We start from the raw sequence: 110,098 nt of genomic DNA on the forward strand, positions 1-110,098 counted from the left end.
GCTAAGCCCTGTTTTATACGTCGCACAAAAACAGCTACAAGCTCACAACGCGTTGCATCGCGATGCATTGTGAGCTTGTAGATCGGCTATTTTTGCATTTTTTTCAAAATCAACCATTTTATTGATTATCGATACAAAATAATATATGTAATCGATGAAGTGGATTACTTCCATTAACTGTGAACTGTTAACCCCTATATGTCCCAGCCACCCAGCGAGGGCCGTGCACCTGTACATGTCCCAGACATCCATAGAGATTGACAGTTCAGACGGCATGATTTCGGACCCCAGCACCGGAGACCCCAGCTCCTCTGAGGAGGAGGGGCCCAGCTCCGACGACGAGGCAGGCGGAGACTCGGACTGAAGACGATGCGGGAGGTTGGAGTCATAGTCTGAGGACGAGGCGGGTGGAGTCGTAGTCTGAGGACGAGACGGAAGGTGTCATAGTCTGAGGACGAGACGGGCGGAGTCGTAGTCTGAGGACGAGGCGGGCGGAGTCGTAGTCTGAGGACGAGACGGGGTGGAGTCATAGTCTGAGGACAAGACGGGGTGGAGTCGTAGTCTGAGGACGAGACGGAAGGTGTCATAGTCTGAGGACGAGACGGGCGGAGTCGTAGTCTGAGGACGAGGCGGAAGGTGTCATAGTCTGAGGACGAGACGGGGTGGAGTCATAGTCTGAGGACAAGACGGGGTGGAGTCATAGTCTGAGGACGAGATTGACAGTCGGAGTCTCAGGCCACGTTTACACGGTATCAGAACAGAAAACGACAAAGTGCCCGTTGCGTTCTCACTTTTTAATTCTGCGTTTACACGGAGACGCAATCAACAGCGATTGAAAACGCTGTAGTGTGCATGCCAGGTGGCTATGTGGCGTCGTGACATGCTGTCAGATAGACCACTTCCGTTCTACTTCCTGTCACAGCTGTTTGTTTACAGCACACTCGCGGCGTGAGCCGACGTGAGCCATGATGACGTCACACATTTTGCTGTTTACCCCCCCCGTATTGCCCTTTTACATGGAGAACGCGAGGCGGAGTGTTTTCAAAGATTTCCACTCTGGAAGGGGGGTTTCCCTTTTTTTTTTGCGTTTTCAACCACCGAAAATGCTGTTTCTGCTGCAGTGGCAGAACAAGTAGGAAGAAGAGAATGACGTCAACAGTGTTAAATAGCAGGCGTGTTGTAGTGGCGAGGACATGAAGTTGAACCGCACCGTGCCGTCCGAACGTATTTCAAGGCGTTCTGGGTTCGTTTCCATTACGCTATACGACTCTGTTTCAGATATAACGTTCTTCTCAGAACCTAATTCGGACCCTTTTTGCTCAGGAGGTTGGTACCAGCCCTGAGACTGAGAACTTATACTTAATAAGAAAATAATAAATATATATTATTTTATAATAATTTCTAAAATAGCCGATCTGCCAGCTCACACTGAGCTTGTATCTTTTAACCCATTACATTCCGGGGACGCATCTGTTTCATTTTAGATTTCATTGGCTATTCAAAAATAGCAGATCTACAAGCTGCCGCGCTATGAGCTTGTAGATCTGCTATTTTTGAAAAATCGTGAAAATGTGTGCAAAACTTTGAGTATATATATTTTTTACAGTGAACATTTGTAACTCAACTCAACTGTAACTTCTGGGTGGTCCCTGGAACTAAAATATCTTTCAAATGTTCTCTTTGAAAAATATATTTAAAGATTTGCACAAATTGTCACGATTTAAAAAAAAATAGCTGATCCACAAGCTCATAGTGCAACACTCGGTGCTGCGCTATGAGCTTGTAGATCTGCTATTTTTGAATAGCCAAACAAATCAAAAAATGACACCGATTCTTTCCCGGTCTAAATGTAAAAAACGTATTATTCTTTTTCTTTTTTTTTACGAGGTACCTCCCCCTTCAGGGGTGGTTCTTTTGGAAAAGTACAAAATAATAATAATAATAAACATCAAAAGATGTAAGTGTGCGTTTGAGTGGAAGGAGAGAATCCCCCTTGTTGAAGAACAAAGCCCTCAGAGACGATGCTTTTGATGCTCCTCACCCACGGCTCCAAGCAGAATAACATGAGATGTGATGAATGATGATGCAAAGCAGACTAGAGACTAGACTAGGACTCTCCCGCTCCAACGCAGAGTCATAGAAACACTCTTCGACACCTCCTGATTGAAGTTGAAAGGCCGTGTGAAGCGAGAGGCCTCGATTGTTGTCACGGCCAACGCTCATGAATCCATTATAAGACCCGGGAACGCATCTGTGTGTGATTTTTAAGATTTCTTTGGGCTATTCAAAAATAGCAGATATAATAAGCTTACGAGCTTGTAGATCTGCAAAATAGCCGATCTACGTGAGCAAATCTTTGAATATATATTTTTAATAAAGCCAACATTTGTAACTCAAATTTTTGCTTCAAAGAAACTTCAAGATGACACAGATGCGTTCCCGGGGAAACCGCAGCGTCAGTTCCTGCTCCATGACTGTCTGCTGCCTCGGCTGTGGATCTTAACCCAATCCATCCAGGAACACATCTGTTATTTTATAGATTTCTTTGGGCTATTCAAAGTCTTTGAATTTATATATTTTTAAAGCAAACATTTTTAACTCAAATCTTTGCTTCTTGGGGGTCCCTGGAACAACACATTTTGAGATGGGGGTCGGTGGCCAAATACATATAATTTTGGGGGTCCTTGACATGAAAAAGTTTGAGAACCATTGATATAGAAACATACGGTTTTCAGAAAACTGTTGGGATTTAGGAGACATTTGTAGAATCGGCTTCAGGCCTTAATGGGTCTGTTTATTAATCCATTCACCCTTCATTTTAAGATTTATTTGGCTATTAAAAAATAGCAGATCTACAAGCTCATAGTGCCGCCCTAAGAGCTTGTAGATCTGCTATTATTGAAAAATCTTGAAAATTAGTGCAAATCTTTGATTATGTATTATTTTTTTTGAAAGCGAACATTTGTAAAATATGTTGTTCCAGGGACCCCCCCCCCCCCCCCAAAGAAGCAAAGATTTGAGGTACAAATGTTCGCTTTAAAAAATATATATTCAATGATTTGCCAAAAAAAAAAAAATGCAGATCTACAAGCTTGTAGATTTGCTATTTTTGAATAGCCAAAAGTGTAAGATAATGGTTATAGTTCAAATCTAAAATGACACAGATGTGTACCCGGTTTGAATGGGTTTAACAGAGTTATAAACCTGGTGGTATCCAGGCCTCGTATTGCGCAAGACCTCCAACGTGCGCTATGTGTCAAGTCTGCGAGATCATATGGTCACGTATTTCAGCGGGTCACCAATTTCACCGTAACACCGCCATGCAGGAGGCCCAGAGAAGGAGGAGGAGGCAGAGATGTGAGTGTTGGAGTTCGTCAAGGGCAACGCTCCAAAAAAACACAAAAAGGAGGAAAAAAAGGGTGACTTTATCAGTCATACAGACTGTCACAATGCAACTATTCTGAAGATAACGTGTCCTTCCAAGGACAGCTTGGCCTCGTGCAGCAATCGTGTGTGTTTGTCCCTGACCAGAACCGGCACAATAAAATCCTCTGTTTTCATTTATAAAAAAATGTAACTCTTGAGAGCGCACAACAACTCCTCTCAGAGGTAAGTTAAAGGGATAGTTCACCCCCAAAATGACTTTTTTCCCCCTATCGATTAGTCACCCCATGGAGACGTTGAATTCATGGATATTTCTTTCGTTTTTGTCTCATTCCTAAGCCAATAATTTGATGACCGGCAGCGGTTTCCGGTAGGAGACACAAAGAGTCTCCTTTGTGTCTCCTACCGGAACTGCAGCCTATACCGGTCCGCTGGTCATCAAATTATTGGCTTAGGAATGAGACAAAAACTACAAAATATCCATGAGTTCAAGTGACTAATCCATAGATTTAAAAAAATAAAAATTGTGAACTATCCCTTTAACTGGATTTGACTGTGTGTGTGTGTGTGTGTGTGCCCGGGATAAAGAGGCACCACATCTTGACACTTCTAAACGTTATCTTTAGCTTCAGTACGAAGGACAAACAAAAAAACGTGGATTAGAGCGAGAAAACAACAAGCCCCAGAAGCACGCAGCTGTGTGTGGGAGAAACAATACGTTTACAGTCAGATCTGAAAAACCTGTTCATTGCTACAAACGTCCCTGAGACTCAAACAAACATCCCAAAACTACGTCACTCACACACACACACACACACACACACACACACACACACACACACACACACACACACACACACACACACACACACACACACACACACACACACACACACACACACACACACACACACACACACACACACACACACCTACTAACACATACATTTCCTTGTTGTTGTTCCCATGTTTCTGTTTCTTTGTTGTTGTAAAACTGAGCGATAATATTTTTCTATGATTTTTGTTGCCGTTTTTTTTGTTTTTTTGTTTTTGTTTTTGTTTATATTATGCGAGAAGTATTTTATCTTGTCCTTTATCAAAGGACAAAGTGTTGCGATTGTTGTTTGTTATAGAAGTTTTATAAGAAGATTTTATAATAAAATCACTTTTAAATGAGAGCCGTCGTTCCTTCTCCTGTCTTTGCCTCTGTGTCACACATCTGCAGACATCTGTATTAAAGGGATAGTTCACCCCCAAAATGACTTTTTTTTCTCCTATGGATTAGTCACCCCATGGAGACTTGAATTCATGGATACTTGTTTAGTTTTTGTCTCATTCCTAAGGCAATCATTTGATGACCAGCAGCGGTTCCGGTAGGAGACACAAAGGAGTCTCCTTTGTGTCAAAAAATGCAGTTCGCTGGGCTCATTTAAAAGAGCCTTAAAAAAAATCACCTTTCAGGAGGCCAAAAGAGCAGGTAGTACCATTTTCCCGTTAGACAGCAGACCCCCCCCCCCCCCTGTTCTTGTACATATCCCCCCCCCCCCCTTTTTTTTATGGCTGTTTTTTTTTGTATTGATATTTGAACTGTGGTGCCACTATATATGTCTATGAATTGAATACCAAGGCCCTCATTGGAAACAAGTCCGCGAGGACTTCATGAACGGACCTGTTAGACAAAGTGTTTTAAATGTAACTGTGCTGTTTTTTTTGCCTAATAAAATATTCAATCAATCAATCAATCAATCTCCTACCGGTCCACTGGTCATCAGATTATTGTCTTAGGAATGAGACAAAAACTAAAACATATACATGAATTCAAGTCTCCATGAGGTGACTAATCCATTTCTTTTGGGTGAACTATCCCTTTAAGGCACAAACACTGGTTAATACAGTAACCTTATGGTCCATATGTCTCTCTCTGTTTACATGACGTACATGTGTGAGATCAGAATAAACCCTAGTCAATAAACAACAAGGTTAAATAATCACCTAGATAGAGAGCAGAGAGAACAGTGTAGTGTCTCTTATTTTTTGTATTCATTCATGATTATTTTGTTTTTTTTTAAAGTTTGTTTTACATTACATTCATGAGAAATAGTGATTTTTTTTTGGGGCGATTTTTTTTTCTTTTTTAATCTTCTGAAGTTATAATTGAAAGCAAAATGTTGGAACGAAAAATAAGGGGATATTTACTCGTCGTGACCCATATAAATTGGCCCAAACTTGGGAAAACGTGGTCTAGTCTAAACAACATGCTAAAAAATAAAATAAAAAGTCTTTGCTATGACTGGGCTGGGATTTGAACCCCCAACCTCCCAGTCTCAAACAAATAATCTCACACAGCTGACTGACACGATTCAATTAAACTCATGCGTTATGTCAGAGCATATTAATGTCATTGTCCTGCATTTATCATCCTCTCCAATGTACTGCCTCCAGATGATGATATTTCATCTTTTTCATTACTATTAAAGCCCTAGAGAGAGAGAGCGTGTCACGCAAAAGTAGCATAAATAGCAGATCCGCAAGCTCACAACGTGTCGTGACACAATGCATTGTGAGCTTGTAGATCTGGTCTTTTCACTTTTAACCCATTAAGACCTGGAACGCATCTGTGTCACTTTAGATTTCTTTGGCTATTTTTGAAAGAAAAAAAAAAAACTGCTAGGATTTTGAAAACATTTTTAATCACCTCAGGTCTTAAAGGGTTAAAGAAAATGTGAAATTGAGAGAGTATGTGTGGGTTTTTATAAATAGTGAACCAATGAAAAGTATTGACCTGTACTTATACCTTTAAAACCAAGTCCTTTTAGAGCATACATGGACAACAGGTGGCCCGGGGGCCACATGCGGCCCCCACCCTCACTTAAATGTGGCCCGCAGGTTAATATCAGAATAGTGATATATTATTCATTTCAGCTGTTATGATTCCAAACATGTAAACATGACCCGCTTTAATTACTTCAGTCTATATTAGTAGCTTAATGACTAGTTTTACAATTATATAGTCTTTTTTATGTCCAATGTATTTGTATTTAAGTTCATAAAGTTAACATAAGTATAAATACATGCATTTGAAATTAAATAAAATGTTTAATTTTCAGGATAAAAAAAATAAGAAAAAAATAGCAGATCTACAAGCTCAAAACGCATCGCACTGCAACGTAGAGCTTGTAGATCAGATTCTTTTTGCTAATTTTGGGGGTCCTTAGATGAAGAAGTAGGGCATTAATTACGAAAAAAGTAAAAATACAGAGATAAGGGGTTTCTTTACAGTAGTATATGCAATGTGGCCCTCTGGAGTGAGTGTGGAAATATAGTGGCCCTCTACATCATCAACGTTTGCCCCCCTTGTTTTAGATGTAGCAACAGAATAAAAAAAAATGAATACAAATTTAAAGTTTTTCCTGAAAACTTAGGTTAGGATTTAGAAGGTGTTTTTTAAATGGGCCTCATGTCTAAATGTGTTAATAAGAGCTGGTGACTAAATAATATCCACATCCATTGGATCCATTGGAACATGTAGCTTATTTTTTCTTCTCCACATTTCCTGAACAATAACAGTTTTTAACATACAAGGTTTCTACCTGATAGAGACAATGTAACGCATAAAAGCTCTAAATGCAGCTCATCAGCTGTTTACCTGAAAGGTTTAAGGCCTGTTAGATATGCTGAACACGCGCACACACACACACACGCACGCACGCACGCACGCGCACACACACACACACACACACGCACGCACGCACGCACGCACGCACGCACGCACGCACGCACGCGCACACACACACACACACACACACACACACACACACACACACACACACACACACACACACACACACACACACACACACACACACACACACACACACACACACTCTCTCTGCCTCTGTCAGTCAGTAACTAGCGTAGTGCCCAGAGGAATAGACTTTGATCAAGACACACACACACACACACACACACACACACACACACACACACACACACACACACACACACACTCTAACGGGTGCTAACATATTCATGGCCATGCACACAGTGATTGAACACACAGGAGGCGTTCAGAGCAGGCATGCATAAGCATTATTTAACCCGTGTGTGTGTGTGTGTGTGTGTGTGTGTGTGTGTGTGTGTGTGTGTGTGTGTGTGTGTGTGTGTGTGTGTGTGTGTGTGTGTGTGTGTGTGTGTGTGTGTGTGTGTGTGTGTGTGTGTGTGTGTGTGTGTGTGTGGAGGTCATGGTGGGTCTCAGAAGGTCTGATGCTCTGAATGCTGCGTTTGAGCCTGTGTGTGAGGGGGGGGGGGCAGACTCGTATCATCTCGTGGTTGTTTCAGGCAGAAACCTTGTATCTCATTTTTTCAACGTTTTTATGTTTTCTTGTCACTTCGCGCTCACAATATAGCGATTGTGAGCTTGTATCGGCTATTTTCACTTATTTCTCAACAATTTCTTTTGGACATACAAGGTTTCCACCCGACGGCAACAATGTCGTATCCTTGGATAAATATGTTTTTTTGTTCTGTAGAAAGACGACCAATAATGTTGAAGGCGAGACACCATGCAGAATAGGGATGGGACGATAATCGTTGTTAGCGTTTATCGTGATAAAAAAAACAGATTTAAAGTTATTGTGAATTTGTCCTTCGTCATTCACCAGGATGAATTAGCTTGTGTTGAGCTGCAAATTCAGCTCCACTTAAGTGGGTTCACCCCAAAAAAAATATTTTCCCCTATGGATTAGTCACCCCATGGAGACTTGAATTCATGGATAAGAGTCTCCTTTGTGTCTCCTACCAGAACCGCTGCCTACCGGTCCACTCGTCATCAAATTATTGTCTTAGAAATGAGACAAAAAACTAAAAAATATCCATGAATTCAAGTCTCCATGGGGTGACTAAGCACTAAGGGACAAAGACATGTTTTGGGGTGAACTATCTCTTTAAACCCTCTATACTTGATCAAACGGACCCGTAAAGAATGCATTTGGTACGCTCCTATTTCACTCTACACTAATCAATTTACTGTACCAAAATAGCAGATCTACAAGCTCACAACGCGTTGTGAGCTTGTAGATCTGGGGGTTCAAGTGGTTTAACAAATGTGCCATTTTAAGTTTTAACGGATATTTTCAATATCGCGATAATATCGTTACTCGCGCAATTATTTTCGCCACAATAATGTAATTTTCATATGGTCCCTAGTGATGGAACGACCTAATGCTCATTCTGAGGATAATCTCATGTTCCCTCATTGAAGCCTCCTAATGAGCCTGGATGAGCTTTAGACTCATTTATTCATTAACCCTTTAAGACCGGGAACGCATCTGTGTCATTTTTACATTATTCAAAAATAGCAGATCTACAAGCTCATAGCGCGGCACAGAGTGCCGCGCTACGAGCTTGCAGATCTGCTATTTTTGAAAAATCGTGACAATTTGTGCAATTCATTGAATAATATATGTTTTTTTTTAAAGAGAACATGGATAACTCTGTTACAACTTCTGGGGGTCCCTGGAACAACATATTTTGAGATGGGGGTCCACGGCCAAATACATATCATTTGGGGTTTTAGAACCACTGATATTATTATAGCAACACACGTTTTTTTCAAAAAAACTGTCAGGATTTAGAAGACATTTGTAGAATCCCCCCAGAAGCAAAGATATGAGTTAAAAATGTTCCCTTTAAAAGATATATATAAATATTCAAAGATTTGCACACATTTCCACGATTTAAAAAAAAATTGCCAAAGAAATCATAAAATGACACAGATGCTTTCCCGGTCTTCATGGATTAATTAATGCATAATATGTATTAATTAATATCATTATAATAAGAGCCCAGCCCTCTAAATGGTTTTTACATCACAGCGGGGGGTGCACTTATTATTAACATGATTAAAGGGATATTTCACTTAATTAGCGCAGCTTATTACATGGCCAAATACACTAATTACCAGATGTTCTAATTACATGTATTAGACTATAATAGATCTATCAAAGCCTGCTTACCAGCTTAAAGCTTCAATCCGTAATCTTTATGTCCTCCCCCGATGGAGAGAGGTATAATTGCAACAGTAACGCCTGGGATTCGAACCCAGGTCTCCCCGCCCCCCCACGTGGGAGACCAAAATATCTGCCGCTCATTCAAGAGGGAATCCCCACTTGACCAGGGGAGTATATAGGGCTTCAGGCAGGGCTGCTTGTCTGCCAGTAGAGAGACCATGTGTTGTTATTGTGTTACCGTGCAGATTGGTTCAAATAATGTGACCTGGAACGCAACTGTGTCATTTTAAGATTCTTTTGGAATATTAGAAAATAGCAGATCTACAAGCACATAGCGCGGCACCGAGTGCTGCGCTACGAGCTTGTAGATCTGCATTTTTTTTTGTTATCGTGAAAATTTGTGCAAATCTTTTATATAATTTTTTTACTCAAATCTTTGCTTCTGGGGGTCCCTGGAACAAAATATTTTTAGATAGAAAATACATATTATTTTGGGGGTCCTCGGACAGTGGGGTCCTCGGACCCCACTTTGAGAACCACTACTGTCCATATAGACCACTCAATAGTCACAAGCTATAGTCGATGGTGAGTCAAAGCAGGGTCTTCTGAAGGCTGGTGTGTTTAACATGTTGTTGTGTTGGTTCCTGCTCTACAGGACTCTACAGAAAGGTATATATGATCCTGTAGCCTTCATGTTCCTATTGGTCATAACTCTTCCTTCTTTACCAGGAAACATCTGAGACGCAGGCAGGTGAGACATTTCACTAAACAATATGTGGTACATCTCACCTTGGCAACGGAATGCAAAGAATGTTGGCATGGTACGAAGGAGTCTCTCTCTCTCTCTCTCTCTCTCTCTCTCTCTCTCTCTCTCTCTCGCTCTCTTTTGCCCTCTTTCTCTCTCTCTCTCTCTCTCTCTCTCTCTCTCTCTCTCTCTCTCTCTCTCTCTCTCTCTCTCGGCTGCATTCCACACCTCTGCACCATGGGTCTGTACCTGGCACGGTCGTGTGGTAAAGTTAATATTTCACCACACCCTCCCTCCCTCTCACACACACACACACACACACACACACACACACACACACACACACACACACACACACACACACACACACACACACACACACACACACACACACACACACACACACACGTACACACACGTACACACACACACATGGGGGTTGGGCTTGGCTCAACAGGTACTATAAAAGCAGCAGTCACCCATGGCTTTGGAATGCCACTAAACACCTGAATGTCAGACAGAGTTAAAACTCAAAGGCCTCTCCCAATACGCACACAACACACACATGCACACATGCATTTACATGGGAACGTACTGTTTATGTATTTCCAGAGTTTCCTATGTGAACTAGGCAGATGCCAGTTGGTAAAGATGCCCCTCTGGTTATGCGATATCTGTAACAGAGATTTTTTTTTTTTTTGGGGGGTTCTGGGTAGCTGCTGGTCTGGATAGACTTCTCTTTCTTCACAAGTTGGTTTGATTTGATTCATTTAGTACATTGTGTTACATGTGTCAGTGGTGTCTGTTAAGCCATTAAGACCTAGAACGCATCTGTGTCATTTTTTTATTTGAGCTAAAAAGCATTATTTTACACTTTGGCTATTCAAAAATAGCAGATATACAAGCTCAAAGCGCAGCACCGAGTGCCGCGCTTTGAGCTTGTAGATCTGCTATTTTTGAAAAATCGAGAAAATGTGTGCACATGTCCCTAGCTGCCTGCTTACCATGCTATTGTTGTGTTATCATGTGTTAACCCGGCTTATGTTCAGTCAGACCTTCCTTAGGCTTGCTGGTGCAAGTATTTCTGAAGGCACATAGTTAATGGTTGATAAGATCCTCACCAGTTTTTGATGAGGTTGATTCTTTTGTTATATCTCTGCTGTTCGGCCGGAACCAGCTAAATCCAAAATGGTAATTGTTCAGGAAATGAAAAACAAAATATCAATTTTTCAGAAAATGAAGAAAACCTTATATTTTTAAAACAAAGCAATACTGCCTCATCAAACTTGGTATTGTGACTTTATATATTATCAGATACTTGCATGTGTCATTATATTATCACCACTTTACCCAAATCCAGTGCAAGTGGAGTTAGGAGGTTTTGTCCATCATTGATAAGAACAGCTGGTAATGGATCTCAAAGCTCACAACACATCACAACGCATTGTGAGCTTGGAGATCAGCTATTTATGGTGAGCGCCATCCTCATATACTATAGATCAAGCTGAATTCTGTACTTAAACAACTTTTATTTTAACATGCATTGTAAACAACCATGGATCTAACTGTTACCACTGTTGTTCTTCTACAGTTGAGTGCAACAAACAATTCTGCCTCAATACTCAATCATGTATTTAACAAAAGCGATCATGGCACACCAACAATAAATAAATGGCATATAAATCCAAAATACATTCATGAAAAATAGAATCTGTCAAATCTGTAGCCTACTGCACTAACAATAACAACCACAGTTGAATTTACCTATCATATACCTATCAACATTTTATTATCACACTGTTGTGTGTTGTGTGTTGCGTGTGTGTGGTGGGTGTTTCTTAGTGCTTTAGATTGTCATAAAAGCTGTGAAAGTCTTTTGGCATGATCTCCTTGAGCTCTTGGAGATGTTTGAAACAAACTCCTGCACACACTCATTCTCTGTCCATTAACATTTAAAAAGAAAACACGAGCAGATGACCTTTGTGAAGACACCCTTCTCCTCTTTACTGGGGTGACATCTATCAAACCTTGCACATACATTCTCTTCTCTTCCTAGTTTATGTTCTCCCAAAAGCATTGAAAAATCTTCTCCTGTCTGCCTCATACAGAGCAGAGCTTCTCGAGAGCCTGAGAGGAGGGGGGAGTTGTTTGTTTTTGACGGACAGTTTGAGGGTCCAATGGAGTTAGGAGTTTTCGTCAGAGGCGCTTTTTAATACTTTTCATATGTTATTATTTAAAAAAATTACACAGATGTAGAGGGGGTTCAATAGTGTTGATTTATGAAAAAAAAAAAAAAAATGAAAATGGAGTTAGCTGGTCCCGGCTGGACACTGACGATATGCTGTATGGGCGCCAGCTTAGACCATTGGTTCTCAAAGTGGGGCCCGGGGACCCCCAGGGGTCCTTGAGGGAGTTCCAGGTGGTCCCCAGCTAAATGATGGATAGTTAGGAACCAAATGGACCCTTAGGATAAGGATAAAAGGATAATTCCTTTTAACAGGTCGTTCATGAAAGTCCTTGCGGTCTTGTTTCCAATGAGAACCTGTGAGCAATTGGGGTTAAGAGTCTTGCTCAGGGACAAATTTCATATCATCGGCACATATGCTGGGATAGCCTGGAATCGAACCTGGGACAACCAGGGCCAGCTCTGGTTCCCTAGGCGGGCTCACTAACCACTCAGCTATGGCCGCCCCTCTACAGGTCTGTAACTCTGAGAGGGTACAAATGGAACCAAATGGACCCTTACAGGTCTGTAACTCTGAGAGGGTATAAATGGAACCAAATGGACCCTTACAGGTCTGTAACTCTGAGAGGGTACAAATGGAACCAAATGGACCCTTACAGGTCTGTAACTCTGAGAGGGTATAAATGGAACCAAATGGACCCTTACAGGTCTGTAACTCTGAGAGGGTACAAATGGAACCAAATGGACCCTTACAGGTCTGTAACTCTGAGAGGGTATAAATGGAACCAAATGGACCCTTACAGGTCTGTAACTCTGAGAGTGTACAAATGGAACCAAATGGACCCTTACAGGTCTGTAACTCTGAGAGTGTACACATGGAACCAAATGAACCCTTACAGGTCTGTAACTCTGAGAGTGTACAAATGGAACCTAATGGACCCTAACGGGTCCATTAGGTTCCATTTGTACACTCTCAGAGTTAAATTAACATAGATTTTACAATATAAATGGGGGTCCCAGAGATAGAAATGCCATTAAATGGGGGTCCGTAGCCTCTAATGCATGTCAAACTGGGGGTCCTTGAAATTACAATGTTTGAGAATCACTGCTAGAGACGTAAAAGTCTTCTCTTATTGGGGGTCCCTGGCATGTCTTTTCAAATGGGGGTCCGCGAGCTCATAAGTGTAAATTTGGGGGTGCTTGACATGAAAAGGTTTGAGAACCACTGTGGTGTAGATAGATTGTCGTCTAGAGTGTAGGTGGTGATGTTCACATCAACTTCTCACACAACTGTGAAAGAATAAAGAATATACATTCTGGTTTCCTCTAAAACATGTCTCTTCAACAGGGGGTCCAGGACCCCTAGGGGGTCCTCACAGTTACTGCAGGGAGGGCCGCCAAATCTTCTTTCTTTTTTTTAAACATTAAAGGTAGGGTAAGTGATATTTTTTGGTTAAAACAAAAAGTGTTTTGTTAAAAGGTTAAAGCACTATATTCTGATAGTAATCATTGCTATAGAGTGTTTGTTCAGTAACAGGAGTCTCCCCGTCTCTCCAGCTCTTTAATAAACAGAAAATACATTTTCCGGTAGGTGTCAAAATCTCAGCCAAACCCATTTTTAAGCTTCATTTTTATAGTGTTCCAGTTCCAATTTTGCCTGCTCATTTCTTAGTGTCATCACTTCCAATTTCACTTGTTTAATCCTGATTGAGTTCTCTATCCTGATGGGATAAAATTGGAAATGAAACTGAAACTGAAACGAAAATGCATTTTCTGTTTTATAAAGAGCTGGAGAGACGAGGAGACTCCTTTTACTGAACACACACTCTATAGCAATGAGTACTATCAGAATATAGAGCTATTTAACACTTATTTTAACCAAAGAAATTCACTTACTCTACCTTTAACCACTTGAACCTCAGTATCCCTATATATTCTGGAAGAAACATTTGCCGGAAATAGCAGAAATAGCAGCACGTCGCTTTGCAGACCAAGTAAAGAGCCAAAGGTAAATTTTAGTACTAAGTATTGAGGATTTAAGACTTAAATCCTCTTAACCACTTACATTTTAAGTGGTTAAATGACCACGATAATAATTTACACAACACTGATTGTGCTGTGACTGTCAAACAAGTATATGAATTTATCTATGAAATCTATGAAAAACCTACGACACAATGTCCTACAATATGTAAGGGGGGGTCTCTGCTTCATATCTCTTCATATCTCTTCTCTATCTCAGCTAAAAGGGGTCCCGGGGCTTGAACAAACATTGAAGACCCCCGCTCTAAACCCGTGAGTGAGCCCAGGACATAGAAATGGTTCCTCTCTGTCATCAGTGGTGGATTTAACACATTTGGGGGGCTCCAAGCAAAGCTCAAGTTTGCCCCCCCCCCCCCCTCCCCCACACCCCATTAATCAATACTATTGGATATTGTAATGTTCTCATTCAACACATGTTTTATTTTGAAATGGTAGTACTGGAAATAGAAGTTGCCAGGTATAGCCTATAGTTGAAACTATATACTTCACGCTATTGGGATAAAGATCAACTGCTAGGGAACAGGCACTGAATCGTTGATTTTTAGGAGACAGCCCATGCAGGGGGGCCCCTGGAGGCTCCAAGCAATTGCTTGGTTTTGCCAAGTGCATAAAACCGCCCCTGTCTGTCATCAACTGTTTGTGTGTGTGTGGGGGGGGGGGGTACACAAAAAAACACAGAGACAAACGAAACGTCCAGAAAAAGGACCTTTATCCTATGCTCTCACGTTTTTTTTTCCCTCTTTTTTTCCCCGGGCTGCAGGATAATAGCTGTGAGCTCCATCTGGGTCCAAACCACTTCAATCACCTTTTCCTCATCCGTCCCCCCGTCCCCCCCGTCCCCCCCACCCGGTGGGTGCTGACAACAGAAGAACAGGGGTGTTGTTGAGCCCCCATTCACCGAGACTTGGGAAGATTCTGAGCTGAAACTCACACTACTGTATATACGCACACAGAGAAGCTCTGTATTCACTCACACACAATATGCAACACAATGCTAACTCTGTATGAGCCGTTCTGAGCCCGGACCCCCAGGTATTGTTGTTGTTGGAGGAGGGGAGGGGAGGGGGGGACGGATGCCCATATGAAAACCTGCATCCTTACAATGCAGCAGGGGGGGGGGGGGTTAATCTGATTATGTAATATAATTCATGTGATATAGACACACTTTGTGGCGCTGGGATTGTGTGAACGATCCCGAGTAATAGGAAGGACATAAGCCCCCCTTCAGTGGTGTAAAAAGTAACTAAGTACATTTACTCAGTACTGTACTTAAGTACACGTTTGAGGTATTTGTACTTTACTGGAGTATTTCCAATTTCCAATACTTTTACTTCTACTCCACTACATCTCAGAGGCAAATATTGTACTTTTTACTCCACTACAATTATTTGAAAACTTTAGCTACTAGTTACTTTGTAGATTTTCATTATTATTACAAAACATACATTAACCACTTCAGCGCTAAATATATTATTATTATATTTGAAAATAGCCGATCTACAAGCTCACAATGTGTCGCATTGCGACGCATTGTGAGCTTGTAGATCTGCTATTTTCAAAGGATATTTATACATTTGAAAACTTGAAATGGGACATCCTGGGTATTTTTACTTTTGGTACTTTAAGTGCATTTTTATACCAATACTTTTGTACTTTTACTCAAGTAATTTTTTAATTCCGGACTTTTTACTTGTAACTACATTTTTTTTTATTCCTACATTGCGGTATCGATACTTTTACCGTGAGAGCCCGAACCTCTATAATATAAACACAATGCATGCGATGGAGAAGGACGCCAAAGCTTAAAGGAGAAATCCGCAAACATGCACTGAAAGTCCCTGAGAAGCTATCGCTAATGCCGAACGAGCTAACGTTGTTTGCTTATTTCTCTGCCTGGCAACACCGAGTTGCCAGGTTCTGGGAGAGAAACAAGCAACCAGCGTTAGCTCGTTCGGCATTAGCCTTAGCCTCTCATGAACTTTCAGTGCATGTTTGAGTATCATGAGACTCTACAATGAGTAGTAGTAGAGAAAAAAATAACTTTGCATCGGTTATAATAGACGAATTTCCCTTAGCCACGCGCTCCCATTATGCCAACGGAGGGGGTCGAAAAAATGACGACAGGGGAATCGCTGGAAAAAATCAACGCCACTTTCTACGTCAGTAGGTGAGTAACGACACATCAAAGATAACACTTAAAATGTCCGGATTTCTCCTTTAAAGAGTGTGTTCCATCATCAAATTAAACATCCTCTGATCCACTGGTTCTCAACCTGTGGGTCGGGACCCTCAGGGTGGGTCCCCACAGGATTTTGAAATTAAATGGAAAAAAGTAATCAACACTCACTTTGCTAAACTAATGGCCTAAGTCATTTTTTGAGGAAAATTATATTTTTGCCTAAGTCAGCTCCTCATGACACTGGCCACCTCAGGTAAAATCACCTCATCATCTCCTAATTGAAAAGGATCATGCTGTTCACTCCCCTTTTAGTATAATGACCTAACTCCTAGTGTGACCAAAATAGGATTTTTTTGGGGCCTAAGTCATGTGGTTTTGTGACTTAGGCCAAATTATTTACTGATTTAAGTCAGATTTAATCCTATTTAAACCTATTTAAATCTCTTATGTTACATAACTGACAGACAGTGTTATTTCTATTTAAATAGTCATAACTTTTTATAAACATTTTGGGTGAAATAATTAAGAAATATCATATAGTTAAAATAATTATGATCATTTTGGGGGGTCCTCAGAATGAAAAAGGTTGAGAACCACTTCTCTGATCCAGCCTATAAAACCAGCTTACATAAGAGAACCCCTCCTCCTTCAGAAGACACCAGATCACCACTCTGGATGCCATATTGAATCAAGACCAAATGAAGGCATAAAAAAAACACACAAAAAAAACCTAAAAAGCAGACATCAAAGGCTCTGTACAGAGACAGGAGAGGGAGCTGAGATAAACGCGGTACATGGCGGTTAAGCAGTGATGCCTAGAAAAACAAATATCTTGTCCCATTAGAGGTAATTACCAAGCTAAACACAGGGGGCTCAGGGAGATGGGATGTGGGCTAATATGTCCAGAAATAAAAGGCTGGTCCCCTCAGAGGAGCTGCATGTGGTCTGATGCACAGATAATGTGCTCTGGTGGAAGTATACGCTACTTTTACTCAGTGGCGTAAAGTAACTAAGTACATTGACTCCAGTACTGTACTGTACTTAAGTACACTTTTGAGGAATATTTACTTTACTGGAGTAATCTCCCATTTTCAATACTTTTTACTTCTACTCCACTACATCTCAGAGGCAAATATTATACTTTTACTCCATTCAATTTTTTGAGGACTTTAGTTACTAGTTACTTTGCAGATATAAATTATTACATTATAAAACATACATTAACCACTTTAGCCCTATTTTATACCCAGGCTATTTGAAAATAGCAGATCTGCAAGCTCACAACGAGTCGCATCGTGATACGTTGTGAGCTTGTAGATCTGCTATTTTCAAACATTTTTGTACTTTTGTTCATTTTAGTAACATTTTGAACACAGGCCTTTTACTTGTAACAGAGTTCTACATTGTGGTATTGATACTTTTACTTAAGTAAAAGTATACCTTGATGCAGAAATACTGCTAAAAGGCCTACAGTATATTCAACATTTTTATTTGAGTAAAAGTGCAAGTATTGCCATCAAAAAATACATATCAATATGTCAAAAGTACACATTATACAGAATAGCCCTTTTTTTGGCAGAAGTTTCCAAATGTGTCAAAAATCTTTCTAAAATAGCAGATCTACAAGCTACAAGCAAAGTGTCGCATCGCGACACTTTGTGAGCTTGTAGATCTGCTATTTTCGGATACCCCAAATTATAAAATAGGGAGTAATTGGTTAATGTAATGTTGTGTAATCATAATCAAAATGTACAAAGTAACTTGCAACTAAAAGTTTTCAAATAATTGTATTGTAGTGGAGTAAAAAAAAAAAAATCTTATTTTGCTCTATGGTGTAGTGGCGTGTATGGAAGTATTAAAATATTGAAAAATGGAAATACTCAAGTAGATAAAAAAGGTACCTCAAAATGGTGCTTAGTAGTTGAGTAAATGTACTTAAGTTACTTTGTACCACTGATAGCCAGCCGCTCCCCTCGGAGCAGAGCAACAGATGATGGTTTACACAGATAGTGTGGCGAGGCTCCAGGCCATCTGTCTGTCAAACAGGCACTCAGAGAGGTCATCTGAGGGGATGATGGATGGTCATGAAATAACCCTTTGAGACCTGTAACTTATCTGTGTCACTTTTTCATTCGAGCTAAAAAGCATTATTTTACACTTTGGCAATTCAAAAATAGCAGATCTACAAGCTCGTAGAGTGCCGCGCTACGAGCTTGTAGATCTGCTATTTTTTGAAAAGTCTTGAAAATATGTGCAAATCTTTGAATATATATTGTTTTAAAGCACATTTTAACTCAAATCTTTACTTCTGGGGGGTCCCTGGAACAACATATTTTGAGATGGGGGGTCGGCGGCCAAATACATATACATTTGGGGGTCCTTGACATGAAAAAGTTTGAGCACCACTGATATAGAAACATAAACGTTGTTTCAGAAAACTGTTAGGATTTAGAAGACATTTTGTAGAATCGGCTTCAGGTCTCAAAACTCTTTATTTCGAACATGTTAAAGTTAGACGACAAAGTAAAGTAAATGCAATATAATAAAAATACAAAACAAATAAATAACAAGCCTCACTGGCAACAACAAAATACTATAATTTAAATTCTACATGTTCAAAAAGGACTATGAAGTATAAATGTATTTAATCCTACCCCTTCGTTCCTCTTACCTCAGCGTCATCGCTTGACGTCTATATTTTTACATACACCATCATGGTATAAATTTAACCTATTAAGGCCTGAGGCTGCCATTCTACAAAATGTCTTCTAAATCCTAACAGTTTTTTGGAAAGAAACGTATGTTGCTATGTCAGTGGTTCTCAAACTTTTTCATGTCAAGGACCCCCCAAAATGTATATGTATTTGGCCACGGACCCCCATCTCAAAATATGTTGTTCCAGGAACCCCCCAGAAGCAAAGATTTGAGTTACAAATGTTCCTTTAAAAAATATATATATTCAAAGATTTGCACTTTCTTTTTTACACAAGATTTGAAATGTTCTTGATTTTTTTAAAATAGCACATCTACAAGTTCATAGCACGGCACTCAATGAGCTTGTATATATGCTAATGAATATATATATCTGCTAATTTTCTTTGGGCGGTCCCCAGATGATTAGCTTAATGTGAAACATTGTTTTCTCACTCAACGATAAACACAGGGTATCTGCAAAGTTTTTTTAAATGACAATTCAATGACTTTTAATACCAAATTGGCCAAATTGTCAAATATTACGTAAGAAAAAGGCAAACATTTTGAAAATAGCCGATCTGCAATCAATCAGGCCTTGCATTGTATTCATTAAAACAAGTTACATACAGTAGGTGCCGCTTTAATGCCCTAATTTGTCATACTACAGTGACCCACAAAAGTAGCAAAAACAGCAGATCTACAACCTCAGCCACAATGAGATTGTAGATCTGCTATTTTAAAAAAAAAACAACATAAAATGTGACGCACGCACGCACGCACGCACGCACGCACGCACGCACGCACGCACGCACGCACGCACGCACGCACGCACGCACGCACGCACGCACGCACGCACGCACACACACACACACACACACACACACACACACACACACACACACACACACACACACACACATACACACACAGTTTGCTGCCTTGTGCAAACACAGCAGCAAGATGGGTGAGCTGTTATGACAGCAGAACGATGTCCAACTGAATACTCCCACTTTAAAGATACTAGAAGAAGATACTAATCATTATGTTTATACCTGAACTATGGAATACAGCCACCTTAAAGACTACCAATCATCAGTGTATCTGCACCGAGTTGACCTCACACATAGAAGTAGTACAACTAAAATGTGTGTACTATTTTAAAGGGATAGTTCACCCCCAAAAAAGCATTTTTTTTCCTATGGATTAGTCACCCCATGGAGACATGAAATCATGAATATTTTTTAGTTTTTGTCTCATTCCTAAGACAATAATTTGATGACCGGCAGCGGTTCCGGTAGGAGACACAAAGAGTCTCCTTTGTGTCTCCTACCGGAACCGCTGCCTATACTGGTCCGCTGGTCATCAAATGATTGGCTTAGGAATGAGACAAAAACTAAACAATATCCATGGGGTCACTAATCGATATTTTTTTGGGGTGAACTATCCCTTTAAAATTGCTATTTGTCCCAAAATGTTTTGACTGCAACATTCTGAAAAATGTCTGCTATTAGTTTCAAATGTTTTTTACCAAGTTACCTACCATGGCCTAAATGTGTGAAACTATATTTATAACTGCAAATGTAAAAATGTTGGTGGTTTTGTAAGGTAGTTTTTCTAAAGGTGCAAAGTGACACTGTTTACAATTGATTCCCTTTTAATTGTACAATTGACTGTTTTTATTTGACACTTGCTTTGGCAATGCAAACGTATGTTTTCTTATGCCTATAAAGTTATTTTGAATAGAGCACCGAAGTCCTGACGTGACTCGTTCATCCCCAGGTTTGCGGAAGTAATTTCTCTATTGAGAATAACATTGGGTCATCTTAGAATCGTCTCATATAAGAATTGTGGTCCAAAAATAAACACCGCGTGTCGGCGTTATTGTCAGGGAGGAGGTTCTGTATCGTTTATGTTAGTCAGTCACTTATATTTGATACAGTCTGTTTCTGGTGAAAATGTAACTAATTCGGCGGAAGTAACATTAGCGTTTTCTCACCGTCAGTTGATGATTCATATCCATAAGAGTAAACACGCCGGGGTCATTTGTTTATTTTTGGAACACAGTTCTTATTTGACGCGATATTAAATACGTCTATGGGATTCAGAACGGGGGTGGAAAACTGCGAACCAGGTAGACAAACAAAGGATGTGTAAATGACGTCAGACTTCGGCGGTCTATTGAACACACACACGCACGCATGCACGCACGCACGCACGCGCACACACACACACACACACACACACACACACACACACACACACACACACACACACACACACGCATGTGTAGTTTTTTTTATACCAACATGTCAGATAGAATCTTGTAACTCCAGGGTTGTGTCAGACATGATACCTGCATTGTGGAAATAAGCCAGTTGGCATCTCTCCATCTTTCTGCAGTTCTCTCTCTGACAGACATGAATGGTGGAAATAAGCCAGCATAGTAAAGTTGTACTGTACTGTACTGTAAAACACAAGCACTGTACGGCGCCACCTCCAAAGTACTCAAGAAACTACAGTACGTGCAAAACTCACCAGAACCTGATCCAGGGACCAAATCAGTCCAGTCGTCCATGACTGTATTCAGTCAAACACTGAATACATTTCAAGATACTGATCTCCACCAGTGGTGTAAAGTAACTACTGTAAGTACCTTTACTCAAGTACTGTAGCCTACACTTTTGAGTTATTGTTTACTTTTCTGGCATATTTTCAATTTTCAGTACTTTTACTTCTACTCCACTACATCTCAGAGGCAAATATTGTACTTTTACTCCACTACAATTATTTGAAAACTTTAGTTACTGGTTACTTTGCAGATTTAAATTAACATATTTTCACAACGCGTCGCATCGCGACGCGTTGTGAAAATAAATTTTAGTGCTTTTACTTTTGATACTTTAAGTATTATGTTGATGCCAATACTTTTGAACTTTTACTCAAGTAACATTTTGACTACTTGTTGTAACAGGGTATTTTTATATTGTGGTATTGCTACTTTTACTTAAAATATTTGAGTACTTCTTCCAACACTGATCACTACCTACAAGGCCCTCAGCAACCAGGCTCCCCGCTACCCTCTCTGACCCCTTCCAACACCAACCTCCTGTTCTACCTCTCTGACCCCTTCCAACACCAACCTCCTGGACGACATCCCCCAAAACAAAGGAACAGACCTGGGGTGACAGGGCTGTCACATGATTAACCCATTCAATCCGGGAACGCATCTGTGTCACTTTAGATCTCTTTGGGCTATTCAAAAATAGCAGATCTACAAGCTCATAGCGCGGCACCGAGTGCCGCGCTATGAGCTTGTAGATCTGCTATTTTTTTTAAAACCGTGAATATATATTCTACAAATGTCTTCTAAATCAGTGGCGCTCCAACTTTTACATGTGTCAAGGACCACCCAAAATTATATGTATTTGGCTGCGGACCCCCAGCTCAAAACATGTTGTTCCAGGGACCCCCCAGAAGCACAGATCAGAGTTAAAATGTTTCGCTTTAAAACATAAATATAGATTTAAAGATTTGCACACATTTCAAGATTTAAAAAAAAAGCAGATCTACAAGCTTGCTAATTTGTGTCTCCTACCGGAGCCGCCGTCGGTCATCAAATTATTGGCTTATAGGAATGCGACAAATTGTAAATTGTACAGTCAATTTGTACAGTCAATTGTAAACAGAGCTGTGTCAACTTAGATAAAGCTACCTCAGAAAACAGCAACAAAAAAATGGGGTGACTAATCGATAGAAAAAAAGTCATTTTGGGGGTGAACTATCCCTTTAAGTCTATTGAGATAAACCAAACCATAACCTGGACATGATGATTACTCATGTACAGTATTAATACTCCTGAAGAGACATTAAATGTACTGTAGCCTATAGTGTTTTATTGGCGTGTGAACATCTATCCATCTATCCATCTATCTATCTATAATAGCCTCTGTGGATAGCTTTAAAGCACAGCTCAAGACCTACTTCTTCACTCTTGCTTTTAGTACATTTTTTTGGTTGATTTTTAAATCTCTGTGTTGTTATCCATGTCCTCACTGTTTTGCCTGATTCACTGCATTTAGCTATTATTTTAATGTTGTTTCATGCTTTTGCTGTTCTTCTTTGCTTTATTGTTAAATTAGTTGTAATTGTAATTGTATTCTTGCTCTGTAAAGCACTTTGAGCTGCATTTCATGTCATGAAAGTGATATACAAATAAAGTTTAGTTATTATTATTATTAATAATAATTTGTATCTGTCTATATATGACCTGGTAGCATGATACTTTTAATGTATTCCAAATATGGCCATAATGGTACTTTTTACTTTACTTGAGTATTTCCATTTTTCAGTACTTTTACTTCTACTCCACTACATCTCAGTGGCAAATATTGTACTTTTCCTCCACTACAATAATTTGAAAACTTTAATAAACTAGTTACTTTGTAGATCCAAAACATACATTAGTCACTTCAGCCCTATTTAAACTTTGGCTATCTAAAAATAGCTGATCTACAAGCTCACAACACATCGCGATGCAACGAATTGTGAGCTTGTAGATCTGCTATTTTGCATATTTTTTTACTATTTTTTTTTGCTATTTTCAAAAGATTTTTATACATGTTATGCATTTGAAAACTTGTGAAATGGTACATTCTGCCTAATGAGTACTTTCTGCTTTTGATAAAAAATACTTTTGTACTTTTGTACTCCGTCTTTTCCTTGACAGAGTATATTGATACTTTTACTCAAGTAAAAAAAAAGCGAGTACTTTTTTTCCACCACTGGCTCCACTCTACTTCCTGATCCACCTGTTTGTCAGGTAATCCTTCCCACACACACACACACACACACACACACACAGTCATGACAGCAGAACAACATGGACGGGTCATTACTACACACAGTCTAACTCAACCACAGGATCTTATTCTCATTAATAGGAAGCATTCTTCAGTCACAATGTACCGACGACAGAGGAGTGGAACAGTGAACACACTGCTGCTCTATGTGACGCTGCTGGGTGAGTAGAGAGTCCTGTTATAACCGATACTATGTAACCTACATACATACATACTGCTGCTGCATGTGACGCTGTGTTTGGGTGAGTATCTGTTTAACACAATGCTGGACCTCCCCTCCAACTCTACATACTTTACACATGTTTTTAAAGTGTTTTTTATTATAGTTTGAGCCTGGCTTTGACAATGCCAATAATAAGCTCCTTGAGTGTTGAGTCCCTTGAATTGAGTAGCTCAGACAGACAGTAGCCAAACCGATACAATGTATGTAGCCACCTGACGATAATGGGTGATCACCTACCCTAACCGATACAATATGGAACCTCCACACACACACACACACACACACACACACACACACACACACACACACACACACGCACGCACGCACGCACGCACACACGCATGCATGCTGCTGTATGTGACGCTGTGTTTGGGTCAGTAACGTTCGTATTCCTAACCGATCCAATCCACTTTATTCATAGAGCACATTTAAACCAAAGTGCTGTACTACTACACTCAGTAACACATCATATATTATACTAACATACTAAGAGTGAACACAGTCCTACACTACACAGTAAACACAGAGGGATTCAGCACACAGACACATTGCTTCATCAGCAACAGGCCGATACAATGTATCCTACAGGAGCATATCTCACACAGTTTCATGTCAAGGACCTCGCCTGAAATGAAGGTGTATTGGGGCCGCGGACCCCCCCGTTTGAAAACTATTTCGTGCCAGGGACCCCCTCCTCACCCCTCCCTCCCCATAAGAGAGGATTTGTTGTTGACATATTTTCGAAAAATAGCTAATCTACAAGCTGACAGCGACGCGTTGTCAGCTTGTAGATCCCCCTGGACCCCGCCCCCCTTGAGGACCCCTAGGGGTCCCTGGACCTCACCTCGATGACCCCAGCTGGGGTCCCCACTTTGTTCTGATGAAATGTGACTCCTTTCTGTGTTATTATTATAGAGATAATAATGAGCGTCATTATATTTAAACATGGTTGTTATGGTTGTTATAGGTCTGTGGAAATAACTGTAAAACATTATCGGCTACAACCCCACAAGGACATATTATTATTATTATTATTATTACAGACTATAATATAAGCTACATATAGTTTAATCTTCACCTGGTAGCCTATATATATATATATATATATATATATATATATATATATATATATATATATATATATATATATATATATATATATATATATATATAGCCTACCTGTTGGACCCTGTTTACCTTTTTTATATTTGGGAAGGCGGTATCCAGGGTCCCTTGTCGCTCAAAACACTCTCTCTCGTACCGGCGGCTACCACTGTCTGGTCTCGGGCTTATAGCTCGTCGCTTAGAAGTTGCAGAGATTTCTCAAAGGTACCAACATGAGCAATACTAACGCGCGAGAAAGCGGCATTAAAGCGCGCGGATCGGCGATGCCGTTTAACATTTTTAATAATTTAGTAAAATTTAAGCTCCTCTCTCACACTCTGCTCCACTGCCCATGTCCCGCCTCCCCGCGGTGACTGACAAGCTGCACGTCCTACCATAACTCTATGGTCCTACGTTACTGCCTCTGATTGGCGAGCTCCTACATGCTTGCATGACAATCACAACGCGGGGAGGCGGGACATGGGAAGTGGAGCTGCAGGAGCAGAGTGTGAGAGAGGAGCTTAAGGTTTACTAAATTATTAAAAATGTTAAACGGCATCGCCGATCCGCGCGCTTTCTCGCGCGTTAGTATTGCTCATGTTGGTACCTTTGAGAAATCTCTGCAACTTCTAAGCGACGAGCTATGAGCCCGAGACCAGACAGTGGTAGCCGCCAGTACGAGAGAGTGTGTTTTGAGCTACAAGGGACCCTGGATACCGCCTTCCCAAATATAAAAAAGGTAAACAGGGTCCCGAAAGGGGCTACCTACCTGTCATTGTAGGTGAAAGTTTTCAAAAACAGTGAAAGTAGCCTACCACATAGTTGGCCTATAGACGCCCATCTATAAGATACAGGCTATTTTTCCCATTCATTTGTATTACTAAGGATATTCTAGCCTAGGCCAGGGTTTAAGTGGTTAATAGTTGTGTTGCAACGGGGTTAGACGAACATAAAGTAAATACATACAGGTCATAACAGGCTGTCTGGAGGCCAGAGGCCTGCAGGCTGGCACTGGTCTGACTACAGGAATGTACTCTCACTGACCTGCTGCCAAGAAGACTGTCTGTCTGTCTGTCTGTCTGTCTGTCTGTCTGTCTGTCTGTCTAAAATACATGACTTTTTTTATTTAGATCAGTGATTCTCAACCCTTTTATTTTCAAGGGAACCACTGGCCTAGAAGAGGCCCATGATGTCTTAAAGGGATAGTTCACCCCCAAAATGACTTTTTTTTCCTATGGATTAGTCACCCCATGAAGACTTGAATTCATGGATATTTTTTTTGTTTTTGTCTCATTCCTAAGACAATAATTTAACCGGCAGTGGTTCCGGTAAGAGACACAAAGAGTCTCCTTTGCGTCTCCTACCGGAACCGCTGCCTACCGGTCCACTGGTCATCAAATCATTGTCTTAGGAATGAGACAAAAACTAAAAAATATCCATGAATTCAAGTCTTCATGGGGTGACTAATCAGATAGAAAAAAATAATTATTTTGGGTGAACTATCACTTTAATTTATTTGTTATAAACATTCTGCTGCGACATTTGTGTGTCAGTCTGGTCCTGGTGAGCCTGCAGGCTGGTGTTTTTTATCATGTACTACATCATGTATTCCATCTGTACCGTCCTGGTCAACACATGCTGAAATAGAACTCAAAAGTGGGGTCTGGGGACCACCCCAGGGGTCCTTGTCCTTGAGGGGGTTCCAGGGGGTCCCCAGCAAAACTAATTAGTTTTGTAAAAATGTTGAATATTTCAAAAACATTTTAACCCATTAAGACCTGAAGCCGATTCTACATCAGACAGTTTTGAAAATGTTGCTATAATATCAGTGGTTCTCACACTTTTACATAATTGTCAAGGACCCCCGAAATCATAGGTATTTGGCCACGGACCCCCATCTCAAAATATGTTGTTCCAGGGACTCCCAAGAAGCAAAGATTGGAGTTAGAAATGTTCGCTTTAAAACATATATATATATATATATATATATATATATATATATATATATATATATATATATTCAAAGATTTGCTCAGATTGTCAAGATTTTTCAAAAATAGCAGATCTACAAGCTTGTAGGCATTTGGTGCCGTGCTACGAGCTTGTCTGCTATTTTTGAATAGCCAAAGAGTAAAATAATACTTTTTAGCAAAAAAAAAATGACACCGATAAATGGTGCATTTATATAGCGCTTATATCCAAAGTGTTTTACATAGATTGTGCATTACATTCACTCATTCATACACACATTAATACACATTCACACACCGATGGAGGAGGAAACCATGCAAGGCACCAACCTGCTCATCGGGAGCAATTAGGGGTTCAGCGTCTTGCTCAAGGACACTTCCACACTAACTCTGGGAGATCCCGGGATCGAACATCCGGACCACCATGCAGACTTATCCCGTTCACTCCGGGAACGCATCTGTGTCATTTTAGATTTCTTTGGCTATTGAAAAATAGCAGATCTATAAGCTCATAGCACGGCACACTGAAAAATCTTGAAAAAATACATAGGCCTACCTAAAAAAATTCTGAATCCTATAACAGCATGTTGCTATATCAGTGGTGCTCCAACTTTTCCATGTCAAGGACCCCCAAAATGATATGCATTTGGCCCCATCTCAAAATATGTTGTTCCAGGGACCCCCAGAAGCACAGATCGAAGTAAAAAATGTTCGCTTTAAAACATAGCCTGTATATATGTTCGAGTGCCGCGCTATGAGCTTGTAGATCTGCTATTTTTTGAATAGCCAAAGAAATCTTAAAATGACACGGATGCGTTCCTGGTCTTAATGGGTTATGCAAAGGTTAAAATGTTTGACTGATGCCAGGTTCATTTGTATATCTGTGATCCTATAGTTTACTGAGACACTGCAATACTTTTACTTCTACTCCACTACATCTCTGAGGAAAATATTGTACTTTTACTCCACTACAATTATTTGAAAACTTTAGTTACTAGTTACTTTGCAGATATACATTATACATTAACCACTTCAGCCCTATTTTATACCTAGGCTATTTGAAAATAGCCGATCTACAAGCTCACAACGTGTCGCATCGTGGCACGATGTGAGCTTGTAGATCTGCTATTTTCAAATATTTGAGTACTTTTACTTTTGGTACTTTAAGTACATTATGATTCCAACACTTTTGTACTTTTACTCAAGTAAATGTTTTATTCTGGACTTTCACTTGTAACAGAGTATTTCTATATTACAGTATTGATACTTTTACTTAAGTAAAGCATTTTAGTACTTTTTCCACCACTGAAGCAGCCCCACATCAGTAACATGTTCATGTCAAGGTCAGGACCTCCTCATTGATACAGTATGTCATGTATTTCATAAGGGGTGGCAGTGGCTCCTGTGGTAGCGCGGCTTCTTGGGAATTCCCGGTTCAATTCCCTGCTCCCCCTGGACTAGTGTCCTTGAGCAAGACACTGAACCCTGGTGAGCAGCTTGGTGCCTTGCACCTGCGATTGTGTAGTTGTGAGATTGTAGATCTGCGATTTTCTATAGTCCCCTGGACTAGTGTCTTTAGTGTCCTTGAGCAAGACACTGTCCACGGACCTCCATCTGAAAATATTTTGTGCCAGGTACCCCCATAAAAGATTTGTGTTAAATTGTTTCAATCAAAAATGTTAAATTATTTTCTAAATATGTTGTGCGATGCGACACGTTGTGAGCTTGTAGCTCTGCGATTTTCTATAGTCCCCTGGACTAGTGTCTTTACTGTCCTTGAGCAAGACACTGAACCCCTAGTCTGGGAGGCTTCGGCTCAAAGCCTGAACAACAGGGGCGCGGCCACTGAGTTCTGATTCAAATCAACAGCCAATGAAGAAAAGGGGGCGGGATCCACATGCATTGGGTGTTACATGTAAATAGGAGCGACGGGAAGCAATTTCCCCTTGAGAAATTGCGGCCGCCATTGTTGTGTACTGCTGTTTGCCTCTCGTCTGACTTTTTAGACGAGTTGCACAGCTCTCAGACCGGTAAGAGGCGTGTCCGCTCAGATTCTGAGCGTAAGTTACATCCCGTGCACAAATACCAGGGCTCTGGCCCAGAAGTTCCTCGCCGCTCCCGTTAGTATGCGAGGCGAAAAACTTCTGGGAACTCAGATTACTGAACCCCTAACTGCTGCTGGAGAGCAGCTTGGTGCCTTGCATGGTTTCCTCTGCTGTCTGGGTGTGAATGTGTGAATGTAATGCATATTGTAAAGTGCTTTGGACAAAGGCTATTATGTGTCATTTATTTTGCCGTGGCGTGGACCCCCCATTTGAAAAGATTTTGTGACCCCCATAACAGTAGATTTTTTTTGGAAAATAGCCCTCAAAATGTTGCAATGTGACACCTTGTAACCTTGTAGACTGGCTATTTTCGAATAGCTGAAAAATAAAATAGGGCTTAAGTTTTCAAACCGTTCCTCATTTTGCTGGGGACCCCCTGGAACCCCCTCAACAGTGTTGCCATGTCTGCTTATTATAAGCGTCATTGGGCTTGTTTTTCTTCTTAAGTCGCTTGTAAATATTGGTAGTTGAGGGTTGCTTTTTTTTGGTCTTGTTTCTTAATGTTGATTGATTCCCAATCGTTTTTCATGTCAAGGACCCTTAGATTAATATGTAATTGTCCATGGACCTCCATCTGAAAATATTATGTGGCAGGTACCCCCATACAAGATTTGTGTTAAAATGTTTCAATCAAAAACTTTTTTTTTTCTCTAAATATGTTGTGCAACACGTTGTGAGCTTGTAGATCTGCGATTTTCTATTAGCTGATAAAATGGTAAAACTTAGCCTAGTCGCTTGAACTCGCATCTTTTGGGCTTGTTTTCATAGACCTGGCTGCTTGTTTCTCTGTCAACACTGCCCCTCAAGCCCTGGACCCCCACTTTTAGAACCAGTGGCCTTCAGTATACTACAGTATCTCATGGAGGAACCAACATGTTGGTTCTCATGGCCAGGCAGGTGTTTGATGGAAGCCATGGTGTCAGACAGTGTTGACATCAGAAACACTGCTGGAGGTGACAGTGGCTCAGGAAGTCGTGCGGTCGCTTGGGAATCGGAAAGGTTCTCGGTTTCAATCCCCTGGGTTAGTGTGTGTGTGTGTGTGTGTGTGTGTGTGTGTGTGTGTGTGTGTGTGTGTGTGTGTGTGTGTGTGTGTGTGTGTGTGTGTGTGTGTGTGTGTGTGTGTGTGTGTGTGTGTGTGTGTGTGTGTGTGTGTGTGTGTGTGTGTGTGTGTGTGTGTGTGTGTGTGTGTGTGTGTGTCACACATTGTAAAGCACTTTGGATAAATACAGACGCAATATAGATGCAACATTCCCTGCTATCACCTCATCCTTGGAGAGAAGGCAGCTTGAATTGAACATTGAATGAGGTTTTGTGTTTGTGTCTGACCTATTAGATCCGGGAACGCATCTGTGTTATTTTAAGATTTCTTTGGCTATAAAAAAATAGCAGATCTACAAGCTCATAGCGCGGCACCGAGTGCCACGCTATGAGCTTGTAGATCTGCTATTTTTGAAAAATCTTGAAAATGTGTGCCCATTTTTGTATATTCTTTTTTTAAAGTGAATTTTTTAACTGAAATCTTCTGGGGGTTCCCTGGAACACAATATTTTGAAAAATACATATCATTTTGGGGGTCCTTGACTTGAGAAAAAAGAAAAGTTAGGAGAAAAGTTTAGAATACATTTGTAGAATACCCAGAAGAAAAAAAATATTTGATTTAAAAATGTTCGCTTAAAAAAAAATATATATATTCAAAGTTTTGCACACATTTTCAAATACATTCCCCCGCCCCCCCCCCCAAAATACCAGCTCATTTATGAGTATAAACTAATGGTTATAGCTAAAAACAAATCTAAAATGACACGGTATATGCGTTCCTGAATTGAATGTGATAAACTAAAGCAACACAGACACAGTGAAGCTTCTCTCTGCCTGGCTGTTCGTGCCAAACCCCAAGGTGCACGTTTCATTTCACAGGAGGGGTCTACCCGGGGTCATGAGAAAGAGTCAGACAAACACGTCTGCTAACAGGACACGGTGCCACGTGTTCAGCTGAAACATTCTGCCGTGTGGGTGTGAAACAGGGCCATCTGTACCATGTAGTGATGGGTCGTTCACCATCGATTCGTTCAAAAGAGCTAGTTCATTGCCGTGAATGAGCTCGTTCACTTCCTGAAACTGTTTACGTTCACGCTATCGCGCATGCCCCCCCCCCCTCCCCTCCCCCCCCCGTACACAGGAACGGGAGGGTGGGGCTGTACGCACAACGTAATAAAAACGCTCCCGCGATGGTGTTTTTCACTAAAAAATAGCGCTACTGAACGAGAGCGTGAACGAATCATTCATTCATTGCCTTGGAACGTGAATGAAATCGTTCGTCCACTGAAATGAAGTTTTTTTTTTCCCACCTCTAGTACCATGGTGACACCTAGGAGGGAAATGCCTTCCTGGGCTTTACCTCGGCTTTACAGACAACACTGAGGACGGTGACCTCTGTGAAGTCCTCAAAACATCAACAACATCCATCCGGTGGTTCAGACTGGGAACTCATCTGTGTCATTTTAAGATTTCTTTGGGTTATTCTAAAATAGCAGATCTACAAGCTCATCGCGTGGCACAGAGTGCCGCTCGATGAGCTTGTAGATCTGCTATTTAAAAAAAAAAAAAATTGTGAAAATGTGTGCAAGCAATATATTTTTAAAGCAAACATTTGTAACTCCAATCTGTGCTTCTGGTGGGGGGGGATCCCTGGAACAACATATTTTGAGATAGGTGGCCAAATCCTAACAGTATGTTGCTATATCAGTGGTGCTCCAACTTTGCCATGTCAAGGACCCCCAAAATTATATGTATTTGGCCGCGGACCCCCATCTCAAAATATTTTGTTCAATGGACCCCCAGAAGCAAAGATTGGAGTTAAACATTTTCGCTTTAAAAAATATATATATATTCAAAGATTTGCACATATTTTCCACGTTTTTTTTAAATGAATAGCAGATCTACAAGCTCATGCGCCGTGTTATGAGCTTGTAGATCTGCTATTTTTGAAGAGCCAAATAAAATAACACAGATGCGTTCCTGGTTTGAATGGGTTAATAACCACAGTTGGATGTTGTGAGATTTGCATCTCTCTCTCTCTCTCTCTCTTTTTCTTTCACTTCGGGGTGTGCCGATATATCGTCCCGCGATATATCGCGATACGTTTTCGTGACGATATGTATCTTTTTTTTTTTGTTGTTACAATAATAATAATCAGGCATGCAAACAGCCCCGAGGTGAAAAGGGTGACAACATGTTTTCGGGTCAGGTGTCACACTATTGCCCTATTTGGATTCAGAACGGCTATTGTAGCTGAAAAGCTACAAGTTTGCGTCTGAATAATGCAAAAACAGAATTATTTGTTTGCATTTTTTCTCCCCCATATATTTTCATAATAAAAAAGTGCGTATCGTATCGTATCGTATCGAAATCGTATCGAAGTTGTGAGCCAAATATCGCATCGTATCGTTTGGTGAAATTAGTGTATCGGCACACCCCTACGTTGCCTGGTGTTGTAGAGGGTTGTAGATAACATGCCTGTGGCTGAGCAGAGAACACTAGGTGGTATTGAGTAATTCAACCATCCATGCTTATTCATTTCATCTCTGTGAATCATGTTTCCTGTGAACCTGCAGTGGTGGAAAGTAACTAAGTACATTTACATAAGTACTGTACTTAAGTACAATTTGGAGGTGTTTTTTACTTTACTGGAGTATTTCCAATTTCCAGTACTTTTACTTCTACTCCACTACATCTCAGAGGCAAATATTGTTTATTATTTATTTATTATTACTTTTACTCCAATACAATTATTTGAAAACTTTAGTTACTTTGTATGCATTTTGGCCATTTGAAAAGAGCAGATCTACACTCTCACAATGCATGTAGATCTGCTATTTTCAGATGATTGTTATACATTTTGAACTTGTGAAATGGGACATTATGCATAATGAGTACTTTTACTTTTGTAAAACGGTTGTTATTTAGCCAAGTACCCTGTACAAACTCCTTGTTTACGGTTCCTTTTCTGCTTTGGATGCTGCCTGGGGCTGTCAAGATCATCATGACATTTTAGTTGACAATTTATTGTCATACAAGTCATTTCGATTAACAATGTTTTTGGCTAGGGGTGCTCCCATCAGGTTTTTGGGGACAGATCACCGATTTTCTTTCTCTCACAATCGGCAAATATCGATCTTGTGCGGGGGAAATTCTAATATTTCCAAAAGTATTTTATGTCAAAACTGTGTGGGTGTGTGTGTGTGTGGGGGGGGGGGCTCTCACAAAGATGCAAAGCGATATTATGCTATATATCTCTGATTGACTTTTATACCACAGCAGCTCGTCATAGAACATTGTTTCCTCTGAATCGGGTAAATTGCCGATCAGCTATTTCTGCTATTTTTCAACACGTCAATTCACACAGATGAATGGAAACAATTATGACAATTATTTAAGAAAATATCTGAGTGATTATCTCAAATAAATGCTATCATACGATTATGTAATAATTAGTGACTTCACCTCGTATCACTTGACCTAGTTATGACCACCATGCTGACTTACTCTGGGCATTAAATAGTTCTCATTATAAAGAAAAGAAAACATCACATGGATGCACCTGGGACGTATCATCAGTGTTATAGCCTGGGGTCATAGGGTGTTTCGGGTGTTTTCGGGCCCCGACTTACGTCCCAGTAGCTACTGTACCCACGGTCAGTCCTATTAGGGAAAGACAGGGCCACTCAGTCCGCTTCTCCGGAACTACTCTTATCTGCCGGGACTCAGGGGGGCTCTGGCACGTGGAGGGACTAGGCTCTGTGGGTGGCCTCCTGGCCGGGCTCCTCTTCGTCTCACCAGGTCCAGGACCTGAACACTGCACCAGACTCCCCTCCAGATCCAAACATTTCCTTCTGGCGTGATGGTTTCTTGGGCCGTGGTGGTACTGCAGGCTCCACTTGCGGCTTGCTTGAATGGCCCTCCTAAAGGCCTCACCGTGGGTATGTTGGGCTTCTTCCTTATGGAAGACACAGGCTGGGACGCCAACCCATACTGTTCCCGGGATGCCGTCCACATTCCGGCTGTCACTTTTGTTACTGTAAAACAATATATGACAGTATATCGTTTAGAGCAGGGGTGATGCAACTTTGATGACGGAGAGGGCCACTATATTTCCACACTCACTCCAGAGGGACACATTGCATACTGTCTCTCTGTATTTTAACTTTTTTCGCCATTCTATGTCACACCAAAGTAGCAAAAATAGCCGATCTACAAGCTCATAACGCGTCGCAGTGTGAAGCGTTATGAGCTTGTAGATCTGCTATTTTTGCTATTTTTGAATTGGAATCCAGATAATTTTTTTTGTCTATTTTTGATTAAAAAAAATAATAATAAATTTCAAATGCATTAGTTATACTTATGTTAACTTTATGAACTTAAATACAAATACATTGGACATAAAAAAGACTAGAATTGTAATACTAGTCATTAAGCTACTAATATAGACTGAAGGAATTAAAGTGGGTCATGTTTGCATGTTTGGAATCATAACAGCTGAAATCAATAATATATCACTATTCTGATATTAACCTGCGGGCCGCATTAAGTGAAGGTGGGGGCCGCATGTGGCCCCCGGGCCGCCAGTTGCCCATGTATGGTTTAGAGGTTAGGTTCTTGGTTTAGCTGGTATCCTACAGTAGATTACTGAGGCACTACACTGTCTCTGTGCATTCTATGTACAGCATAATGTGTTTACTTTGTTTACCGTAATTCACTCTGGATAAAGAGTATAAATGCCTACGTTGTAAATGGCTTGTACGTTCCCGTAGCGTTTCACAGTGAAGCGATTTAACAATGGAAACACATCTAGATAGGACACAACAATGTGTGTGACTGCTGATTTTAACCCATTAAGACCTGAGGCCGATTCTACAAATGTCTTCTAACAGTTTTCCGAAAAACGTATGTTTCTATATCAGTGGTGCTCAAACTTTTTCATGTCAAGGACCCCCAACATTATATGTATTTGGCCATGGACCCCAATCTGATTTTCTTTTGTTCCAGGGACTACCAGAAGCAAAGATTTGAGTTAAAAATGTTTGCTTTAAACATGTTTTAAAAATAAATAAAAAATAACAGATCTACAAGCTCATGGCGCGGCACGAGATCTGCTATTTTTAAGTAGCCAAAGTATAAAATAATGGTTAAAGTGACACAGATGCGGGTTAAATCCAGTCTCAGCAGGCATGTCACCTCGCAGCGGAGACGGTGTTCCTCTGTCAGTTTACAGTCTAACACACACACACACACACACACACACACACACACACACACACACACACACACACACACACACACACACACACACACACACACACACACACACACACACACACACACACACAGCTGCTGAGTGCTGGCCCGCTGCGCTGAAGCATTCACCCTCACTGCTGAGCAGTGGTGGAAAGTAACGAAGTACATTTACTTAAGTACTGTACCTAAGTACACCTTTGAGGTATTTGTGCTTTACTTGAGTATTTCCAATTTTCTATACTTTTACTTCTACTCTACTACATCTCAGAGGCAAATATTATACTTTTACTCCATTACAATTATTTGACAACTTTAGTTACTAGTTACTTTGTAGATTTATATTATTATCACAAAACATACATTAACCACTTCAGCCCTACATGCATTTCGGCCATTTGAAAATAGCAGATCTACAAGCTCACAGTCACAATGCGTCACATTGTGAAGCATTGTGAGCTTGTAGATCTGCTATTTTCAAATAGCTATGGGGCCGTTTGAGAGCAGCTTTATATGGTCTGACAGGATCTAATGAAGCCTTCAAGCCACTGGGTTCTGAACGTTGGGGCTGAGGACCCCTAGGGGGTCCTTGAGGAGTTAACGCACATAATCTGTAACTCTGAGTGTACACATGGAACCAAATGGACCCTTACAGGTCTGTAACTCTAAGAGTGTACACATGGAACCAAATGGACCCTTACAGGTCTGTAACTCTGAGAGTGTACACATGGAACCAAATGGACCCTTACAGGTCTGTAACTCTAAGAGTGTACACATGGAACCAAATGGACCCTTACAGGTCTGTAACTCTGAGAGTGTACACAATGAACCAAATGGACCCTTACAGGTCTGTAACTCTGAGAGTGTACACATGGAACCAAATGGACCCGTTCCATTTATTATCATTTTTATTGTATTTTGCCGTGTTGATTAGGTGGTCTCAGATATAAAAAAAAACCTTATCAAACGCGGGTCAGTGCCATGGCATAATGCTTATCTAACTGGGGGTCTGTGGGCATAATGCTTATCTAACTGGGGGTCCATGCTGTGGGCATAATGCTTATCTAACTGGGGGTCCATGCTGTGGGCATAATGCTTATCTAACTGGGGGTCCATGCTGTGGGCATAATGCTTATCTAACTGGGGGTCTTAGACATGCAGAAGGTTGAGACCCACGGCCCTAAAGCGTACGTTCAACAATGTTTCGCTAACCAAAGATGGCATTGTTTACAACCTGGCCTCCTTTCTCCTTTTGTCTCTCTCTGCCCCTCCCTCCCTCTCTCCCTCCTCAATACTTCTTTTCCCTGCTCCTCCCATCTCTGTGTATTTCATCCCTCCATCTCTCTCTCTCTCTCTCTCTCTCTCTCTCTCTCTCTCTCTCTCTCTCTCTCTCTCTCTCTCACACTTTTATCTAAACTGCCCACAAAAAAGTTCGGAAACTTAACTTTGGTCGATTAATTCTCCCCTTTAATAATACCAATTGGTAATGTGTTTTATATCACTTTTATCGTTGATTAGTCACCTTTACAACGAGTTACAGCTTGTAAGGCTCGGAATGAGCAACACAGCTAAACGTGTGGGTAGCGCCCCCCATTTTTTTTGCAAAATTCCCCAATATGCTTCTGTTGGTAATCACTCTTGTTTTGAGCAACCTGCAAGACTGGCACCTGAGCATGGGTTCTGCAACTTTGTTGAGTTTGTGTATGCTCCAAGCAGCAACACTGCCCCCATGTTGCTTGTTTTAGAAGAGAATGCACTTAATACTTCTGGTGATTATTAGTTTTTTGCCTACCTATGTTGAACTTATTGTAAGTCGCTTTGGATAAAAGCATCTGCTAAATGACTGGAATGGAGTGCGATTGAATGGAATGGAAAGATGCCAGGTTTGTCCCTTCAGGATAAGGCCCGTGGTGCAATAGGGCAAGTGAAGCTGGTGTTCCGTTATGCAGAGTGACAGTATTATTTGACGTCAGCCTTAGTACCATTTACGAACTTAGGACCAAGTTATGTGAGACTGGTGAAGTCAACAGGGAAGACAACAACCTAAGAAGACCGGTTCCTCACCATCGCTTCACTGAGGAACCATAGGTTTTCTTCCTAGAGATTTGCACAACGGTACCAAAGACACATGTCAAAGTTGCAGGACCCACGATCAGGTGCCAGTCACACACCTCTCAGCAGGCAGTGGTGGAAAAAGTACTCAAATGTTTTACTTAAGTAAAAGTATCAATACTGCAATGTAGAAGTACTCGGTTACAAGTATAAGTCCGGAATTACAAATTTACTTGAGTAAAAGTACTAAAATGTCTGAAAATAGCCGATCTACCCGATCACACCGCGTCGCATCGAGCTTGTAGATAGGCTATTTTCAAATAGCCTATGTATAAAATAGGGCTAAAGTGGTTAATGTAAGGTTTATGATGTAATAATTTATATCTGCAAAGTAACTAGTAACTAAAAGTTTTCAAATAAATGTAGTGGAGTAAAAGTATAATATTTGCCTCTGAGATGTAGTGGAGTAGAAGTAAAAGTACAGACAATTGGAAATACTCCAGTAAAGTAAAAAAGTACCTCAAAATTGTACTTAAGTACAGTACTTGAGTAAATGTACTTAGTTACTTTACGCCACTGGTCCCGGCCCTACACCCACCTCCTTCCCCTGTAAACCCTGTGATGTGACAGTGAAGATAACAGTGATCCTCTCTCCTCCTCCTCCTCTGTAAACCCTGTGATGTGACAGTAGAGATAACAGTGATCCTCTGTCTCCTCCTCCTCTGTAAACCCTGTGATGTGACAGTAAAGATAACAGTGATCCTCTGTCTCCTCCTCTTCCTCTGTAAACCCTGTGATGTGACAGTAAAGATAACAGTGATCCTCTGTCTCCTCCTCCTCCTCTGTAAACCCTGTGATGTGACAGTAAAGATAACAGTGATCCTCTGTCTCCTCCTCTTCCTCTGTAAACCCTGTGATGTGACAGTAGAGATAACAGTGATCCTCTGTCTCCTCCTCCTCCTCTGTAAACCCTGTGATGTGACAGTAAAGATAACAGTGATCCTCTGTCTCCTCCTCCTCTGTAAACCCTGTGATGTGACAGTGAAGATAACAGTGATCCTCTGTCTCCTCCTCCTCTGTAAACCCTGTGATGTGACAGTAAAGATAACAGTGATCCTCTGTCTCCTCCTCCTCTGTAAACCCTGTGATGTGACAGTAAAGATAACAGTGATCCTCTGTCTCCTCCTCCTCTGTAAACCCTGTGATGTGACAGTAAAGATAACAGTGATCCTCTGTCTCCTCCTCTTCCTCTGTAAACCCTGTGATGTGACAGTAAAGATGACAGTGATCCTCTGTCTCCTCCTCCTCCTCTGTAAACCCTGTGATGTGACAGTGAAGATAACAGTGATCCTCTGTCTCCTCCTCCTCCTCCTCCAGGCGTCTCCTCGGTGTCCTCCATCATAGTGACGTCTCCTCCAGAGCTCCACGCCTCCATGGGGGACCAGGTCACCCTGTCCTGTACCTTCACCTCCACCAGCAGACCCACCAGTAAGATGTCTGTGGACTGGTCCTACCGGCCGCCCAGCGGAGGGCCTCCTGAGATCGTGAGTATATATATCATATAGACTGTATAAAATGAATGGACAGCGTTACGCCCCTAGACTGTGGGATATCGCGATATATCGCGATACTTATTTTTTTCGTTTGTGATATGTTTGTTTTTCCGACTCTGTATTTGTGTAATGATGATTTTGAACTGTTTGGTGCTATTTTATGTGTTTATGAATTGAATACAAGGAGTTGGTGAAATTTCATGCAATATATCGTGATATCGCAATATATCGAATATCGTGATATTATTGTTATCGAGGGCCTAATATCGCCACAGATATCGTATCGTGAGATACCCATATCGTCCCACCCCTACTACAGAGCGTAAATGAAGCCCATTGGTCAGCTGTGTGTAATCCGCCATCTTTCAATATGGCGTCATATCCTGCAGCATGACACCAGACCATTATTGGTTGGGTAGCTTGTCAATCAAGAGCGGGGGCGGGGAATGAATGCTATTGGTTGTGTACTGTAGCTTGTCAATCAAATCATCCCGGCCCCCCCCCCGCCCCCCCCAGAGCATAACCTACTTTATCGTCAATTTTAAAATAAATGGGACCATAATTTACCAAAACGCATATCATGATGATTGAAAGGAGATTTTAAACTAGTGACTGGAAGCATATAGTATTTATGACAATTTTTATTAAGGTAAGAACATTAAGTCTAAAGTTTGTCAAAAACCCGTTAAAATAAATTCTTTCTGACACCTGCAGGGGAAAAACAGTGAAACTACAGGCCATTCATATGAACTGTCTCTTCCGTATTGGCGTCTGCAATTTTTTGGCAAAGAGGACGTATAGGCGTAGAGGGGAAAAAGAGCAGACCAAGTAAAAAAAAAAAAAGTTAGAGGGGGTCCCTGCTTCATCTCTCTCTCAGCTAGGGGGGGGTCCGTTGAAGACTCCTGCATTAGGCCACAGACCCCCCATTTCCTACAGTTTTTTTTTTTTTGTATCTACAATGTAAAATCATCGGTTCTTATGTAACTCTGATGGTGTACAAAATGCAACCAAATGGACCTATAAAGGTCCACTTGGTTGCATTTGTACACCATCAGAGTTACAGACCCATAAGGGCTCAGCTTACACAGCATGTAATCAAACACCTTGTATTCCACTCCTATTGTAACATTATGGAATGAATGGAACGGCTCACAATGCTGCAGTTTACTTAAAGTCCCCCTCCAGATAAGTTTACTTCCTGTTTGTCCCCGTAATGTTCCCCCCACGCTGCATGTGGTTTAGAATTAGCATCGCTATGGCAACCAGGCGGATTCTCCGCTCTATTCACAGCGGTCGTCTCAACAGGTGTGATGTTTACATTGACTGATTGATTGAATACTTCATTAACAGTTTGCAAAGACAAGCACAGAGAAGTACAGTTCAATACGAGGTCTGTGAAGAGGATTTTAAACCCAAGAAAGCACTACGGCTTGTTTCCATTGTGGTCCTTTGCACTCAATTCATCGAAACATTTATTTTCATCGACAGCATTCCTATGTAGGGTTGGGACTCATTAGGATTTTAACGGTTCCGATTCCTTACCGATTCCCTCGTAGCGATTCCAGTTCCTAACAATTCCGATTCCCGATTCCTATTATTTCTTTTTTTCTTGTTTTTTTTCCTGACATCCATTATACGTAGACTATACAAGTACATAATAAACACAAATTCAATCATACAAATGCAGCGTATCCACCCCACACACACTTGTAGGTGGGGTGATGTCACCACAGTCTCTTGCTTGCACACAGCTGAGCCAAATGAAGACGGATGAGAAATTCCAGGAACCGCTTGTCTGGAACCTTTTTAATGCAAATACCATGGTTCCGGTTCTTAAATCTCTAAATGTACTTCTGTGTCCAATATGGTTTATGGTGCCTCTAGGATCCATGTATACTACAGCAATGCTTCTCAAACCTTTTCATGCCAGGGACCCCCAAATTGATATATATTTGGCCGGGGACCCCCATCTGAAAATGTGTTGTGCCAGGGACCCCCCCAGAAGCAAAGATTTGTGTTAACAATGTTCGCTTTAAAATAAATATATTCAAAGATTTGCACACATTTTCACGATTTTTCAAAAATAGCAGATCTACAAGCTCATAGCGCGGCACTCGGTGCCGCGCTATGAGCTTGTAGATCTGCTATTTTTGAATAGCCAAAGTGTAAAAGGTTAAAACTATTGTGATGCTATTTTCACACATTTTGCCGGGGACCATGAGTAAGCATAATAGAGATTTACTGTATATGACAGAATTTAAAGGGACAGTTCACCCCCAAAATGACATTTTTTCGATCGATTACTCAGATCTTTTTTGTTTTTGTCTCATTCCTAAACCAATAATTTGATGACCGGCAGCGGCTTCGGTAGGAGACTCAAAGTGTCAACTTTGAGTCTCCTACCGGAGACATTAGCATCTTTCCGCCGGTCATCACATTATTGTCTTAGGAATGAGACAAAAACTAAAAAGAATTCATGAATTCAAGCCTTCATGGGGTGTGTTATTGATAGAAAAAAATATTTGTTTTGGGTGAACTATCCCTTTAACCCATTAAGACGGGACGGGAACGCATCTGTGTGTCATTTTAAGATTTCTTTGGCTATTAAAAAATAGCAGATCTACAAGCTCATAAGATCTGCTATTTTTTTGAAAAACCTTGATTTTTTTTGCAAATCTTTGAATATATATCTTTTAAAGCAAACATTTTTAACTCATATCTTTGCCTCTGGGGGATTCTACAAATGTCTTCTAAATCCTTTTAGTTTTGAAAAAACTTATGTTGCTATAATATCAAAGATTTGAGTAAAAAAAAATTCACTCTAAAAATATACATATATTCAAAGATTTGCACACATTTTCAAGATATTTCAAAAATAGCAGATCTACAAGCTCATAGCGCGGCACTCGATGCCGCGCTATGAGCTTGTAGATCTGCTATTTTTGAATAGCCAATGTATAAAACAATGGTTTAAGTGGTTACACAGATGCGTTCCTGGTCTTTATGGGTTAATAGCAGTATTCATATAGTGTAAGATTATGAATAATATGTAGAAAGTCCAGCTCTAAATGATTGTGTGAAACATTGATAAAGCAGAACGCTTTTCTTTTGTCCTGCTGTACAAACACACACACACACACACACACACACACACACACACACACACACACACACACACACACACACACACACACACACACACACACACACACACACACAGTGTGTATAGGTGAGTAACCAGGCGTAGTTTGCTCTAGATTTCATCATAGCTGCCCTGCCCTCCCCGCCCACTGTAATGGTCTGATAGATGTCATGGGGTGTGTTCCAATATGACTGCTGTAGCCTCATTGTTTCCTATGTGCTGTCTTTCACCAGGAATGTACATTTACTCAAGTACTGTACTTAACTCATTCAGTGCCACTGAACGTCTAAGACGTAAAAAAAAAAGTTCAGAACCCAAGATATGATGATTTGAAAATGTGCTGCTCCATTCACTTCTTGTTTAACTTCTTACTGAAAAAGGCTGTATCTCGGCTCCTAAGCACTTTTTTTTTTTAAATAAATTTTGACTCTGGCACTCAGAACCAAACTGCCAGAAATAAGTCAGGCACTGAATAAGTTAAGTATATTTTGATGCCAATACTTTTGGACCTTTTATTCAAGTAACATTTTGAACACAGGCCTTTTACTTGTAACAGAGTATTTTTTTATATTACGGTATTGCTACTTTTACTTAACCCATTAACACCTGGTCAGTGGTCTGTGTCATTTTTAGGTTTGAGCTAAAAACTTATTATTTTACACTTTGGCCATTCAAAAATAGCAGATCTACAAGCTCATAGCGTGGCACCGATATTTTTGAAAAATCGAGAACATTTGGGAAATTCTTTGAATTATATTATTTAAAACAAACATTTGTAACTCAAATCTTTGCTTCTTGGGGGGTCCCTGGAACAACATATTTTGAGATGGGGGTCCGCGGCCAAATACATGTACATTTCGGGGGTCCTTGACATGAAAAAGTTTCAGAACCACTGACATTATAGCAACATATGTTTTTTCAAAAAACTGTTAGGATTTAGAAGACATTTTGTAGAATCGTAACCTCAGGCCTTAAAGGGTTAAGTAAAATATGTGAGTACTTCTCCCACCACTGGAATGTACCACTCCTGCCACCTCCTCTGTTCCTCGCCATCTTCACCCACAACTCTGTCTAGACCCGTCTCAATTATTACACAATCACCTGATCGCTATTATTTGAGATAATCGCAGTTATGTTGCATAATCTTCTGAATTGTTCTCATTCAACTATTGAGAACTAATTAATTATTGTTGAAAACTGATCTACAAGCTCACAGCATGTCACGTGCTGTTAGATTGTAGATAGCCCTGGTCCAGAGCGTTATAGTGAGTTCTCTCCAACGCTCTGCCAGCCGCTCAGCTCTGCTCATAGACAAGGAATTCCACTGTCCTGTGAGGGCTCTGTCTTTAGTCAAAATAAACAAAACCACTTCATTACTCACAGAAACAAAGACTGTTTTGTGTTGTTGAAAGTCTATTCTCGGAGGTAGGAAGACCCTCAGCACCCCACCTTCTCTGTATTATACACTTTATGGGAAGAAAATAAAATATGTCCGCGAGACAGAGTTATTTTATATACTCCACTGCGCCCTCTACAGATCTGGTCAATGGTATTTTTTTATTAACCAGATCTGTAGAGGGCGCAGTGGAGTAAATAAAATAATAATAAATTGTATATAATATCTGCTCCGTGCTATTTTTGTTTACAAAGCCTAACAGTCAAACATAAATGTTCTTAATGTTCGATGCCAAAAACACATTCATCACAATTATGTCAACTAAAATGGTACGATGGTGCCAGCCCTAAACTCTGTATAATATCAAGAGGATCCTCATCCATTCATTTCAATTAAGTTGCTTGACCCAACGCCCTATGTCTCTAGGGTCCCAGGACTGCCAGGGGGTCCATGACGGGGTCCCAGGGGGTCCACCTAGTAAAATTAGTTAATATAGTATAAAAATCAGTTTAACCACTACCCTATTTTATACTATTTTATATCAGTTATTCCAAAATAGCAGATCTGCAAGCTTGTGATGCGACGCATTGTGAGCTTGTACATCTGCTGTATTTGATAAAATAGGGGACACCCTCCTTCTGGGTTTGGGTCCTCTGGTTGTACGACTTCATGGGTCCATTTAGGAAGTTGTGGAAGAAGTACTAATTTTGTTTTACTTAAGTAAAAGTACTAATGCCTCAATATAGAAATACTTTGTTACAGGTAAAAGTTCTGGATTCTCATTCTACATGAGTAAAAGTACAAACGTATTGGCGTCAAATTGTGCTTTAAGTACCAAAAGTAAAAGTACTAATACCACAATATAAATTGTACTTTAAGTACCAAAGTAAAAGCAGCCAATATGCAGAAAGTCCCATCTCAGGTTTAAAAATGTATACAAATCTTTTGAAAATAGCAGAGCGACGCGTTGTGAGCTTGTAGATCTGATATTTTCTTGTAGCTGAAGTACAAAATATGGCTTAGTTGGTTAATGCATGTTTTGTCTCAATAATCCACATCTGCAAAGTAACTATAGTTACTAAAGCGGTCAAATAAATGTAGTGGAGTAAAAAGTACAATATACTCTGAGATGTAGTGGAGTAGAAGTAAACAGTACTTGAGAGTAAATGTACTTAGTTACTTTCCACCACTGCCTTTATGTGTCTACATACGTCACAAAGTACCTCCCTGCCCAAGCCTGTGAGTCGAGCCCTTAACGGTTGAGGCCCTTTTTCCCTCGTTCATGTTTTGCTGCAGTACCAGATTCGTCCACTTGGAAATCCTTGCGTCATAAATCCCCCTCCAGAGCCATTCAAGGAGAGTGACACTGTGTCATGTTAAGATTTCTTTGGCTATTCAAAAAATAGCAGATCTACAAGCTCATAGCGCGGCATGCACCGAGTGCCGAGCTATGAGCTTGTAGATCTGCTATTTTTGAAAAAAAATCGTGAAAATGTGTGAAAATCTTTGAAGATATATATGCATTTTTAACTCAAATCTTTGCTTCTGGGGGTCCCTGGAACAAAATATTTTGAGTGAGGGGGTCCACGGACAAATACATATAATTTTGGCATGTTATCATGTTTGAGAACCACTGATTATAGCAACATTAGGATTTAAAATACATTTGTAGAATCCCCCAGAAGCAAAGATTTGAGTTACAAATGTTCGCTTAAAAATAAGTATATATAAATATATATAAGATTTTCACGATTTTTTAAAAACAAAATAGCAGATCCGCAAGCTTGTAGATCTGCTATTTCTTAATAGCCAAAGACAACCAAAAAATGACACACAGATGCGTTCCCTGTCGGTTCACGCATCTGTGTCACTTTTTGATTTGAGCTAAAAAGCATTATTTTACACTTTGACTATTCAAAAACAGCAGATCTACAAGCTCGTAGCGCGGCACTCGAGCTTGTAGATCTGCTGTTTTTGAAAAATCGTGAAAATGTGTGCAAATCTTTGAATATATATCGTTTTAAAGCGATTTTTTTTACTCAAATCTTTGCTTCTGGGGGGTCCCTGGAAACAAGATGGGGGGTCCGCGACCAAACACATATCATTTTGGGGGTCCTTGACATGAAAAAGTTTGAGAACCACTGATATAGAAACATACGTTTTTTTCAGAATACTGTTGGGAATTAGAAGACATTTTGTAGACTCGGCTTCAGGTCTTAATGGGTTAATGAGGAACGCACTGGAGTCTATGAGCGTTTTGACACTATTTAGAGTTACATCATGAACCACGTGACCAGCGTCAGTTCCTGCCCCCTCAGTGGCGGAACTCTCTAAATATAAGGCTCTGGTCTTTATCTCCTTGCCCCTGGAAACGTGACCAGGAAACCCCTCTGGCGGTCAGAGGCCTCAAACCGCTGTGTTCCTGTGTGTGTGGTGAAGCAGTAAATGTGCTCATAACTGCACTCAGCACTGCAACTGAAAGTAACTAAGTACCTAATACTCAAGTACTGTACTGTATTTAAGTACACTTGTGAGGTATTCACTTTACTCGAGTATGTCCATGTTTTGATACTTTATACTGCTATTCCACTTCATCTCGGAGGCAAACATCATACTTTATTCCTCCAATACAATTATTTTAAGAGTTTAGTTACTTTGTAGATTACTTTACATTATTACAAGACATATGACCGATTACCAGTTAAAGGGATAGTTCACCCAAAAATTATATATATTTTTTCTATCGATTAGTCACCCCAATGGTGACCGGTAGGCAGCGGTTCCGGTAGGAGACACAAAGGAGACTCTTTGTACATATTTTTTGTTTTGATTGTATTGCTGTATTGTTGTATTGTGCTTTCTGCTTTGGCAATGTAAACGTATGTTTTCTCATGCCAATAAAGCCCTTTGAATTTAATTGAATTGTGTCTCCTACCGGACCGGAGTCATCAAATTATTGGCTTAGGAATGAGACTTTTACTCCACTACAATTATTTGAAAACTTTAGTCACTAGTTACATGCAGATATAAATACTTGCATTATAAAATATACAGTAACCACTTTAGCCCTATTTTATACATAGGCCGTTTGAAAATAGCAGATCTACAAGCTCACAACGCGTCACATCGCGGCGCGTTGTGAGCTTGTAGATATGCTATTTTCAAACATTTTAGTACTTATATTTTTGGTACTTTTAAGTCCATTTTGATACCAATACTTTGAATTCCGGACTTTTACTTGTAACGGAGTATTTCTACATTGCAGTATTTATACTTTTACTTAAGTAAAACATTTGAGTACTTGTTCCACCACTGATCATATAAGTGCACTCAGTGGTGTAACCCCACACGTCCTGCCCTGCATCCCGTCACAGCGCTGAACGGATCAGTCTCCATTTGCACCGAAGCAGCAAGAGGCCATAACGCATTAAGACCTGGGACGCAATATCTGTGTAATTTTTAGTATTCTTTGGGCTATTCAAAAATAGCAGATCTACAAGCTCATAGCGCGGGCTTGTAGATCTGCTATTTTTGAGAAAATCTTGAAAATCTTTGAGTGCATATTTTTAAACAGATTTTTTTTTTAACTCAAATCTTTGCTTCTGGGGGATTCTACAAATGTCTTCTAAATCCTAACAGTTTTCTGACAAACGTATGTTGCTTTAATATAGTGGTTCTCAAACTTTCGAGCCAAGGACCCCCAAAATTATATGTATTTGGCCGCGGACCCCCATCTCAAAATATTTTATTCCAGGGACCCCCCCAGAAGCAAAGATTTGAGTTACAAAATGTTCCCTTATATATAAGGGAACATTTTGTAACTCAAACTGAAAAATCTTGTCCATTTTGTGCAAATATTTGAACATATTTTGTTCAAATATTTGCACAAAATGATTTTACAAAAATAGCAGATTTACAATCGGTTTGCCGATTGCCGCGCTATGAGAAAAGATCTGATATTTTTGGAATAGCCCAAAGTATGAAATATGGATAGAGTGCTTACACAGATGCCTTCCCGGTTCTAATGGGATAAAGTGTGGTTTGCGTTGTAATTCCATTTGGACCGTTGTGCTGTGTGCAGATCCATAGATTGTGGTGGGATCGTAACCTCGTATATATATATATATATATATATGATGCGAGCGATCGTTCATTTCCTATAGGAGCACTCACGGTTAAGTGGAGGAGCTAATGTAGTTGCGGCTGTAACCGACATGGAGTGCTGTTGGTTTTTGGTCATTTAACATGTAGTAGTTCTGGGTTAGGCCTCAAAGTGGGTGTGAGAGGAGAAGAGAGCATTACGTCTGAGGACCGCACAGACTCAAGTTCTTCAGTCTCCACCACTGATCTCTGTCTATACACGAATCCACGGAGCGCTGCCCTGTAGGTGGCGCCGCCATTGCTGCGGTGTCGGACTCGGTCAGCTGCTGCTAAGGTTCTGTCCGTTCTGTTTACTCTTTACCTGCTTGGCTGTTGGAGCAGCCATACACTACACAGGTTTCTGTACATCTTTGTGAAGTTAGTGTTAGTAAAAGTTAGTAAAAAAGCAGGTGAAAGAGTAACGTGAGCAGTCAGTGACAGCAGCAGCTGACTGACATCGTGCAGCAGCACCTGACCGAGTCTGACCCCCCCCCCCCCCGCCCCCTCATCTAGACTGAGTGGCAAAGCATTGAGCAGTATGGAGCGTTTGAGTTTGGAAGCGCTCGTTGTAAATCACTCAACGGTCCTGCGTACCACATGTTTCTAAATGTCACATGATGCAGGAGGCAGCAGCACGTTGCCTTATTGAAAACAAGCGCCTCCAAACTCTGACACTTAACACATTGACTGCCAGAGTTTTTTCAGAACAGTCTGTAGCCTCTGCCAGGGTTTTGAACGATTTTGGTACCTTTTCGCATTGCCACAGAATATTTTTCTCCAGTATGATTGATCCCCAGATGGTTTCTAATCACAGATGAGATTCAGGTGTGGTTTCACAAATGTCAACGAGGTCATTATGACCTTGTTGTCATGTGTTGTTTGATGTTTGAAAATAGCTCAAAACCAGTAGTTTCAAACCAAAAAAACTATGTGAATTGTTTGTCCGTTTGAATTTTAACATTGAAGTGGATGGAGCAGCAAATCTTTGGAAATTGTTATCTCCTTATTCGTTTGGAATATCGAAAGAGTGTCAATACTAAATAAGTAGAGAAAAAAAATTTTCATGACGTTTTTAAACGTCTTTGGCAGGCAATAGCTGAATTCCCAAAGACGTTTATAAACGTCTTTGGCAGTTAATGTGTTAAGAAAAGAATCACCTGCACAGAATGTATTGACAGAAAGTAGCTCATAGCATCTTTACGTTGGATTTTTTTGAAACAAAAACTTTGGAGAAAGAGGATCATTCAAGCTTTCCGTACAGCTGCCATGTTGGTGAGTTTAACGTCGTTTGACCCATTAAGACCTGAGGCCGATTCTTACTAATGTCTTCTAAATCCTAAAGGTCATTACACAGCGGCGATTATGCGAATATATATATACGCAAAATTCGGACTCATTCCGAATAATTAAAAGACGCTTTTTCGCTTCGCTTTAATAAACAGAAAATGTATTTTATGTTTATTTAAGAGCTAGAGAAACATGGAGACTCCTGTTACTGAACACACACTATATAGCAATGATTACTATAATGATTACCTGTCTTCATATAATCCTCACTAAGGTCCTCACTAATGCTCATGATAAAATGGTACTATCGTTGTCCTCTTACTCTGTGTCTCAGAGGAGGGCTGTGGACACTTCAGAAACCCGTCTACCAGTGACATCATCGATGGGGAATCCAAGCTAATAGAAACTACAGGCTTTCTATTCCTGGAAAGTTGCAATGCAATAATAGAAGCCATTGTTCTCACGTTAATAAAATCTAAATACAAAATTGAAATCTTGTTGAAAAACAAAATCCTGCCTAACGATGATGTCACTGGTAGACGAGTTTCTGAAGTGTCCACAGTCCTCCTATGAGACACAGACCGAGTAGGAAAAAATTGTACCATTTTATCATGAGCATTAATGAGGACCTATTATGTTAAGTCGTCCTTTAAGTTATATCTCTTCTGTTGGAATAAGTGTTATAGAGCAGTGGTTCTCAACCAGTGGTCCGGGGACCACCAGTGGTCCTTGAGGGGGTTCCAGGGGGTCCCCAGCTAAATTATAGATATTTAGGAACCAAATGGACCCTTATCATAAAGCTCTTATGGGTCTGTAACTCTGAGAGTGTACAAATGGAACCAAATTAACCCTAACGGGTCCATTTGGTTCCATTTGTACACTCCCAGAGTTAAATTAACATTGATTTTACAATATGAATTAGGGTCCCAGAGATAGAAATGCCATTAAATGCGGGTCCGTAGCCTAATGCATGTCAAACTGGGGGTCCTTGAAATTAAAAAAAATATTCTCTTATGGGGGGTCCCTGGTATATTTTTTCAAATGGGGGTCTGTGGGCTAATACTGTAAGTGTCAATTTGGTGTTCCTTGACATGAAAAGGGTTGAAAACCAGTGTTCTAGAGTGTTATGTTCGGTAACGGGAGTCTCTCTATCTCTCCAGCTCTTTCAGAAACAGAAAATACATTTTCAGGTCGGGATACCGATTGTATCCAACCAGGAGAGAGAACTCATGCAGGATGCAGGATAAACGAGTGAATGTGGGAGTAGCCTCGGAAACCCAGGCTTTTTTTTTTGTTACAAAAGAAAAAAAGCCTGGGGGAGCGATGCACGAACGATGGTCTTGGACCTTGTTATCTCCTAACCAATCAGAGTGCAGAGGGGCGTCGCTCTAAATTTGGTGACGTCAGCGTGCTCGGTGCACAGGCCGAGGGGGGGAGGGGAGGGGAGGCGGGGACATAGATTGGTGAAGCAATAGGAAGCCACGCACAAATCCAGGCGGCTGTGTTTGGGTCCGCCCTTCAAGACCATGGATTGAGCTCGTAGCCTCAGGCTAATGTGGGAGTGATGACACACATAAATGAGCAGACACACAGTGGGTGGAACTGGAACTCTATAAAACTTAAGCTGATAAATGGGTACTCTCTCTTGATTGGATGACATTTGGCAACCCACCTGAAAATGTATTTTCTGTTCTGTTTGCTAAAGAGCTGGAGAGAAAGGGAGGCCCCTGTTACTGAACACTCTATAACAGCGTTAGGCATCTTTGATGATGTAGAGGGCCACTATATTTCCACACTCACTCCAGAGGGCCATATTTCATATACTGTCGGGCAGACACCTCTTATCTCCGTATTTTAACTTTTTTCGTAATTAATGCCCTACTTCGTCATTCTATGTCGCACAAAATTTGCAAAAATAGCCGATCTACAAGCTCAAAGTATAGATCTCCTATTTCTGCAATTTCTTTATTGGAATCCAGAATGATTTTTTTGCTATTTTTTTTATTGAAATCCTGAAAAGTAACATTTGTATTTATTTCAAATGCATTTAGTTATACTTATGGTAAAGGTAGGGTAAGTGATATTTTTGGGTTAAAACTAAAAGTATTTTGTTAAAAGGTTAAAGCACTATATTCTGATAGTAATCATTGCTATAGAGTGTTTGTTCAGTAACAGATGTCTCCCCGTCTCTCCAGCTCTTTAATAAACAGAAAATACATTTTCCGGTAGGTGACAAAATCTCAGCCAATCAGGAGAAAGTACACATTTTTAAGCTTCATTTTTATAGTGTTCCAGTTCCGGTTTTGTCTGCTCATTTCTTAGTGTCATCACTTCCAATTTCACTTGTTTAATCTATATCCTGATTGAGTTCTCTATCCTGATTGGATAAAATTGGAAATGAAACTGAAACTGAAACGAAAATGCATTTTCTGTTTAATAAAGAGCTGGAGAGACAAGGAGACTCCTTTTACTGAACAAACACTCTATAGCAATGAGTACTATCACAATATAGAGCTATTTAACACTTATTTTAAGCAAAGAAAATCACTTACCCTAACTTTATGAACTTAAACACAAATACATTACACATAAAAAGGACAATACATTTGTTATACTAGTCATTAAGCTACTAATATGGACTGAAGTAATTAAAGCGGGTCATGTTTGGAATGGTAACAGCTGAAATCAATAATATATCACTATTCTGATATCAACCTGCGGGCCGCATTAAGTGAAGGTGGGGGCCACATGTGGCCCCCGGGCCGCCAGTTGCCCATGTATGCTATATGACTATGATTACTATTTGAATATAGAAGCTATTACAAAAAAACTATAGAAGCTATAACAAAAAAAACTAAAGTTTTAACCCAAAAATAACACTCTTGCTGGTCAGTGGAGAGAGACATAGCAGGACTGTTTAAAGGTCAGCTTGTGTACTTACTGTCAGTGAGGGCTGACAGATCAGACTAGTCATTAACACAGGAACTCCCTCCAGCTTCCATGTGTTCCACTGGAAGTCTTGTCTTCATTGTTGCAACATTTAATAATCATTCATGCGTTAAAATCTGATCAGTGTCTAACACTTATTGTTGTGTCTTTGTATTTAAAGTCTGCCTTAATCCATTAAAGACGGGGAACACATCTGTCAATTTAAGATTTATTTGGCTATTCAAAAAATAGCAGATCTACAAGCTCATAGCACGGCACAGAGTGCTGCGCTATGAGCTTGTAGATCTGCTATTTTTGAAAAATCGTGAAAATGTGTGCAAATATTTGAATATATATATATATATATATATATATATATATTTTTTTTTAAAGCGAACATTTGTAACTCAAATCTTTGCTTCATGGGGGTCCCTGGAACTAAACATTTTGAGATGGGTGGTCTGTGGTCAAATCCAAATCAAAAATGTTTTCTAAATCCTAACAGTATGTTGCTATATCAGTGCTGCTCCAACTTTTCCATGTCAAGGACCCCAAACATTTTTTGGCCGCAGACCCCCATCTCAAAATATGTTGTTCCAGGGACCCCCCCAGAAGCAAATATTGGAGTTAAACATTTTCGCTCTAAAAATGATGAGCTTGTAGATGGATTAAAATCTAGGGTGGATCAAAAGCTAGGGAGAAGAGGTGAGTTTTGAGTCTGGATTTGAAGTGTCCATGGAGGGGGCGAAACCTAACAGTGGATGGAAGGCTGTTCCACAAATTTGGGCCAGCCACAGAAAAGGCTCGGTCGCCTTTTTGCCTCAACCGGGCGTTCGGAACCTTGAGAGGCCTCTGGTCAGAGGATCTCAATGGCCGGGTGCTGTCCGGGGGGCCCAGCAGTTCAGCCATGTAGGGCGGTGCTAGTCCATTTAGTGATAGGGTGATCACCTAAATGGTGGTTTGGATACTAGGCGCTCATACCCCCCCCCCCTCCTCTCTCTTCCCCCTCCTCTCTCTCTCCCCCTCTCTCTCTTTTTCTCTTCCTCTGTTTCTCTTTCTCTTTCTTTCTCTTTCTTTCTCTTTCTCTTCTCTCTCTCTCTCTCTCTCTCTCTCTCTCTCTCTCTCTCTCTCTCTCTCTCTCTCTCTCTCTCTCTCTCTCTCGCTCTCTCTGTCTCTCTCCACCGCGTGCACACCGCCGACCCGGAGCCGAGCCCTCCGTCGGTCCTCCGCGACCATGGCTAATTAGCATAGATTTTGGGCCCCGGCCCGGCCCGAAAACTGTTATTCCGGGTGCCCGACTCCGTCTGAAGACAAAGTACCTTATGACTCAGCCTTTATGTGTGTGTGTGTGTGTGTGTGTGTGTGTGTGTGTGTGTGTGTGTGTGTGTGTGTGTGTGTGTGTGTGTGTGTGTGTGTGTGTGTGTGTGTGTGTGTGTGTGTGTGTGTGTGTGTGTGTGTGTGTGTGTGTGTGTGTGTGTGTGTGTGCACTAGTACATAAGTCACAGTGTGCAGACAGAATGGTTTCACGTCACTCTCTGTCAATTGTTTTAATCTGAGCGTTGCCAAATAAACCCGTTGCCCCGGGGTGTGGCCCTTCCCCCCCCTCTCCCCCACCCCCCACGCTCTCCCTTTGTTTGTACAAACAAGTGGTTCCACAACCTTGATAAATAACGTCCGTTTTTCTTTCTTTTTCTACGGCCTCCTCACAGACGCATCACAATAATGTGAATTTCTCATTTTTATATCTAAAGAGGGGGGAGGCTTGATTTGCTCCCCCCCCCCCCCCCCCCCCCCCGCCCGGTCCAATTTCATTAGAGGCTTTTGGCCTTTGTGTATTTTTTTTAACCCATTCAGACCGGGAACGCATCTGTGTGTCATTTTTTTATTTCTTTGGCTATTTTTGAACAATTGTGAACATTTTTATCTGAATTTGTAACTCAAATCTTTGCTTCTGGGGGATTCTAAAAATATCTTCTAAATTCTAACAGTTTTTTTTAAAAAACCTATGTTGTTATATCAGTGGTGCTCAAACCTTTTTCATGCTAAGGACCCCCAAAATTATATGTATTTGGCCGCGGACCCCCATCTCAAAATGTTTCGTTCCAGGGACCCCCCCCACAAGAAAAGATCTTATAAAAAAAATATCATTTTTAGAAATATATTCAAATATTTGCACAAATGTTCAACATTTTTCAAAAACAGCAGATCTACAAGCTCGTAACGTGACACTCGGTGCCGCCGCGTTATGAGCTTGTAGATCTGCTGTTTTTGAATAGCCCAAAGTACAACATAATGGTTAAAGTGGTTACACAGATGCGTTCCCGGTCTTATTGCGTTAACGGGGCTCCTGTCTCTCCTCTGGTCGTATATCAGCGGTGGAGAAGAAAAAAAAGAGAGACCATGAATAAGCATCTGAAAAGCTCAATCACATGAATATCATTCTGCATGCCAGAGGTTTTTATTATAGTGGCACTCTGGCATTGGTGCGCTGCCACGGCCGCCCGCGCTGCGCCGCGCCGCGCCACTACGCCTCACGCATAATTATCTGCCTTCCAGAGGAGAATTAACCCTTTAAGAACGGGAACACATATACATGTGTCATTTTAAGATTTCTGTTGGCTATTCAAAAATAGCAGGTCTACGAGCTTGTCGATCTGCTTTTTTTAAATCTGAAAATCTGTGCAAATCTTTGAATATGTTTTTTTAATTTTTTATACGTGAGTTACATTTGTAACTCAAATCTTTTTTTCTGGGGGATTAAGTAATCCTTAATCATATTCCATCATATTCAAACAAAATCACTGTATTTTATTGGATATTATATTGATATTATAGCTATTTTCTCCAGCTCCCTGTGGTGCATGAACCCCCCACCACTATTGTGTGGGGTGGGTCTATGATGGACCCACCACGCACAATAGTGGTGGTCCCCAGGTTGCTCTTAGTCAGGATGGTGGTCCTTGGGTCAAAATCAGTTGAAAAAAACCCATGCTCTACACATCATCAAAGATGCAAGCTCATTACTGTAAATTATTATATTTGTATTCCTATTTATCATGACTACTACCGGTATAGTAACAGAATTGCTTTGCGTTCTCATGTCCCGGCATATTTTGCCGGGATAATATACTGGCATTTGAAATCCGTGCAAGTTCCCCCCTCCTACAAGCTCACAACGCATCGCATCGTGACGCGATGTGAGCTTGTAGATCTGCTATTTTTAAACATTTAATACTTCTACTTTTGGTACTTTAAGTATATTTTCATGCCAATACTTTTGTACTTTTACTCAAGTAATATTTCGAACACGGGTGTTTTACTTGTAACAGAGTATTTCTACATTGCGGTATTGATAGTTTTGCTCAATTAGAATAATTTAGTACTTTTTCCACCACTGGTTCTTGGTTTAGTCATGATCCTATATTTACTGAGACACTACACTGTCTCTCTGCATTCTATGTATGTGTTTACCTTGGTTATTGTAAGTCTCTCTGGTTGAGAGCGTCCGCTAAATGCCTACATTGTAAATGTACATTTCAAGCGAGCGGGAACGGTGTTACAGACAGACAGAGAGAGAGACAGACAGACAGAGAGAGAGACAGACAGACAGACAGAGAGAGAGAGAGAGACAGACAGACAGAGCTATAAAACCATAAACCTGTAAAGCTTTAGTAGATTGTTAACACTTCACACTTTGTCTTCTGTTTTTATGAAGCCATCATATACTAGCTAACACACACTGACAATGTGTGAGTGTGTGTAAACACAGTAGTAATAAATGCAACAATAATCTCTTTAACGTGACACCAGCCACGTGTGTTTGTTGTATCTATCAGCTGGTCTCCTCAATGAAGTGTGCTGCCTGGCTGATCATTTATCACATCATGCACATTAGCCTGATTTACAGTATTTACAAAGACTGTGAGAAGACAGACAATATGTTGATTTAAAAAAGATTACCGCTGACAAACAGCTGCCCTGGTGAATTAAATGACATAGGGACTAGAGAGGGAGTTGGTCAAAAACTTCGTCCAGCTTCTCCACACAGCCCTTCTTTTAACCCATTAAGACCGGGGACGCATCTGTGTCATTTTAAGATGTCTTTGGCTATCCAAAAATAGCAGATCTACAAGCGGTGCCGCGCTACGAGCTTGTAGATTTTTGTAAAATCGTGAAAATTTTTGCAAATCTTTGAATATATGTTTTTTAAAGCGTTAAGGTCATTACACAACGGCGATTATGCGAATATACGCAAAATTTGGACTCGTTCCGAATAATTAAAAGACGCTTTTTCGCTTCGCTTTTTTGCTTTTTCGCTACATGGAAGCTTGCATTGACTTTATAAGGTTTAAAAAAAATACGTATTATTCGCATGAAAAAATCGCCCCCATTGTGTAAGGACCTTTAGGATTTAGAAAACATTTTTTTAATCGGCCTCAGGTCTTAATGGGTTAAGTGTGTGTGTGTGTGTGTGTGTGTGAGAGAGTGAAAGACTGTGTGTGAATCGTTACATTTGATTCATCACACGTGTCCTAAGCAGTGTTGTATTTAGTTTTTTTACAACCAAGGTTTGTTTTCGCTTGTACTTAAAGTAAATAAAAGACGAGTGTTCATTTTTTTTCATTTACTGCTTTCTATAGTTTTAGCAATTTTCGCAATCCTTTTTTACAGTGGGCGGGGGCATTCGGGCAGGTGGATAAATATGTATTTTTTACACAATACAAAAGGTCCCATGGTCTTTGATGGCCAGATGTGAGTTATTGGGGGCTAGAAGAGCTACTGTAAATAATAATAAAGAAATCGCCGGGTTATTGTGTAAAAAAAATACATACAGTATTTAGCCTCCTGCCCGAATGCCCCGCCCACTGTAAAAAGATATCGCGAAAATTGCTAAAACTATAGAAAGCAGTAAACGTTTTTTTTTTAAATACTCATCTTTTATTTACTTTAATTACAAGCTAAAACATAAACCTTGGTTGTAAAAAAACAAAGTTATCCTTTAAGGGTTGTTTTTAATCGATGCGTGTGCGTGCTCCTGCTCAAAACAAGACTGGTGGGATGGCGTGTTACCGCATCCCTGGTCCTAAGCCTGTATTTAAAATGATGAAGTGCAGTAGAGTAGACGGTGATGGGATCTCAATTATAGTTGTTTAATTCATAGCTGAGGCTGAGCCCCGCTGTACTGTAGGTCTACCTGACAGAACATTGACACAGACCAAATGTAAATGATTTGCCTGTCTTGTATGTCTGTCTGCCTGTCTTTCTTTCCCTAGTGAGTTGAATTCCTTCAGCAGTGGGTGTAGTAGAGACATACTGTTGGTTTGTCTGGTTATTTGTCATGGCAGAGCAGCCGATCGTCAGACATTCATGCCCTGCCTTTTCTTCCAGTAATTTGAAGGTTATAATGGTATCAGTGTTGTTGTTTTCATCTGTTGACACTGACATTTTACTCAGAATCTACCCGTGTTGACTGTGTATCCTACAGCTGAATCAATCCATTAAAGGGATATTTGACTTTAAAAAAAAGGGGCTCATTGTATCGTCTACTCAGGCTTTTGTGATCCCCCCCAGACAGTTTTTAAGTTGCTTGATTCAGTATTTAGATATTTGATATTCATTTTATCAGACACGAAAGCCTTCCTATACAAACCCATTGTAACTTCAAACTCCATTTTTAACATGTTAGATTCATCAAAAACACCCGTTCTTGGTTCTGGTGACTCACCCTGCCCTCCTAATACGTGACATATATTTATTTTATTGTACCGTTTTATTTTTTCATTTTCCCCAAAAAATATAAAAAATAAATGAAAAGAGTCATTGAAAAAACATGGTCTCCTCACGTATTAGAAGGACAATATCAGTCACCAGAACCAAGGACGGGTGTTTCTGATGAATCTAACATGGTTAAAATGGAGTTTCAAGTTACAATGGGTTTGTATAGGAAGGGGATGTCACTTCCTATATACTGTAGGAAGGGGGCGTAGCGCGTCGCTTCGTGCCGCACTAAGAGCTTGTAGATCTGCTATTTTTGAAAAATCGTGCAAATTTGTGCAAATCTTTGAATATATATGCGTTTTTAAGCAAAACATTTTAACTCAAATCTTTGCTTCTGAGGGGGTCCCTGGAACAACATATTTTGAGATGGGGGTCCGCAGCCAAATACATATCATTTTGGGGTCCTCAAAAAAGTTCTGGAACCACTTATATTTTAGCAACATACGTTTTTTCAAAACATTGCTAGGATTTAGAAGACATTTGAGCTACAAATGTTCGCTTTAGAAATATATATTTATTCAAAGATTTGCACAAATGTTCATGATTAAAAAAAAATAGCAGATCTACAAGCGCATCTGCTATTTTTGAATAGCCAAAGTATAAGATAATGCTTGAAGTGGTTAAAATCTAAAATGACAGATGCTTTCCTGGTCTTAATGGGTTAATAGATGAATAGAACTCACTTTAAAATGCTTATTTTATTATATATCTTTTATTCAGCTGCAGCAACAAAAATGAAACGTTTCGACCTTGTGGTCTTTGTCTAGTTAAAGCAAGAACAGGAAATCACATCTTTATATATTGAAAAAAATACTCAAGGTCAGTGAATTAATAGATGGCCATTTTTCAACTCTGCTGATATAATTTTCTATCATTGCATTTAGCAAAATCCATAGAATTCAGCATGTTGTGCAGCTCTTTCTTAGCCTTATTGTATACTTTCTCTAAAGGTAGTCGTCCTCACATGGACTGTCTCTCCTATATCTCCTGCTGCTCAGTTTTTGGTATTTATTCAAATCACACATGATTAACATCATTAATATTAATTAATTGATGTTTTTATTATGCAGGTGTGTGCTCTACACCAGCGGTTCCCAAACGTTTTTAAAGAGAAATGTGCTATGTCCCCAGGACCCAAGCTAGTGAAATTAGCAGATCTACAAGCTCAGAACACGTCACATTGTGAACTTGTAGATCTGCTATTTTCAGTACTTATATATTTTTTTCTCTTTGATTTATTAAAAAATATATATATTTATGAAATTGTTTATTTTTAAAGATGAATTCCTTGGCTTATATGCCTCTATTGATAGGATAGTAGTCTGACAGGAAATGGGGAGAGAGATGGGGAGTGACATGCAGCAAAGGCCGTCCTGATCAGGACTCGAACCCGCGACGCGCTGTCAGGCTATTTTAGAGTCCAGGTGCCTGGACCGCTACGCCAGCTGTCCGGGCCATTCATGAATTTCTTTTGGAAAATGTTGTAATTTGTTTTTAATTTAATCCATTAAGAATCTTTTTTAGATTTCTTTGGCTATTCAAAAATAGCAGATCTACAAGCTCATCGTTCACTAATCGTGAACATGTGTGCAAATCTTTGAATATCTATTTTTCCATAGCGAACATTTTAACTCCATTACAACTTCTGGGGTGGAAGGGGGGGGTCCCTGGAAGAAAATATTTTGAGATGGGGGTCCGCAGCCAAAATTCATGTAATTTTGGGGGTCCTTTTCAAAAAACGGTTAGGATTTAGAAGACATTTGTAGATTCCCCCCAGAAGCAAAGATTTGAGTTACAAATGTTCGCTTTAAAACAATATGGATTTGCACACATTTTCAGGATTTTTCAAAAATGGCAGATATACAATATATCTTGTAAATCTGCTATTTTTGAATAGCCAAAGTATAAAATAATGTTTTTTTTTACCTCAAATCAAAAATGACACAGATGCGTCCTCAGGTCTCAAAGGATTAAGAAAGTATGTAAGAATGTGTTGTTGTTTTTTTTGCGGGGGACATTTTTGAAAATCTTTTGAAATATTAATAATATTTTGTATTTATTTATTATGAAACAAACTATGAAGGGATATATATTCACGACCCCATACAAAATTAACCAGGCTATAGCTCTCATGCATTGAAGGAGGCCTGAGCTCGGCTCTGGGCTCTCCCTAGGCTGGCAGAGGGAGTGTAGTGCCCAGGATTACCGAGACAATTGGCACTGGGTGAAAAAAATGGGGTTTGCAAGATCGTGCGAATAAAAATGTAAAGATAAAAAGCAAGTAATAAGTCAGATTATGAATCGGGGAACATAACCAAACGAGACAGAGCACACAGCAGCTCTAATCCTCTCATGAATCACATTATAGATTATAGGACTTCTTTATCTTGTCTGTTTCATCTGTTCAGTTTGACCCACGGCTTGTTGCTTAGCTGAGAAACAAACACATTTATTATGCCTAATGAAACACAATAGATGGAACAATAAAATATACGTTGTTATGGTTTTCCTGATCGATAACTTTCATATTTCAAGATACAATCCAAACATGCCATAATGGCTCTGCTTCAGAGATGATGTACAGTATACGTTTTGTCAGGCTAACTCGTGATATCCCCCCCCCCCCCCCATTATATATTATATATGGTTGCTGTCAGGCAGAAACCTTGTGTATCCATATTTCAGCTTTTTTATTTTATCTTCCATAAATTAACGCCCTACTTCATCATACAAGGGTATCACACTAAAGTAGTGAAAATAGCAGATCTACAAGCTCACAACGTGTTGCATAGCGTAATAACCTGCTCACAAATCTCCTTACCTCACTATGTAACAGTTTTTAACTCACTAGTTTTCGTGTGTGTGTGTGTCTGTCTGTCTGTCTGTCTGTCTGTCTGTCTGTCTGTCTTTAGCTATTCAAAAATAGCAGATCTACAAGCTCATCTTTTTTTTTTAATCTTGAAAATGTCAGTTTTCTGAAAAAATATTATGTTACTATAATATCAGTGGTTCTCAAACTCCAAGCCAAGGACCCCCCAAAATGATATCTTTGTGGCACGCCGACCCCATCAAAATATGTTGTTCAAGGGACCCCCCAGAAGCAAAGATTTTAGTTTTAGCATGTTGTTTAAAAAAAAAATATATATATTCAAAGATTTGCAGAAATGTTCAAGATTTTTTTTTAAATAGCAGATTTTGAATGTTTTTGAATAACCCCCCCCCCTTTCCTCTTGTTTTGTCCAGTTCTTCCACTTCTCCTCGAGGGCCTTCCCGGTGACAGAGGGTCATTTTAAGGACAGGGTGCTCTGGCAGGGCGGGCCGGCGCGGGGCGACGCCTCCCTGGCTCTTATCAACGCCACGCTCAACGACAACGGCACCTACACCTGCTCTGTGAGGAACCCCCCCGATGTGCACGGGTCCCCCTCCTCTCACACCGTGCTCACTGTCACGCCTAAAGGTACAAATATATACCCTAAAGGTACAAATATATACCCTACACTGTCACCCCTAAAGGTACAAATATATACCCTACACTGTCACCCCTAAAGGTACAAATATATACCCTACACCCTCCTCTCACTCTGTGCTCACTGTCACGCCTAAAGGTACAAATATATACCCTACGCTGTCACCCCTAAAGGTACAAATATATACCCTACACTGTCACCCCTAAAGGTACAAATATATACCCTACGCTGTCACTCCTAAAGGTACAAATATATACCCTACACTGTCACCCCTAAAGGTACAAATATATACCCTACGCTGTCACCCCTAAAGGTACAAATATATACCCTACGCTGTCACTCCTAAAGGTACAAATATATACCCTACACTGTCACCCCTAAAGGTACAAATATATACCCTACGCTGTCACCCCTAAAGGTACAAATATATACCCTACGCTGTCACCCCTAAAGGTACAAATATATACCCTACACCCTCCTCTCACTCTGTGCTCACTGTCACCTCTAAAGGTACAAATATATACCCTACACTGTCACCCCTAAAGGTACAAATATATACCCTACACTGTCACTCCTAAAGGTACAAATATATACCCTACACTGTCACCCCTAAAGGTACAAATATATACCCTACACTGTCACCCCTAAAGGTACAAATATATACCCTACACTGTCACGCCTAAAGGTACAAATATATACCCTACACTGTCACCCCTAAAGGTACAAATATATACCCTACACTGTCACCCCTAAAGGTACAAATATATACCCTACACTGTCACCCCTAAAGGTACAAATATATACCCTACACTGTCACCCCTAAAGGTACAAATATATACCCTAAAGGTACAAATATATACCCTACACTGTCACCCCTAAAGGTACAAATATATACCCTACACTGTCACCCCTAAAGGTACAAATATATACCCTACACTGTCACCCCTAAAGGTACAAATATATACCCTACACTGTCACCCCTAAAGGTACAAATATATACCCTAAAGGTACAAATATATACCCTACACTGTCACCCCTAAAGGTACAAATATATACCCTACACTGTCACCCCTAAAGGTACAAATATATACCCTACACTGTCACCCCTAAAGGTACAAATATATACCCTACACTGTCACCCCTAAAGGTACAAGTATATACCCTACACTGTCACCCCTAAAGGTACAAGTATATACCCTACACTGTCACCCCTAAAGGTACAAGTATATACCCTACACTGTCACCCCTAAAGGTACAAGTATATACCCTACACTGTCACGCCTAAAGGTACAAGTATATACCCTACACTGTCACCCCTAATGGTACAAATATATACCCTACACTGTCACCCCTAAAGGTACAAATATATACCCTACACTGTCACGCCTAAAGGTACAAGTATATACCCTACACTGTCACGCCTAAAGGTACAAGTATATACCCTACACTGTCACCCCTAAAGGTACAAATATATACCCTACACTGTCACGCCTAAAGGTACAAGTATATACCCTACACTGTCACGCCTAAAGGTACAAATATATACCCTACACCCTCCTCTCACACTGTGCTCACTGTCACGCCTAAAGGTACAAATATATACCCTACACTGTCACGCCTAAAGGTACAAGTATATACCCTACACTGTCACGCCTAAAGTACAAATATATACCCTACACTGTCACGCCTAAAGGTACAAATATATACCCTACAGTGTAGGGTATATATTTGTACCTTTAGGCGTGACAGTGTAGGGTATATATTTGTACCTTTAAGGTGACAGTGAGCACAGTGTGAGAGGAGGGTGTAGGGTATATATTTGTACCTTTAGGGGTGACAGTGTAGGGCCTACACTGTCACCCCTAAAGGTACAAATATATACCCTACACCCTCCTCTCACACTGTGCTCACTGTCACCTTAAAGGTACAAATATATACCCTACACTGTCACTACTAAAGGTACAAATATAACTCTACCCTCTCCTTTCACACTACTGACTGTCACACTGTCTTTCTCTCTAACCTGTCTCTCAGCGGCCAGTGTACGGTTCAGTGACATGGCCTCTCTAACCTGTCTGTCTCTCTCTAACCTGTCTGTCTCTCTGTAACCTGTCTAGCTGCCTCCAAAAGGTTCAGTGACCTGTCTGTCTCTCTCTAACCTGTCTGTCTCTCTGTAACCTGTCTAGCTGCCTCCAAAAGGTTCAGTGACCTGTCTGTCTCTCTCTAACCTGTCTGTCTCTCTGTAACCTGTCTAGCTGCCTCCAAAAGGTTCAGTGACGTGGCGGTCCTCCTGTGTTAACCTGTCTGTCTCTCTGTAACCTGTCTGTCTCTCTGTAACCTGTCTGTCTCTCTGTAACCTGTCTAGCTGCCTCTGTAAGGTTCAGTGACGTGGCGGTGCTCCTGTGTTAACCTGTCTGTCTCTCTGTAACCTGTCTGTCTCTCTGTAACCTGTCTAGCTGCCTCTGTAAGGTTCAGTGACGTGGCCTCTCTAACCTGTCTGTCTCTCTCTCTAACCTGTCTCTCTCATAGCTGCCTCCATAAGGTTCAGTGACGTGGTGGTGCTCCTGTGTTAACCTGTCTGTCTCTCTGTAACCTGTCTGTCTCTCATAGCGGCCTCTGTAAGGTTCAGTGACGTGGCCTCCCTAACCTGTCTGTCTCTCTCTAACCTGTCTCTCTCATAGCTGCCTCCATAAGGTTCAGTGATGTAGCGGTGCTCCTGTGTTAACCTGTCTGTCTCTCTGTAACCTGTCTGTCTCTCTGTAACCTGTCTGTCTCTCTGTAACATGTCTGTCTCTCTGTAACCTGTCTGTCTCTCTGTAACCTGTCTGTCTCTCTCTAACCTGTCTGTCTCTCTGTAACCTGTCTGTCTCTCTGTAACCTGTCTAGCTGCCTCTGTAAGGTTCAGTGACGTGGCCTCTCTAACCTGTCTGTCTCTCTGTAACCTGTCTGTCTCTCTGTAACCTGTCTGTCTCTCTCTAACCTGTCTGTCTCTCTGTAACCTGTCTGTCTCTCTGTAACCTGTCTGTCTCTCTGTAACCTGTCTAGCTGCCTCCGTAAGGTTCAGTGACGTGGCGGTGCTCCTGTGTTAACCTGTCTGTCTCTCTGTAACCTGTCTGTCTCTCTGTAACCTGTCTGTCTCTCTGTAACCTGTCTGTCTCTCTCTAACCTGTCTGTCTCTCTGTAACCTGTCTGTCTCTCTGTAACCTGTCTGTCTCTCTGTAACATGTCTGTCTCTCTGTAACCTGTCTGTCTCTCTGTAACCTGTCTAGCTGCCTCTGTAAGGTTCAGTGACGTGGCGGTGCTCCTGTGTTAACCTGTCTGTCTCTCTGTAACCTGTCTAGCTGCCTCCATAAGGTTCAGTGACGTGGCGGTGCTCCTGGCGTTCGTCCTGCTTCCCTCTGGTCTCATCACGTTGGGTCTGATTGGACGGATGCTCTGCTCGTCACCACGGCGCGGCGGCCAATCGAAAGCCTACAGGTCACCCATAGAGGTCACCGAGGGGTGAGTGAGTCGGGTAGATTTATCTGACCAATCAGTGGTCCCCGGGGGTCCCTGGGGAGGAGGGGTCCTTAATGGGTGTAGCTGTGTGTAAACAGAGGTGAGAGGTGTCTTAAACAAGGTTGAAGGCTGAGTTAAGGCTTTGATTTCTACAGAACAGTGGTTGTCAAAGTGGGGTCCGTGGACCCCCAGGGGTCCTTGGAGGAGGGGGGGGGGGTTCCAGGGGGTCCCCAGCAGAAGGTCTTGATACAGCGTCACAATCATTTTAACCACTTTATCCATAGGTTATACGTTGGCTATTTAAAAAAATAGCAGATCTACAAGCCACAGCGTGACACTTCGTGCCTCACTGTGAGCTTGTACATCTGCTATTTTTTAACATTAAAACAAAACAAAAAAATCTCTTCTAGGGGGTCCCTGGCACAACATATTTTCAGATGGGGGTCCACGGGCCAAATACATGTTAATTTGGGGGTCCCTGACATGAGAAAGAGAACCACTGGTCTAGAAACCGTCTCTGTCAGGTGGAAGCCTTGTATGTACGAAACTGTTACTGTTCAGGCTATGAGCTTGTAGATCTGCTGTTTTTTTTCATTGTGAAAATGTGTGCAAATCTTAACTATATATATATATATATATATATATATATATATATATATTTTTTTTTTTTTTTTTTTTTAATGCAAATATTTGTAACTCAAAAGTTTGAGAACCACTGATATTATAGCAACATAATTTTTTTTTCCAAAAAAACTGTTAGGATTTAAAGACATTTATAGAATCCCCCAGAAGCACAGATTTGAGTTACAAATGTTTGCTTTAAAATATATATATATTCAAAGATTTGCACTAATTTTGAAGAGTTTAAAAAAAATAGCAGATCTGCAACCTCTTAGCGCAGCACTCGGTGCCGTGCTAAGAGCTGGTATATCTGCTAATTTGAATAGCCAAAGAAATGTAAACATGGCACACAGATGCGTTCCCGGTCTTAATAGTAAGTTAAGTAAGTAGAGTTTCTCTGCACTCTACTTACAAGCCAAGCCAAAAACCTTTGGTGTAAGTCATAGATTCAGACCTGAATTTTAACAGTCACATTATATATACATCACGGATTAAAAGACTTCAGTAGAATTTACTATTGTAGCGCTGTCTTTACAGGCCTCTGAGAAAAAACTCAATCATTGGACTGCAGTTGATTCAGAACGCTGAGCGACCAGACTCCTTACTAATATATGATGCCAAGAAAGTGCTTCATATCACTGCAGTTCTTAACCCTTTAAGACCGGGAACGCATCTGTGTCATTTTTAGATTCCTTTGGGCCATTCAAAAATAGCAGATCTACAAGCTCATTGTGCGGCACCGAGTGCCGCACAATGAGCTTGTAGATCTGCTATTTTGTTTAAATCGTTTAACATTTGTGCAAATATTTGAATATATATATTTTTAAAGGGAACATTACAAACTGTTTGTAATGTTCAAAAGACATTTGTAGAATCCCCCCAGAAGCAAAGATTTGAGTTAAAAATGTTTGCTTTAAAAAATGATATATATTCAAAAGATTTGCACATATATATATTTTTTTCTTCTAAAAATAGCCAAAGAAAATGTAAAAATCACACAGATTCTTTCCTGGTCTAAATGTGTTAAATCCTTACTCCCTGTGTGTCAAATAATCCATTTCAAAATACTACTGTTGATCTATAAAGCTTTAACCCATTAAGACCTGAAGCCGATTCTACAATGTCTTCTAAATCCCAACAGTTTTCTGAAAAATGTGTTTCTATATCAGTGGTGCTGAAACTTTTTCATGTCAAGGACCCCCACAATTATATGTATTTGTCCGCCGACCCCCATCTCAAAATATTTTGTTCCAGGGACCCCCCAGAAGCAATTTATTAATTATGAAACAATTTTATTTACAATTTACAATTTACAAACAATTATAAAAACAATTTATTTTTATTTTACTATATTTGTCTATAGTCTATATTAGTAGCTTAATGACTACTAGTATTACAATTCTATTGTCTTTTTTATGTCCAATGTATTTGTATTTAAGTTCATAAAGTTAACATAAGTATAACTAAATGCATTTGAAATTAAGTAAAACATTTACTTTTCAGGATTCCAATTAAAAAATAGCAAAAGAAAAATCGGGATTCCAATTGAAAAATAGCCGATCTACAAGCTCAAAACGCGTCGAGTTTCGAGCTTGTAGATCGGTTATTTTTGCTACTCTTGTGTGACATAGAATGGCGAAGTACGTCACTCATTTACGAAATAGTTAAAATACGGAGATAAGAGGTTTCTGCCCGACAGTATATATGCAACGTGTCCCTCTGGAGGGAGTGTGGAAATACAGTGGCCCTCTGCATCATCAACGTTGCATCACCCATGCACTAAGTTCTGACCCATTAAGACCTGGAACGCATCTGTGTCACTTTAGATTTCTTTGGCTATTCAAAAATAGCAGATCTACAAGCTCATAGCGCGGCACCGAGTGCCGCGCTATGAGCTTGTAGATCTGCTATTTTTGAAAAATCTTGAAAAAACATTTTTCAGATTTAAAAAAAAAAACTGTTAGGATTTAGAAAACGTTTTTAAGAATGGCCTCAGGTCTTAACACATCGACCGCCAGAGGTTAATCTCATAATGTACTCACCAGTGCCAAGGTGTTTTTTTGTTTTTTTCATGTCGCCATAGATCTTGTTAAAATCCTTAAGATTGAGCCGTACACGGTCTGTTTACATCCGCGAGATCTCACTGTATCTCCCAGTGAAAACCACGTGTCAAACGGGGCATCCATGTTGTAGTCAGAGCGGATTACGTTAAACAGTGATATGCGAGGAGAAAAAACTACAGGAAGAGAATTGAGTTTCAGTTTCGTCTGTAGAACGAGGGCGGACGTGATCGTCAAAACCGGATCCCAAATAATTCCGTTTCCGGTCATCAAACCGGAAACGGAAGTGGATCAAAAGAATTCCGAACGTGCACCCGGAAATTTTTAGCGCGAAAAGACCGTGGACCGTAGGGCTACGGTCTCGGCGCTTAACAGTTGGATTTAACGGACCGTAGGATTACGTTCTTGGCGGTTAATGTGTTAATGGGTTAAATACAATGTCCTCTTCTCTCTGTGTGCTGTTCACCAGGGAGGAGTATGCAGTCAAGTCCATGAGAGGCAAGGAGAAGAAGATGTCATGCTGTGACATATATCTGATGGTACAGTACAGTTCATTATCTCCTCTGTTATATGTGACTATAGTCCATACCCGGTCCACGCATGTGCACTTTGATCATTCATCCCATAGCTCGCGGGGACATCCCATAGCTGGGCAGCCGTAACTAACCTGACTCAGTCAAATGGAAGAAGCTTTGCGACACACATTTTGTTTCACAGCCTACTTCCATCTGAGACTCCTGAAGCAGAATCGATGACAGACGGCATTTTCACTTTTTTCAAGCTACTTGGCAGGTGATTGGATGATCCCGCCCCTAGCAGCCGCTGATTGGTTCTAACACGCAGCGGACCGGTCAGCTTCACTCCCTGAGCGATCCCAGACATCCTTCCTGAAATCAAATGCAAATGACATTTCCGGAGGGAGGGGGGTTTACCAGGCTAAACCGTAACTAGGCATGGGACGATATACGATATTATCGTATATCGCAATAAAAAATGTCCACGATAACAGTATCGCGGGGTACTGTAATTATCGCGAAAATTATCAGGCTTTTGGGAGCACCCCGGACAGTTGCTTGATTCAGTATTTTGATATTATATATATATATATATATATTCCTTTTATAGACACGCCCCTCTCTCTAGTCTTAACATTACCTGCCAAGATATTAAACATTGTTTTTTTATCCCCTTGCCAGTGTAATTACCTTAATCCGACGATCTTTGAATCTCAGTGGAAGCTAGATTGTGTACAAAAAAAAGTCCCTGTGAGAAGGCGGAGGGATCTGTGTGTCCATTGGAACAATAACATTCCAGCGCCGATCGGTCATTTTGGGGCTATGGCCCGTTGAAAACGGGTGGTTTTCAATGCAAAAAAAAAAGAAACTGAGTTAGGAGTGTTTTTCTAAAAATCCCATAGTCAGGGTGGATGGATGTGATGTTTTTTTGGAATGACGTCACATCCACATACTTCTTCTCTGAGTGACGATGGATCATCCCAAAGCTGTGTTAGGGCGCCCCTTGTGGAGTTTTCCCCCAAAAAAAAAATTGATAATAGAACGACTTTGTGTCTTGGCAGGCAACGTGTTAACCCTTTAAGACCTGGAACGCATCTGTGTCACTTTAGATTTCTTTGGCTATTCAAAAATAGCAGATCTACAAGCTCATAGCGCGGCACCGAGTGCCGCACTACGAGCTTGTAGATCTGCTATTTTGGAAAAATCTTGAATTTTTTTTTTGTTAGGATTTAGATTTTTTTAAAGAATCGCCTCAGGTCTTAATGGGTTAATTTGGTAAATCCATCCATCCACCCACTTATCCATCCAGCCATCCATCCAGCCATCCATCTTCATCCACTTGTCCAGAGGGTCGTGGAGGTAACAGTTCCAGCAGAGAATCCGTCTTCCCACATGAGCCACTTAGCTCTGGGTATAATCTCCACTGGTCCTTGGTCTACACATGACACTGTGAACCACATGATGTTTTTATGTTTCCTCTTCGTCTGCATTTTCTCTTGAGGGCCATCATCTTCCTCTTCATCATCTTTCTCTGATATGCTTGGACCCCGTTGCCACTTGCAGTTTGTTTGTTTGTTTGTTGTCTCCGCCAGAGGTGGAGAGTATGTTTTCTTTCTTGTCCTTCCGTGTGTCCCCCCGTCTCAGCCAAGCTAACATTGGTCAAGCTTCGCGTGATACGTGACAATATTGTTGTCACCAATGCTCTGATTGGCTAGCGAGACGCATGATGACATAGAAACCTATAAATAGGTGACGCACTTAAAAAAAATCATTTATATTTTTTGAAGTAAGCTTCCATCAGCCAAGCTAACATTGGTCAAGTGACACGTGACAATATGTAATATAAATAGGTAAGACAGGATTAATCAGGAACAGTACTGGCGGAGACCTCTGCTCCGAGGAGCACATTTTCTAGTTTGTTTGTTTATTTATTTATTGCCGGACCCAGGGGGTCTGGCTTACATGAGGCTTTGTACCTGTTTTCTCCATACATGGGCATGGTCACTTTGTCCTTAGGCCCCAGCCATAAAAGTCTGTCCCCCTTTCGTCCATACAGTACATGGGCATGTTTTGTACCTGTTTTCTCCATACATGGGCATGTTTTGTACCTGTTTTCTCCATACATGGGCAAAAAAAACAGGTTTTGGTCACTTTGTCCTTAGGCCCCAGCCATAAAAGTCTGTCCCCCTTTCGTCCATACATGGGCATAGACACAGGCTGACACGTCATGTGAAGTCTGGGTCAGAACCAGGTCTCGTGGTCTTGTTTAAATGGGACCACAGTTTGTTTCTCTTTTTATAGGGCTATGTTAGGTTTTCAGTTAATTGTTGGTAGTCATGGCAGCCAGTTCCCACCTGATGTTATGTGGGAGTTCAGACTGCTGACACACCATACTGAATAACTGCTAGCTTGCATAATGTCTTCAGATTAGGACTTAGATGATACGATCTCCCACCATGCAACAGCACATCCAAGTCATCCTACACGGGCCTTTCCCTTTGGGCTCAACCTTCTTCCATGAATGGGTCTGTGGATTGAAGTTCCACAGATCATTGAAGCATTTCATCGAGTTGCTGCCGCCAAATATGTACAGCTCTCCATTGTAGGCAAAGGCTGAATGAGCCCCGCATCCTTCCGGAAGAATCTGTGCAGAAGGTGTGCTCAGCCAGCAGTTGGTCTCTGTGTCAAACACTCTGACCTTGTTGTTGTAGACGTCCCACTGGACCCCCCTGCCGCCCCCAAATACAAACATCTTTGTCCCGATGATAGTGGCAGAGTGATCTGATGAAACGGGTGCAGGAGTTCCTCTGGTGTTAATTAAAGACCAGACCATTGTGGTGGTGTCCAACTTGTAGATGTCATTAGTGTCAGTCAGCTGTTTGAATCCTCCATAAATATACACAACCTTCCTCAAGACACAGGCTGAGTGGTTCATCCTCCCCTCTGGAACGGTATCAGAAATATTGGGTTTGGACCATCTGTGGTTGTCAACATCAAATGAATAAAGCACGTTACAGTAAGGATATGTAGACAATATCTTCTACCAGAACAGCCGTGTGGCCCACGCGCACGCAGGGAACCTCAAGGTGATGTTCTCCTCCTTCAGTTTTCACTGTGGTCAACTTCCTCCAGCGTAGAGACAGTGTGTTGAAGATGTGGACATCAATCTGATCACTGTTGTTGTTACCGTATCCTCCAAAAGAGTACAGCTTGTGTCCGACTACCACAGCAGCCGGCCAGGAAAGCCTATGTCCTCCTTTCAGATGTATCGTCCAGTGAAACATTTCACACACCAGCACCACTGTGAATCAGTGCAACTAATTTACAGAAGAGGTTGGAAGGCAAGGCAATGTGTTGGTAACAGTTTCTGAATGGTGTTGTGTTGGGAAATACAATGAAAACATTTAAAAGGACAATTATGTTGAATGTGATGACGATGGTGTGATGTCATTCCTTGATGACATCATTATTATGGAATAGCAAATGACGTTACTCAAAGTGAATGGCCATTTTAGCAAAATCTGTAATCTGAAATGTGCTAATAATAAGATGTTTGTCAGTACTATGACACCAGTACTATGACATCAGTCATCCATATTTGGGCATATTGAGATAAAGACACACAGACAGATATGCAGAGATGTAGAAAGGCAACACCTCTGGAAACAGAGTGTTTGTGGACTGGTAAAGAGTTTGAGGCTCAATGCTCAGGAAGAGCTTCTACCCAGCAGCTGTTAACACATCGGGTGCCAAACACGGTCTGAACCGTGATTGCACCGAGTAGCGCTTTGGTGCCGAAAACGGTCTGAACCGTGTTTTCAGTCTCTCTTTTTTCTTTTTTTTTTTCACACGGGAGGGGCTGGAGCAGCTCTGGAATCACCCACGGTGTTTCTGAGAAGGAAGGGCCTTATAGATCACTGTGCCAAAACACATGGCTCCCCATCCGCTTCCGTTCTATCTCCTTCTCTAAAACCCCTATAACTCCGAAACTTTTTACGTTGGGGAAAACGACTCATTTTGTATGGGCGATCGCTTTGCCAATGTGACCCGCGTGAAAGATGTTATCGTTCCAGCCGTTAGCCAGGACCATCTTGCAAAATGCATGCATTCTTTTTTTCCCCATGGATTGCTCGTCTTAGAGTCTACAGCTTAAAACAGCGCCGCGCAGCTCAATGGTGAGATTTCTGGCACCGAACGTAATCTGTTCTGGCACCGAATGTGTTAAAGAGGTGGTGCCATGTTTTTGCACTTTTTCTGTTTTTCATGTGTCTATGAGGTTGATAGAACTTCATTAAGCCCCCCGGTGGTGTTTTTATTGTGTTTTATGTCTTCTCTGACTATTTGGAGTTTCTTCCTGGAGGCTGAAACCTTGAGGGTCAAACGTGCCAATAGAGAAACAGCGCTTTAGTGACATCACAAAGCCATACCCTCCCCCTCATTATCATAACACAACAGGTGTGGGCATGAGGAGGAGGAGGGACTAGGACAGGTGGGTGGTGCTAAGGTGGTGGAGGAGGTGCTAAGGTGAGAACCAGGTATACTTAATGAACTGGAGGCGTGTACACATAAAAACAACATTTTAACACTTACTGTACAATTTTTTTTTTTTTGAAAAAAATCCTTACATAATAATAATACCTTATGATCAGGTTTTAGGGTTGAAAAATATCATGGCACCCCGTCTTTAAGAGTCATAAACAACGACATGGTCAGTTCCTGTCTTTCTAGAATTATATCTAATCTTCTTCATCTCCCCCCCTCTAAGATATCTAAGATATACAAAGTGGCATTTTAAGATTTTTAAGCATATTTACATTATCGAGATAATATCGTAAATCGCAATGATTTTGGTCACAATCATCGTGACGTGACAATTTCATATCTACCCATCCCTAGCCGTAACCATGGCGACATTCTTTTACATGAAAACCCTAATAAACAGCTGACAGTTGGGGAAAGCGAAAAACAGGCTTTGCTCTTCCGTGCGCATGGCTAATGGTCAATGGCTGTGTGTGCAAATGCAGATCAATTGCTCCAGACACGGAGGAGAAACCGGGCAGAGCAGTTTTGGGCTCACCACCCTCACACAACCCTGACAGAGCTTTGGTCAATCATAGGAGAATAGTACAGTTCATTATCTCCTCTGTTATAAGTGATAGTACAGTTCATTATCTCCTCTGTTATAAGTGATAGTACAGTTCATTATCACCTCTGTTATAAGTGATAGTACAGTTCATTATCACCTCTGTTATAAGTGATAGTACAGTTCATTATCTCCTGTTATAAGTGATAGTACAGTTCATTATCACCTGTTATAAGTGATAGTACAGTTCATTATCTCCTCTGTTATAAGTGATAGTACAGTTCATTATCTCCTCTGTTAAAAGTGATAGTACAGTTCATTATCTCCTGTTATAAGTGATAGTACAGTTCATTATCACCTCTGTTATAAGTGATAGTACAGTTCATTATCTCATCTGTTATAAGTGATAGTACAGTTCATTATCACCTCTGTTATAAGTGATAGTAAAGTTCATTATCACCTCTGTTATAAGTGATAGTACAGTTCATTATCTCCTCTGTTATAAGTGATAGTACAGTTCATTATCTCCTCTGTTATAAGTGATAGTACAGTTCATTATCTCCTCTGTTATAAGTGATAGTACAGTTCATTATCTCCTCTGTTATAAGTGATAGTACAGTTCATTATCTCCTCTGTTATAAGTGATAGTAAAGTTCATTATCACCTCTGTTATAAGTGATAGTACAGTTCATTATCTCCTCTGTTATAAGTGATAGTACAGTTCATTATCTCCTGTTATAAGTGATAGTACAGTTCATTATCTCTGTTATAAGTGATAGTACAGTTCATTATCTCCTGTTATAAGTGATAGTACAGTTCATTATCTCCTCTGTTATAAGTGATAGTACAGTTCATTATCTCCTCTGTTATAAGTGATAGTAAAGTTCATTATCACCTCTGTTATAAGTGATAGTACAGTTCATTATCTCCTCTGTTATAAGTGATAGTACAGTTCATTATCTCCTCTGTTATAAGTGATAGTTCCAGGGGGTCCCCAGCTAAATGATTGTTTTAAATCAGTAAAGATGTGAGGTGACAATGATGATTGTTTTAAACAATCATCTCTATTGTCACCTCACATCTTTACTGTTTTAAAGCAGTAAAGATGTGAGGTGACAATAGAGATGATTGTTTTAAAGCAGTAAAGATGAGAGGTGACAATAGAGTGATTGTTTTAAAGTAGTAAAGATGTGATGTGACAATAGAGTGATTGTTTTAAAGCAGTAAAGATGTGAGGTGACAATAGAGATGATTGTTTTAAAGCAGTAAAGATGTGAGGTGACAATAGAGATGATTGTTTTAAAGCAGTAAAGATGTGAGGTGACAATAGAGATGATTGTTTTAAAGCAGTAGAGATGAGAGGTGACAATAGAGATGATTGTTTTAAAGCAGTAAAGATGTGAGGTGACAATAGAGATGATTGTTTTAAAGCAGTAAAGATGTGAGGTGACAATAGAGATGATTGTTTTAAAGCAGTAAAGATGTGAGGTGACAATAGAGATGATTGTTTTAAAGCAGTAAAGATGAGAGGTGACAATAGAGTGATTGTTTTAAAGCAGTAAAGATGAGAGGTGACAATAGAGATGATTGTTTTAAAACAGTAAAGATGAGAGGTGACAATAGAGATGATTGTTTTAAAGCAGTAAAGATGAGAGGTGACAATAGAGATGATTGTTTTAAAACGGTAAAGATGAGAGGTGACAATAGAGATGATTGTTTTAAAGCAGTAAAGATGAGAGGTGACAATAGAGATGATTGTTTTAAAGCAGTAAAGATGTGAGGTGACAATAGAGATGATTGTTTTAAAGCAGTAAAGATGTGAGGTGACAATAGAGATGATTGTTTTAAAGCAGTAAAGATGTGAGGTGACAATAGAGATGATTGTTTTAAAGCAGTAAAGATGTGAGGTGACAATAGAGATGATTGTTATAAAGCAGTAAAGATGTGACAATAGAGATGATTGTTATAAAGCAGTAAAGAGGTGACAATAGAGATGATTGTTTTAAAGCAGTAAAGATGTGAGGTGACAATAGAGATGATTGTTTTAAAGCAGTAAAGATGTGAGGTGACAATAGAGATGATTGTTTTAAAGCAGTAAAGATGTGAGGTGACAATAGAGATGATTGTTTTAAAGCAGTAAAGATGTGAGGTGACAATAGAGATGATTGTGAATCCTGTGCACTCTCAACCCATGAATAACGCATTGAAACATGTCTGCCAGATCCGTTTCACATAATTAATTTGATATGCCGTCTGTCTGACTGTATTGACTCAGTGTTTATGAAATATAGATTATTGTGCGTGTGCGTGTGTGACCGCGCGTGCGCCCAACTGTCTGTCTGTGCCAGCTTGTTTATTCTTTATTCATGTGAGAGTGCATCTGTTTGTCTGTCTGCCTGCCTGTCTGTGTGCGAGTGTCTTCGCACAACCTGTCTGACTCACATCCTGTCTCACCCTCCAGGACTCTGACTACGAGGAGGAGCTGTACAGCCTCAAACAGAGGCCTCCCATGGAGGAGGACGTGGCAGAGTCCCACTGCTAGAGCCCCCCCTGGTGTCTGGGAGAGGTAACACACCCACCAGCGCTGCACTGGGGGGGAGGCAAAGAACTGTCTGGAATTTAAACTGGTGCAACCCCCCCCCCCCCCTCATTCACCCAATGCTGCACTATTATCACTCATTAACCCATTAAGACCTGAAGCTGATTCTACAAATGTCTTCTAAATCCCAACATTTTTCTGAAAAACGTATGTTTCTATATCAGTGGTGCTCAAACTTTTTCATGTCAAGGACCCCCAAAATGATATGAATTTGGCCGCCGACCCCCATCTCAAAATATTTTGTTCCAGGGACCCCCACCAGAAGCAAAGATTTGAGTTAAAAATGTTTGCTTGAAAACAATACATATTAAAAGATTTGCACACATTTTCACGATTTAAAAAAAAATGCAGATCTACAAGTTCACCGAGTGCCGCACTATGAGCTTGTAGATCTGCTATTTTTTTAATAGCCAACGTGTAAAATTATGCTTTTTAGCACAAATCAAAACGTGACACAGATGCGTTCCAGGTGTTAATGGGTTAAGGTCACTATGATGCTGGTTCTGAAACTGGGGTTTTCAGACACCCAGGGGTCCTTGAGGGGGTTCCAGGGGGTCCCTATCGAAATGTGTACCAAGTACAACAACATATGCTGGAATGCTTGTATAATTTTTTTGTCAATACTTAATTATGGCTTAACATGTCTCTTGTCCATACGCTACCACTCCGTTTCGTTAGACTCAGAACCAAGAGCTTATACTTTCAAAAAGGTTCGAAAATAGCCGATCGACAGTGTGTAGATCGGCTATTTCTGCTTTATTTTGTTTTCACACGTTTTCAGTTTGATGACGTGGTACCTTCCCATTCAGGGGGTGGTTGTGGTTCTAATGGAAAACATAAACACGGGTTTGAGGGTTCTGGATAGTTTCGGGTTATTATGGAAGGTTCCGGGACAGGTTAACCCTTTGTGGTCAGAAAGAGCCGATAGAGACAACGGTGAGAGAGAGAGAGAATCATAATATAGAATATAGATACACGTATATTTGAACCTGGGACCCCCCACCCTGACAAGTGTAGGAGTTGAGGCATTACATTTAGTTTGACTCGGTTCCACAGATACATATTGTGAAAATAGTACAATCAAAGTCACTCTTTTAGCACATGAAGTTGATTCAGACAATATTGGAACATCACAAAATCCAGTACTGTTTTTTTTTAATATATATATAAAAAAACACTTGATTTTGCGATTTTTTTATTAAGAGGAAAACCCGGACAGGATCCGCGGATCCAAATACGGAGGATCCGGATCTTCAAATAGTCAAATCAGTATTGGGTTTGGTGATGTTCTATATTGTCTGAATCATCTTTGTTTGTGTCCGTTTGTGTGACTTAGAGAGCTGTTTCACCGTACAATGTAAGTGGATGAGGAGCATATTTTGATTGATCAATTTCTAATCAATGGAGCAATTATTTTTGATATCTTGTCCACCTTTGGAGTTACATCATGGCAAGGTGACTACACAACCCAAACCTCTACCAAAGTGCTCTTGCCCTTTAACCACGTAAAAAAAAAACAGTATAGCAAATATAACCGATTTACAAGCTCACAATGCAGACCTTAGATCTGCAATTTTGCTGCAAAAATATGAGAAAACAAAAAGTTTAAATATGGAGATACACGGTTTCTGCCCGACAGCAGCAAAACACCCCCCCCCCCCCCTAGCCTGGCTGTAGCCTGGATGCAGCCTGGAACCAGGCAATGGTGGAGAGCTGGAAAACAACAATACGGCTCACTTGATGCTTCCATGTCTCTCTGTAAAGCTGTCACTTTAGAATGTCGATGTGAAAAGCATTCCCCATGTGTTGATGTGTCCTTTGTGCCTCAGCCCAGACTTTTTCTTTTCCTTTTTATTAAAGGAGAAATCCGGACATTTTAAGTGTTATCTTTGATGTGTAGTTTACTCACTCACCGAGTTATGAAGTGGCGATGCGTTTTTCCAGCGATCCCCCTGTCTGTGAGTCTGGTCGACCCCCACCATAGGCATAGTGGGAGGCGCGTGTCTTAGTGAAAATCGCCTAATTCCACAGCTGCAAACTTCTTTTTTTTCCCACAAATCCTCCTCATGGTGTCTCCTGATACTTTCACATGCACTGTTTATCACTCACGAGGAGTGCAGTGAGCCGAGGACGTGAAATCTCGCGAGAGGAAAACATTCACGTCGCTGACCATGAACGCCAGCTCGTGAGTGATAAACAGTGCATGTGAAAGTATCAGGAGACACCATGAGGAGGATTTGTGGGAAAAAAAAGAAGTTTGGAGCTGTGGAATTAGGCGATTTTCACTAAGACACGCGCCTCCCACTATGCCTATGGTGGGGGTCGACCAGACTCACAGACAGGGGGATCGCTGGAAAAACTCAACGCCACTTCATAACTCGGTGAGTGAGTAACTACACATCAAAGATAACACTTAAAATGTCCGGATTTCTCCTTTAAGTTATTTGACTGCTGCTGAAGCAGCTTAGAATTAGTTTCACGTTTGATGCGACACATTTAAACGCGTATAATGGGAGTGTCATCTATGTTTGTACAGGATCGCCGCGTTGCCTTGGATATCTGTATAGTTTATATACTGTAGTATGTATGTTGAATAAGCTGTTTTCATGATGTTTGGCTTTAGCAATGCACTGTATAAGTCACCTGCTGTATTTATGTGTAGATGTATTAGTGATCTGTTGTTTTGGGTGTGTTGACTTCACATTTATATATAGAACGGTAGCAGAACTCAGACGCTACCTTTTTTATGCAACGTGTGATCAATCTTGACTGTTGTTGTAAGACATGCAATTTATTTTCTAATCCATTGTACTATAATTGTGCACAAATAAATGTCACAATATGAACTGATATACTCAGCTACCTACTTTTGTGGAGACATGATTATTTGTTGTATGCCATGGTTTCCGCTAGGCAATTTTTGGGCTGTCCACCATGGCAGACACGATTCTATTTTATATATATTATATAATTATATTTCACATTAAAGGATTAGTTCACCCAAAAAATTACTTATTTTCTATCAATTACACACCCCATGAAGCCTTGAATTCATTCATTTTAAAAAAAAATGTCGCATTCCTAAACCAATCATTTGATTCCCGTCTCCTTCCCGTTAATGTATCCTGTAGGAGACACAAAGTAGATTATTTGTGTCTCCTACCGGATACGCATCCAGTCATCAAATTATTGGCCTAAGAATGCGACAAAAACTAAAAATAATCCATGAATTCAAGGCTTCATGGGGTGTGCAATTGATAGAAAATAAGTCATTTTTTGGGTGAACTAATCCTTTAATACATGTATCGGCCATATTATAATTAACGACACATGCGTGTTTGCAGATAGGCTGCATGCACCAAACTGATCATTACACCTCACTACGTTCCCACGCTATGGGAGCGGAGGGCACAGAGACCAGAGAGGAGTTTCATCAATGTCCTACAGTATGTTCCTCAGGGAAGTTAAAGGCCTAATAAGTAAAGGCCCTTTCCTCACTTTATCAAAATCAGGTTGGCTGTCCGGAAAAACACGCTGCCCGCCAGTGGTGTAAAGTAACTAAGTACATGTACTCAACTACTGTACTTAAAGGGATACTTCACTTTCCGCCGGGGGACACATTTAAAAAAAATATTAAAAATAAATGAAAAAAGTTATGGAAAATTCATGGCCCCCTCACACATTAGTAGGACACTGCGTGTCGTGAGGGGGCCATGAATTTTCCATAACTTTTTTCATTTATTTTTAATATTTTTTTTAAATGTGTCCCCGGCCCGAAAGTGAAGTATCCCTTTAAGTACAATTTTGTATTTTTTTAAGTATTTTTACATTACCGGAGTATTTCCAAATTTCAGTACTTTTACTTCTACTCCACTACATCTCAGAGTCAAATATTGTACTTTTACTCCACTACAACTATTTGAAAACTTTAGTGACTAGTTACTTTGAAGATTTTGAATATTATTACAAAAGACGCATTAACCACTTCAAGACTATATCATACTGTACTTTGGCTATTTGAAAATAGCCGATCTACAAGCTCACAACGCGTCGCAAAGTTGTGCGCGTTGTGAGCTTGTAGATCGGCTATTTAAAAAAAAAAAAAAGCATATTGAACTTATGAAATGGGACATTCTGCATAATGAGTACTTTTACTTTTGTTACTTTAAGTATATTTTTATGCCAATACTTTTGTACTTTTACTTAAGTAACATTTTGATCACAGGCCTTTTACTTGCTGTATTGATACTTTTACTTAAGTAGAAAATGTGAGTACTTTTTCCACCACTTTTTCCCCCCCCCCACCCGTTGGGGGGGGGGGGGGACTAGGGTCAACTACGCATTGTGTTTTACGTGATTAAAAACTGAAGTCCAATCTGTATACAAGCATCTACAAGCTCATTGCGCTGCACTCCAATGAGCTTGTAGATCTGCTATTTTTATATAGCCAAATGAATCTTAAAATGACACACAGATGCGTTCCCGGTCTTAATGGGTTAACACATTTCTATAGCATGTACTTAGTCACCAAACTGTCCTAAAACGCCGTGCTAATATAACGCTAGTGCTAACGGAGCACTGCTTACCCAGCAGGCCTCATTCTGTCATGTTCCTGTTCTAATTCATGTTCCGTCCCCGTTTTCTTTCTTTTTTACCAGAACCTCCTCCTACTTTGAATCATTCACACGTGGCTGTTTTTGAATTATAATTCACACCTCGTCTTCAACTGCCTTGGAAACGGCTTTCTCATGCAGGGGTGATCTTTGTGGAGAAATCACAGTTAACCAAAGTGAAACCCAGAGGTGTAAAGTAACTAAGTGCATTTACTCAAGTAACTGTACTTGAGTACCATTTTGAGGTACTTTTACTTTACTGGATTGCGACAAAAACTAAAAATATCCATGAATTCAAGTCTCCACGAGGTGATCTAATTCATAGAAAAGTAGAAGTGCTCCTCGGAGCACAGGTCTCCGCCAGGTCAGGTACGTTATTGTGGCCTCCTGGTGGCGCTATAACATGCCAATCTGAAAATTTGGGCCAGAGGTTCGGAATTGGCATCCAGGGAGTGTGTGTGCACAGTTTCACAGCGGCCGGGCCAACGGTGCTGGAGATTAGCTGCTAACGGACGGACAGGACACACGGACGGACGGACGGACGGACGGACGGACGGACGGACGGACGGACAGGGGGTAAAACATAATCCACACATAATCCACTCCTAAATGTATATCTACACTAATAAATAATCCCTGTGAAAATATAACATTTTATAAAGTAATTTAAACAAACTGCTTTAACAGTCATTCAGTTAAGCTTGCAGATCTGGCTGCATTGGCTATTTTAATAGCAGATCTGCAAGCTCACAACGGGTCGCATCGCGACCCGTTGTGAGCTTGTAGATGTGCTATTTTCAAAATATACGAGCGCTTCTGCGAGCGCATTTTCGGGACTCCCGAACATCTTTTCATGGACAGTGAGGTGTACAAACTTACAGTAGCTTGTATTATGGTATGGAGTTATGTCATAGAGAGTTATGAAAACTACAACCTGGCTGGGTTAAGGATATAAACCCGACGCTCCAATCTCTTATTAACGTGGTGGCAGTGAATCACTGCCGCCCGCCCGAGTCTGACTGCTTTATTTTAGTGTAACTCGAACGCGCACTGCTCGGTTTGGGGTAAATAAATTAATATGCAAACGTATTCCATTCATGGCGATGTGATTGGTATCATAATATGTCATTCATGTAGGTTACAAGCCTACGTGACAAAGATTGTACCGCTACGGATTACATGAAAGACACAGTTGTGTGTGTGTGTGTGTGTGTGTGTGTGTGTGTGTGTGTGTGTGTGTGTGTGTGTGTGTGTGTGTGTGTGTGTGTGTGTGTGTGTGTGAGAGAGAGAGAGGCGTGTGCGTATGCGTGACTTGACAGGCAGCGAGGCGAGCCGGCGAAACTCTTTCTTTTCGGTTCTTCATGTCGTAAAATCGGGGTGTTTCCAGAATATTTAAGGGCGTGTTATTTAAATGACGCTCGGTTTCAGCCGTGACATTTATCAAGGCTGGGACCAAATGTAGGCTCGGATCGGCTGTGTAGGATTCGTTGATAAATGTGACTTCGACGTTGGCGTACGGCCGAATATATGGAAAAATATACGCCGGTTTATACGCTGCGTTGATAAATGAGGGCCACTGTACTCTCTCGCCAGGCCGAAACAAAAAGTCATTTTGGGGTGAACTATCCCTTCAAATAAAACATTTTAATAATCATTGTTATGGAGAGGGGAATCACAGTTTACCATTGTGAATTCCATCCCATGTCAGGGGGGTAACTATTATTTCCTAGAGGGGACTGGAAGATTAAACTTGGTCTTGAAGCATTAACCCAATTAAGACCAGAGGCCGATTCTACAAAATGTCTTCTAAACCCTAACAATTTTCTGAAAAACGTAATGTTGCGTCATCAGTGATGCTCCAACTTTTTCATGTCAAGGACCCCCAAAATGTATTTGGCCACGGACCCCCATCTCACAATATGTTGTTCCAGGGACCCCCAGAAGCAAAGATATAAGTAAAAAAAATCGCTTTAAAATAAAAGATTTGCACACATTTTCATTTATTTTTATTTTATAGAAGATCTACAAGCTCATAGCGCGGCACAGAGTGCCACGCTATGAGCTTGTAGATCTGCTATTTTTGAATAGCCAAAGCATAAAATAATGCTTTTTAACTCAAATCTACAAATGACACAGACACGTTCCCGGTTTTTATGGGTTAAAGTCAAAGCCAAGCTGCCAAAGAGCATCAACCTCTGCCAAGACACTTCTCTGCCAGTTATCATCAGTATCACTGCTAAGGACTCATTAGATACTCATTATTGTACAATCCGTGTTATTTGTCACATCACAGTTTCTACAGGTGTGAAGCAGGGGGTGAGATCCTTTTTATGTGTGAGCTCTTATTTTGTAGTATTCTGTGAGAAGAGACGGAGGACGGAGAGTGTGAGCAACGGGAAAGAAATAGAAAACGGGGTCAAATAGAAAAGCTGGTATATATATATATATATATATATATATATATATATATATATATATATATATATATATATATATATATATATATATATATACAGTATAATACAGATAGCGTTAGGCCTGTCGCGATTATTACATAATCGCCTAATAGCAATTATTTGAGATAATCACAATCATTTTTTGCACAATCGTCATAATCGTTTCCATGTTGACATTTTTTTATCTTTTCAAACATTTAAAAAAAATGTTGAAGTAGCAGATCTACAAGCTCAAAACGCGTGACGCGTTTTGAGCTTGTAGATCTGCTATTTCCACTATTCATGTTTTTTTTATAAAAGTATAAAGTTATTCAATTATGTAAGTTATTTGTCATGTCTGTGCACGTCTTTTGTAATACGAAGCCTGAAAGCAAAACAGAAATGTACTTTCTACTTTCTACTTTCTACTTTATAATGTTCCAACGACAAACACAATGAAATTGTTGATCACAATTATTTAAGCGAAAATGTATCATCATGTAAAGAAATCAGAATCGTGACAATAATGTAAAGTGATTTGAACCTGCTGAATGTACCCTTCATTCGGGTTAGGAGGGGTGGTATAGACCGTTTGAATCGGTATATACCAACCGGAATTGACCATGTAAACACCTTATTCTGAACGCTCCTCTCTGTTTGGAATACATGCATTCCTTTGCGCATGTCCGTGCTTAGTAGTGCTGTCAGAATTGTCCAAAAATGACCTATTAAATCTCTAATTCGGCCACGGTTGGTGCTGAGAAGCGCTCACTCCTGCGGGATAAAATGAATGATTCTATTCTAGCGTCATTTAATAAGCCTGTCATGGTTAAGCCAATTATGTAAGTTATTTGTCATGTCTGTGCACCTTTTGTAATACGAAGCCTGAAAGCAAAACAGAAATGTAATTCTACTTTATAATGTTCCAACGACAAACACAATGAAATTGTTGATCGCAATTATTTAAGCGAAAATGTATCATCATGTAAAGAAATCAGAATCGTGACAATAATGTAAAGTGATTTGAACCTGCTGAATGTACCCTTCAACTTATTGTTTATGCCATAATGACATCCATAGGTTTTATAGCAATTGTTGAAATTAGGGCAGGCCTTAAATGTCAGCTGTTGCAAAGGAGTAACTCCAAAAAACCCAAAAAACTACTTATTTCTATCAATTACACACCCCATGAAGCCTTGAATTCATGGAGATGTTTTAGGTTTTGTTGCATTCCTGAGCCTGGGAGAGAGAGAGATGAAGCACTACATATTGTATAACATTAGATTAAACATTTTCAGAGAACCGGCATGTTTCACTGTTTCAGCGCTCCTCCAGCAGCCGCTGCTTCTAAATTTTGGCGCTTTTCGGCGATAGTTCAGTCTTCTTTCACTTTCCCCCTCCCCCCAAGGTTGGTGCCCTATGCTTCAACATCTAAAGCCGTTCCGTTAATCCTGCACTGTTAGTAGGAACACTCTGAGCCCCCCACATCACGTCTAAAATACACTGTTTGGACAGAAATACAAATATTTCACCGGATGGAAAAAATATTTTTCCAAGAAAAACACGTTTTCCTTCCATTTAAATATTACATTGTGTATTTTGCACTTGAGGTGGGGGGGCTCAGAGCGTTCCCACTAAGGAAAGTCCTTTTCAACATCTTAAACCCGTCTTTGTTTTTGGTGAGTAGTGAAAGTGTATTTATTATTTTTTACTAAAGACAAGAGGATGAGCTACCATGAGTATACTTTGCGGGCAACGGCTGAAAAGTAACATTAGTGCCAAGTAAATGAAAAGAATATTGCCCAGAGTGCCAGCGATGTTTCATTTATCTTACCTTTTTAAGTAGTCACAGAATGTTTATCTTTAGTATGATTGATCATCTGATGGTTGGTAATCACTCAATCACAGACTTCAGCACCTTAGACAGAGACTTCAGCACCTTAGACAGAGACTTCAGCACCTTAGACAGAGGCTTCAGCACCATTTTGAGGTGCTTTTACTTTACTGTGTAAGTGTTTCCAATTGTCAATACTTTTACTTCTATTCCACTACATCTCAGAGGCAAATATTGTACTTTTACTCCACTACAATTATTTGAAAACTTTAGTTACTTTGCAGATATACATTATTACGTTATAAAACATACATTAACCACTTTAGCCCTATTTTAAAACTAGGCTATTTGAAAATAGCAGATAGCAGATAGCAGAAATAGCAGATCTGCTATTTACAAGCTCACAGCTCGTAGATCTGCTATTTACAAGCTCACAACGTGTCGCATCGCGACGTGTTGTGAGCTTGTAGTTCGGCCATTGTCCAACATTTTTGTAGTTTTACTTTTGATACTTTAAGTACATTTTGATACCAATACTTTTGTACTTTTACTCAAGAGAAGTTTTGAATTCCGGACTTTTTTTTGTAACAGAGTATTTCTACATTGCAGTATTGATACTTTTACTTAAGTAAAAAATTGTAGTACTTTGCCCACCACTGGTGCCAAATGAAATTCCCCTTCTCAATCAGCTTGAAGTGATGACAGCTGTGTGCTCTGATTAGCGAGTGACTGACAGCTGCGCTCCCATCAGCTTTGGGCTATAGAAGTAGTTGTGTTCTGCGTTCTAACAGCAGCCTCCTCCCTCTCAACACCACGCAGGAGGACTGTGATGTCTCAGCTTCAACTTCTCTAAACACTAATAACCATGTGTGTTCACTCCTTAGTCCCTGTCACTGCAGTGCCTGCTGCGCTGTACCCAGTAATCTTCCTGTACACCCCCCCTACACACACACACACACACACACACACACACACACACACACACACACACACACACACACACACACGTTATCTTCCCTGGTGATATGTTTCTGTAGGCAGCTCTCATGCTTGGCTCTGTGCTGTAACAATCCCTTGCTTGTGCTTTAGCAGCTTTCACCTCTTCCCCCACCACCCTCGCCGCCATGAAGGCACTCTTCACATGAAGTGCTGTGTAACTGCATGGCGTGAGTGTTTAGGCTGATCTGGGATCAGATTAATGCAGTGCAAACTGCAAAGTAAGCCAGCAGACCCTAGGGAATGAAACCAACCGGACTGGCTGACAATTGGAAAGGAGGGGGGTGGGGGGCATTATCTATCTATGAATGTGCAGAATCTCTGTTTGAGTGTCTGTCTCTTTATTCTGGCGGTTAATGAGTTAAAAGGGACACAGACAGACAGACAGACAGACAGACAGACAGACAGACATACGTATACAGAGATCTCCATATATGGCCATAAAAGGGATACAGACAGACAGACAGTACAACGGGTATTGCATAACTGGAGGCGCATGCCCTTCCAAAGGGCATCGGCCCGTGGATGTTAAAGTTGTGGTGTTCGAGGGGTCGTCTGTGGCAGATTAATCTCTCAAGAACAGATCCATCGCTGCGCTTGGATCTGTCGGTAGCACATTGGCGTGGCGTGGGCGTGCCTCCAGATCAGAAAGCAGGCCGCGCTCGGCTTTACCCAATCAAATGTAGTGGGCGGGATTTACATGTGTGCTGCTCAATTCCCACTGGAAACAAACCGAAACTCATTTAACAATAGGGTCCTCGGAGCAGACAAAACCAAAGAAAGTTAGTAACATTTTAACTTGCTCTTTCATCATAGAAACAAGCGGGCTTATAACCAAAACGATCCATGTTCTTTGGGAGAAATTGTGTTAGTGTTCCGTGGAGAAATATTGTTAGTGGGAATGAAAACATAGTCGCACCACCGGATGTGAAAGGCTGAAGGCAGACGAAAACCCCGGTTTCCCTGAGCACGGGTCGTCCGTACAGCTCCACCCAGAGCCAAATGAATAAGTAAACAACAGCAGAGCGCTGTTTTTGCCGGACACAGGGGGTCTGGCTTACATGAGGCTTTGTACCTGTTTTCTCCATACATGGGCATGGTCACTTTGTCCTTAGGCCCCAGCCATAAAAGTCTGTCCCCCTTTCGTCCATACATGGGCATGTTTTGTACCTGTTTTCTCCATACATGGGCAAAAAACAGGTTTTGGTCACTTTGTCCTTAGGCCCCAGCCATAAAAGTCTGTCCCCCTTTCGTCCATACATGGGCATGTTTTGTACCTGTTTTCTCCATACATGGGCAAAAAACAGGTTTTGGTCACTTTGTCCTTAGGCCCCAGCCATAAAAGTCTGTCCCCCTTTCGTCCATACATGGGCATGTTTTGTACCTGTTTTCTCCATACATGGGCAAAAAACAGGTTTTGGTCACTTTGTCCTTAGGCCCCAGCCATAAAAGTCTGTCCCCCTTTCGTCCATACATGGGCATAGACACAGGCTGACACGTCATGTGAAGTCTGGGTCTGGCAGAACCAGGTCTCCTGGTCTTGTTCCTTTTTATTTGACGATGGGTTCCCAGATTGGTGGCAGATAGGCCCATATATGGACTGGACATTCACGACAAAAAACACAGTTTACTCATTTATCAATGGAACGTAGAAACCAACTTAAATTTGAGCCCAGGAATCGGCTTACGACCGTCAAGCAGGTGTACCCTGTCAATCGCAGCGTACGAATGGCCGGCTTGACGAGACGAACGACCTGGGACCAAACGTGATATTTGAGCGGGCCGTGCGCTCAAGTCAAAGTCACTTGGTGATTGAATTGATTGATAAATGCAGACAATTGCGTTGATCTCAGCGTACGCCCGTTTTTCGGTCTGAGTAAGCTCGATAAATGAGGGCCAATAACGGCAGCAACAATGGGGCAGGCCTATAACCACAGTGCTTCGCGCTGCATATCATCAGCCCAAATATGGACATGCCCAGCAGTCAGTGCAAATCAGCACGTCACATGCCCATATATGGAGATACCAGTGCTGGTGTATGTGCAAAGATTATGGCCATATATAGGAGATCCCCGTCATCAGCACAAATCGACATTGATGTTTCTGCCGCTGTATCAATATCAATATAAGGTGTCAGCGCGCGCAGCAGGACTTTTTACGGAGTACGATCTGAAACATCAGGTAGTGAGAGATGTTGACCAGGACGGTGTTGCTTAAAGGAGGACCAGAGAGACGAGGCCAAGCTGCCGTAGCTGTGGGACACAAGGTGTTCACCTTTGGAGGGATTCTGACCGTCGAGCTCAGGAACCATGTCTTTGGTCAGATGGAAGTGCACGTCTTCAACACAGTCTCTTGGTGCTGGAGGAGGTTGACACCTGGAGGAGAAGAACGTCCCTGTGAGGTTCCCAACAACCGCCACGACCACACGGCTGTGCTGATAGAAGATGGCGTCTACATCTGGGGAGGGTCGCCTCACTGCAACGTGCTTTATGCATTCGATGTCGACGCCCACAGATGGTTCAAACCCAGGGTTTCTGGGACCATTACAGAGGGGAGGTATCGCCACTCAGCCTGTGTCTTGGGGAAGGTCATGTATATCCATGGAGGATGGTCCCAGCAGAATAGATGCACTAATGATGACATCTACAAGTTGGACACCACCACCATGGTCTGGTCTTTAATTAACGCCAGAGGAACTCCACCTCCTGCTTCTTATGGTCACTCCGCCACCATCATTGGGACAAAGATGTTTGTATTTGGGGGCTGTTTGGGTCAGAAGGACAACACCATCAGAGTGTTTGACACAGAGACCAACTGCTGGCTGAGAACTCCTTCAGCACAGCTTCTTCTAGAGGAACGCGTTTTTCATTCAGCCTTTGCCTACAATGGAGAGCTGTACATATTTGGTGGCATCAACAGCCGGGACAAGATGTTCAATGATCAGTGGAAATTCAATCCAAAGAGCTTCTGGAAGACGGTTAAACCCAAGGGGAAAGGCCTGTGTAAGATGTCCGGGATGTGCTGTTGCATGGTGGGAGATCGTATCATCCTGTTTGGAGGATCGGACGCACCCGGTGACCTGTTCATCTTGGATTTGAGTCCTAGTCTGAAGACGCTATGCAAGCTAGCAGTTTCTCAGTACGGCCTGGAGCAGTCTGAGCTCCCACACAACATCAGGTGGGAACTGGCAGCAGCACCAAACATGTGAATGCACTGTTCTGTGCAGGGTTATTATAGTCAACTAAAACTAACGAAATAACCCAAACTATATTTTTTACTAAAAATCCCTAACGTTGAGGCGGACGGACTTGCTTCTCTGAGTGACGAGGGATCATTCCTAAGCTGTGTTAGAGCGCCCTCTTGTGGAATTTTCAAAAAAAAGAATACATTTGAAAATAGAACGCTTAGCTGCGTTCTTGGCGGGTAATGTGTTAACTGAAATAAAAACGAGGCTTTGCTAAAAGTGTGACTACTGAAACTGTACTGTGTGTTTTCACAACTAAAACGACAATCATCGAGAAAATCCATCAGCATGCTGTGTAGTTGTCTCCGCCGGGCCGAAGGTGTGGCCGAGACTATGTTTTCACCCATGTCCGTCCGTTTTTCTGTCTGTGTACAGCTAATCTCCGGCACCGTTGGCCCCCGATCGGCGTGAAACTGCACACACACTCCCTGGAGGCCAAGGAAGAACCTCTGCCCCGGGCCCAGATCTTTTACATCTGCCACCAGGAGGCCGATTTTTTTTTTACTCCTACAGAAACATCACACCAATCAGTACACACTATCTGATCAAGACGGACCTGTCCGAAGAAGATTGGCTTCCAAGGTTTGCAGGAGTGGCCCGTTTTTAACAAAATGCCTCAAAATCACGAACGCAGAGTTTGATTGCCGTGAAACTTTGCTGGCCCACAATAAGCTACGTGCCCTGGTGGAGACACCTGTGTTCCGAGGAAGCAGTAGAATCCATCACATCAGCCAGTAGACCATACATGGGCAACTGGCGGCCCGGGGGCCACATGCGGCCCCCACCTTCACTTAATGCGGCCTGCAGGTTAATATCAGAATACTGATATATTATTGATTTCAGCTGTTACAATTCCAAACATGCAAACATGAGTCATGACCCACTTTAATTACTTCAGTCTATATTAGTAGCTTAAAGGAGAATTCCGGACAAATAAAGTGTTATCTTTCATGTCTCGTTACTCACCTAGCGACGTAAAAAGTGGCGTTCTTTTTTTCCATATATTCCCCTGTCGTCATTTTTTAAACCCCCTCCGTTGTCATAATGGGAGCGCGTGGGTTAGTGAAGTTCGTCTATTATAACCGATGCAATGTTATTTTTTTCTCTACTACGATTCATTGTAGAGTCTCATGATAGTCAAACATGCGCTGAAAATTCCTGCGAGCCTGCCGTTAATGGCGAACGATTTAACACTGGTTGCTTGTTTCCAGAATCTGGCAACACGAGTTGCCAGGTTCTGGAAAGAAACAAGCATCCAGTGTTAAATATAACACCATCCAGTTTAAAAAATGACGACAGGGGAATATATGGAAAAAAAGAACGCCACTTTTTACGTCGCTAGGTGAGTAACGAGACATGAAAGATAACACTTTATTTGTCCGGAATTCTCCTTTAATGACTAGTAGTGTGCTCGCTGCAGCAGCAGCGAGCACACTATAGCTATTGTCACTATTTATTTCTCTCCCAAAAGAATGGCCCAGTGGTGTGTTCTAGATTTTTTTGGAGGGTATACTATAACTATTCCCCCCCCTAGTTCCTCCCACACGCACGGCACGCACACGCGTATAATTCATTAATGTAAAAAAAAAATGCGCGCGCTCCGCACGCTTCTCGGCCCCGCACAAACGCGGCCAGGCCCACTCAGGCCCAGTTTCACAGTAACACTGAGTACACTTACAATATGCTTTGTACTGATCTTCGACAGTTTTCCTAATCACCCTGTAACTCAACCACTCTGGAGCTGCTTTTAGCCTTAGATGCATTTTCAATGCAAAGTTATTACCATAGAATAGTGCAAGGATTGTTATAAAAAAATGCTGGTTAGGCTTATCAGATTTAATAGCAGTGTTAACAGCGAGCATTCCTGTATCTATTACAGAAGAGTATTAACTTGGCATTGAAGACACAAACTGTATTGAAGATTCAAGATTTTGCTATGACGCGCAATTTGAATACTAATGAAGTACTCAATTCACTGACCTACGTTCAATGAAGTGAATGGCAGGTCGTTGAAATGTGTGAATTCCTTCGCCAGTAGCCATTAATTAACACCTCAAGAACAATACACATAAGCCTTCAACTCAGAGTCAGACTAGTCAGACGGATTCTTGCTGTTTGTATTGCTGTCCCCCCCCCCAGCCCAGCCACTCCTGGGTGCATTGTATCAGATGCGTATCAACATATCAGATACGCCGTTTCGAACTGTTTTTGGATGTATACGGTGGCAACGAAAAAGATCTGCAGGCCACACTGCGTATAGAGCGTAACACGGTAGAACACACCACTGACCTAACTACTCCCACATACTTTCACTTAGAAACTCCATTCAAACTTTGAAAAATCCAGCTTATCGACACGTATGCTTGCACTTTTCTTTTTTAAATAATTTGTAGTTTTTGAAATATTTGACCTTAAGCACCCAATGCATTTCCAATGGGTTTTGCTAGTGGGGAGAGAGAAGGACAGAGGAGAAATGCCCCGTGTTTTCGTAAAGTCACTGTGGCCACATTTTTTACACTACAGATATTTATTTTACATCACCAAGTGCGCACGGGTCTGCTCTCCGATTTAATCCAAGATCCAGATCTAAGCTGTGTGATGTATATATTTTTAGTTAAGACCATTAATATAAATCCATGTACCTATACACTCTAGCAATCAGTGCAGCTGTCAGTCATTGGTGCTGCAAAGTAACTAAGTATATTTACTCAAGTACTATGAAAGTGCTTACAATGCACAGTTTAATTTTGAGGTCTTTTTACTTTCCTTTCCATTTTTGTTACTTCCACAATGACAGCATTTGACAGCTTTAGTTACTTTGCAGATTTTATTATTAATACAAAACCTGCAGTAACCACATACAGCCGATCTACAATGTGACGCGTTATGAGCTTGTAGATCTGCTATTTTCAGAACATTTGAGTACTTTTACTTTGGTACTCAAATTGATGCTAAAACGTTTGTACACTGCAAGCTCCAAAACTCCCCTCCCCCCCCCCCCCCCCCCCACACACACATACACCTCATACTCCACCGCCACCCCACCTCCCACACCACATGACATACCCCCCTCTGTCACAAACTATACAAAAGAAAAGCCGATCTACAATGTGATGTGTGATGAGCTTGTAGATCTGCTATTTTGGAAAAAGCTTGACAGTCTTTGGAAAGTGTAGAGGTGGCGGCAGTGGCTCAGAGGGGGTCATACCTATGTTCCCCGGACCTATGTTCCCCCACTAAGGTTATGGTTAGGGTTAGGTTTAGGTTAGGTCCTATATTCCCCGCTCTCCTAGGAAAGCGGGGAACATAGAACCTGGGGAACATAGAACCTGGGGAACATAGGATTAGGTACGGTCCCGCTCAGAGGTAGAGTGGCCGGTGAAGCGGCCGGATGGCAACTGTGAGGTTCACATTTCGATCCCGGGCTCCCCCAGAGTTAGTGTGGAAGTGTCCTTGAGCAAGACGCTGAACCCCTAACTGCTGCCGATGAGCAGGTTGGTGCCTTGCATGGTTTCCTCCTCCATCGGTGTATAAATGGGTGAACTTTTGATGGCAATAATTTTGTAAATTTCAAGCTCCAATTTAACACTAATGGTGTGTATTGGTCAACATAACCCCACACAACTCCCTCCTCCCCCACACCCCATACCCCCCCTCTCTCTCTCGCACGCACGCACGCACGCACGCACGCACGCACGCACGCACGCACGCACGCAAGCACGCACACACACACACACAAAACATAGTAAATAGCTAATCTACAAGCTCACTGGAGCCAGGGGGGAGCACCCCGCACCCATCACTCCCGCCCCCTATACCCCTCCATCCCCTTACTACCATCAGCTATTCAAGCAGGTGTTTAACTGATGACAATTAGGAGAATGATAACAGGTGCTCCCGATCAGATCAACCGGAGGCAAGTCTGCGCCCACACACAATACAAAGACCAAGTGAAACTGAATTTGTACTTTTTATAACTACTAAGTTATTTGGCTTTAAAGCGAGCCCACATTGTTTCTTCAGGAACAATATTTGTAGTATTTAAATTTTATTTTATTTTTTATGTCCAATGTATTTGTATTTAAGTTCATAAAGTTAACATAAGTATAACTAAATGCACGAACCCTAATCCTAATTAAATATTATTGTTACTTTTCAGGACTCCAATTAAAAAATCTGCTCTCTAAAAAATAGCAAAACATTATTCAGGATTCCAATAAAAAAATTGCAAAAATAGCCGATCTACAAGCTCAAAAGCGTCACACTGCGATGTGTTTTGAGCTTGTAGATCGTCTATCGCTACTTCAGAGTGTGACAGGGCATTAATTACGAAAACAAGTTAAAATATGGAGATAAGAGGTTTATTTACAGTATGTGCAATGTGGTCCTCTGGAGTGAGTGTGAAATATAGTGGCCCTCTACATCATCAAAGTTGCATCACCGCTGCAGTAGACAGTGTGGTTGTAGCTGGCATCCGTCAGCAGACAGTGTGGTTGTAGCTGGCATCCGTCCATGTCTATACGTTCACAACAGAGCTCAAATGCTGCCAGCGCTGGCCAGCCGCCTGGAGGGGACTTCTTCTGTCCCTGTGTCCATGAAGTTCCACCAAGGCCACCAGCTCTCTGCTCCGCTGCAGTGTAGCCCACTGTCTGAGTGGGTGACTAGGGTTGGGACCCGGAACCGGTTCTTTTTTTGCCAATTTCCTAAGTGATCCTGGGCGCTACACCAGCCCTACACCAGCCCTACACCAGCCCTAGACCAGCCCTACACGAGCACTACACCAGCCCTACACCAGCACTACACCAGCCCTACACCAGCCCTACACCAGCACTACACCAGCCCTACACCAGCACTACACCAGCCCTACACCAGCACTACACCAGCCCTACACCAGCACTACACCAGCCCTACACCAGCCCTACACCAGCACTACACCAGCCCTACACCAGCACTACACCAGCCCTACACCAGCACTACACCAGCCCTACACCAGCACTACACCAGTCCCCCACAGCCTAGGGACGCCAGGGCCGAGCTCATGCTTCCTTCAATGCATGAGAGCCAACTGACCTTCTTGTCACCTGACAGGGGGGAGTTTCCCCGGTAGGACGTAGCGCGTGGAAGGAACACGTTATTCCAACCAGTTCCTTTCCCCTCCACCAGGCGCCCCGGCTGACCAGGGGGAGGCGGTATAGCGACCAGGATTACTACATGTTTTTGTGAGGGTATTAAAGGATCTACACCATGAATTAAAAAAAAAATTTGATATTTAATATCATATGGTGTATGTCCCTCAAACCTTTTTCAAAAGGTTTGAGCCTAAATCATCACTCAGATATACTCATCCCAAGTCAATTGTCTCTGGCTTATACAGCACTTTCAGCTGCAATACCAAAACGTCCTCTTGGGCAGGGGGGGGCTACTGAGCAATTCTGTCTGTTAATAAAAACAAATATTTAAAAAAAATATTTTAAAAAAAAAAGGAAAAAATCTGCATAAAAAGAAGCATCTAAGAAAAATACAAAATCGGAAAAAAAAACACTTTGAACATTTTTGAACAATTCCACTGTGTCAATTCCAGTGTTTGAGGTGCCTGTTTCACCCACTTCCGGGGGGCGGAGCCAAAATCCGAGCCCGAAGTATTTGTTCGTAGACCCCCACTTAGGGGGGGTAGAAAAAGTTTCGGAGCGATTCGGGCACTTTTCATTTAACATGGGGTTTGCCATCAGACACGCCCATTCTGGAAATCCATGAAATGAGAAGGAATGACTGAATTTTTAAAAGAAAATGTTTTTGGGGTACAAGAGACACTGGGGACCCCAAAAAATACAAAAAAAAAGTGATTTTCATGGTGTAGACCCTTTAACTACCCTAGGAGACACGGGGAGAACATGCAAACTCCACACAGAGTAGGCCCTTTCGCCAACCCCACCTAGGGTATGGGCACTGATGATGCGGAGGAGAAGACACGCCCCCCAGTGCCCACAGCGAACCCAGGACCTTCTAGCTGTGAGGCGACAGCACTACCGACTGTGCCACCGTGCCCCCTGGAAGCGGTTCTTTTTCTGACCCGGTTCTGAGATTTAAGAACCGGAACCGGTACCATCGTATTTGCATCAAAGGTTCCAGACAAGCGGTTCCTGGAATTTCTCATCCGTCTTCATTTGGCTCAGCTGTGTGCAGGCAAGAGACTGTGGCGACGTCACGCCACCTACACGTGTGTGTGTGTGGGGTGGATACGCTGCATTTGTATGATTGAATTTGTGTTTATATGTACTTGTATATTATAAGTATAATGGATGTCCGAAAAAATAATAATATTAGGAATCGAGAATCGGAATCGTTAGAAACCGGAATCGCTAAGAGGGAATCTTAGGGAATGTGAGCTTGTAGATCTGCTAACATTTTAGTACTTTTACTTTTCATACTTTAAAGGTAGGGTAAGTGATTTGCGTTGGTTAAAATAAGTGTTAAATAGCTCTATATTCTGATAGTACTCATTGCTATAGAGTGTTTGTTCAGTATTAGGAGTCTCCTTGTCTCTCCACCTCTTTATTAAACAGAAAATGCATTTTAGTTTCAGTTTCAGTTTCATTTCCAATTTTATCCAACCAGGACAGAGAACTGAATCAGGATATAGATTAAACAAGTGAAATTGGAAGTGATGACACTAAGAAATGAGCAGACAAAATTTGAACTGGAACACTATACAAATTAAGCTTAAAAATGGGTACTTTCTCCTGATTGGCTGAGATTTTGACACCTACCGAAAAAAATGTTTTCTGTTTATTAAAGAGCTGGAGAGACAGGGAGACATCTGTTACTGAAAAAACACTCTATAGCAATGCTTACTATCAGAATATAGTATTTTAACCTTTTAACAAAATACTTTTTGTTTTAACCAAAAAATATCACTTACCCTACCTTTAAGTATATTTTGATGCTAACACTGTTGTACTTTTACTCAAGTAACATTTTAAACACAGGCCTTTTACTTACCCATACAACAATGGGTCACTGTCTGGGAGCCACTGTACCACATAGAGTATTATAGAGTTTACTGTAAGTGTTTTAAATGGACGTCCAGTAGCTGTGGACTGAGAACAGCCTCATCTGACCGTATCCAGTTATGATGTCATGGTGACATCATGACATCATTTAACCTTCTTGAGTTATGATGTGGTGACATCATGCTGACATCATGGCGGGCTAAGGGAACCATGCATTACACTTATCCCATTCAATCCGGGAACACATCTTTTTATGATTTATTTGGGCTATTCAAAAATAGCAGATGTACACGCTCATAGCGCGGCACCGATAGCCACGCTATGAACTTGTAGATCTGCAATTTTTTGAAAAATAGTGAAAATTTGTGCAAATCTTTGAATATATATTTATAGCGAACATTTTTAAATCTGTTACAACTTCTGGGGGTCCCTGGAATAAAATATTTTGAGATGGGGGTCCACGGCCAAATACATTGGCCGTACAACAAAAAAAAAAATTTAGGAATAAGAAGACGTTTTGTAGAATCCCCCCGGAAGCAAATATTTGAGCTACAAATGTTCGATTTGCACACATTTTCACGGTTTCTCTTACATTTTTTTTGCAGATCTACAAGCTCATATAAGCTTGTATATCTGCTATTTTTGAATAGCCCGAAGAAATCTAAAAATGACACAGGCGCGTTCCCGGTCTTAATGGGTTAATGTAAAGATGATGGCATGTTTCTGGCACACAGACTGTAGACTTGGCAGGTGGTCCACTACGTTGTCCTGAGAGAGAAAAAAAGTACTCAAATGTTTTACTTAAGTAAAAGTATCAATACTGCAATGTAGAAGTGCTCTGTTACAGGTAAAAGTTACAAAAAATGTATGTTTTATAATGTAATAATTTAAATCTGCAAAGTAACTAGTAACTAAAGTTTTCAAATAATTGTAGTGGAGTAAAAGTACAATATTTGCCTCAGAGATGTAGTGGAGTAGAAGTAAAAGTATAGACAATTGGAAATACTACAGTAAAGTCAAAGTACCTCAAAATTGTTCTTAAGTACAGTACTTGAGTATGTGTACTTAGTTACTTTACACCACTGCTGAGAGGGATACAGCCAAGAGAGACAGACAGCTGAGAGAGACAGACAGCTGAGAGAGATGCAGCCAAGAAAGACAGACAGCTGAGAGAGAGATATAGCCATAGCTGAGTGGTTAGTGAGCCCGCCTAGGGAGCCAGAGGCCCTGGTTGCCCCAGGTTCGATTCCAGGCCAGTCCAGCATATGTGTCGATGAAATGAAATTTGTCCCTGAGCAAGACTCTTAACCCCTAATTGCTCACAGGTTCTCATTGGAAACAAGACCGCAAGGACTTAATTGAACGACCTGTTAAAAAAAGGAAAGAGACAGACAGCTGAGAGAGAGATACAGCCAAGAGAGACAGACAGCCAAGAGAGACAGACAGCTGAGAGAGAGATACAGCCAAGAGAGACAGACAGCTGAGAGAGACAGACAGCTGAGAGAGAGATACAGCCAAGAGGGACAGACAGCTGAGAGAGACAGACAGCTGAGAGAGAGATACAGCCAAGAGGGACAGACAGCTGAGAGAGACAGACAGCTGAGAGAGAGATACAGCCAAGAGAGACAGACAGATACAGCCAAGAGGGACAGACAGCTGAGAGAGATGCAGCCAAGAAAGACAGACAGCTGAGAGAGACAGACAGCTGAGAGACACAGACAGCGTAGAGTGGCAGTAATCACTCAGGCTGGTAGAACAAATAATTTGAGAATACGTTTTATTCTCCGGGGGAAGAAAAACAAAAACACAAATAACCTTAAAGGCAGCACTAGTACTTATATTGGAAGATTGTACGTAAGGACCTTTGTATGACAAACGACTAATTACTATTTCTTGTAATTACCTTCTGATTATCTGGTCTTCCTCAGAGTCTGACCTAAATGTCTGTCATCTTAAATGACCACCAGGCAATGAGCCAATGGCAAAGTGCCTAGAGATGACCACGCCCTGGTCATCTCTAGGCACGTTGCCATTGGTTAATTGCCGATGACGTCTTCCCTGATAAGGCAGCCAGTAGCAATACTACAGTATATATAATATACTCTGTTAGAAAGAAAAGGCCTGGATTCAGAATGTCACTTGAGTAAGAGTACAAAAGTATTGCCATCAAAATATACTTAAAGAAAAGGAAAAAGAAAGCCTGTATCTTGTGTATTATGCCAGTGTGAACGCAGCGTAAGGCCTCTAGTGTGAGGGCAGTGAACTGGCTCACTGTGCCGGTAACGTAACAGCACATTTCTTGTCAGTTCCACACATTCCCAGTACTACTGTATGAGCTGAGTCAGCAATATTCTGCTGACAATGTACAGTACACGTTCCACTAACGCAGGGGTCCTCAACATTTAGGACCCCTTAGCTGAGAGAGAGAGAGAGATGAAGCAGGGACCCCCGACTACATATTGGATTCATGTTAAATGTGTGTTTTCAGACATGTAATGACTTAAACGCTCCATACTCTGTAAACTTGACCTTTGGCTTTGTACTTGGTCTGCTCTTTTTTCCCTCCACAGTCCACACCAAACCTCTTCGCCGAAAATAGCCGGACGCGTTGTGAGCTTGTAGATCGGCTATTTTCGGCTAGTGTTCCCTCCAGAATAGGGATGTTGTTAATGTAAATTTTTTAGAATATAGTCCCTATCACGCAAAGATTTGGCGGACCCCCTGCAGTATCTCCGAGGACCCCCTAGGGGTCCTGGACCCCTGTTGAAGACCCCTGCACTAACGCACTAGCGCCCAGGGCAGCCACCCCCTAACTTGGTAAGCAATTATTACAATTATTATACATTCTCCACACAACCCCCAAAATCCCATCTCACCACAGACACGTGGATGATGGAGGGAGGTATAGGGGCGTGCCCCCTGGCGGAGATTTGCGCTCCGCTGAGCGCTCCTTCTCTTTAAGGCCCTGTTTAGACGACCTAAATCAAAGGCCGTCTAAATAGGGCAAAGATCGAATGTTTGCCTTATTCGGATATGAATCCGATTTGTTTTTTTGACGTCTGAACAGAAAAAAACTCACATGGAATCCGATTTTTACAAATCCGTCTTGAGCCACATTCAGAGGTGGTTTCAAATGCGATTTAAATGTGATTTCTAAAGGCGTGTCTCAGTCTCAACGCTCTAACCACACAAGTCGCATAATAATCAAACTGTCCAAAAGTTAAAACGTCACTTGCAGCGCGACCCCAAGCGCTGACTCTGAGCACTGACGTCATTACAGAGCGCGAGAATAGATGTTGATCTACGAACGAAAACGAAAGAGGTTTTATTTTAACACATTTAGTGTCAGAGGTTTTTTTAAACAGGGTACATCCAGTGACAGCGCTTCTTTAAAAAAATAAAAATAATTGAAAACACTAAAGATCTACGGTTATGGCTGTGTTACGCCGTTACCAAGGCAACCAAGGCAGATAATTATGTCAACGCAGGGCGGCATTAGGTCGACGTTGTTTAAATCAGTCTGAACACACGGATCCTGATCTGATCGCTTGCAAATAACAGTGTGGACAGTCGGTTCCTAAAGATCGGATTTGAGCAGTGGTGGAAAAAGTACTCAAATGTTTTACTTAAGTAAAAGTATCACTACTGCAATATAGAGATACTCCGTTGCAAGTAAAAGTCCGGAATTCTAAATTTACTTGAGAAAAAGTACAAAAGTATTGGTGTCAAAATTTACCAAAAGTAGAAAGTACTCATTATGCAGAATGTCCCATTTCAAGTATTCAAATGTATACCAAATCTTTTGAAAATGTTAATGTATGTTTTGTAATAACAATCAAAATCTACAAAGTACAGTAACTAGTAACTAAAGTTTTCAAATAATTGTAAAAGTACAACATTTGGATCCGAGATGTAGTGGAGTAGAAGGTAAAGGTATTAGAAATTGGAAATACTCAAGTAAAGTACAAATACCTCAAAATTGTTATACAGTACTCGAGTAAATGTACTTAAGTTACTTTACACCACTGGATTTTGATTTGACTGGAGCCTAATTGTTTGGGTTGTCTTTGTGTCCTCACAGGGAGCATGTGTGCGCTAACAGCAGATAGAACACACTGTACTCTAACTGTACATTGCAGTACAGCAGACCTAATGTATGTGTGAGCCACTGGAGCGTCCAGTGGAGGGAGAGGATGAAGAGTGGATGGAACACCGCTGTCCCCCCCCCCCCCCCCCCCCCCCAGACTCTACAACACGGACCACCAGGATGCCCTTGGCACCCACTGCTCCAGTAGAGCTGCTCAGCCCCCCCATTCAGCCCCACGGGACTCTAATGGTACTGGACTGGTCCGGTAAGAGGGAGGACACACCGTGTGCATGTTTGGGAAAAGTACATTAGGTGAACTAACTAAAACGATCTTGCAGGATCAGCAAACCCTCTACAACACTGGTTCTCAAAGTGGGGGTCCTGGCACCCCCAGGGGTCCTAGGAGAGGTACCAGGGGGTCCCCAAAATGTGTTAATATAGCATCACAATCATTTTAACCTTTAATACTTTTGGCTATTCAAAAATAGCAGATCTACAAGCTCATAGCGCGGCACAGAGTGCCGCGCTATGAGCTTGTAGATTTGCTATTTTTGGAAATCATGAAAAATGTGTGCAAATCTTTGAATGTATATATTTTTTCAAAGCGAACATTTGTAACTCAAATCTTTGCTTCTGGGAGGGTCCTTAGAACAATATTTTGACATGGGGGTCCGTGGACCAAATTCATATCATTTGGGGGGTCCTTGACATGAAAAAGTTTGAGAACCACCGCTCTACAACACATATAAATAAAGGTTAACCACTTGAACCCTAGCATCCCTATATTCTAGGGGGAACATTAAGCCGTAAGTAGCTGAGCTACATAGTCTCTCAAAGCCAGACTGTTGATTCACGCAATTTTCAAACGCTTAACGCCTAAAACACTCAAAACACTAAACGGAACGGGAAAAGGGAAGTGTCCCCCTCTGCAGTGCCTTCATTTTTAGAGAAAATGACAAACAGATGACAGCTTCCGTCCGTGGTTTTCAGGAGGCGTATAGTTATATAGTTAAAGACTCTATATGCTCTATAGCTTTTGAAGATTGTGGCTTCAGAGGCTAGTGATCTACAAGCCCACAATGCATCGTGCTAGCGATGCATTGTGGGCTTGTTTCATTTCCCAACCAACCAGAGTGCAGTGGGCGTCGCTCGTAATGTTGTGTTAACGGGGCGGGGGTTGACGGACAGATCGGTGAACCAATGGGATCAGGCGCAATCTCTCGCCGGCTCTATACACCCGCCCCTCTATACACGAAATCAGGAGCGTTGGGGCAGCCTACCCAAGTATTAGTTTACTAAGTACCAGGGTTTCCGCTAGGCATTTTTTGGGCCGGCCACCATGGCCGGCAGGATTATATTTTACCGGCCAAAGAATACATTTACCGGCCATATTATAATTAACGTCACATGCCTGTTTGCACTGCATACATACATGCACCCAACTGATCATTACACCTCGTTACGTTAGAGCTGCGCTTCTTTCCACTTTATCACAGATGCAATCTGTTCCTGTTTTTATAGATAACTAAATTATATGATCTACTATATCATGCAGAGATGTCGCTTGCCAAAAATGAAATGAATAAAGTGGGCATGAGTGAACTGCTGCGTGACGAATACCAAAACGTCCGCTCGCGGCGGCTCGCCCCAAAACGCGGTCGCCCCGGGGAAAATCCGGCGGTATTCGCCTGGTAGGGTATTCGGTATTCCTAAACAAACATATCAGTAAACTATGCCTAAACCTAACCTTATTCCTATCCTGATCTTAACCTCAGTAAAACTATACATAATCCTAAACCTATTTCTACCCTTATCCTCAGTAAAACAAATACAAGAATACAAGAACCACTGGTCCGCCTGAAAAATGGGGGCGAGGGTGTTTTGGGGCGAGTCCTAATTACCCTGCGCCTTACAGCCTTTCCCTGCGCAACACCGTCGCACAGTATAAACACATTAATATATATTTTGGGCTTTACATCGATTTTCATTCAGCCTTGATATGCAAAAGTAGGTTTTGTTTTGTTTTGTTAACGTGAATTATATGTGTCATGATATATGTGGCCTTGCGCGAGGTTGATTATACTTGCCTCCATAGTTGCTTTCACCAACTTTTACCACTGTGTCCATTGCAGACAGACAGTCACTGTGCTTGCATAATATCCACGACCCACACGTGTTCGGGACGGGACGGGTCCCTTTATCGACAATTGGGTCCGGTTTGGTCCAGATTCTATCACCTCGGAAAATCCCGGTTCTGTTTATCAACACCCGAACGAACCACTCTGTCTAGTGTCTACTCAGCGCTGATTACGAGAGTGTCTCTCAGCTGTGTGTTGTGTCGTATCAAAAATAGCAGACATACAAGCTCACAACGCGGCGTGTTGCGACGTGCTGTGAGCTTGTAAGTAAGTAAGTAAATTTTATTTATAAAGCACATTTCAAAACAAGGTTACAAAGTGCTGTACAATGGAACACAATTAAACAAAATTAACAAGTTAACAACAGAGTATAAAAGTATATAAATAGAGTAATAAAACAATACAACAACAAGGATTAAAACAAAGCAATTTGTCCGTGAAAGTCAGGTAGAACTTCATGGGTAAAAATGCTTACGGAACAAATGTGTTTTTAACATCGTCTTAAAACCTTCAACAGACTCTGCATTTTTTAGGGCCAATGGTAGGGCGTTCCACAGTGTGGGAGCAACCACTGCAAAAGCCCGGTCACCCTTTGTTTTGCGATTGGACGCAGGTATTTTAAGAAGGCCTTTGTCAGAGGACCTGAGGGAGGCAGTAGGTCCAAAATATAAGGTGGGGCCAGCCCGTGTAATGCTTTATAAGTAGTTAGGATAATTTTAAAATCTATTCTGGACCTAACTGGTAGCCAGTGCAGTGCGGCTAACACCGGAGTTATGTGTGCTCTGCGGTTGGTGTTAGTGAGGATTCTGGCTGCCGTATTCTGCACTAGTTGGAGTCGGGATAATGATGAACGGCTCAGGGTGTAGCTCTGATATTTTCAACGCGCGACGCCATCGTACAACGAATAGGCTATATTCTATAACTGCAGCGCAGAGCAGGCTGTCGGAATTAAACCACACAGTCAGATCATGATAAAAACTTTAAATGATTATGATTTTAATGGTTGTAGCCAACTACTTTATCCAAATAATAATATTAATAATAGGCTTAAATGATAAAATAGCTTAATAACAGCATTTTCCCAACCGGCCACGGTGGCCGGTGGTGTTTATATTTACCGGCCAATTAAACATTTTACCGGTCAATGGCCGGTAAATACCGGCTAACGGAATCCCTGCTAAGTACAGAGGGTATTCATTTGTTAACCACACAAACGCTAGCCTCCCCGTTCTGCCCATGTCATATAAACCCGTGGACGGCCTTAGATTCTCGGGTAGGGCTCTCGTCACCTTATAGGACGGACATCAGGGCTCTGTGGTCAACTTTTGATTGATTGATTGATTGATTGATGGAAATCTTTATTGATAATGAAATAAACACACGTCACAATAACGTACATCTGACCCACCATAATCAAAAGGATAACATTACGCAGAAAAGCTTCTACATCTGGTTTCCATTGTGGTGAGGTGTGTGTTTGTGTGAAGTCATGCTGTGTGGTGTGGTGCTGGCAGAGGTGGAAAAAGTACTCAAATGGTTTTACTTAAGTAAAAGTATCAATACTAAAACGTGGAAGTACTCTGTTACAAGTGAAAGTCCGGAATTCAAAATCTACTTGAGTAAAAGTACTAAAGTATTGGTATCAAAAGGTACTTAAAGTACCAAAAGTAAAATTACTAAAATGTTTGAAAATAGCAGATCTACAAGCTCACAACGCGTCGCATCGCGACGCGTTGTGAGCTTGTAGATCTGCTATTTTCAAACAGCCTAGCTATAAAATTGGGCTAAAGTGGTTAATGTGTGTTTTATAAAATAATAATAGTTTTTTTTGTACATAGGATACATCTTGATGCCAAACAACCCTGTAACGTGGATATATCTACAGTAGTGTATGTATTAGGCACGCAACGATTCACTCAACTCACCATACGATTTGAATCCCGATACTAGGTTCACGATACAAGTTTTTTTAAACACAAAATGAGTTTCCAGACAAATGACCGAAACATATATAGTCTTTCATTATCTCTCACACAAATCCAGTATTTTCTTCTCTTGTCTTTATTATTATATATTTTTTTACAATACCGTGTTTTCTCTTATCCTCTTTTCCATACAGTACGGTAGCAAATGACAAACTCTTTTTTAATTAAATTCTCTTACAAAGATCCTGTATATTTTTCTTTTTTTTATGCTGTTTGCATTGCGAGAACTTTTTATTAAATTGTCTCCAGTTAACATTTAAATTGTCTCCAGTTTGAATCTTTCATTCAAGTTGAATGATTTACGATAAATCGTTACATAGTATGTATATTTGAATGTGTGTATATGGGTATATATAATTTAGGTTTATATGTACTTTTGTGTATATTGTGGGACACTGATCAAGGCCAAGACACAGTGAGGCAGGGTACAAACCCAATAAAGGGCGTTTATTGAAGGTTTGGCTCAGAGAGCATTGTTTATGTTTTTCTTTTTCAAAACTTTAAATCATAATTCAACTCAAACATGTATCACAGGTTTCTTCCCAGGGTTGGGGTTTCCATATACATTCCTAATCCATGCAATTTCAGTATGTTCCGCAGGTTGCCTATAAAGTAAAAGAGACATTCTTTTAGTTTTCAATTTCACTGTCAATGTCACATTGTAAAGGGAAAATAGTGGAGTTTCTCACTTACCGCCCGAGCACCTGTCCATTCACCAGGAGAGCCAGTGGAGAGTGAGAGAGAGCGTTTGTGTTTGTAGCTTGGGGTGCCACACCTAGCCAGTCATCACAGGTGCGCTGAGTTGGGGCTGATTCATGATGAGGAGAGGTAGGTACCGCCCCTCAATGACGTGGCCTAGGCTGTGGTGCTGTCTGTCAGGTCTCTCTCTGTCTCTCTCCCACTGTTTCTCCCTGGTGAGGTGCCTACCTGTCGGGCGGTTTCCTAGTGAAACTCCACATATCCCCCCCCTAAGCCCACCGCCTGGGCCGGGGGCTTCATTTTCCTCCTCTTCATACATCCGGGACAGTGCGTCCGCGTGCGGGATGTCCTTCCCGGGCCGGTGCTCCACTCTGAAATTATAGTCCTGCAGCTCTAGGAACCAGCGCGTCACCCTGGCATTCCGGTCCTTATTGGTCGCCATCCATTTTAGAGGTGCATGATCTTTAATGAGAGTGAAAGTGCGGCCCCAAAGATAATAGCGGAGGTGGTGTATGGCCCACTTCACCGCCAGACACTCTTTTTCCACTGTTGCATAGTTTTTCTCGTGGTCTAATAGTTTTCTGCTCACATACGTCACCGGGTGCTCCTCGCCATCAATGACCTGGGCGAGGACGGCGCCAAGTCCGGTGCCGGACGCGTCCGTGTGGAGGAGGAACGGCTGGCTGAAGTCAGGGGCCTTCAGCACCGGCTCCTCACAGAGTGCGCTCTTCAGCTGCTGAAACGCCAGCTCTGTTTCGGACGTCCAGGAGACGTGGTGTGGCAGCTTCTGTCGTGTTAGCTCATATAGTGGGGCTGCAACAGTAGAATCATTTTTAATAAACTTTTGATAATACGAAATTAAGCCAAGGAATGACTTTACTTGTTTTTTTGTGACGGGACGGGGCCAGTCCCGGACGCGCTCCACTTTGCGCGTCTGTGGTTTCACGCAGCCCCTGCCAATCGTGTAGCCGAGGTAGTCGGTCTCCGTCAGGCCGAGGCGGCACTTCTTGGCGTTGGCGGTCAGCCCGGCGCGTCTGAGGGCGTCCAGTACCGCGTCCAGGTGCTGTAGGTGGCGAGCCCAGTCACTGCTGTGGATGACGATGTCGTCCAGGTAGGCTGCTGCGTAGGCGCGATGTGGCCGCAGCACCCGGTCCATTAGCCGCTGGAACGTGGCCGGGGCCCCGTGCACCCCAAACGGCAGCACCGTGTACTGGTAGAGCCCCTCAGGCGTGGAGAAGGCTGTCTTCGCTTTGGCCCGGTCCGTCAGTGGCACCTGCCAATATCCCTTGGTCAGGTCGAGGGTGCTGACGAACCGGGCCGGGCCGAGGCGCTCGATGAGCTCGTCGACGCGGGGCATCGGGTAGGCGTCGAACGTGGATACCTCATTCAATTTTCGAAAGTCATTGCAGAATCTCAGTGAACCGTCCGGCTTGGGTACTATGACGATGGGACTGGACCAGGGGCTGTACGACTCCTCGATGACGCCGAGCTCCAACATCTTGGTCACTTCCTCTTTAATCGCCACCCGTCTGGCTTCTGGGATACGGTAGGGCCGTAGGCGCACCACTTTCCCCGCCGTGGTGCATATGTCGTGACGTATGGCGTTCGTCCGCCCTGGTAGGTCGGAGAAGACGTCACGGCTCCGTCCCAGCAGCTCCTTGAGGTCCTGGGTCTGTGCGGGGGAGAGGTCCTCTCCGAGGGGCGCCGGGGGCAGGCTCGGCGGGGCGGCTACGGCGAGCAGGGCGGGCAGGATCAGCGGCGGCGCGTCGTTCCACTTCTTCAGGATGTTTACGTGATAGATTTGGTGACCCTTCCTCCGGCCGGGCTGGCACACTCTGTAGTCGACGGGCCCCATCTTCTCTGTCACTTCGTAGGGTCCCTGCCATTTCGCCAGGAATTTGCATTCACTGCTTGGGACGAGGACCAACACTTTCTCCCCCACCTGGAACTCGCGGAGCGTGGCGCCGCGGTTATACGTGCGCGCCTGGTCCCGCTGTGCCTGCTCCATATGCTCCCGGACTAACGGCCAGATCGCCTTGGCCCGGGCCTGGAGGCGCTCGATGTGGTCCACGACGCTGCGGTGGGGAGAGGGTTGGCTCTCCCAGGTCTCCTTGGCGATGTCCAACAGTCCACGGGGTCTCCGGCCATACACAAGTTCGAAAGGCGAGAACCCCGTGGACGCCTGCGGCACCTCCCTGATGGAAAATAATACAAACGGGATCAACTGGTCCCAGTCTTTCCCGTCGACGTCAGTTAGTTTTTTTAACATTTTTTTAAGTGTCTGGTTGAATCTCTCCACGAGACCATCCGTTTGTGGGTGATAGACAGAGGTGCGTATACGTTTCACTTTCAGCCATTTGTACAGTAGTGTCATTACTCTAGACATGAAACATGTGCCTTGGTCAGTGAGGACCTCTTCAGCTATTCCCACCCGGCTAAACATCATCATTAGTTCGTGGGCCACTGCTTTGGCCGAGGCAGTCCGTAGGGGAATAGCCTCTGGATAACGAGTAGCATAGTCAAGTATTACCAGAATGTAGCGGTGGCCCCGGCCAGACTTCGGGAGTGGTCCCACGATGTCCATGGCGAGCCGTGAGAACGGTGTGTTGATGATGGGCAGCGGGACCAGTGGGTTATGAAACGTGGGTCGGGGGGCAGTTTTCTGACACTCCGGGCAGCCCTTGCAAAACTCTTCTACTGCTCGTTTAACACCGGGCCAGTAGAAGCGGGCCAGAATGCGCTCGTATGTCTTTTTTACTCCCAGGTGGGCCCCCAACTGGTGCGTGTGTGCTAGGTACAGGACTCGTGACACATGAGTTTTAGGTACAAGCAACTGTTCTATCGTTTCCCCCCCCTTGTCTATCACCCCTCTATACAACAGTCCATTATTTACAAGAAAGTACGGGGGATTCAGCGTACTCACCCCGTCACATTTCTTCCCGTCGATGGCGGCCACGTTCTGGCGTGCCATGTCCAACGTGGGATCGACCCACTGTGCGGTGGCGAATTCCGCCCCCCTCGGGGCTTCGGACAACTCAGGTCTGGGGAACTCGGAGAACGGATCACTCGCCGCAGTTGAGGCGTCGCGGCCTGGCGGAGACTGGACCTCCTCCTCTGCTGCACTCGCCTCCTCTTCCTCCGCCGCTGCGGTGTGTGGGGCCTCTTCTGGAGAGGTGCCACTCTCGGAGCCGGGAGAGGTGGGGCGAAACGCCGGGCAGGCGTGTAGTGGAGCTGGGGGTCCGCTGTGCGCAGCGCGGCGGCGCCGGCGACGTGGCGGTTTCTTCTGTAGGCCCGGTTTCCAATATCGGTCGAAGAGAACGCAGTCCACTCCGATCAGCAGTGGCACGGGCAGGTTTGGCACCACTCCGGCTGGTACCACGGCGTCACCCCGTGGAGTCTGGACCCGGAGCTGCGTCACCGGATAATGGCGGACATCGCCGTGCACGCAGGATACTGGCACCGTGGTGGTGGTGAGCGCGCCCGCCAGGTCGGCGCGGACCAGCGTAACAGCGCTCCCCGAGTCCAAGAGCGCATGGGCGTCGGCACCGTCTATCTTCACCGGCAGGCGAGCGTGGCGGCGAGGTGTCGTCCCGGTGTGCAGGCACGGTCGGGCTGCGTCAGAGCTGGCAGCGGTCCCCATCGAGGCGTCGCGGTCTCGGTCGGGGCAGGACCAGGAGATATGGTCGGCCTGGCCACACACATAGCAGCGCCGCTGCTGTGCGCCCCGACCGGGGCCCTCTGCGACGGCCGCGTCGGTGCGGTTGGAGGACGGGTTCGGCTGCTGGGTCCTTCGCCGGTCACGGCCGGGTTTCTCCTCGGCCGGTGCTTTTGGTGCGTCGGCCCGGGTGGACTTCATCATCTCCACGCTGACTTGGTGATTTTCTAAGAGGGCTACTAGTGCTTCCAGGGAGCTCGGGCTCACCTGCGAGGCGTATCTGCGGGCGTCGGGCGGCAAGGAACGTATGCATCTATCTATTACGATTCTGTCAATCATGGGGGGCTCTCCTCCGCTCGTCAGCCAGCTGTGCGTCATGCGTAATAGGTTGGCTACTTGGGGCCGAGGTGGCTGGGCCGCCTGGTAGGACCAGTGGTGGAACCGCTGCGCTCTGGCGGGCAGGCTGTAGCCCTGGCTGGCCAATATCGCTTCCTTCAGCTTACGATAGTCTCTAGCGTCTGCCAAGGTTAGGTCCCGACAGACCCGCTGCGCTTCACCTGTGAGAAACGGTGCCAAGAGCGAGCCCCATTCTGCCGTCGGCCATCTCTCTCTGGCCGCGGTGCGCTCAAACACCTCCAAGTATGCTTCTATATCATCGTCAGGTGATAATTTAGTGAGCACCTCCCGTGGTGCGCGAGTAACCGAAACATCTCGTGAGATCCTATCAATCAATTTTTGTACCGCTGTCTGCAAGTCAGTTTGGCTTTTCAGTAGCGCCGTCAAAGCGGACGCGTGCTCCATGCTGTGGGTTCTTGACGTAGATCAGTGTACCCGTATTCTCCACCATTTGTGGGACACTGATCAAGGCCAAGACACAGTGAGGCAGGGTACAAACCCAATAAAGGGCGTTTATTGAAGGTTTGGCTCAGAGAGCATTGTTTATGTTTTTCTTTTTCAAAACTTTAAATCATAATTCAACTCAAACATGTATCACAGGTTTCTTCCCAGGGTTGGGGTTTCCATATACATTCCTAATCCATGCAATTTCAGTATGTTCCGCAGGTTGCCTATAAAGTAAAAGAGACATTCTTTTAGTTTTCAATTTCACTGTCAATGTCACATTGTAAAGGGAAAATAGTGGAGTTTCTCACTTACCGCCCGAGCACCTGTCCATTCACCAGGAGAGCCAGTGGAGAGTGAGAGAGAGCGTTTGTGTTTGTAGCTTGGGGTGCCACACCTAGCCAGTCATCACAGGTGCGCTGAGTTGGGGCTGATTCATGATGAGGAGAGGTAGGTACCGCCCCTCAATGACGTGGCCTAGGCTGTGGTGCTGTCTGTCAGGTCTCTCTCTGTCTCTCCCACTGTTTCTCCCTGGTGAGGTGCCTACCTGTCGGGCGGTTTCCTAGTGAAACTCCACAATATGTATGCAAGTCTTGGCCGTGAATGCGGAAATGTTTTGAGTGTTGGTTCATTAAGAACATTGTAACTGCTAT

The 110,098-nt window shown here is 41.9% G+C and overlaps 1 protein-coding gene across 2 annotated transcripts; it reads left to right on the forward strand.

The window, feature by feature from the left end:
• Positions 1–24,098: 24,098 nt before the first annotated feature.
• On the forward strand, positions 24,099–77,851 carry mpzl3 (myelin protein zero-like 3). 2 transcript variants are annotated; one of them, XM_080428949.1, is made up of 7 exons: positions 24,099–24,258; positions 39,220–39,386; positions 61,310–61,523; positions 64,144–64,156; positions 64,888–65,034; positions 68,182–68,251; positions 75,772–77,851. In XM_080428949.1, the coding sequence occupies exons 1-7, from the start codon at positions 24,102–24,104 to the stop codon at positions 75,850–75,852; spliced, it is 849 nt and encodes a 282-aa protein (XP_080285075.1). In that variant the 5' UTR covers positions 24,099–24,101; the 3' UTR covers positions 75,853–77,851. The 2 variants fall into 2 exon arrangements, with proteins under 2 accessions (XP_080285075.1, XP_080285074.1); XM_080428948.1 differs by lacking the exon at positions 64,144–64,156 and having other exon boundaries at positions 64,875–65,034.
• Positions 77,852–110,098: the final 32,247 nt, after the last annotated feature.

Source organism: Gymnoscopelus braueri (genome assembly GCF_963280865.1).
Source record: "Gymnoscopelus braueri genome assembly, chromosome: 5".
NCBI classification, from domain to species: Eukaryota; Metazoa; Chordata; class Actinopteri; order Myctophiformes; family Myctophidae; genus Gymnoscopelus; species Gymnoscopelus braueri.

What these genes read in the sequence shown, in the direction of transcription:
- mpzl3 (XM_080428949.1), top strand. Translation starts at nt 24,102, where the DNA reads ATGACAGCAGAACAACATGGACGGGTCATTACTACACACAGTCTAACT. An exon ending in CCCATAGAGGTCACCGAGGG is followed by an intron (nt 65,035 to 68,181) that starts GTGAGTGAGTCG and finishes GCTGTTCACCAG; the next exon opens with GGAGGAGTATGCAGTCAAGT. An exon ending in GCTGTGACATATATCTGATG is followed by an intron (nt 68,252 to 75,771) that starts GTACAGTACAGT and finishes CTCACCCTCCAG; the next exon opens with GACTCTGACTACGAGGAGGA.